Genomic DNA, 111048 nt, shown 5'->3' on the forward strand with positions numbered 1-111048 from the left:
TAAAAATAGGGGCGAGAGAGGCTGAGAGAAGGAGATGAAGAACAACAAGAGGGATCAGGAAGAAGAGGAGGGGAAAATAATGGAGAGATGAGGTTAAAGAGAACAGTTGGAGAAAAACATTGAGGGGGTGTGTGTGTGTGAGTACACAAAGTGGAGAAGAAAAACAGGACAGAGAGAGAATGCAGGTGTACCACCCCAAAGGAACCCTGCTTCTACTTGTCTGTCTTTCTAGGGGTTTATACCATGTTCATGACTGCAGTCCTTATTTGGAGCAGCTAGCCCCTCCCACTGCATTGCCACACTCTATCTTTAGCATGGCAGCTCAGTTAGAGCTAGTTTGAGTATGCACCTCATGTTGCAATTTACACCTCCACTTCTAAGTGTAGACATACCCTAAATGCTGGACTCCGATTATCCTGGTTTCTTTACACCTATGTATTTGTTACAGTTTTCTTCTATAAGCACCATTGTCAAAGAATTAGGCAGTTTAGCTTTTCTAGAGCCAACTTAATATACTTATAATGACTTAAGCACATTTAGTTGAGAGTACTGCCTATTCTGTAGCATCCAAAGTGTACTGTACAGTGCTCAGTGAAAACTATTGCCATTTGAAAGGTCAGTAAAAGAAACAATATTAGATTTGAAGGTAGATTTTAATAAGGTTTACATCCAGATTACATGTGTGGAGTACTTAACATGATGAACAGATTCAGCATTCTTAGAAATGAATCCAGAACAAATCTATGATTTTCCAAAGAGACAGAGAAGAGTATCAATTTGATAGTAATTTGTAAGTGCTTTTGCTAAGGTCCTGAAATGTAAAGCCAGCTTGCCATCTAATATTTAGAATAGCACATTAAATCAAACTGCACAAGCTGTATGTATTGGAAAAAAAGACATTTTCATAGCACTACAGATACCTCCCACTGAAAAAATAGTCCTTTCTCCATAAGAATTTCCCTTTCTCAGTTAATTACATGTAAAGTTTCTACATTAATCTTGATCATGTTAATGTAAGCAAATTCCTTGTTTGCAAGTTAATGAATAATTTGGGATGTAAAAATTTTCACAACACAATTAACCTTTGCAGATTTGCTTAGCATTTTGAAGATGCTAAATTCTGCCCTGAAGCAACATTATGAATTCTTCTGTGGAATTTTGATTGTGACAGTCTTAACTTCTGTATATTCTTGAATGCCATATTCTCCCCTAGATAAACGAGAAACAACAATAGCACTCGCTGCAATGCTGATCATATTAGTGATGTCTCAGAATGGATCTGCTATAGCACTGTGCAATTGGCCACATTTCCTTGGCCTCCTTGGAAGTTTTCAGTATAGCTAGGCTTCTGCTGGATGCTATTTTCAACACAAAAGCAATTGCTTCCCAGGAAAAAATGTGTCAAAGGACTTCCACTTTGGTATGAAACAATGTTACTAAAGAAATTTAGCACATCATTAAACTGCATTTCTGAGCCCCAAATCAGAAACTTGTCACAACATATACCCACATGCTTACAGAGTTACCTTGCAGGGCCTTCCCCAGCTGTCTGAATTTTCCTAAGATTCTTATTCTTGGGTTAATGAAACTCATAATTAAACCATTATGGGAACTTTTAGTCAGTGAAGAAATTGTATATAACATTATGTTTAAATACTGTTCAGGCTTTGACATAAACCAACAGAAGTCAGGAAACAAAGTTAAATCAGCCTGACCCTTAACCTATCATGGTGGCCCTTTACATTTCACATTGTGAAATCAGGATGGCCTGTATATGCTTTAATTTCGAGTTTTCTAGATGTTTTACATTTTATGCCACACAGGTCTAGATGTAATTGATTGTTTGTACAGCATATTAAGCTAGAACTTGCTACAATCTAATTATATCTTGGCTCCTATAATCATAGTATTAAGTAAGCATATGAGAAAAGCTGAGATTTGTCAAGCATCAGGACCCTACACTGAGAAATCCTTTACTGAGATTACTTTCACAAGGCATCTTGGCCATTCATAGCATTCATTTATTTACTTTAACAGCAAAATTGTATAATCTTCACTGTAATGATTACCCGCTAAGTTTTCTTTTAGCTTTAGTTCTAGATATAGCCTGACACATTCACTTTTTTGTTCTCTGTGTTATTTATCATACATTTGCTTGTTTGCGTGTCCTCTCCTTGAAAATGTTTTTGCCAAATGTTGTGTATAGAAATATAACATAAAATTGTATTCCTTTCCATATGACTTTTCTCCATAAATTCTCATTCTCTCTCTCTCTCTCGTTTGGTTTACTTATGACTCAGATTCCTACGTTAGACACCCAAGCCAATGGAAATGTTGCCTCCTGATTATCCTTTTATGTCTCTCCATTAACTTTCATGATGAACTCCTACACAACATGAGGGAGGAGATTTTCAAAGGCACTAATGGGAATTAGGTGCTCAATTTCCTTAAAAACGCTTACTATAGAGAATACCAGTGTTTACATTATTTTTGTACAATTTCCAGTGGTGAAATCTTTCTCTAATAACTGTATGTATCTCCTGATTTCTGGAAGGGAAAAAAAGAGTGGTTTCTAAAGACAGTGGTTCAGAAATGGCTGCCTCAGGTATTTGACACATACCAAATTTAAAACAGTCTTTAAGCAATAGCTTAAATCATTATTTGTTCACTTTGGGTGGGATTTTCAAAAGGACCTAGCTTTGGCCTAGCTGTTCCATTCAAAATTAATGAGAGTTTTGCCAAAAGAAGCAGATTGAGGCCAGTACTGAGTGCTTTTGAAAAATCCTACTCATTATCTCCAGAACGAGAGCATTAACTCACATGCAGTACACCTGTACATATGTTGTTATCAAATTAATTCTGTTACTGAATGCAAGTATCTATCATGAGACCTAATGAAAGGGGAAATATTTATTGTTTTGGCTTTACCCTTCAATTAACAAATTAATATAGATGGAACATTGATGCTGTGGTATATTGGTGTTCTTTAGAAACTTGCAAATGGCTGCTCTCAATGTATGTTCTGAAAATCAGAAGGCATAATGCTATTTAATGCCACAGGCTTACATGATATCATGAGTTTCATGATATTATTCATTACATGACTCATCATATCTGCTAATATTACAAGTAGGGATGAGTGAGCTGGCTCAGATAAACCAACAAGTGATCCAAAAGGAATATGAACCAAACTTCAGAGATTCAAAAGAGTTTGGTTTGCTTTTCATTTGTATGTACCTCTCCACTTTGTGGTTTGGGTCAAAAACAGAGGTTGAAGGACTGAAAGACTGTGAAAGGTTATTTCTGTGGCTACTTCTGAGTAAAGTGGAACTGGGAAGCAATTTAAAAATGTTGTTGCCACAAGCCTGCAAACCTGGAAATGTTCATCTAAACTAAAATGAACCTCCAAAACTTTTGAAATGTGTGCCTCATTCGTTACAATATGCAGGATGGGGTGAATTTTCAAAAACTGAGCACCCAAAGTGGAATCCACAAATTATACATGAGCATTCAGGTAACTGTATGAAAGCATTCCTGTGTGCACACAAAATGGAAAACTGTACCCACAAATACCAATATTGCATGTACACGTGAGCCCTTATAGCTCACCACAAGTGCCCATTCTTTGAGACACTGGCTACAGTGTCAATAATTTAATCACTGACATTTATGAAATGATTTGCCTGATGCTATATGTAATAACAGGAAAGATCTGAACTATATGACACTACAGACCCTAGGTAAAGCGTTCTAGTGAGAAATGGTAAAAGTGGTCCCCAAAGTTGAGTTTTGGAATTCCTGTGAATGTCATGCAGCTAAACCCCAGTGTACAGATCTGAAGCATTACTTACATTTCTCGTCCATTTCCTGACATTTTAAATCCTCCAAAAGGACAGTGAGCAGACATTGCACTATAGCAGTTAACCCTGAAAAAGAAAGATTTTACACATCATGGACCACATTCTCAGCTGGTGAACATCAGTATAGTGCCTTTGATTTCAGTAGAGCTATGGTGATTTCTACCAGCTGAAGATCTTAAATATATTTACCAAGTATGTTGTTCATAGCTCAGTGAAACATTAATACTTGCATTTACAGTAGTAGACATTGGATTTGTACTACAAATTTAGGGTCTTCAAGGGATAATGATGATTTTATATTTGTAACTGACAACCATAACAAACCTCTCTGCTATTGAAAATCTGTGAAGTTCTGGCACCATTTTTCAGAGCCCAAGGAACAGTCAGGTTTATTCTCAGAAACAAAATCTAGGGTCATTTCATTATTCACTCAGGATATTCTGTTGGATTCTGCATGACAGTTCCACTACACTATATTATTTGCTGTTGAGGACAAGAAGCCTCAGTAGAAGTGTAATTACCTATGGCAAAAATTGTTAATAGGGCTGAAAACTAGCAAAATTAATAGTGTGGGCAGAGGCAACCTTCTACTGGTTCAATTGATTAGTTGACTCAATCCTCCAGGATTTTCAACTGAGAGATTCTTCATTTCTACTTCATTTACTTCCCTTCTCTTTCACTGCCAGGTCCCACTGACTTCAACACTGGCAAGTGAGGATTAGGAAGAAAACAGAGATTTCAACAGAGAACAACATTTATTTGAGACAAAAAATATTTTTTTAAAATTAGTCTCTTTAAATGTTTTTCGTTATTGACTACTGGGATGCTTCACATTGGTTCTCTCTCTAAAGAGTTTATACAATTTTAAATAATCTAAAGAAAAATACTTACTCTTGAATCAAAACCCTAAAATTACTTTTGTAAGAAGGTGCATTTGTTTGGGTTACCAGTAACCATACATTAGTCACAAAAGAATACAAATCTAATCGGACAGGGGAATGGTGCTAATTGTGTGGTGTTTAAGATCTAACACAAAATAAGGCCAAGCTTTGGGTCCTTGAAAAATCTGTCTACCCCTTTCACTATCACGTGCCATTTTTCTGGTGCACCAAGGCCACTCTCAGTGTGGAGAACTGCATTATTTGAGTCTCTCTCTCCATTCAGCTCATCCCCAGGGTGCCACTCCAGCAAGGTTGATGTCTGAAGCATTTTAAGAGAATGGGCTTTTTTAAGGTAACGTGGGAAACTGAGTTTTATGAACTGAGTTTATATTGTGCTATCACACTATTGTGTACAGAGAGTTCATCTAGTCACCTGGACTTTCTAACTGGCAGATTCATGAGAAATACTACATAAAAGCAAATGAGGTACTGGAGGGCAAGGGAATGGAATCTGCCTCCCTAGAGATCAGAAAGGTTTAGAAGAAAAACATATAGTAAGTCACGCAATAAAGTGTTGTTGAAATGGCCTCCTATTTCAGCATAGGCTACTTATAAATATTATCAATGAGGGATAATTAAATCATTGTTACATACCATACTGTTCCAGCCTGAAGAGCAGTTGCAAATGTCAATGCTTTATCAAGGTCTTTGGTAAAAACTGCTGCTGCTAACCCATAATGAGTATTGTTTGCCCTCTTGATAACTTCATCTACAGTTTTAAACTTCATGATTTGCTGCACTGGCCCAAAAATCTATTTTAAATCCAAAAATAAATAACAGTGGTTAAAATCTGTGGAAACATCAGCATGGTTTACTGTTTGAAATAATTTATTTCAAAAGTATTTATTTCTGTCAGATGAGTCTTATTCCTATGTTATTAGTCAAATCAAGAAAATAGACTTTAGGGCATGATAACTAAATGTTCAGTACTATCCTAAGTGTAAGTGAAGTTAGAATAATATGGAATCTACAATTAATTAAAGTAAGATGATTGTAAACAAGAAAATAATTAAAGAGAAACAGAAGATCATTTAATACCTAACATGAAGTTACAGGATGTTACCAGATCTGTTCAGTGTTCCAGTGATTTCTTAAATTACTTATTTTTTTGTCAACTCCATTTTTTAAATTGAAAAAGACATTCAACTTTTCCTCTCATAAACCTTGTATTAGCGTTTTATCTCCGCACGTGCCTGTGCAACTAAACAGGCAAGCCAAGTAAAATAACTAATTCTATTCTCCTTCTGGGTGTTACCTATTACACTGGAAAATATTCCATTAGACTCAGCTCTTCTTCTGTTATTGGGCAATTCATTTAGCTCTGTGTCCTCAGCCAGAAATTGCAGTGCTGCACCATTCAGTACTTCTGTAACTAGGGATAGGAGAATAGTACCACATAGGCTCAGTCTTGCTCCCACTGAAATTAATGGGAGATTTGTGCATAACTTTACTAGAAGCAGCATCTAGTCCTAATTTTGCAACTAAGGCTATATGAAATGGTTTGAATAAAAGAAGCAGCCACCTGAACATCCTCCTCCCCCACAAATTAAAATTGAAAGTCAACCTCTGAGGTTCAAAATTGTAAATTAAACTTTAACATTTTAAAATTGTCTCTGCCCATCCTGGTTTCGTCTAGATCAGTGCAGATAACAAAGAGGCTATTCTTGTGGGAGTGATGCCCTAATGGAAAACAGTAAAACTGGTGAGAAAGTATATTTTTGTGAAACTTCCCACCTGACTTCTAGACAAACCAAACAAACAAAGTTACCAAAACAGCTTTCAAATCTATTTGACTGAGAGGTGATTTTTAAACCACTCTCTTGTTGCTCCTGGCCCCTCAGGATTCATTCTAGAGGCACCAGGGCTTTTTTATTCCCTTTAAATTAATCTGTTGACAGCCAGATTGTGAACCCATGGGGGAGCAGCTACTCAACAGAATAGTTCCACGGAAGTCAGTGGAGCTACTGCAGCAAATAGCTGCTCCTCAAGGTGTTCACAAGCTGTCCCTGAAAGATTTGTTTTCTCTGTTATGTGTTACCCTAGGTCTGGCAGTATAGAGTGATGCAACTAACAATTCCGACCACTGTACCTGTTGTCTCATATAGACTCTAACTGGAACCTTTTTTAGCCAGGCAGATTATTCTCCTTTTCCAGCACATTTCATTGAGTTGACTAAGTTAACGTAAGTAACTAAGAGAAAGATTCTAAACTGAACCAACCTAGAATGAAAAGATTTATTGCAAAAAATTTTATCTACCAAATTGACCTTTTAAATGGATATTTTGTACAGACATTTAAGCAGAGAACTGCGTGTGAAAGTACAGACTGTGATGAATTTATTTACCTCTTCTTTGGCGATGCGCATATCATCTGTAACATTAGAGAAAACCGTGGGCTGGATGAAGTAACCTTTGTCTCCCCATGGACCTCCTCCACATTCCAGTTTGGCTCCTTCTTTTTTCCCACTCTCAATTAGGTCAAGGATTTTACGAAACTGCTCCTTATTAATCTAAATGAAAATATATTGCAGGAGGGATAAAAGTAGCATATAATGATAGCAATCCTTTCCCAACTCATTAATCGCTTCTTAACAATGCTGTAGCTTCATTAAATCTTACATGTTGAAATGAAACAGCTGGCAAGCCCCATACATTTTTTTTGTCTTTAATGTCTCAAAACTTTACAGGCTTTTTCCATATACCGGTATATGTGCAGAGTACTTAACATGATGAACAAATTCAGCATTCTTAGAAATGTATCCAGAACATATACCGGTATATCAGTGATTAGAAATATAAGCACAGTACAAACGGTTAAATGTTCTAAATGAGCTGATATTCTAGTTGCATAAAAAAATTAAGATTCCTCTATAAAATACATTATTTGCAGACTTCTTTCTGTACTCTGAAATCTGTGGTATTACTATTGGCCCATGCAAGTGGGCATCACTGAGATTGATCCTGCAGTCCTAATACAGGGCCCGATCTAGCAGCCACTGACGTCTGCGAGATTGTTTGGGATCAAGCCTTCCCAAGAACTGCTGGATTGGTCACACTGTTCTACTAACACTAGTAGAAGGGGAAACACAGCAGAATTTGAATTCCATACTATTTCATTTTGTTCTGTCACTGGAAGTTGCTGGAATACATAACTGTTGGCATTGAGCTTGAATGGCAGTTTATTGTGTTACACCAAAATCAAAAAACAAATGCAAGCAACGCCAAGCATATATCAGCTTGGCAGGTCCATCAGAACGAGATGTGGAAGGAGCAGGCATTTACAATGGGAATGCAACTGAGACAAGCCATTCCCAACAAAAGGGCAAAGTTGATAACAGAAAATAGAGTTGTACCATGTTAGAAAGTTATTATTGTAGCAGCAAAATAAACACACTATTGTTCAAAATTTCCCTAAAGACAAGAATGGACAAATAACTCTGTATAAGTTTCAAAATATAAGACTAACAACACAACTTGTTTCTTATAGGTTGAGAACCTTCCTATCTTGTCCATTTTCTCTGAGATTTTCTTTTCTGCATGTTTTTGAGGTTCAGCCCTACATGCAGACAATGAGAGACTACTCCCATGAGTACAGTTACCCCTATCCATTAGTGTGGATAGTCCTTACTCTGGACAGCACAACACTCAAGGTGAAATCCTGGTCCCAATGAAGTTAGTGGCAAAACTCCCATTGGTTAAGTTCAGTTAAGCACACTATGTTTACTTTTGCCCAGCATTTATCAGCATTCTTACTGAGCAGTTTTGTCCATTATTATATCATTTTGCTGGGGAGGGAGGTGGAAGGAGTTCTATCTTCTTGCTTAAGTTGACACACACACTACTTTAGAGAGACAAGGTGAAAACTAAACTCTTGCTACAGAATTTGACTTCAAGCCAAATCTCACTGTAATACTCACATGATTTGTCCAGTTCTTAAACTTGTCAACTGCTCAAACCATTGTTTACAGTTGTCAGGGTTGTGTTTTAAAACCTTACTGGTAGAGTTTCTAAGTAAACTCTTACTTAGTTGAGTAATAAGTAAACCCTTTAGCTAATAAAGTATACACATAAAGCTTTATCTGGGAAGCAGTTTTTCTTCTTTTTTCATTCTTTGCGGTCTGGTATCACCATGGATGTTTTGCACCTACTCCCTTTTCCACACAGTAGAGAAGGGGACCGGAGAGTTGACTAAGCAAACAGAAGGACAAAGCAGGAAGCCAAACACTTTAGCTTAATCAGCTCTAGTATTATCACACTCATTCCCATAAAACAGTATTTTTAAAAGGCTTTGGAGAACCCTGGGTCATTTCAGTCTATTTTGTAAGGTTCCAACCTACCCAATGGTTCAACAAAAGCTACAAGAAAAGCTGGAAGATATTTATGAGGATTGAAGTCTAACAGTTTTCCAACCTTGGCCACCCACTACACTTTTAAGCAATTGCCTTATTGTACACAATAGATATATAAGGTTACTGTTATCCTCATGGGCAAAATATCTTTGATATATGCAACATCATGAAGAATAGAAAATATTGAATTGAAATAGCTGGCGGTTGTGTCCACTTTCCAAATTAACTCTTTGGTACTTCAGTTATAATGTAAACTAGATTGTAAGCTATTCAGGACAGACTCTGTTTCATACTATTTGTTTGGACAGCACCCAGCACAACGGAGCCTTAATCTGATGGAGGCCTCTGGGCCCTATTGTAATACCCAAATAAAAATAAGTGATGATAATGTTTGAGTCAATGTGCATGTACATATGAATGAATATGTGATGATATAGTGTGCTCCCATGAATACCACTGTGCAGGACCTCTCAAAATAACATTAAGTGTCACAACAGAAATAAAAGTGTCATGATCAGGTCCTTCCAGTGTAAGAGACAGGTTTCACTGAGAAGCTGGGAAGCTCCGATTCCCCATAGAATAAAGTCTCACTCTTAGCTTTACATGGCTGTTTGATAACACTCTTGGAAAGGATAAGACTTTTGTATACAGTATCTCAGATAGCATTCTTGCCAGTCCTGGGAATTGGGCTAAAGATGGAACATTTCTCTAGCAGGTCAATTAAAAAAAATAAAATAAAATGAACCTGTATATCCTACATGTTAGAGTTTGGCTGGAGACACCGATTGTCTACATTCTGATTGGGTCCTTTTAATGACATCACACCTGTACACAAATCTCCAGTGGAGTACAGTGGGACCAAGATTTTCCAAACTGGGCCCCTCATACACCAAAATAAGTGGCCTATATGGGAGTTGCTGGGTGCTCAGAACTTCTCAAAGTTAGGCCTCTTAGGGTACCTAAAAATGGACTTACAAACTGTAAGCACCCCACACTTTGCAAAGTCTTGGTCCTGGTACCTTAATAATGTAAAGAATAAAACACATACATCACATGCTCATTATATTTAATGGATATCGGGGAGGAGAAACAAGAAAAATAAAAGCAGCATGAGAGGATGAAGAGAGGCAGCTGGAGTAGGAGGGAAATGGGCAGAACTAAAAGTGAGAATTTTAACCTACCATCACCCCCAAAGTGCACAGCTACTCTTTCAACTCCAGGGTCTGGCCCACCTGTCACTTTTAACTCACTTTCCAATACAAAAAATTTCAATATTTCAATTGGAGCTCTTGATGAGTTGAAAGAAGCAGCTGCTTCACAAACTGCTGCTGCCTTTTGGACTGCGAAGAGGTCTAAAATAGTTCAAGGAACTTACAGAAAAAAGGGAAGGGCTTGAACTAATTACTAAACAATATTGTTGTTACTGTTTTGAATGTGTGTAACTGTTGTTCACCATGTTCAGCTGAATCCAGTCCATCCCTTTTTCAGTTCAGTTTTGGAAAACAGTGTAAGCAATAGTATAGTATACTCATTCTGGGGATAAAAGCTCTGCTGGCCTGGGAGGAAGATAAGGGGTGCTGGTGAGCTAAGAATGTAAATGAGGGCAAGAAAGGGACATGGTGGGAGTGGGAAGAAAAGGGTTTTTTATTTTCCCTTTAAACCTCTTCAGAAATGTACCTTTCAGCAGCTTGACCAGTTAGATTGTCGTAGGTTTGTTTTCCTCTTTCATATCAAGCAGGAGTACTTAATTTTAAACTCGGTACAGCAACAATAACATGAGGGTGGCTTCATGTTAGCTCAGCATTAATCACACACTAGACTAAGAAACACACACACACACACCTTAATTCTCTGAAGTTCATTGTTATGAACACCACATTCCTTGGCCTTGGTGTTTATTCAACCTAGGATATGGTTATTACTTCACTAACAGGACACACCTTTCAAACTCCCCAGTTAGGATGGTTTTGGATGTATTTATCCATCTTTTGTGATGTCTTTGATTATTCCAAGTGTCAGTACAGTTGTCAGGAAAAGGAACATTTTATAACTATTAATTTTGGGGAGTTTTCTTTGCTCAGCTCTAGCTCTAAGAAGATACTTTTATTCTATAAATAACCTAAAAGAATCCTTATCAGTTGCATAATGTTGTATTTTAAAATATGCTTAATTGGATATTTATGTAACAGGTTAAGGTTCTGCAGAGCAAAATGGGTAACCAACAAATTGTGATACAATGTGTTTAAATTTTGCAATATTTTGGGGAGCAGAACTGGAAGCACAAGAGCCTTGGAGGAGTGGGAAAAAATCAGTAACTTTGATTTCTGCACAGCTGTTCACTTATAATACAGTGGTAGTACTTGAATATATTATTGTTAGAGGTCTCTGATTAGTATATATAGGTAATAATAATTTGAACTTCTACAATGGCCTTCATCTGAGTTTTCTCAGAGCACTTTAGAGGGTGGGTAGGTATTATAGTATTATCTCTAATCTATAGAAGAGGGAACTGAGGCAAGGAGGTGAAGTATGTTGCCCAAGAACTTTTAGTTAAAGATAGTAAGGCATAAAATGCTGGTCTCCTGGTATGTAATCCTCTCCAGGACTCTAATTAGTGATGTTGCACCTATAATGCTTTATGGAAATATGCTTATGGATGTAAATAAGACATAACTAGAATATGAATTATGCTACATATGCCCAGTAACATATCTCTCCAAAGGTTATGATCTACTGAATATATTCATCCTATTTGTATCACGTATCATTTTTGTATTCTAAGTTATGAATATTGGCTGTGTACTTGCTTGATTTTCGGTAGCCTTACTAAGGCATTTGGTCAGCTTCTTTAGAAAGGAATTTGCAAGTTAAGTGCCCAATCAAGAAACACTTAATGGACAATAGATGTTGTAAGACTCCAATCCACATAAAAAGTCTACCTGGGGACTTTCAAGGTAGCATGTAAGCAATGGCTGCCACTTGTAAAGTTCTGAGTCATGCATGGACATGTGACTTGCCCATGTGACTCCAAAATGCCACCTTGCAGCTGGATTCTGCATAGGAGAGAGAAAGGGGTCTCCATCCATCTCCATCTCTATTTAAGCCCCTGGGAGACCCCTCCATTTTGTCTTCAGCTGGATCAAGAGAGAGAGAGAGAGAGCCTCTCCACCCCCAAAGGATACCTGAAAGAAACTGGAACAAAGGACAGTAACCACAGGGGTGTGACTGATTACTGGACCCAGACTAGAAGGAGGCTAGTCTGAAAAAGAAATTTATTGGAACATCTCTGAGGGTGTGATTTCATCGGTAATCACTTTCTTACTGTATTAGGTTTAGACTTGTGTGTTTTATTTTATTTTGTTTGGTAATTTACTTAGTTCTGTCTGTTATTATTTGGAACAACTTAAATCCTATTTTTTGTATTTAATAAAATCACTTTTTACTTATTAATTAACCCAGAGTATGTATTAATACCTGGGGTGGGGTGGAACTGTGCATATCTCTCTATCAGTGTTATAGAGGGTGAACAATTTATGAGTTTACCCTGCATATGCTTTATAGAGGGTAAAACAGATTTGTTTGGGGTTTGGACCCTATTGGGAGCTGGATATCTGAGTGCTGGAGACAGGAGCACTTCTTAAGCTGTTTTCAGTTAAGCCTGCAGCTTGTGGGAGATGTTGTTCAGACCTGGGTCTGGGTTTGTAGCAGGCTAGCGTGTCTGGCTCAAACTAGGCAGAGCACTGAAGTCCCAAGCTGCCAGGGAAAATGGGCTTAGAGGTAGTCTCAGCACATTGGTTGGCAGTCTCAAGGAGGTTTCTGTGATCCAACCCATCACAGTAATTAACAATAGAATATATTTTACAGTGTGATGCCTGTCACAGAGGCCCACTCACTCCAGGAACCACAGCCTCCTCTTTGTGATTCAGCCCTCCGGTCAGGTCACTATGAGTGTTTCCCCTTCCGGGGCAGGGTGGAAGGGTGAAACAAAGACTTTCCAGAAGAAATTGTCCCAGGCAGTCCACTGGCCTCTGCGTGGCCAGTGCCACGTCCACAATGGCTGGTAGGGGAAACTGCGCTCACTCTCTACTCCGGGTTCCGGCGCAGGGCCCCTCTAAACAGCAGCCAAGGTCTACACTCCTGTTCTTTGCTGCTTTTCCTCTGAGCCTTCTCCTATCTTCCTGGCTTCCCCCCTTTTTGGGTTTGCCAGCCTCCCAACACTCCTCCCAGGGAATAACTGTGGATTATCCTCTATAGTCCTAACATACCTCTATTCTCCCAAGGAGTGACTGCAGCCTACTTCTCTACAGCCTCCTTCTGTTGCCAACTACCCGGCTTTATACAGGTCCCTCCTGTTCCTATCCAGTTGAGCATCATAGCTGATTAATCACTCCCTGCTCCCTGGCTGCCCCGCCAGGTGCTGCCTATAGGTTACTTGGGCCTAATATACCCTCTCAGGGCCAGTGTGGGGAGTACACCCCATCCCAGTACTTCTTCGCCATTGCATTACAGGACCATAAAATGTCAGATAAGTATAACCTACCTGGGGACCTTGATTTACACCACAAGACAGAGGATCACCAAGGGTAATTTTCTTAGCTCGCTCAACGCTCCTACGGACAAATTCTTCATAAATAGGTTCTTCCACAAAAATCCTAGAGCCTGCTACGCAGCATTGACCCTGGTGGTAGAACAGACCAACGTGTGCAAATTCCACAGCATTGTCCACTGCAATGAAATGAATATTTAATCAAGTCTCATTTATTTACCGTCTCTACATATACTGGTTTTGAATGCTCAGAACATGTGGAAAATCTGCCTTGCCTCCTTTTGTCATGCCACCTCATTTGTAAAACGTTCCATTATGTGGTCTTTTAAGGCACAGATGATCACCTGCTTACATGTATCCAATGCTACTATTCAAAAGACAGCTAAATATGATATACTTAGATAAGTGCACCTTTGAGTACATGGTATAGAATTTTCATTCCACATTTTCTCATGATGCTGGGTCAACAGTGCCAAAAGGAGCATTCATTTGTGGTAGCTGAAATGATCAGCTTTCAGATATCCATCTGCCTGAATTAGCAGCACTCTTGCCATTGGTTCAGAATCTCACGGATTCATGTCCCACAACAGAAGTTAGTTTTGTACCCATAACTGATACTACCACACAGTACTAAAGGCTGACACACTGACAAAAGTTCTGTCCTTCCATGAATGTCAGACCAAGGTCCTTTTTTCCAATTTTTATGTGAAAATTAAGTTAAAGGTCCTGAGGCATGACTAGAAAAGAATGAAAGATCCCACACGGGTACTGGACAAATGCAAAATGTGGTATGCATAGAAAAGAAATAAAACAAAAGTGATTTGGATACATTATCTAAGACCAAGAAGCAAAACAGTAAGGTAGCTATAACAGGAAAAAAGACAAATAGAACTACTAACAATCTGCATCTGCGAATATGATATTAGGACTTTTCCCTCCAAGTTCCAATGTAACCCTCTTCAGATTACTCTTTCCAGCAGCTTCTTTGATCAGTTTGCCAACCTAAAATGTAGCACAAAAGAGAATTTCATCTAAACATTTTCATAACAAAACCCATAAACTTAAAAGTGTTGTTCTATCCTCAGCTCTCACTTTCCCAAAAAAGTGAAGGTCGGGTTAGTAACTGTCCAATATGAGAATCATTAAAAAAATATTTTGGGGGGATCAGATGGTGGGATGGATCCCTGAGTTTTATGTCCCCCAAGAATTCCCCCATCCTCAAACCAGAGATAAGCCCAGCTCCCACTAATGCATCTGTGAATGGTTATTCTGTGGCTCCCTCACGTGGACACGGCACCTCCCTCACCAATCATGTGCCTGGTCTTGGAGTAGCACTGAGCACTAACATCACCCCCACCTCTGTAACACAGGCATTCTGAGGTAGGGGGTAGGAAAAGCTGCAGCCACAGGGCACCAGGGCTCTGATCTCTCACCTTCTCCCATTCAAGCAGCCTTCCTCTACTCCAGGCAGTGGGAAAGACTTTTGAAGCACCATATGTGGGAGGGGAGCTGTGGAGAGGAGAGCTCTGTCTGCACAGGCCATCCTTCCCTCGTCCAACTTCTACCTCTTCAGCAGGATGAGGTAAGGAGGCCTAGAGGGGACTAGAGAATATGGGAAGGGCAGACACAGCCCATGGCACCATTCTGTTTCCCCTCCACCTATTGTATTATTAAGAGGACTCCCTTGCAAACTGGACTGGAGAAGGTAGGGTGGCGATGCCAGTTTCAGTGTGAGGGATAGAGTGGGTAGAGTCTGGTTGGCTTTTGGGGGGATTGACAGTGCCTAGATCTTCCTGCTTCCAGGAACAGCTGCTCTTTCTTGCTGATAAGTTACTCTGCAAGGGAAGGAATTGTCATTGATTCCTGGCCTGGCCTCTCATAACTGCAGGGTTTGGGGGTTTCCTCCTCTCCCCCTGCACCAGCCAGCTGTAAGAAGCTCTGGAGAAGCTCCACCTGCTGCAAACTAGCAGCTAATGGGAAGAGTTATGTTCCAAACCCCTTACTGATCTCCATTAGGAAGCTCTGTGGGCGTTCTTCTCAGACCTAGAGATTCCTGGAAGGAAAAGCAGCTATTGCAGTCAGTGGATATGGACCCTTGTCATATAACAGGTGTGTGTCATAAACAGATAGCTAAGGGTTAACGTCTCTTTCACCTGGAAAGAAGTATCTGAAACACCTGACCAGAGGACCAATCAGGAAACAGGATTTTTTCAACTCTGGGTGGAGGGTTTTTTGTGTGTGAGTCCTTTGTTCTTGGTTTTCTGGCTGACTCTCTCTCGGCTATGAGGGGATTTCTATTTCCTGCTTTCTAATCTTCTGTTTCCAAGTTGTGAGTACAGAGATCATAAAAACAATAGGGGTTATTGATTTTTTCTTTTGTATTTACATGTCTATAGTTGCTGGAGTGCTTTGAATTGTATTCTTTTTGAATAAGGCTGTTTATTCATATTTCTTTTAAGCAATTGACCCTGTATTTGTCACCTTAATACAGAGAGACCATTTTTATGTATTTTTCTTTCTTTTTATATAAAGCTTTCTTTTTAAGACCTGTTGGAGTTTTTCTTTAGTGGGGAACTCCAGGAAATTGAGTCTGCAGCTCACCAGGGAATTGGTGGGAGGAAGAAGTCAGGGGGAAATCTGTGTGTGTTAGATTTACTAGCCTGACTTTGCATTCCCTCTGGGTGAAGAGGGAAGTGCTTGTGTTTCCAGGACTGGAAATAGAGAGGGTGGACTCTCTCTGTTTAGATTCACGGCGTTTGCTTCTGTGTATCTCTCCAGGAACACCTGGAGGGGGGAAGGGAAAAGGTTTATTTCCCTTTGTTGTGAGACTCAAGGGATTTGGGTCTTGGGGTTCCCAGGGAAGGTTTTGTGGGGACCAGAGTGCCCCAAAACACTCTAAATTTTTGGGTGGTGGCAGCTTTACCAGGTCCAAGCTGGTAACTAAGCTTGGAGGTTTTCATGCTAACCCCCATATTTTGGACGCTAAGGTCCAAATCTGGGACTAGGTTTATGACAGTGGATGCTACACCCATGATAGAGAAGTATATTCAGTCTCTTACTCACACTTCTGTGTGGCACACTGTTATAACATTGGTGTTCTTAAGCCTCCCACAGAAAACACATACAGTATAATTAAATAATGTCCTTACTGGGCAGCTATTAGCTCAGACCCTTGCTTTTTTGTAAAGTGAGGAGTGGGGAAATTATCTGCAACTCCTCTTTAAATAATGAATGGAAACATTATCAAATGCACTTTTCTTCTCAAAGAAAATTTCCTTCGATATATGAGTTATTGATGCCATCATTCATGTCATGGTAAAGGCCTAAGCAGGGGCAGGCAACCTATGGCACGCATGCCGAAGGCGGCACGTGAGCTGATTTCCAGTGGTACTCACACTGCCCAGGTCCTGACCACCAGTTTAGGGGGCTCTTCATTTTAATTTAATTTTAAATTAAGCTTCTTAAACATTTTAAAAACCTTATTTACTTTACATTACAACAATAGTTTAGTTATATATTATAGACTTATAGAAAGAGACCTTCTAAAAATGTTAAAAATGTATTACTGGCACACGAAACCTTAAATTAGAGTGAATAAATGAAGACTCGGCACACCACTTCTGAAAGGTTGCCAACCCCTGGCCTATGGCATTAGTGATCATCTACACTAGTGGTTCTCAAACTTTTGTACTGGTGACCACTTTCATAAAGCAAGCCTCTGTGTACCACCCCCCTTACAAATTAAAAACACTTTTTTTATATTTAACACTACATGCTGGAGGTGAAGCAGGGTTTGGGGTAGAGGCTGACAGCTCATGACCCCTCATGTAATAACTTCACAACCCTCTGAGGAGTCATGACCCCCAGTTTGAGAACCCTTGATTTAAACAGAGGCCCATCCTGTAAAGACTTATGAATAAGTTTGACTTTACACATGTGAACAGTCCAATTGACTGTAATAGGATCACTTATGTGCATACATATGCATAAATCTTTGCAAGAGCTGGGCCTAGATTTCAGGTGGTTTTCCCTATCAAAATGTCATTGTTGAAATTAAATAGTAGAAAGTTCCATTTGTTGCATTTTCAAATTTATAAGACAGCCTCACCCCCCAAAAAAGATATGAGAATAATATTTTTAAAAAGAAGCCTTAAAATAGTACTGCTAAGTTAGAACTAATTGTATCTCATTGGATTCCTTTGTCTGAAGAGGCCTTCCTACAGTACAAACATTGTTTAGATATGTTTGAAGTTTTCAGTAACTAACAAATCATTACACAGACTTTATTTAACAAAACAGCAGCCAAAAAAGAAAAAAAGTTAAAATAATTACATAAAGCAAACTAGACACTAAATCATTACGGAGAATCAGAAGAGCCGAGTGTTCCAGTTTATAATTACTTGCATTCAGAATAATACCTGTGTAGAGCCTGTGAAAGCCACTTTATCTATGTCCATGTGGTGAGAAATTGCTGCTCCAGCCGTCGGTCCAAAACCTGGCACAATATTCACTACCCCCGGTGGAAATCCAGCCTAAATGGTATAAACCATCAGAACTATGAGTTAATGATAAAGAATGGATGAGCACTTCTGTTACTCTGATTAAATTGTTTCTGTTCTACAGCTCCCCAATAATTTTTCCCCAACCACCCAATAAGACATTCCCACCCCAACTCAAATATTTTTCTATTTGACAGTTCTGTCTTTTTTGCTTTTCTTGCAGACTAGGTATCTTGCTCCAATCCACTGCAGACATTCTTTTGGAAAAGCAGACTCATTTTCTGTCATTATTTCAATGTTTTTGTCAAATGGTGAAACAGCATTAATTCAATATGCCCCTCCCCAAGTCAGAAAATGTTTAATGACGTGAAGATTGGTTAATATCTTTTTCAGGTTCATTAAGGCAATTCCATTCATTTGATTGCTAATGTAGAGTGAGATTCTGCTCTGGAAAGTGACTGTAAAAATGTAATTGAGGTGTGCCACACGGAATGGCTTCCTTCTTTCCATTAGCACAACCTGAGCTGTATGTCTTTGGTGGTAGACGGCAAGCAAGGAACTTTCCAATACAAAGTGGGTGGATCTGGCTTGTGAGAAGCCACGTCCTGTGTACCTAGGAAATGTGCTGTTTAGCCTCCCTTTAAAAGCTTCTGTTCAGTGCTGTTCTCCTCCCTGGTATACAAATTTTGGCTTGACTCAAACCCATTGTCTCTCAGTGACTCCAGATGAAATTTGCTCAGTTTACAAACAGAATATGTCTCTCTCTCCTCCCTCCCACCCCAACTGCCCCCCCCAGCAAACTCCCACTAGGGTCTGAAAATCAAGTTGGGTTCCTTTCCTGCCCTTGAATCCTCACTGCTAACTTAGACACAACTGAGGTGCAAGGTAAGTATAGTTAAGGTGGGCCTCAATTTCATAGAATGGGTCTGCAGGGCTGGCAGTTAGCAGAAGATTGTTTTACTTTACATGAAACAAATGTGGCATGGAATCACTGAAGGTAATAAACCTGGATCCCTCGGTTTGTCACTTTAACAGAGTCCCTTTTTAGAGTAGAACTGGGACTTTGAAATAAGAAGCCTTTGAGGCACTTAATAGTGCAATCTAACTCTCAGACAGACATGTTTAATTAAGAGTACCACATAACTGAGACTCATAAACATATTGTATATATTTTTTAAAAGTTTTTTCATATTCCCTAACATAATAGTACCCTGACCCTAGTTAGCTTCTAGGCCCTACTACAATATACATGTTAAATTATAATATGAAATATAATATAATAAAATAACATATATAATATAAGCAGGTTTTTTATCATTTTTTTTAAACTCAGTTTTTAAAGTGCTCATTAAAGGTTCCAGATTGACGTCATTGGGAACTGAAGTCCTCTGTTTAGCCACAGAATGGGTCTGCAATAATGAAATCTTCTCCATCCTTCCTTAGCTATGTTTCATCCCTAACCTAAAAGGACCACCGTTGAGCGGGGGGAAGAGGGGATGACAGTGTAGGGTTTATAAATCTATTCTGTCACTGGTCTCCATAATGAGACTGCCAATGAGGGCATCAGTTAGTGCCAGCTGTGACTATGTTGTATTCTGATGTGAACACTTATCCATGAAGACATGAATTAGGATCACCAATTGGTTTCACATAAAGCAGCTATCAGAGTAACAACTTTTTGCCACTACTACTAGGCTCGGATTTCAATAGGTGATTCAGATGCAAGAGCAGAGCTGCAATGAATTTTGGGTCACAAATTTGGACTCAGAAACAATTTGACAACTTTGATAAGAATTTGCACATTTTAATGCCCTATAACCTATCTAGGAGCATCCATCAAAAATATTCAATCCGGATATGTTCAAACTTTAGATATAACTGAGCTTTCAACAGGTGAAATTTGGATAAAGAAAACAGAAACAAAATGAAAAATGATAAAACTTTAATTTTTTAAAATGAAAAAAGTAATTCTACTCCTTTCTACATAAAAGTGCCATAGTATTATATTTGAATACAGTTAACTCCTTATTGCAGGAATGTTAATCTTACATTTAGAGAGAGATGGCACTTCATCAAGGTCAGGATAGAACTAAGTTAATTTCTCTTTTATATTGCTTTTCAATGGAGCCATCATCTTTATTTTTGCTGTTTAAAATGAACAGATGGAATACTCTGAGCAGTAAAAGCAATTCCCCCAAATTGTATTTTCTAGTAAAGTTTTCCTATGTGACTCATTATGAGCAGCATTTGGCCCTTTTGTGATTCAATTCCACTTCAACATATTTTTATGTTTGTCCTAAATATACTATGGACTGTATTTGTGATGAATCATTGTTATGAGGCAGAACACTACAAAATGCTGAGTCACGGCTGCTAGTACTTGGGGAAGTTACTGACCTGGTGATTATTGACCATAGTGGCAGTAATCGCATCTAGATAAAGTTTTTAGTTTGTTTTATTGACCCTAACGAGAGGCATTTTACCACCCTTCTCTGCTTTGACACCCAGTAACATTACTTTGAAAGCAATGGAATGTTAAGGACTACTGTACCTGGGAATTCAGAAGCACAGGAGGTGTATTATACTTGGACATATTGTACATGAAGATTGGCAGCAGTCAAGCATTTTAATGTTATCCTCATTAACCATAAACCCAGGTGAACAAAATATGTGTACCGTAAAATCACCCATACTAACAGATTTGTTACTAGGATAAACTTGATGATAAACTAATCACCACTCATTTCCAAATGCTTCTTGTTTGCTTTGAATTTTGAAAGGTATGATGCTGTTATAACACAGTCATTTGCCAAGAAATTTAGTTTACTAGATTGCTAATGTGATGGGATTTTTTTTTCAATAGGCTAGATTGTAAAATATGTAAGCTTTTTACCCTTCAATTGCTTCAGTGGTTTGCAGTAAATTCCATAGTACAAGGCTAGATATGCTATTTGCTCTTTTGGCACAGTGCAAACCAGTTCTTACTACTGTACTGGGCTCTTTGAAAAGTGTAGTAGTCTGCTGTGGCAAACTTACCTCTTTAATTAAAGATCCCATGTAAATAGCAGTCAGTGGAGTTTCTTCTGCTGGTTTGATGATCACTGTGTTTCCACAACAAAGGGCAGAAGCAATCTTCCAGACAAACATAACCAAAGGGAAGTTCCACTAAAAAACAGACGAGAAGACATATCCTATTTCTAATACAACATTGTATTGTATTTGCTTTCCCTTCAACAGAAGCATGAACTGCCACATAGGCTGTGCAAACTCCCTTAATCTGGGTTTATGTAATTTCAGTGCACTCAAACTGGCAGTTGGAGATCAGACGAGGCTGCAAATACCTAATGCAACTCAAGCAAAGCATAACAAAAGTTGCTAGTTTAGTGATGAAACTGGTGAATCTTGCCATCACCTTCTCTCTCTAATTCCTCACCTGAATTGGCCTACTGAAGTGGATGGGGTTGTAACTTGCAACCTCTCACCTCCACATGGCTTTGGTGAGTGGTTGATTGGTTCTCTCATTCTCAGGAGTCTTCAAGGAGCAGCTGGTTGGCTTGCTCCCCTTGCTGTGCATCTCCAGAGAGTCAACTGATTGGTTTATTGTCTCACAATCAACACGAAATAGCTTCAGTATCATTAACAGTCTGTCTCTCCACCCCACAACTTGCTGAAGCTGGTGTTTGAAAAGGTTTACCTTCTACTAGCATTGGTATGTACTGATATCATAGGGAATGAACATCATGGGGTACATAAAGAGTCTTTAAATCATCCACACAGCACTGGAGAAACATCTCCTGGTCATGCTGCTGCAGACGATGTAGCTGGGGCAAGGTGGGCCAACTGTCAGTTCTTTTGAAAATACTTCACGCAGGCAGGAGGCAGTGGGTCTCTGTGCCTGCAGCCAGGGACAGAGGAGGGTACAATGTGCCAACTGACCATCTCTGAAGATCTGTGAGAGGTGAAGTGGCCAGTGAATACACCAAAAGGTACAACTTACTATAAGAGATAATGCAGATTGTTTTGTTTACGCCTTGTCTGCTTGTATCCATCTGTTATTTCTTGTCTCATACTTAGTTTGGAAGCTCTTTGAGGGCAGCGACTGTCTTTTTGTTCTGTGTTTGTACAATACCTAGCCCAATGGGTCCTTGTCCATGACTAAGACTCCTAGGGAAATAATTTATTTTACCTTCTAAACTGTACATATTTTAAACAGTGCTATACTTTGTGATGGGTTTACCCTTCATGTGCCAAACACCTTCTGATTTTAGCACAGCTTCTCTCAGGGATCAGGTCCAGAAAGAGTCTGGCCTGAGAAGAAAGGTTCTGATGGTTAAAGATCCATTCATTCATTTGTGTAGAGATAATTTTGAAAGCAACTCCTTTTAAATAAAAAACTCACAGGAATAATTTGGCCACACACACCAATGGGTTCATGTCTCGTAAATGTGAAAAAGTTTCCATCTAAACAAGAGGGGAAAAAAAGAGTACTGTCAGACAAAAACTTTTGTGAGAAACAGCTCGAGTATAAAGGAGATAAACTTAGTTACCAAACACAGCTACATACTCTTGTACTTATAAATGATATTTTCAAAATCTTAAGTATGCCACAAAAAATACATCTGGATTCAATCTGGACCTTCCCTACATGCCTCAGTGAAGCAGGCCCACTCAGCATTTTTAATTCCTTCTTCTCCCCTCCCCCTGCTTTTTTTTTGAAAGTGTTTTTTTAAAAAAGCTACTCACAATCCTAGGTACTTATCAGACATTTTTTAATATTAAATTTTAGCTGACATGAAATCCATTAAGTATAAAATCCTCTTGGTTTCAAATAAACATGTGCTCCAGTAAGCCTAGTATAGAGGTCTGTGTGATGCAAAAATCTCTGAAGTTTGAAATATTTGTCACTCTAGTTTTTCCTAATTCTTCCTTCATTACAAATCTATCTTTCAAAGGCCACGTCTACACTACAGCATAAAATTGAAATTATTAAAACCGGTTTTATAAAACTGGTTTTATAAAATCGATTTTACGCGTCCACACTAGGGCACATTAATTCGGTGGTGTGCGTCCATGGTCCTAGGCTACCATCGATTTCCAGAGCAGTGCACTCTGGGTAGCTCAGTAAAAGAATGAGACCAATAACTTCGATTTCCGTCCACACTAACCCTAAATCGATATAGTAATATCGATTTTAGGGTTATTCCTCTCGTTGGGGAGGAGTACAGAAATCGATTTTAAGAGCCCTTAAAATCGATTTAAAGTGCCTTGTAGTGTGGACGGGTACAGCGTTAAATCGATTTAACGCTGTTTAAATCAATTTAAAGCTGTAGTGTGGACCAGGCCTTAGAGAGAAAGCAGGGCAGTCAAATTCCTTAGAGCTGATCAATGGAAGGGACAACAGAATGGGCTTTGAGCTAAATAAGGTGAATTTCTTCCCTTCCCTTCTTCCAGTCAGACTCTTCCTCATCCACCCTCAAAGAATGGAATCAAAGAATAGTAGGGAACCTCACTTTCTTCTGGCCCGGGTTTTCGTCTTTATTGAGCCAAAGTCCCTTCTTAACATCTGGTTTCCAATATTGTTACACTGTTATGTGTAACCTCTACCACTAATATTGCCCAATTAAAAAAAAACTCTTCATATTTACTTTCACATGTAGAACTTAATATTTCTCTAGTAAATAATTAATATTGTTTCATTGAATAAATACCAAAAATGTAAATAAGTAAGTTATGTTAACTGTGCCAAATGTGTAAAAAAGGCATCTGATAAGGCTTAACCAACCCTTATTAATGTTTGTCTGAAATCTTTCCCAAGGCAAGATATTTTTCCACATTACAGAATTTTTAGCAGTTCAAAGGCACACCACACTCATCAGTTCTGGCTTGAAAAGTCTCTCTCAAAACTACTCACCCATTGGAATGGTACGACCTTGAACTTTATCAGCCCAGCCTGCACAGTAGCGTACACTTCTAATGCAGGCTCCTAAATCCATTAAGTAGGCAGTGGAAAAAAGTTTTCCACCATCAATGGCTTCCATTGTCTAGAAGAAAACATATCAGCCATGTATTAATAGTGGCAGTTACTTTTTATATCTATCACTTGTTATTGGCTGCCCAAATTATAGATTTGCAACTCTGGTATATTTACTTTCTAGAAGGCAAATCACTTTCTGAAGGAAGCAGAGCCACTGAAAAATCAATTTGGAAACTTGCAAACGAGACATTTCCCTAGGGCTTTACCCTCAGTGATTTATGCAGATAATTTGTTAATGGTGCATTTTAAATGATGCAGGTTCTGGGGAAAAAAAACAGATTTCTGTTAGCTGAATAAGTGAAGCTGCTCTACTTTAGACTGAGTATTCTACTGGTATGTATAAAAAGAGCTACAATCAGAAGCTCCTGGCTCAGATGATACAAATGGATCCATAAATACTGAGCCAGTGGGCGTACTCAGTCTGCACACTCTGCACCAGCTTATTCAGAGCTGGTTAACCCTTCTCAATGATGTCCAAGGAATGCAGAGACTTCCAGCAATGGCAACATCACTCAGGTGTCATTGCACTAGGATACTGTGGTTCTTCAATATTGTGGGAGACCTTCCATGGACCCTCAATGAAAGAGTGAATAATCTGCAAATAATATGAGCAGGGTTCCATTGTGGAGGGCTCCCAGGGCAGAATGGCATCCAGAACCAAACCAAAGTCTCCCAGTCTGTGTATGAGAGGCCTGTACACATGAGGAGCCTTTGATGGAAGGCATTTCAGTATGGGAAAATTAACACCTCCTAAACAACGGATTGTCTTTTATTGGGTAGCTACATAGTGGTAAATGAATGAACAAAATCCTCTAACTTGGTTTCCACGCTCAAGCCCTCCCTCCACCCCTGGCAAATAGCCATCCAAAACATTAACTCTCAAGGTGACAAGTTAGTGATTCCAAATCTGTAATTTCCCCCTCGATCATGGATGCCCACTTCTGTCAGTACTCCAGCCCAAGAGGTAATATTAAAAAAATCCCATGTTCCACCAAGTTTTGATTTCATTTCACTAAAACTTTTCAGAATAGCAAAGATGTTGTTATAGAAAAAATAGACAGTTAAAATGAGTGTTGGAAAGTAGGTTAACATAAATTGAGAATGGACCTGAACATTTGTCCATAGCTTAAAATAAATCAGAACTGAACTTTTAAAACATTGTTGATTTGTGTTTTTCATATTCATCCAGCTGTACACTTACTGCTTTTTGAGATTTCTCACCTAACTGGACCCAGAATGTACAAGCAATCTCACAGAAACACGTATGGCTAGTAAGGCAGATTCCCAGGCTGAGATACAGATCATGGAGGTTTGAGTTAAACCTCTAAAGGTTGGGATGTTTCACTAAGCAATCAAAAGTGTACATGTTCATCCAGAACTAAGCTGAAGATTAAGCAAACTACTCAGAAACCTCTTGGAGACTGAAATATTGTTAGAACACTTTTTCTCATATCTCCCTATGAACAAGGATACCAGGGGTCTTAAACTGAGGCTCTTGTGAGGATCATCAGTAAGAGAAGCACCTAGTATTTCCTGCTCCTAGTTAGGCCAGAAATACTAAAAAATTCCTATGTACTGTATCGGAGTTTCAGCATTTATGCTTTTGGTCCTGGCCAGATATGCAAACTCATGCAAAAAAATAAAATTAAAAAATGAATTGAACTAAAAACTAAACAAACCAAAAAAACCTTTGGATTCACCTTAAGTTTTGATCAATGGTGTTTGCAGGGGTGTTCTAAGTTTATCCAACTTGGTTCAGCTTTGGGTAGGGAAAAATCTCAGAAACTATTGTTGATGAGGTTTGGAAGGTGCTGCATTCAATAATAATGATGCAGAAAAGGCAGACTTGTTCAATAAATATTTTTGTTTTATATTTGTGTATGTAGGGGGAGAACAGATCATGTAGGCATATCATATGATGCTGACATTCTTTCCATTTCACTAGTATCTCAGGAGGATGTTAAACAGGAGCTACTAAAGTTGTACATTTTTAAATCAGCAAGTGCAGATAACTTGCATCCGAAAGTTTTAAAAGAGCTGGCTGATCTTGCTCGACTGTTAATGATGATTTTCAGCAAGTCTTGGAACACTGGAAGTTCCAGAAAATTGGTAGAAAGCGAATGTACCAACATTTAAAAAAGGTAAACAAGAAGACCTGGTAATTATAGACCTGTCAATATGACATCAGTCCCAGGAAATGTAATGGAGTGTCTGACAGAGGACTTCAATAATAAAAAATAATTAATGCCAATCAATATGGATTTATGGAAAATAAATCCTGTCAAACTGACTTGATTTTTTTATGAGATTATAAATTTGGTTTATAAAGGTAATAGTGTTGATGTAATAGACATCTTTTGTAAGGCATTTGACATGGTACCACACAACATTTTGATTAAAAAACTTGACTATAAAATTAACACGGCACATATTAAAGAGATTAAAAGGTGCTAACTGATAGGTCGCAGAATATAATTGTAAATAGGGAATCATCATCAAACAGACATGTTTCTAGTGTAGTACTGTAGGGATTGGTTCTTGGCCCTACATTATTTTGCATTTTTATCAATGTTTATGAAGAAACATAAAATCATAATTAAGTTTGCTGATGACACAAAAATTGGGGGAGCAGTAAATAATGAAGAGGACAGGTCACAGATACAGAGTGATCTGGATGGCTTGGTAAATTGGGAACAAGCAAACAATCTGTGTTTTTAATACGGATAAATATAAATGTATACATCCTAGAACAAAGAATGTAGGCTATGCCTACGGGATGGAGGAAACTCTACCCAGGGTAACAGTGACTCTGAACAAGATTTGAGAGTCATGGTTTATAATCAGCTCGACATGAGCTGACAGTGCAACACTGTGACCAAAAGGGCTAATGCATAAACAGGGGAATTCTGAGTAGGAGTGTAGAGGTTATTTTGCTTATGTATTTGGGATTGGTGCAATTTCTCTTGGACTACTGTGTCCAGCTCCGGTGTCCACTGTTCAAGAAGTATGTTGATAAATTGGAGAGGGTTTAAAGAAGATCCATAAGAATAATTAAATGATTAAAAATCATGCCTTACAGTGATAGACTCAAGGAGCTCGATTTATTTAGCTTAACAAAGAGAATGTTAAGGGATGACTAGATCACAGTGTTTAAGTACCTACAAGGAAAACAAATATTTAGTAATGGTCTCCTCAATCTAGCAGAGGAAAGTATAACATGATCCAATGGCTGGAACTTGAAGCTAGACAAATTCAGATAGGAAATAAGGTGTAAATTTTCAGTGTGGGCAATTAGCCATTAGAATAATTTACTAAGGGTCATGGTGAATTCTCCATCATTGATAACTTTTAAATCAAAATCGGATTATTTTTTTAAAAAAGATATGCTCTCGGAATTACTTTTCAGAAGTTCTATAGTTTTTGTTATACAGAAGGTCAGCCCAGAGGTCTTGGAATCTATGTTTTTATGAACACTTCCTATCTAAAATGAAAGAGGGATCCAATATCATGGGGAAGGTGTGGGAAATAAAAACAAATTAAGGAAAACAGAGATGTAAAAGAGGTTTTGGTAGGGGAGGGAAGGAGTAATTAGATATTATAGGATCGGCAAGTAAGAAAAAAAACAAATCTGACTGCTTCAGCTGTCTTGTAGAAGTAGCTTATTTTCCTTTTCTCTTCAAAGAATCATAGAACTGGAAGGGACTTCAAGAGGTGACCTAGTCCAGTCCCCTGGACTGAAGGCAGGACTAAGTATTATCTAGACCATCCCTGACAGGTGTTTGTCCAACCTGCTCTTAAAAAACCCCAGTGATGGAGATTCCTCACTAGGCAATTTATTCCAGTGCTTAACCAAACTGACAGGAAGTTTTTCCTTATGTCCAACCTAGACCACCCTTGATGCAATTTAAGCCCATTGCTTCTTGTTCTACCCTCAGAGGTTAAGAACAACATTTTTTTCTCCCTCCTCCTTGTAACAACCTTTTATGTACTTGAAAACTGTTATCATGTCCCCTCTGAGTCTTCTCTTCACCAGACTAAACAAACCCAATTTTTTCAATCTTTCCTCACAGGGAATGTTTTCTAAATCTTTAATCATTTTTGTTGCTCTTTTCTGAACTTTTTCCAATTTGTCCACATCTTTCCTGAAATGTGGCTCCCAGAACTGGACACAATACTCCAGTTGAGGCCTAATCAGCACAGAGTAGAGCAGAATTACTTCTTGTGTCTTGCTTACAACACTCCTGCGAATACATCCCAGAATGATGTTTGCTTTTTTTGCAACAGTGTTACACTGTTGACTCTTACACCTCTATAGGCTGTCCTGTATGGCAAAGATACAAATATCAGTATATGTCATCATTAAAATTGGTATATAAAATCCAAATCAAAAGTAAGACTCTTTTAAAATGAGTAAACCACTAGTTCAAATAGTGGAAGGCTCAAAATGTAGCTGCCTCAGTGTTTCCCAAGACGTGTGACAGCTAGTTCTTCTGTTAGGTCTGACAGGACTAGTTCAGAGTGGGCACTTTGTGGAAGAAAAGTATATGTTCAGATCTGATTTTTGAAAAAGAAACTACCCAAGACACTAGCAGTTGCCAACTCTCAAGTGTGAGCAAGTGACCACAGCCCCTATAAATCTTCATTTTTGGGTTTAAAAGCCTTTCGGAATGTAGGCAAGTGTTACTTAAGAAGACTCTATAGCCAGAAAGAAAGGGAAGGGCAAATGGATATTTCTTTGCAGATATTTATGTATTTTTGTAGGCTAAGTATGCTGGTTCTGTTACATTAAATTGTTGGTGCCATCTGCAGCTGCTGGCTGTACAGTTTGAATGCTGTGGTTAAATTACTCTAGGTGATGTGGCTAAATCATTGTGTCATCTTGGATGTTAGCTACACTGGATGCTGTGGCTAAGTTTCTGGCACCTTTGGCAGCAAAACACTGTCCCAGCTCAGGATTTTGTGAACAATTACAATATCTGCTGGTTATTTTTTATGTAGCTAACTACTATAAGACCCTATCTCTAACACTGCTTGCAATAGCAAAGTGAATGTCTCATTGACAACAACAAAACTGGGCTACAGAAAAAGGTGTAGGTAAATATTTTGGACTGGGTACACAGCTATTTGCAGTACTGGTGTAAAGTTTTAAAATGCATTAATGCAAGCTGTCAGCCATCTGATTGTTAAAATGGTCCTGTAAGGAGCACTCTGCTAAATATTCAGAGTTAGGTGGTCCTCTATTTGCTCACCTTCTCACTGTCAACAGCAAATATTTTGCTGGCTTTGATCTTTGATTCAAAATTTGTTGGACACACGGGAGGGGGAGGGGAGGAGGACAAGGTAGTGGCAGTGATGAAAACGGTGCATTAATGAAATCCAAAATTCCTTTCATCTTTAAATAGTATCTACTGTAATTCTCGAAGAGTGGAGCTTCGCTTTTAGGACCTGATTTAGCAATTTTGAGCATGTGCTTAAATACCATTGAAGTTACACTGATGTTAGTGGGAAATGAGTATGACTTAAAGCTGAGCATGTGCTTAAGTGCTTTGCTGAATGAGGGTACAAAAGTGCAGGTCATTTAAACATGCCAATTAGCAGTACAAAACAAACCAGTCAGAGACTTGGCTGAAAACAAGCACAGACATCGCCTGATTTTCAGAAGGGCTGAGCCCCAACTTCTCCCACATATTCTGAGTCCTTTGAAAATCATGGCATCAGTACAAGACCACCCTTTTCCTTCTCTCTGTAAATGCTTTATACTTACAGCTAAGAGTAGACGATCTCTTTCAATTAAGTCAGCTAGTTTATTTAAGAGCCTTCCCCGTTCTGAAGCATCCATTGTACGCCATGGTGACCCAAGCTGAAAAGCTTCTCTCGCTGCTTTAACAGCTTTGTCTATGTCCTCCTGTGTGTGAAGAATATGGAGACTTATTTGATTGATATTTGATTCTGTCATATAATCCTGTTTTTTTTCTATTTGTACAGCACCTAAAGTGTGCTAGACATTTTGCAGAATAAATACAAGAAATCAACCTTGCTGCAAGCAGCTTACAGTCTAATTAGAAGAGAGCAATTATTTTACATCTCTTTTTTTCAAACATGCTCACTATCACTTGAAAACTTTCCCAGTTATATGAAGGAAACAGCTGAAGTCTCAAAGCCCATACATAGGAGTATATTAAGGAACTCCACTTTTAAGTCTAGATTTTCAAAAATGTACCCCCCATTTTAGCACCCACAGTTATTTGCAGTTATATTTCAATGTCCAGGTAATTGCCACAAATCAGGCATCCAAACATCTAATGTAGCCTAACGTCTGGACATAACCGCCCCCACAAGGTTTGGGTAAGGCCAGATTCAAAATATGTCTCTTAAAATATTTCCTATGATGACCACAGATGTATTCTTCGGAAAGCAAATCATCTTTGTTTTTTTAATTGTAAGTGTAGGACCTAAGTACTCTAAATCATGGAAGTGTCTGATTAATTGACCAGGTTTTAATTGTCAACCCTAAGCACTCCACAATGCTGGCACTGTCTTTACATTAAGCATGTTAACTTGTCAGCCTATGGCAGTTTTTATAATACTGTTTATTATTAATCTTTTGGCTTTCACAATGACGGAGCAATGTATATTTCACTGTGTGGAATTGTATTTTCATGGAGGGTGATCTAGGATGCAAAAGAAGCAATTAAAGGCCTACTTAGAAATGATTTCAGTATTTGGGAGTTTGTCGTACTTCACACATCCTGCTGCTCCTTTTCCAAGTAAAATAAAAATGGAGGTGCAGTTCAGGGCTGGTCCACACTACGGGGGGAAATCGATCTTAGATACGCAACTTCAGCTACGTGAATAACGTAGCTGAAGTCGAATATCTAAGATCGGATTACTCACCCATCCTCACCGCGCGGGATCGATGTTCGTGGCTCTCCCTGTCGATTCCACAACTCCGTTGGAGTTGATGGCGTTCCGGAATCGATATAAGCGCGCTCAGGGATCGATATATCGCGTCTAGATGAGACGCGATATATCGATCCCCGAACAATCGATTTTAACCCGCCGATATGGTGGGTAGTCTGGACGTAGCCTCAGCCATTTGGTCTTTTTTTGAAAGTGTATTTCTAGAAAAAGTAGGAATCTATCTGTAGCACAATTTTTTGTGCAATTTGCATGTACAATTTAAGCAGCAACTTCTGAAAATTTGTCCCATGCTGTTATTTGCCGATTCTCCTCTCACACTGGTGTAAATCAGGAGTAACTCCACTGAATTCAGCACTATGGTAAAATTGTTGTGAAAGGAGAATCAGGCCCAATACTTTAAATCAATATTGATAACTGAAATTGAATTATCTTTGTATGACTTAATGAGGGACAAATCATGTCATGGAGAGCACAGAAAGCAAAATAACCAGTGCAGACTTGCTATGCAGGCAGGGTCTTCCTACAGTGGGTACTTACCATCAAAGCACAGACAGCTCCACAGTGGCTCTCTGTGTCCAAGTCAGCATGAGGTTTGGGGGCAGGATGAAGGAAAGGAGTGTGTGGAGCAAATGGATTCATGACCATGTAGCTCTGCTGACCAATCCCAGCTACATGGGAAGGCACGGTAGCTGTGGGGAATATTGAGGCTACAATAAAGCTAAGAGGTAGTTTCACTAATATTTTGTAGCCTGATGGAGATGGAGAGGATTCCTTCCCCAAGGTACCAGTGGAGCTACCACATGCATAGCTCATGTATTTGATCCCAAATTGAACATTTATATTTTATCTGTCACAGATGAAAAAACTATATACGCTGTATGATGGAATGTAATCCACATACTGATTTAGATGTAATGTTTTCCTACAAGTGTAAAAATATCAAAGGTACACAATGTCTCTACGGTATTATGCCCCATCCCTTCACTCAGCATGAATAGCAGGGGAAATGCATAGCAGAATGAGGGAACATCCACCCCACAAGCCCATGGAGTGGCCTTGCAATCTCAGCTCAATGGCTGAAGTAGCCCCCATGTACCCTTAATATGGCCTTGCTTTGAGAGATAGGATTGAATGGTCTGCACAGTGGCAGAACCTCTTCCTCGCTCCCACAAATTCATGACCCATCTTATCCACACATAAGCCAATAGTGAGTTACGGGTGCTTAGCACCTCTGACAATTAGGTCACTTATTTAAGTGCTTAGTTTAAGGCACCTAAGGGTGAAAATCTTGGCCTAGACCATTTAAAATTGTCTCAGATGTGTCTCAAATTCTTATTTTAATTATTTGTGGTTCCAATATCATATAATGAATGGAATGTGCAGATATGGTTGTAAAAAATGCAGATATGTTCAAGACATTTTCTATCATACTTGTTGAAATTTCAGAATTCTTCCATGCACTCTATCAGATATTAATGACCCAAAACAACTGTTACAATAATTAATGCCATTTAATTTTATGGTGCCTATCAGCCTAAGGATAATAGATGCTGTCATAAACAGATAAGTAAGAGTTAATAGTGCTTCATATCTCTTTTGCCTGGAAAGGGTTAACAAGATCAGTGAGCCTGGCTGTCACCTGACCAGAGAACCAATCAGGGGACAGGATACTTTCAAATCTTGAGGGAAGATAGTTTTGTGCTGTGCTGTTAGTTTTTTGGTTGTTGTTCACTCTGGGGGCTCAGAGGGATCAGACGTGCAACCAGGTTTCTCTCCAATCTCTCCAATCCAGGCGCTTATAAGTTCAGAATAGTGAGTACTAGGTAGATAAAGTGAGTTAGGCTTATGGTTGTTTTCTTTATTTGCAAATGTGTATTTGGTTGGAAGGAGTTCAAATGTGTATTTGGCTGAAAGGAGTTCAAATTGGTATTTTGCTGAAAAGATTTTTAATTTGTACTTGTATACTTAGGCTGGGAGGGTATTCCCAGTGTCTATAGCTGAAAGACCCTGTACCTATTCCATTTTTTAAAATTTATAAAGATAATTTTTACTGTTTTTTCTTTCTTTAATTAAAAGCTTTTCTTGTTTAAGAACCTGATTGTTTTTTTATTCTGGTGAGACCCCAGGGGACTGGGTCTGGATCCACCAGGGAATTGGTGGGGCGAAAGGAGGGAAGGGGGAGAGAGAGGTTAATTTCTCTCTGTGTTAGGATTACTTTCTCTCTCAGGGAGAGTCTGGGAGGGGAAGAGAGAAGGAGGGCGAAAGATGCATTTTTCTCTCTGTTTAAGATTCAAGGAGTTTGAATCACAGTGATCTTCCAGGGTAACCCAGGGAGGGGAAGCCTGGGAGAGGCAATGGTGAGGGAAAAGGTTTTCTTTCCTTGTGTTAAGATCCAGAGGGTCTGGGTCTTGGGGTTCCCCAGGCAAGGTTTTGGGGGGACCAGAGGGTATCAGGCACTGGAATTCCTGGTTGGTGGCAGTGCTACGGGTCCTAAGCTGGTAATCAAGCTTAGAGGAATTCATGCTGGTACCCCATCTCTTGGACGCTAAGGTTCAGAGTGGGGGTTTATACCATGACAGATGCTTATAGTCTATATATGATCAAATGCTTATTTTTGCAAGGATCTTTTCAACTATACAGTCAAAAATAGCTAGTTAGAATCCATAAAACCAGAAAGCTAAACTTAAATTCAACTAATTAAGTCATGTGAGCAAAAAATACAAAAGCCTGCTTTGTGAGTTGTATGAAGACTAAATTTAATATAGAAATCTACACCAAGAGACAGAGACAGATAATTATGCACAGGGCCAGGCTTACAAGGTTTTTGTCTTTTTTTTACTCTTGTTATAAATGTGCATTTACTTTACATCTCACTGACCATTTGTTAAATAAATGTAGTCATGCTTTATTATTACTAGGGGCCTTCAGGATTAGTGAACTTAGCCTGAAAGAGCCATCTAACTGAAAAGAAAACAGCTCCCAAACATGTGTGTCTGTGCTTTGTAATCGTCACTTTAAAAAACAAACAAACCACTGAAAGACAGTGTACAGCTCTTTGTTAACTCTATTGTACACAAAAATTAAATTCCTAAAATCTCTTGGCTCATTATCTAAAAACTAGACTCTAGAATATTAGGTTTACAATGACTGTGTAAATTACTAGATTTGTACATTTCACTAGACAATTTAGTTAATAGCAGTTTTTCATTACACATTAGTTTACAAAATTACTGTACATGAAGCAAACCTGTATGCTGAACAGCATTATCTCTTTATTTAAGGATTTAGATTGCTTGTAAAGAATGAAAGCTACAAGAGTTTCAAATGCTAAGTGAACAGTTTCCGGTCACAAGTGATTTAATTTGAGGATGATCGAATATCAGGTCAACCTGATTTGCAATGTAACTTGATTTTTAAACATTAAAAAGAGAAGTAGTTGAAGGGTAGCACTTTACATGAAAGGTACCTACAATGCTAGTGACATACAATCAATCAAGAGTGGTTATGAAATTCTTTGGATAAGGACAAAAGGAATGAAAAATGAAGACGAAGCCACGCTGAGCATCAGCTACAGACCACCTGGACTGGAGAAGGACAAGAATGAAAAATTTCAAGACCAGATTTCATAGGGCCAGAATTACTACTGTTTTTTTTAATGAACACTTGTTATAGATGTGCATTTACTTTACATCATACTGAGCATTTGTTCAATAAATGCAGTCATGCTTCCTACATCATGAGTCTTCCTGAGGTATTTGAAACCATGGGAAACCATTCTCATGAGAGACTTTATCTAGCCATCTGTTTTATAAGAAATAGATCCAAACTTGCATAGCAAAGATGTTCCAAACATTGCCAGGTATCTTACAATCAGCTCTTGTGCTTGGACACCTATCAGACAAATCATACTTGGACCTGAATCCTGTCATCAAATCCATGGTGTAGGTATCTGGTAAAGTCCTGAAACCTGTAACTTAGAATCCACAGAATTATGCTTCAGATAAAATATTTTATGTTGGATCTGGATCTGTACCATATTAGGGCCAAATGATTACTGGAAGGGGATGGGAAGCTGAGCAACAGAAGCACTGAATTGTGCTCCTACGTATTCAAAGGCTGAACACATAATAAAGTAAACAAATTATTTGGTCTAGTAAAAACCAATAAAACTGGCAGAAATCAGAAAAAAATTAAAACGAGGACATTTAGGGTAAATATGAAGGGGTTTTGGTGACAGTGAAACTATGGGTAAGACTCTCTGCAATTTAAGTCTGGGCGCAGATTCAGGCTTGAGCCCAAGCCCTCTTCTGTCTACACACAAATCTCTCGGGCTCAGACCTAGATCCTAGGATCCTGCAGGGGTGGAGAGGTTGAGCCCAAGTCAAGCTTGGACCCAGGATTTAAGCTCCATTGTTTTACCGTGTAGATGCAGCCTCCTCTGACTTGGTCCTGGGAGTCTGCCAAAAGTATCTCACAATTCCATGGGATAATTTCCTTTGTCCTCTCTGTCCTTAGCATCTCCAATCCACTCAAGGGAAACAGACACAATCCCCATTGGTGTAATGCAGCAGCTTGGTAAGCCAGTGTTTAACACTTCCATTGTCTTCCCAATGACAAGCTACTAACACACCATGAGAGAGCCTTCTGGGTTTCCAATGAAAGCTGAACAGAAGCAGTCTTTTGCAAAGCGTGCTGCTCCATGGTCATGAGAGCACAGCCAGATTTGGGTAAAACTCTGGTACAAAGCCAGCAAAACAGTGGACCTTAGTCAGAGTACTTGGAATGACCATGCAGACCAGCAAATAGCAAAGAAACTGGCAGCATTGCAAATGTACTGGCTCCGTGACCAGTGCAGGGAGCGGATTAATCATTTCAAACCAAGGACCAGAACTGCACCTTGGGCAACTCACTGTCATCATGCCCATTTTATGAGGAGTTTGACTGGAAACAGCTCCATTCAGGAGGAAATGACTCGCCTCTGGCTTTGCAAAGACTGTGAAGAGCACAGAAAGCCACAGTACAGCACTGGCATCTGACGAAGTGGGTATTCACCCACGAAAGCTCATGCTCCAATACGTCTGTTAGTCTATTAGGTGCCACAGGACTCTTTGTTGCTTTTTACAGATCCAGACTAACACAGCTACTCCTCTGATACAACACAGACACTGGAATCCAAATGGGTCATAAACATCTCCAATGGGATTTCAGTCTGTCAAAAGCACTTTCAACAACCATTCAACACCAGCTGATAGTGTAATTAAACCATCTTTTGCCAGGGCTTCTGAAAGCAGGGTACAGTTTCATAAGCCAAGGCAAAAGGGGTTACATGCAGTCCTTCAGAATAATGGTGGGGGCAGTGACTCTGTTGATGTCAGTGTCATTTGGTGGGAGTAGTGTCCAAGCCTGTTCATTCTCTAAGTCACAAAAGGGACTGACCTAGCTTCTGGCCATCTCACAGTTTTAGGGTAATTGTGAGCTTCAGCCCAATAAGCATTTCTTTATGGCTGTTGACTTAGTGGGAATTATGTATATATAATGAAAGCAGGACTGGATACTTAGTATTAAAACAGGTGCAAAATAATTTTAATTAAATTAAAAAACCCTGAAAAATTGTGTTTTCTGTATTTTGTTATTAATTTCACCATGGACCCATTTATATTCATAAAAATCATTATTTGTGAGCAAACTTCTTGAAACAAAAATGGGCCAATTTTGAGGCCAAAAATGATGTCACAAATGAGAAAACTTTATAGAAACAGAAAAAACATGTGCCTGTATGTGCTTGTGTAAACGTGCATACTTGGGAATGAACATACACAAAGGAAAATATTTGCATGAATGAAAACATTAACAGATAAAATGAGTAATTTTTTCCACAGGTCTAGTTAAAAGTTTTTCTACACTTGTCAGCTAGAAATAGAACACTCGCATATCAGGCTTCCTTTTAGAGAGTTCATCCAAAAAATGTCTGTGGTCATCAGTTCTAAAACGATGGAAACAAAAGAGCCTTCTATATTTAAACATATCACCCTGTACTTGATAATGTGCACTGAAACTAGATAGTATTCTTAAGTGAAGTCTTTTCAAACAGAAAATTATACAAAATTATGAAAATATAGGAAATTTGCTCTTGAGTTCTTAGGGTTCCATTTCAGATTTTTGAAGTTACTGTATATAAGTGTATCTTTTTTCCCCCCAAGTGGTCTTATACATGGCAAAATAAGTACATTTCTCTTCAGCTATTACCAACTTTTGCAGTCCTCCCATCAAATCTTAACAATTAAGCATGTATGAGCCAGCTCTGTTTTGCAGGAACTGGTGCTGGTGATTCAGCAGGCAGCATTCATCACTGCAAATCTGTATTAAATCAATGACCAGCTGTGCTGTAAGGAAGCACTATCTTACTGGAAGTGTCGTCATTCATAAAAGACATACATACAGAGTTGTGTCCACTTGTTAGCAAAGATTCCCTGGCATTTTATATAAGAGTTAAGGGGTTAGCGTGGCCAAATAGCAGTGTGGCTGACTACTGTAACTGTACTTACATAGCACATGCGCTTAGTGTGAGTAGAACTATTAAGAAAGGCTTTCACAGTAAGCAAAACTTTGAAATAAATCAGTCAGTGATGAATAGGTAGTATCCCAGTTATTTTCATGGCATCAGGTATATCATTATATCTTGACTGAAGGAACAATCAGAATAAGGAGCTGGGCAGTATGGCAGGAAAGAATTCAGATATAAATAGTCAGTATAATAGTAAGATGAATTGAGAAAGCAATTAGCCAAACACAAGGCTTTGTTTCTAAAATGTTCTCTTTTTTTCAAGTTTACTTAGGTGACTAAATCCTTCTCCAGTGTACAGTAGTTTGTGAATCTGGTGTAGTGCCCAATACAAAGATCTTGATCCTGGTCTCAGCGTAATCAATAGCGGCGCTGTTATGGAGCCAAATGCTCTGCTGGTGGAAGCTGGTATAGCTCCACTGAAGTCGTGGAACTGTGCCAATTGGAACCAGCACAGCATATGTCCCATTGCCTTGCAAATGCTGGATTGGATACAAAGAAAGCTGTGAGATGGCAAAGCTTTAACAACCTACCTTGTCTCCTTCTTCTACCTCACAAATTTTATCTCCAGTTGCAGGGTTATAGACTGCAAATTTTTTGCCATTAGTTGCATCATGCCATTCATTATTTATAAATATCTGCAAGGAAATAAGGAAACAAAGAGTGGAACATCATCAATAACACAGATATAGTTTATTACCTGTTTTCAATGAAAAATCAACATGGTATCATCCAGTAGCTGAGAGCTATCCAATGATCCTTTTTTGTTTTAGGTCCCTATGCATCAATGGGATATAGGTCCCTTCGATTTCTGCAGAGTAAATATGGATAAATAAATGTGGAATTTTAAAGATTTTGAAAATTTCAATAACATTCACTTATCTGCTTTGAGTCACCATTGACTTAAAAATGCAGCCATTCTCTCATGGTTTTCATCTCATATAATAAAATAATTGCTTCTTTAAGATGATTGGCACTCAGGAAACTAGCATAAGTGAATAGAAGGCCTATTCTATTCTATATGACCTATAGAGTCTTCTATCCACTTTCACAACTACTGCAGCTCCTCTACTGTTAATATGCCCCTTTAACATGGGTAGGGATGACAGATGGAACTATGTAGCTGTATATTCTCCTGTTCTGCTCCACTGGCATACAAGGATCTCCTTGGGGAACTGAGCTCTGTGCTGCACAGGGAATGTAAACTCCCTGTGTAGCCCTTTTAAAATCCTGTTTCCTCTTTGCCCAGCAGAACCACACAGGTTTTGCTGCCAGGGGAGCCTTTTTGCCTCAGAGGCAGACAATTTGTCACCTAACAGAAGATGACAAACAACTAGGTCAGAGTAGTCGTAGATATTTTGGAGGGATCAATTTTATTTAAACATTTATCTAACTTTTCTTTCATTTCCTTTCAAACAACATGTGTCTCTGAAATGAAAGACAACACTAAAGAGCTGCAGCCAGTTTAATGAATCTATAACAAAGAAGGAACCATTGAGGCATAGTGCAAGAGCCAGAAAATGCGGTTTGTATACTCCTCTATTTCCATATCACAGGAGAAAAATAAAAAGGAACACTAATCTCTGTGATTTTATTTCCAAATCTGGCCTGCGAATTGGTGCTTCATTAAATATGATCCTAATAAAAGTTTATTTAAAAGCAGAAATGTAATGCTATTAATGTTTTACAGGAACTAATGGATCTACTTCATTTCATGGAGGAGTATCCGCACATCAAAAATGACACCGCTTATTTAGCAAAATCATGGATTGTCTTTGTAACTATTAGATGGATCTTAAAGACACCTTGCACATATATTTCAAAATGCATGCAATAATGCTGGAAACTTATTAAAGCTGTTATAAAACTACAAATTGTTGTATTATTTAAGTGAAAACATTGTGCAATGTGATATATTTTATAGCCTAGGAAGTTTCACACAAACACAAGGTGAAGCTCTTAAAATTCTGGCAATGCAAAAGTGAAGGCTGTATATATGCATTACAATAGTATGGGCCTATTTTTCTGCTGGTGCTGAGATCCACCAAATTTACACCAACAAGGAACTTTGTGCATAGTCTTAAATTACATAACCACATAGTATTTTTAGACAAGATGGCTACCAACTTTAGTTCCCAGGAGAGCTCCACATTGCAACCTTCATGTTCTTTTAATTTGGAGTGGAAGGGCTGTATGGATTTTAAAACATAGCTACGTATCTGCTATAGTGTTATATATTTTGTGAAAAGGGGATTTCCAATCATAGGAAATGAGAAAAAAAATAAAGGTTTTCTGATATAGAGTAGTTTTTTGTGTGATTACATCACCACTCACTTTGAGAGTCTTTACTGGATCCCCGTAATCCACCACATCAGATTAGCATTTCTTGCCCTCACATTCAAGGCCTTACACAACTTCTTTCCATCCTATATCTCTGATTTAATCTTTTATCATGTCTGTCTCACCATTTTCCCTCTACAAATGACACCAGACTTGATGCTCCATGTATCTCCTTCTCTCACACATTTCTCTGTGACTTATTCCATGCTTTTGCCTTTGCCTGGAATACCTTCCTCATCCCAGGTAACCAAACCAGCAACTGGTTCTCATTCCAATGATTTCTAATGACTAACTTCTTGCACAGTCTGCACTAGAAGTGGGCTAGTAACATTTAAAAACAAACAAACCAAACCAATAAGCTATTCTTACCCCTAGGTATTGTGACAGGGTCAGGCCAGAGGGCTATAGGAGAGTGTTTTTATTGGTAGCCAGGAAGTGGGCGGGCAAAGCCTGCCCACTGTCAAAGGAACTCCCTCCAGTCTAAGGGGAGGATCCAAAGGTCTGTGATACCAAACAAATATGGGGGACAACTAATGAAAAAAACAGGATTGGGAGTGAGGTCATAGGGCTAAACGAAGGGAATCTGATGGGTACACCGAGCAGAGAACCCCAGACAATGCCCACTGCTCCTCGAAGCTGTCAAGGAAGCCAGTGGACGCCGCCCAGAGGAACTCTGCCCGGATGCGTGAATGGACAGAGGAGCGGAAATAGGCCCCACAGTCGCAGGAAATCCCATCGGCCAACCTCCTCTCCCTGGTTTTGTAGATGGCCAGTTTGGCCAGAGCCAAGAGGAGGCTGACAAGGAGGTAATACAGGACAGTGGTATCCACTTCTAAAGGACCTCCCCCGAGCCTAAGGGAAGGATCCACAGGTCTGTGATACCAACTAATTCCGTGGGACAACTAATGAAAAAACAGGATCAGGAGTGAGGTCACAGGGCTAAACGAAGGGAACCTGATGGGGACATCAAGCAGAGAACCCCGGACAATGCCCACTGCTCCTCAAAGGCATCAAGGGAGCCAGCGGACGCCGCCCAGAGGAATTCTGCCCTGATGCATGAACGGACGGAGGAGCAGAAATAGGCCCCACAGTTGCAGGAAATCCCGTCAGCCAACCTCCTCTCCCTAGTTTTGTAGATGGCCAGTTTGGCCAGGGCCAAGAGGAGGTTGACAAGGAGGTAATACAGGAGACTGTTAGAAGGCAGATATATTAGTCCCAGATTAAGTAGATCCCTTTTCCCTGGATCAGGTAACATGGGCGGTTCCAGAACAATCTGGAACTTGCTGGAACCAATTAAGGCAGGCAGGCTAATTAGGACACCTGAAGCCAATTGAGAAGAAACTGCTAGAATCAATTAGGACAGGCTGGCTAATCAGGACTCCTGAGTTTAAAAAGGACCTCACTTCAGTTTGTGGCGTGCATGTAAGGAGCTGGGAGCAAGAAGCACTAGAAGCTGAGAGTGGGAAGGTGTATTGCTGGAGGATTGAAGAGTACAAACATTATCAGACACCAGGAGAAAGGTCCTGTGGTGAGGATAAAGGAGGATAAGGAAGAGTCCATGGGGAAGTAGCCCAGGTTGTTGTAGGTGAAGCGCAGCTGTTCCAGGAGGCACTCTAGACAGCTGCAGTCCACAGGGCCCTGGGCTGGAACCTGGAGTAGAGGGCGGGCCTGGGTTCCCCCCAAACCCTGCAACTCCTGATCAGACACAGGAGGAACTGACCTGGATTGTCGGTTCTACCAGAGGGGAAGGTCTCTGGGCTGTTCCCTGATCCACATGGTGAATCTCTGAGGCAAACAAATCTGCCAATAAGTGCAAGACCCACCAAGATAGAGGAGGAACTTTGTCACAGTATCCTGTCATATTGATTTCTGTCTTTTTGATTTTAAGCTCTTATATAGTACTGAGCATATTGTTGGGAATTCACAAACATAATGAATAACAAAAAATGTACTGTGGCCAGTATAAACCAAAGATAATCAAACTACTTTATACCACAGCCTTAAAACTGCTGAGATCACTATCCAAAGATTATTTCATATTTGCCAGGAACTGCATTACATATGCAGATTTAACCTTTATGCAGGCAGAAAGAGCAGCGTGTGCCAATTTCCCTTTTTATAGCTGGAACAATCACCCTCTTGCACAGATAAGAACATTGAGATATCCTGGTGCACAGGCACACTTTAATAAAGCTAGATGGAATGGATATCGTTATCCATTATCAGTATCATTAAAATCAAGTCACTCACACAGGAAATGATTTTATTATCTTATTAGCAAATTCACTCTTACTCTGGAATAATCCCCTCCAAGAAGAATTCCTTAGACTGTCTGGATGACAACAGAATCAAATGTGAGCACTTTCTTCAAAGACGACAGAGAAGTTTCAGGATTGGCAGGGATAAAATTGCCACTCAATCTTATCTGCTTTTTACTCTGAATTTTGTAGTCTGTTCCATATGGCACTTTCCTTCCCTTTGGTATTAAGCCACACCGATTATCCTGAAACTGACTGCATATGTTCTAAAACTACACAAAATGAGGATTTCATACATGCGTAATTCTGTCTCTCTCCTTGGTGTTTAGTTACTTGTAAATCCTGCTTGAAGATTAGTATGAGTGCCTGTACAGTCGATATAAACAATGTTTCCCTATAAAATGCTGTGAAAGAAACCACAGCAGTTGCTATCAAAAAGTCTTTCTTTTCTTTCTATGTGTCGTTTAAATAATATTGCAATGTGCAAAATGTTTGTGTAGTGCTGTTACTAAGGGCTCTATTGTCCGTAAAAAACCACAATATTTCTCCCTCTAGCTTAATCACAAATTGCTTAACGGGCCTGACAATTTGAATTATCAGGCCCAAAGGGGGGACTGTGACAGTCAGCAGCGACCCTCTAACAGCTAGTAGCCTTATAATAGCTGGCAACCATTAGGGGAAATTGGATATCTCATGGACACAGTAGCCTGAACTTTTGAACTGTCTTTTCTTATCAGTCTTGAGGCAGTTGAAGCTGGTCCTAAGCCGGTTTTTGCTGAGCAGATTGCAGAAGCGCAGGGTTTGCTAACCACCAACCAAATGCTAACACGACCAAAGCCTGTGTGTGTGTATAAAAAATTATTGGTTTCTGTATAGAGTAAAGTTTTTTTGTACCAATGGTAAAGGTGGATATTTTGATAGGGAAACCTCAAGTCCACAAAAATATTTCCTAAACTGGGATGCCTGCTATCCTACAGTTGTATTTTTGTCTACATTTTAGTTTATTTGTATAGGTATCCAAAGAGATATATGCACAGCCACATTGATATCTTCAGCCAACAGTGCCTGAATCTCAGGTTTGTCAAAAGTTGTAAAGATAATAAGGTACTATACGATTTCCTAGCAATTTCACATGGTTGATCCTAAGGAGTCCATATGAAATTGTGGATGCTGTGAGGGAGCACAGATGCACAGCAGTCAGGTGGCTAATATGAAAAAATCCTATGTAGTCACTAGCTATGCTGCCAAGAAAAGAGACAAAGTAAAAGGTAAATATTAACGTAACAGTGCTGTGTGATGCTATAGTATGCCAACTTCATATCTGTCTGTGAAAGGAGTAATAGTGAAACATACCCTTCTTGGAAGTTGTGCATATATTGGTTTAAGTACTGCATTTAGAGTACTGACACAATGGTATTATTTTAGAGTCCCTTACTTATTATTGTTCCTAATGTCATTTCCTCCTAATCCCAACCTTTCAGGATGTACAAACCTGTACAATGCACAAGAGCAGTGAAAATTGCAGTATCCAGACATCTCCATTAGGATAAATTATGATTTTGCTTATACAGGTATGAACTAAAGAAAATGGTGTAAAAAGCCAAAATCCTACCTATACACAATGTCACATATGTTGTAACACTGGGTATACTCCAGAGTATGTTGGCAGCTATGCTCCTTTGCAGTGTGCACCGCATAGACACATGGGTTGCGGTGTAGTGAAAACAGAAACAGCTAGTGCACAAGCCAACGTGAACAGACACTGCCATAAAGATCAGCCTCTGGCTTGCTTGAATTGCGGTACACTCATTGCCCATGCTTATGAAAGCAGTAGCAGTTATCTTGCATTATGGTGTGGTAGTTTGCTGTCAGATATCCAGGTCTTCCATAGTAAGGTGTTTCTTTTGCCAGATGTTCATCCACTGTTGCACATGCTGCATGGGCATTTACCTGTAAGGACTGGACATGACTCATTGGGTTTAAGAGTTTTTGACAAGTCAAATCTTTGCTTTTTACTTAGAAATGTTATGGTGTGTACTGTATAGCTATTGTTTTCACTGAGATCTTCAGGTAAGATGGTAAGTCTCATAATGACCGTATGAAGAGCTGTCCTTCACACTCTTGTTCTTTCCGCTAGAACTAGAAATCAACATTTGTTATAGATGGATTCTGACATAGTTCTACGGTTCTGAAGCTTTATAATTTAAAAATACAGACCCAGATGGTAGCTCTATGGCGGCTGCAAAAAAAATCTCATCTGATTGGCATTCATCTTCAGTGATAAAAGTATAGTACAATCCTGAGTCTCCAAACTGTTTGGGTTACAGGAATTCATTCCAGATCATCAGAAATGTGGGAAATTGGCAGCTCTGCAAGGGTTTAGCTTCAGCCTTGTAAGGTTTAGGCAAGATTGAAGTCTCAAGTTTCTTGTCTGGGGATTTTATTCTACAGCTTTGGGCTCCCTTGCCCTTATCATGGCTCAGTTTCACAATCTGGAAAATATAGATAATATTTCTCCTTCCCACAGGTGTATTGTGAAAATTGATTAGTGTTTGCAAGGCACTCTTAAGACAAAGAGGGCTGTATTTTACTATTGTTATTTATCACACACAGACAGCATTTGACCCACAGAGGGCTTGGTGTGAAGTAGAACCTACTGCAGCTCTGCAGAAAGAGAGAAGGTTTCACAGGGTTGCACAGTGTGCATGTCTACTGTATGCTGTGGAGCACAGTTCTGCAGGACTTCTTTATGCATGTGACCAAAGGTCTCCTCTCGGGTGGCACAAGGCAGGATTATCTGCTGCGTGAATCCTCTGGCAGTTGGTCCCCAACTGGCAGCTGGCTACTCTGCAAAGGCTTCAAGCCCTGAAGGCTTCAGTAGCAACTGAGGAGTGATTCCTAAACTACTCTATGGCTTTGGTGAATGAAATTCCTCATCCCCAGCTCTGCAGCAATCCTCAGTGTGTACCATGTTACTCAAGTGAGCTTCTACAAATTGGATTTACCCCATGTTTATCCTTTAGCAAGAAAGATTTCCATCTAACTAGATATAATTGTTGCCCATTGTAAAATAGTGGGCAGATATGCCAGCTAAGGAAGGTAAAATTACACTTCCCCTCCCCAAATAAATAAACCAGTTCAATCCAAGGTTATTTTCTCAAGAATGGCTTCTATCATTACAAAAAGACTCAAAACAACAGCAAAACAAGTTAAAACACCTGAACCTGGCCAGCAAGTCTCAGTAAGTTGGGAAGGGAAGAACACACTCTTCCCTACAGGTTACATTTTCTAGGTATCCTATAATTCCTGTCATGGAAAGACTCTCTCTCTAAGAGCCATCATATTCCCCCACAGTGAGCTAACTGCTCCGGCTACCCATTGTATTGTTCCAAAGATGGTCACCTGACTTCCTGGTCATGTGCTCTCTAGACTTGCAGTCCCTCCCAGGAAACTATATTTCCCAGAATGCCTGCTCTTAAGAGGCCCAAGGGCTGTAATAGGAGCACTGTGCCCAGTTATACTAACATTAAATCAAAAATTTGAAACACAATATTGAAAAATATCTGGTATCCACTCATGTACACTTACCAACTGTGATAATTGCTCCAAGTTTATAGTCCTGTACTAGGGTTGCCAACTTTCTACTCACGCAAAACTGAACACTCTTGCCCAACCTCCTGCCCTGCCGCTCCTCTGAGGCCCCGCCCAGCCCCTTCTCTGAGGCCACACCTCCAATCACTTCATCTCCCTCCCTCTGTAGCTCACTCTTCCCACTCTCACTTATGCACTTATTTTCACCGGGCTGGCTCAGGGGATTGGGGTGCGGGAGGAGGTGATGGCTTTAGCTACAGGCTCTGGGGTTGGGCCAGGGATGAGGGGTTTGGGGTACAGGAGGGGGCTCTGGGCTGGGAGGTGGAGCAAGGGGTTTGGAGTATAGTAGGGGGCTCCGGGATAATGAAGGGGTTGTGGGAGGGGGTACGGGCTCTGGGCTAGGGTTGCAGGTTCCAGGGTGGGGCCAGAAATGAGGGGTTCAGAGTGTGGGAGGGGGCTTCAGGCTGGGGCAGGGGGTGCAGGCTCTAGTGTGGGGCCAGGGATGAGGGATTTGGGGGGTAGGATGGTGCCCATTCCCAGCTTCTGGCAATTGACTCTTCAGTGTGTTAAGTATCTCTTTAGAATGCTTAGTTCAATCTTTATGAGAAAGGTACAGACTATGATCTGCGAGTATTTATATCATCATAGAAATGCCTTTGGATTAAATGAATCTAATTATTTAGGGCCACATTGCTCCCTGTTGCAGAAAAACCTGTGAAAGGGGCCCGTGGAGCTAAAGTCCACAAAGGTCCCCTGGAGAGTTTTCCCTAGATCATTCTATTAAGGGTAGAGGGGCGCACTTATCCCATGTTGAATAGGAAGATGGTCCAGTCCCTGGAATCTACAAATATTTGAGGATCTGCTGGAATCCAAGGAGAGTGAAGGTTGAAAAGTCTGTACAGCTGCATCAGTTCTGGGCCCCCCAGACCTTTCTGTGAATCTGTGAAGCTTAACTGCAATGATGCCACACTACTAGGGCTTTACCTGCAGCTGGTTCTTCAGGAAGCCCCATAAGGGGCCTGAGAGGCTCTAGGAAAGTCAGTACAGTCTTAGGCAATATTAGCTTGTGAGAGAATTAGTCATGGGTTGGTAGTGTGGTATTAGGATGATGCATTTGTAACCTATGCTTCCCACCCTCTGTCCTATCGTGGTCCCCTAATCCCAGCCCACCATGTCATTTTATGCAGTCTCCTGACCCACAGACAATCCTCAGTGAGATTTTGGAAAAGGGGGAAAGTGTTATGAAGAGCAGAGGTGAATCTGGTTCCCTCTACACGTACAGCTGTGACTCATGAGTGGAACCATAATTATTTACATATTCATGATTTTTCGTATGCTGGCTTTGACCCTTTATTCAAACCTGAGTACACAATAATGCACATGAAACTCTGAATTAGTTGAAAGCTGTACACCTTCACATACAGGGAAACACCTTCCTTGTGGCAAAGTATCTGACAAAGCCATTGTGCATTAGTTATTTCAGCAAAAAGATGTAACACTCAAGAAACATATTCCTGTTAATGCCCTTTTTAGATGGTAATATAAAAACATCTGATAGGATGACTAGTCTGTGATTACCTACAGAATCTGTCCTATTAGTGAAAGCTTTTCTAAGTGATCTTATGCTGGCTAAATATTGTGGAAAGAAAGCAGTAGGGAGTGGGGAGGACTATTTCAATTTATACTTTTTCAGATCTTCAATAACTTGGGGCATCACCCTATTCTCATTACTTGTTGTCTATAGGATAATTCAGAAGTTGAAAATGCATAATTGCAGTTCCTAAAATATCTTTCCTGGATTAAGCCCTTTACACTCTGAGAGAGGAATAGCTGAAGTGAGCTATCACATAGCAGAATTATACTTCACTTGCAGTTTTAACAGCTTGTTAAATATTTCCAAAATGAGGTCCCAACCCTGAAGTCTTTATTCATGAAAAATAGACACCAAAATCAACTTGGAGTTTCCCTGAAAATGGGGTGCAGAGTTAGGTCCAAAAGAGCTGACCCTGAGTGGTGATGAGCTCTCCAGATTATACCCTAATGTTTGAAAATAAGTCAAGTTTTGACTCTCGTGAGAAGTTAAAATTCAATTCCATGCATATTTGTATTTTGGAAAAATTAAAAGGTTAGCTCAAGAAGTCGCAACAAGAACACTTTCTTCATTGTTTTACTTGTGAACTTTTCTGTACAGCATTAACATACTATGTGGCATTTTGCTTTGTGTCCAGAAGTTGAGATAGCCATGGCCAGCAAAAGCAACAATTTTTATAGAAGTTTCTCAGTTTCTGTTTATGGCTGCATTTCTCTTTGCTCTACCAAACATTCTACCTGAAAGTCTGAGATTGCAGAAACTACCAATGACTTTGTTGTTTGCTCAAAGTTCAGAGATTCTTGCAACTCTCTGTGTACTGTGGTACGAAACACATGAAGTGCTCTTTAAGTCAGGAATACAAGTCTGGTTTTAGGGTTAGCCCAGAGGATCCATTTTATGCTTACCTTATCTGGGTGTTTTTAAATGAGCATGGAAAGAATTTGCTATTGTACAATGTTCCTGATAATACTGACTAATTAGCAATGGTGGACTTTAGCTGTTTTATTGATAGTTACTTGCTTAGCAAGACAAACAGGTTTATTATCTGTAGGAAAATATGTCAAATGCAGGAGGACCTTTGCTTTAGTTTTATTTTATTTAAAAATAATAATAATAAAAAAAAATCCTCCAGACCAACATTATTGGCATAATTCTTAAAATCTGTTTGTAAATATCCCAGTTTATTTAAAAATTAGACTAATTGTGAACACATTCTACAATTAACTTTTATTTTCTTCCTGGTCATTGAAATGATGTAAATGTTTCCTTCTCTGGGTCATTTACATTTTCCAGGATACTTATGACCACAAGTCTTAGCTTCTGAAAAAATATGGACAGCACACCAAAAAATAGTAGTATAAAACTTACCAACTCTTTAGAAGAGTTTCTCAGGACAGAAGAGATCACAGAACGTTTCCAGAAATTACAATATAAGAATTAAATCTAGGTAAACATTTGTAAATACACAATTGAGTTAGTGAGACAAGGTGGGTGAGGTAATATCTTTTATGGGACCAACTTCTGTTGGTGAGAGAGACAAGCTTTCAAGCTTACACAGAGATCTTCAGAAAAGATATTATCTCATCCACCTTGTCTCTCTAATATCCTGGGACTGACATGGCTACAACAACACTGCAAACAATAATTGAGTTAGTGTTATTTCGATGGTTTGAACAAAACTATTTAAGTACATATATAGTCTTATATGAATGCCTAAGGCAAGTTAATAAACATGCATAATACTACTAACCTTAGTATATTTAATTTTCAGATCACTGAGTGGTGCAGGCAGAGCTGGAGCAGAATTGCTATCTGGGATTTGTTTTTTCGTATTTTCAGTTGACATGTTTAGTTTGTTCCTGAAACACAGGTGAAATGAGGAATCAGAGAAGCTGAGTGATTTTGTCCTGACTGCGCATTTAGCTTTATTTATGCTATTTTGTCTGAACTGGCTATGGTATATTTGCATACAAGACTATGATTGGATGAAAGATTTCACTGCAAAAAGAAAATGACACTACTTATTTCTAACTCCAAGGGCAGCAGTGTTTTCACTTAGGTTGAAATCTGTATGATACAAATTCTTCAGAAATAAATTGTATTGAAAGAAATTATGAAAGTTTGCAAATATTAGAACATTTCTTGTTCTTACCTGCAAAATATCTTTCTTAGATCAGGCAGGTCTAGAAATTCAAACCTTGGCTCTTCAGCTTTGGAGGTAGAGACAAATTTGTTAGTTCTGGGTGCAGGCAAAGCCTTTCCCACTAAAGAGCCAGGCAGAATAACTTCCAGAGCTGTAAAGTACTCAGTTGTGATTTTAATACACTTGGAACAAATCATCTTTCCTGTTGATTATCAGAGGGGTAGCTGTGTTAGTCTGGATCTTTAAAAGCAGGAAAGAATCCTGTGGCACCTTATAGACTAACAGACGTTTTGGAGCATGAGCTTTCGTGGGTGAATACCCACTTCGTCAGATGCAAAATTTCTGTTAGTCTATAAGGTGCCACAGGATTGTTTGCTGCTTTCCTGTTGATAACACTTATTGTTGAAGAGCATGTAGAATGAGGACAAATGTATTAATATAAGGTCCTCATACCCTTACCCAATACCAAGAAATTTAAGGGAGGGACAAAACGATGGACCTGCCTGATCAAAGAAAGAAAATTTGCAGATAAAAACAAAAAAATGCCTATTCTTTTTCCGAGGCAGCTCCACAGATTGTAAGTAGTATTTTTTCAGCAGTGCCCGCTAGAAAGGGTATCTGAATTTATTGAAATAACAATGTGTAATTCATTATGAAAAGTGGACTGCTGAAGTACTATTTCACCCAGTGCCCCTCTGCTGAAGGAGGTGCCCACTGATGCTTGTATATATCTAGTTTCTATTACTTAGTGTGGAGCAAAGGTGTTTACTCCACACATCTCTTCACAGAAAGCATGAAACTTCTGTGCCCGTGAGGTTGTCATCAGTCTTGAAGAATGAGCATTGAGTTTTTGTGGAGACACTATTCTAAGCTTCCAATATGCCTCCTGGGCCTGATCCAAAGCATACTGAAGTCAATGGAAAGTCTCATTGATTTCAGCAAGCTGTGGATCAGGCCTCATCTGAGCTGCCTTGCAATGGAGAATGAAGAGGCTTTGTTGCCTCTCACTGATGGATGATACAGGCCATATAATTAAGCTGATCTTCAGATCCATTTGGTTCTTTGTGTATATATCTTAGCAGCCCTCCTGACTTCTAATATGTGCCACAATTTCTCCTTGTGGAGCTTTGGCTTTGGACAAAAGATGTGGTGCGGAAGTAGAGGAACACTCCTCAGATAATTTGAATAGGTGGCTAGTGAGGGCATTCAAAACTAAGTTTAGGTCCCAGAGGAGGGATTATTAAAGCATCTGCTATTTAAAAAGTCTCTTTACATAGGGGGAGAAAATAGTCTCTGTTTATCTGATGTAGCCAGCAGAGTGGTTGCTTCTCCTTGGTTATTGCTCCTGGCAAAGAATGGGCTCTTGTTGTGTTTGTATGTGAATAAGTCTATTGCTGGTTTACTCACATTTCTGTTATGCCAATTAAGTTTACTGGGGTGGAGCTAAAACGAGGCATCATTGGCAAATGCCAACCAGCCATGTACCCATATGAACAAAGTGCTTCAATTCTCACAGCTACAGCCCTATGATTTTTTTATACCACCAATCTGGGTTCTCCCCAGCTGTATGGCAACTCTGGCCCCTCCACCTCCCTGGAGAAAGTGAACCCTCCCCATTCAAGATCTATAAGGCAAAGATTAGCCATTAGGAAGCACTGTACACTAGTTTGCGTTGAAGCCCTGGTATATGCAACCTGTTTCCCTTTATTGTGTCTCTTCATGTCTTGATATGCACTTGAATTAGAGACACTTCAGGCCTTTTACTGCTTGCCTTCACTTTCACTTGGGAAGCATGGTTTTCAATAGCACAACAAATATCGACTTTGCAAAGTCAAGTCCATACTTTGCAATAATTTTGCTGTGATTTGGTTATCAGTTTTCCTAAAAAATAATTCAGTCTCTAGTTAGCCAATCTGTTAAGTGTTCAAATTCACATGATTTAGCTTTATCACTCAGGTCTGCAACATAATGGCCTCACTTGTGTTTTTATGAAAAAATATGCCTTTTCCAAATGATATTTTCCTGAATCACATTCTCATTTTCATGTATCACAGTATTCTTGAAATTTTTGAGTTAAAATAAGATACTCTGAAAACAATGGCACATATCCCACCTCTCTATATGTTACGAGAGTGCAAAATCTCATCAGACATTATTTAGAGATCTGGAAAGACTCTGGAAATCCTTGCTTTCTTTTCCATGCTATTCATTCTCTTTCCCACACACAGTTTACTCTACCTTCTCAACTGTTCCGTGACCAGATGCAAGGAATTTGTTTTTTTTTCTTTCAATCTTGGATTGACTTAAGCTACCTTCACTACAAAACGTGCATTGACTCCTTCCTTCCCCTCATCCTTGGACCTTTTTGACAAAGTGCAGTCCATTAAAAAGCTTACCTGCTATCTTGATTCTCGAGCTTCTCATATTATCTGATCCTGGCTGCTGAAACTTTTTGTCTTACATTACTATTATTGTCAATAATACCTTTACTTTTCCCAACTTTCTACTTTCTATGACTGCCTGCCTCTTTAAAATTTCTGCTTTCTACCTGAAATTCTAACTATAGCCCTGTCTGAACAAAATAGCTGATTAGGTAGATTTCTGTGAGCTATCTAGTCACCTATCATTCAGTAATATCCTTGACCATTTTAATGTATGGGGTTCACTCAGGCCTTAGCACAGAAATTGCCTCTTTTTGTGCTCTCCTCCTGCTTCTTTTTGCCATAATCAATTTTTTTCCCCTCCTCATTCTTTATTAAGTCTGTGAAGCCTTCGACACAGCAGATCACAAAATCATTCTGGACCTCCTCCATAACTGAGTAGGCAAATCTCAACACATACACATTTGTCAAGAGGTTCTTTCCTTGTATCAGGTGACAATTCCTTCTGTGTGGAAAGATTGCTCTTCGATACCAATGCGCAATGTTCAATCCTTAACCAATTTCTCTTTTTCATTTACCTTCTCCATCTCAATCATCATCTTATCTTTACCTTAAATCTCAATTAAAATATAACATCTGGACATATTGCTTGACATCGTTAGTGACTCTGATGGAGCAGTCAAGTAAACTTGAAAGTTCAGGACAACTTTCTTCTGCAAAATATTTTGAAGATGAAAGCAAGTTTATCATCCTCAAATCTAGTTCTATCTCCCTTCTTTATTCAGACATCCAATCTGACCTCCTGGTCTGTATCTTTGGTATCTTCCTGGGATCTCACCCATAACTCCAAGGTATGGAAATCTTCCTCTTCCTATTGCATCAGTATTGCCCATGTGCCTCTCTACTTCATCTAACACTGTTATCTCACCACTGCTGGCGTGAGAGGCAGATCCTATAACTAGATTCTCCATCTATTTTCAAATGCTATCTGATAGTACAACTTTTTTCCCTGGTCTAAGCCTGTAGATTTCTTTTTTTCTTCTAGTACTATCTTTTAAAAAAAAACCTTTTCAATTTTGTTATAAAACTTTTTAATGCGTTTTGGGATGCTGCTTATGTGCAAGGAGCTGTACAACATCAATTGTATTGTAATGCACTACATTGGTTTCTTCACAAAAATTAAAAACAAGAAAAAACAAACAAACAGAGAGCCACCAACAGGGCATTTCACAGCACCCAGTTACATACCTCAGATATAGTAACATTGGGAGATATCACCAAGGTTGTAAGCACTTGGTCTTTAGTCATATGTATTGCAACATAGGCTTGGCATTGAGCTGTTTGTCAACAGTCTCATGCCTCACAGAATCATCAGTAAAATTAGTCACTTGATATATCTCATTGCATAACAAGCAGGCCAGAGTCTGATATCAAGTTTTTTTAGTAAACCTGCTTTGTGATTTTCTACTTGATGCAATTATTGTGCTGTGGGTGTATACTGAAATAAACCTTTCACCAACTAAGATTAAGGGCTCTACTTGGTTTTTTTTTATGTTGGTTTCCTTCAGTGCTCCTCAGAGGTTACATATAATTTGGAAGCTAAAAAATCGACACAGTATTTCCCCTTCAGTTATCAATAATACAGCAGCATGAGCCTTCCAACTACTTCATGAATGGAGAAAAAGAAATACCCATTCTGAACCTTTCATGGAAGTATACATGAATTCCACATTTTTGAGAATACATTCAAATTCAAGTTGTTTGTTCTTGTCTGACTCTCTCCAGCCCCATCCATTCAAGTTGCCAAAACTTTCCTCCAACCCAAACACCTCCATCCTGATCCCTTCCAAGCTTTCTCCTCCCACCCTGGGTAAAATGTTCCAGAAAAACTACTTCTAGCAGCCAAAGTCCTCTTGCTTCTATCTCCCTCCTCCTTAACAAACTATTGGATCAACTAGAAATAGGTCTTTCACAGTTGGAGTTGCATCTTTCCACAACTAAAACAAGTTTGTTCTACTACTGTATATGTCATTATTCAGTGAAATTTTATCTTACAACTTATAAACTTATAAGTTTTAAGGATCAAATTTTTAAAGATTTAAAAAACCCATTTGAATCATATGACTCATTATTTACTAAAGTTCTAAGCTGTAAAGCCATCCAAAGTCAGGTTTAGTTTATTATGGATATCAAAATGTGATCAGATTACAAATGCACTTGAAAATGACAGTAGTATGTGAAGAAATTCAGTTCTAGTAATTTTATTCAAGGTATAATCAAGGCAAAGATATAATCCTTTATGGAGATCCACAATCTCAAATGTGGATAATGTAGATCAGAAGATGAGTGTATTTTTGAAGATGGCATAAAGGGGGAAGTGAACATAAAGGATGTGGCCAGAAATTCATATAGTGAATCTGATACCTCTGGGGACAATATGTAAAATACGTATCTTATTTTGTAGGGTTACATTACACCATTATCACAAATTTGGTTATATGGAAAGGAGAGGTGCCCTGTAAGCCGGTCGTGTCGGGGCTCGTCCCTCTCAGGCGCGGCGGGGAGCCAGGGCACCTCCTAGCACACTGCGGTCCGGGTAGGCTTAGCCCCTCTGCAGATGTTGAGGGGGTACAGGGTCTGCAAACAAGGTAGAGCCCTGGCCCTCTAGCCGGGGTCGGGGCTCTCAAAGTAAATAAGCCCCAGCCCTTGGACAGGGCGGGCAGTAACAGTTCAGGCTCGGGCCTCTAGCAGGGGCTGAGCAAACACAGTATCAGCCCAGGCCCTTAGTTCGGGCAGGGCACCGAACACAAGTCTAGTTAGCTCTGGCCCTCTGGATCCGGACAGAGCAGTGACAAAGTCAAAGGAGGCCCAGCCCTTGGTTCGGGCGGGGCACCGAACACAAGTCTAGTTAGCTCTGGCCCTCTGGATCAGGGCAGAGCAGTGGTAAAGTCAAAGGGGGCCCAGCCCTTGGTTTGGGCGGGGCACCAAACACAAGTCTAGTTAGCTCTGGCCCTCTGGATCAGGACAGAGCTGTGGCAATAGGCGGGAAGAGGGGAAGTCTGCCACCCGGTTAAAGGTGGCAGGGGGAACGCAGGCCCTCCCACTCCACTGCGTTCCAGCCCGGGGCCCTAGCAGCAGTCAAGACCCGCTGCGGTCAGTGGGGATCCTGGCCGCAACACTGACATGGGTTCGGGCTCTTCAGGAGCCAAACCAGGGTCAGCTATCCCCGGGCTACTTCCAACCTCCCCCTCTCTGGGTACCTGGTCCTTGCCAGCGTCATCTGGGGGGTCCCAGACCATGGGCTCCTCCGGGTACCGGTCGTGGGGAAGCTCAGGCCACTCCTCGGGGTATCGGGCAAACGGCAGGTCAGGCCGACGTTCCTCCGGGTACCGGGTCTGAGGCAAATCCAGCCAGCGCTCCTCTGGGTAGTGGGCGAGGGGCAGGTCCGGGCAGCGCTCCTCTGGATAGTGGGCACGGGGCAGGTCCGGCCAGCGCTCCTCTGGGTAGTGGGCGCGGGGCAGGTCCGGCCCGGCGGGAGCCCGGGCACCAGCATCTGTCGTCTCCGGCAGCCTGCGCCCAACTGAGTGCTGGGGCCGGGCTTTTATACTTCCTGTCCCGCCCCTTGACTTCCGGGGGGCAGGGACAGGCCATGCTGACTCCGCCCTCTGAGGCACCTGCTCTGGCTCGTCCCTCTCAGGCACGGCGGGGAGCCAGGGCGCCTCCTTACATGCCCCCAGTCTGGTACAAGAACATCTCGCTCTTTGGGGTGTCCTGAGACACTACATAATATCTAAATATTTTACTTTGCATTACCTCTGCCACCAGGTCAGAAAGGGGAATGCTTACATCATCAGGAAGTGCTCTTCCTATCCTTTTCATAACGTGATAGTCACATGCTAATTATGAACAGCACCTTCTTATGGGAGTGGAGATTTTACAAAAAATAGCAAACAAAGTGACAAAAATATTCCTAGACAACTATCGTGTGTGTCTGTGTGTTCGTTCTTTTTTGGTTTAATGCCTTCTACAAGGCCGTTTTGCTTCAAAGCTTACACCAAATCATCTTTATGATGTTAAAATACACCTGGCTATGTATTTTCATTGTGATTTTTACTATTCTTTTTACCCCAACCGGTCTGAAATGATAAAAGAACAGAGGTACATCAGGTCTATCTGGGTTGCTATCTACAAGGGATAGATGGCAGGACTGACCATTAAATTCTAAATGTGGTAGTTTCCATTTCTCTGGCAAATCTAAGTTGACACTGTGATTGGGATACAAATCACTTTTATCCAAGCAACACATATCCTAGACATAGTTGCCTTCTACATCTAAAAGGACTGTGTAGGCCATCTCATATATCACCTGTGATTAAATATATCATATTTCACCTGTGATTAAATAAAATGACATAAACTACTACCACTACTACAAACTAACGAGGGAAACTACTTAAAAAAGCTATTTCTATTGATACTTCACTCAAACTTTTTCACAGACAGGAATAATCCTCATATAAAGTTTTGTCTTTAGTGGTAAGGATGACTATAATTCTGGACCATTGTCCAGTATGTATGATCCTGATGGGTAGAGAGGAGGGTCAGAGCAAGCGGGGAGGTCAGAAATGCCATAATCTTTCATTATTGGTCCTGATAGTCTAATACCACATCATCACTAAACTCGAATTGCAAATAAATAACACTATATTTCAGGTCCATATGAACAGAGATAATGATCCACTATGCACCAAACCAAACCAGCAACAAAATAAGAGGGACAAGAAGAATGAAGGAAGACAAAGGAAAATGACATATAAGACAATATCCATTTGACCATAGGGATATCACACTGCTCCCTTATGTAAGAACTGTCAGTAATTAGGACCATACTGAATGTTCTTATTTTCCAGAAATAGCACATTTCCAATCCACTGATCCTTAAACTATCATTGCTGGCATCAATCAAAAGGCACAGTTGCTCTGATCGTGGCAGGCCCTGCTTGCTTAAATACTTTATTTACTATGTACGCCCTGCCTTTTTTTACTTTGTTTGTAAGGGACATAAATTGAAGGTTGCCTTTAACCAAGTATGTCACAAACTTCAAATATGACTTTTTTTCTTAACTCTTAAAAGAACTTAATTCTTAAAATAACAATTATTTTATGTTTATAAGTAACTTATTTTATGCCCAAAATAAAATTAATCATTTGTTATGCTACAAGGTGAAATACATCTGAAGATTAACTGCCAGAGCCAGAAATACTTCTCCCAAAACACACAGGTCTTGATTTCATTCCATAGAAATCAATGGGAGCTTCTATGAGTATAGGATCAGGACAATTAAGTTCCTGAACATTATATTAATACTATGGCATTGGTGGAAAAATGCAAGGTGCCCTGGATTTGCCCCACTATATAAAGGAGGGACAATATAAAGAGAGGAGTAAACTTCTTCCCTGACTATTTAATCAGAGTTGTCTTTCCACAAGGAAGTTCAGGATTTCAGGAAGGATTTTTTTTTTTGGTTCATATATATATATATATATATATATATATATATATATATATATATATATGCACACACAATGTAGCATAAACATCATCAAATAAGGAAAAAAATCTGGCACCATATCCATGTCAAATATAAAGAAGAGTTATGTGCTAAAAGAGAAGATGAAGTTATATGAAGAGAAGGAGATGCCCTTTAAAAGAGTCAGTGGGTTTTGGGAAAACCAGATAGTTTATGTTAAGAGTGAGACTGGTCACAGCTTTTCATTGCAGGAGTCAAGCTAGCGTCCTTTACATGTGCTCTCCAAATTATTATTTATATAGCACTTATAAGATGATCCATAGTTCACTCAAAGTGCCCTATATGTAAGACAACACAGGGTTTCTATTGTTATGGCAGGAAAATGGAGAGTAGGTGCTCCCCATCTTTAACTGTTGCAATTCAGATGTTCTGGGGGAAGAGACAGCTCAGTGGTTTGTACATTAGCCTGCTAAACCTAGGGTTGTGAGTTCAATACTTGAGGGGGACACCTAGGGATCTGGGCAAAAAATCAGTACTTGGTCCTGTTAGTGAAGGCACAGGGGTTGGACTCCATGACCTTTCAAGGTCCCTTCCTGTTCTAGGAGATAGGTATATCTCCAATTATTTAATTTCTGAGAATGCTCCAAATGACACATTTTTTTAGCAGCTGTTGACCAGGTAAAAGCCCAGCTGAATGAATTCCTCTTGATCCTCACAATTATTACAAGTCTCCTAAAAAGTGTGATAAAGAAAAATATATATACCCCTCTACCTCAATATAACACTGTCCTCAAGAACCAAAAAATCTTACTGTGTTATAGGTGAAACCGCGTTATATTGAACTCACTCTTATCCAGCAGAGTGCGCAGTCCCCACCCCCAGGAGTGCTGCTTTACCACGTTATATCCGAATTTGTGTTATATTGGGTCACATTATATTGAGGTAGAGGTATATTTGAAAGTTGTTAAAATTTCTTTCAGCCTCATTGTAACCCATCACCAGGTCCACAAGATAAGCAGAATCAGTCACCAGTTTTATTAATAAGTCTGTATCATGTATGCTGAAGTTAGACGAGACCAATATGTTGAAGCACACATTTAAATTATGAAAAATATTACCATGCAAAAAATGTCTTAATAGTGTCAAAACTGCAACAAATTGAGATGTTTCTTCAGAGTCTGGATGGCCAGGAGATAAAGGGAGACTTTCAGTGGTTCAGACCTATCCCATGTTGGTACTGACAGAAAGTTATGTTAATCTGGAGGGAGAGTTTTCAAAATGCGAAAGGGGTTTAGAAGCATCATTGAAAATCTAGGACATCTAATAAATGTCCTATGCAAAATGAGTTAATGGTCTTTATCCAGTTCCCAGAGGACAGGAATACACACTAGAAAACCATCATTAGGGCACTAATTTGCACCAATATTAGCAATCTGAGCAGAGAAGCCAAGGACGTGAAGGAACATGAAAAATGAATTACCGCTTTGCTAACACCCGAGCCAATAAGAATTCACAATGGATTTGAAGTGAACATAAAAAGGTCTATTAACAGTCATTTTAAGAGTTATGAATTCAGGTCAAAGTGGCCTGATTTGCAGAGATGTTGAGCAGTTTCTTCTTTAACAGGAATTTTAGGTGCTCTACACTTCTGAAAATCAGCACACTTACCTATGTGCCTAAATATAAGTAGGGGAGTGAGCAGGTTTAGGTACCCAGCTTTGCAGTTTGTTCTCATTTTATTTATTCTACCTTTACTACACAAAATGTAACAGCATATAAGGCAGTGTCACAAGAAATACTTCTTGAAAACATCTCCATCACTAACAAGTCTAAGCAAATACTATAATAAGGGCTATTTTCTGTTCTATTCATACAAAAGAATTTGCAGTAGTCTTGGTTCATTTAGTTTGTATTGCTATGTATGCATTACAATGAATGGTACAGGAAACGGGATAGATTGCAAAGGCAAGGCTGAAACTTTTGGAGTACTGATCACATTATATAACACCTTAATTGATTTCCAGCAAACTTACTCAGCAGGGTGCTGATGCCAATATTTTTTAGATATTAATCCTGCTGAAACTCCTCCAGAATCTAGTAATTTCACATTGAGTCTAACACACAAAACAAGTGCGTCTTCTGCCCTATTACCTGTACTTGTTCCAAACTTGAGCCACTGCAGAAGAATACCATGTCTTCCATCTAGATGAACAATATTAGTCCTTCTGATACGACATTATTTAAATTCTCCCAACTATGTGCACAGTTTTAGAAGATGAATCTCCCACTCCACTTCCTATATCCTATGTGCATTGGCAAGAACTACGAGCAAAGTTGTAACAAATACAGCAATAACTAGTCATTACAATTATTGCCATAAATCCTTAAAAATAGACACTTATCTATAGGAAAGGACAAAATGGAGCCAAACACAGTGGAGGCTGGGGGACTCCCAGCCTCCTAAATACCATATTCTGAACATGAATGGCAGTAGAAGGAATCTTCAGCTACAAGCCCAGGAAGGAAAAGGGGCTGCATGCACCTGAGTGACCTTACAAATAGTCAAGGTGGCTGAAGAGAACCAGTTTGGAAGCTATCTTTGCCCAGTTAGTCATGACTCCCCAACACCTCAGCCCAACTGGGCTGATATGACATGACTAGATGGTCCATCAAGATCAGGCCCTTGAGGGCTGCCCCAGGAAACTAGTTTCCTGTTTAAGATTTAGGAATTGTTATATTTCTGTGGTAGATGTAATATTTTGTGATTACAGTTTAATAATGCCAGGGTGTTTCCCAGGGGGATACAAAACCTGTCAGTGGTTAGCAGGTCTAAGAGAGAGGATTAACATTTCTTGAGTGCAGAGAGAGTCTTTGCTCATTACAGAGATTGACTTGGCATCCAGGCATTTTATGTAAAAACTAGCTGTGCTCAGCTGGAGCAAACTGCTTCATTAGAAGCATGTGCACCAGTCTAAGCAACCTTGTGTTCTTATGACATTTATCCCTCTTTCTATTTCCCTGACAATTACTATGTTTTGTCTCCTTTGTTTTATCTAGTTTTTGATTGTGTGTTGTTTGGGGCAGGGACCATGTTTTCTCTGTGCCTAGCAAAATGTGGACACTAAATAATTATTTAATGACAGCAATAACAATGCCAATAGTAATTAATGTAAGAAGAGAGAACTTTACAAGTCAATAAGGACCCAGGTCCAGCTTTTTAAGGGTATTTAGGTGCTGCTGCACTCAGGGTTGCAATACCTCACTGATTAAAAAGTTGAAATCTCATTTTCAAAAGGAATCTAGGCAACCCCCTTCACCTTTAACCTCTGCATTCCCCTTCTGTGCTCCTAACCCCTGCCCCCTCTCCTGCTCCTTTAACCCCTGCACTCCACTCCTGCACTCCAACCCCTTCCCCCCTTCTGCGCCCATGTGGGGAAAGTGACTTGGATGCACAGAGCAGCTGGCATTGTGTCTTGCTTCCCAGCTCAAACACTGCTCCTCTGCAGACCCCTGGGTTTTTTTTTGAGGGGGGGGAGCGAGATCACTTTCCCCAATGGGGTACGTAAAGGGAGGGCAGGAGAGCAGCAGCTCCTGATGCCTCACAGCAGAGCCTGGGTGGGGAAAGTGACCTGGATACAGGAAGCCCTGGTGTTGCTCCTCGATTCCTCTCTCACAAAACCCCTAGGGGGGCACAGAGGAATGTTGGGGTGGAGAGAACAGTATATGTGCATCACCTTTTGGCCCCCACCCGTGTTCCTCCACCAGGAGGAAGCAGTGAGAAATCTGGGTGTCCCTCTCCCTCCACATAACCACTTCCCTGCCAGCCAGGAGCAGTTTCTGATTCTACACCAGCAGTGCACACCTCTGTGCTGCCGCATGGCACCCCCTTGACCATGGCACCCCTGGGTGGTTATCTAGGTGACTCATCCCTAAGGCTGGCCCTGGTCCCAAATAGGAGTGCAAGTATGAATCTTGAATTAGGGCCTGATCCTGCAAACACTTATCACAAGGTATACATCACATAATCCCAAGTAACCCCATTTATTTCAATGGGATTTCTCACTCTCTGATATTGAGTGTTTGCAGGGTCAAGCACACACAAACGAAAAGAAATTAGCATATTTATAATTAATAATCAATACAACTGTGGCATTTACTCAAGCAAATTTATTGTGGCTGTCAATGGGATTACATCATTTAATAGAACAGTATAAGCTTTCTAGTTTCCTTTGGTTATCCACTGGAATTAATAGAGAAATGGGTCCCGTTATAAATGTCTCGATGCTTCAAGAAACTTATAGAAAATATGTTATAATTACAGGATAATAAATAGGGGATAATGTAATATAAATAAAATAGTATTCTCTATGAAACTTATTGAGGCAAATTCTATGCTAGTGTAACTCCATTGACTTTAGTGCACTCATGGCAGCTGAATTTAACCTTATAAGGATTTAGATTAATTTCTATAGAACACTATTGATTTCATCCTTACTAAATTCTATAGGACAGTTGAATTATATAAGCAAGTTTTACTTGAAGAAGGAACTCATTTTTTCCCATTTTTTTGCTGTTAAAAGAGTTTAAGATATGTAATTCTGTTCATCTCCCAACTTGCTAGTAATGCTAGAGTAATAATTAGCTAAATGGTTCAAAGTTTTCTCAAATAATTGTGTCTGAATAAACAGATGGGTCTATGCCACAGGTTGCAGATAAATGACCTTAACCTGATCTCACACTGAAGTAAATCAGGAGTGATTCAGCTGAAGTCAGTGAAGTAAAAATTGTTTGCGTGAGACCAGAATCAAGGCCAAAGTTGTTAGTTATTAACCCGCATTGTTAGTAACAATTGCTGCCAAGTAGTTTTCCGCATTCCCTACATGAACATTTGTTTCAAAGCCAAGATTTAGACAGCCTCAATTGATTTTACATAATTGCTTTGTGTGCTTTATAAGCCTGTGTGTCTGTGGAAGATTATGTCCTTTATTATGAAAGTCTTGTATGTAAAAATAACCCTTTCTCCTTTTTTTTGAGAGTTTGAAGGAGTATTTAATAAATACTTAAATGCAGTACAGTTAAAAATTGTTGATAATATGGGATCGGTAATGGTGAGTCATTTGTTCTCCTACTTACCTTCACATTTAGCTTTTGATTATGTACCCAAATGTACTTTCCAAGATAGCCCGTACCCACTTTTTAATTGGCATTGTTAGAGGCAAAAGTTGATCATGAGTGTAAGTTGCAGTGCCATTTGTTAGATTTGTTTTCATTTGATTTACACGATTTCAGAATCGTCAGATTAGAAATTTACATTACAAATCACATACAGTCTGAGATCAGTACTCACTTGCCACACAGTACAGTAGTAAACATGCAGGGCATGATTCTGCTCTCACCTGCACTGCAGTAATTCAGGAGTAATCCTGCTGAACTACATAGAGTTAAACTGTTGTAAAACCAGTGTGGGATCAGTATTAGACCTTTTGTCTATTCTTGAGTCTGGCCTCACTGCCATTATTCACACAAGTATTTCCATTGACTTCAGTAGGAACTACCAGTCTAAGTGAGGAATTACAGGATCAGGACCTCAATTTGTAAAATCTGAAGTGGAATGAGCAGGGTCAGGAAAATTCCATCTAAGTCATAAGAATCTTTGTTATAAAAAATGATTTCCCATAGGGCTTCATCAGGCAACATTTTCAGATTAACTTGCTGTGCAACTCAAAATATTATCCTAGCCATGTAATGAAAGTGTGTGGGGGAGGGGTACAAAAGAAAAGAAAAGAAAACATTATTCTATTTACATTTTGTAAAGCATAGCTGAGCATTTCATCATGTCCAGAGCAGTTGTTTAAAGATGGGCCTGAATCAAAACAGTGGATCTGAACACACTCAAACTTTGGATTTCGGATTTTGAATCCAAACCCAGATCTGAATTTGTAAAATCTAAATTTCACTACTGACTGCTAACTTTATCATGGACCAAATAAACCCCCCACACCTGGATTTTGAGAGAGACTTTATTTTTAAGGTAATTAGTAGAATTTACATTATCCCATTGTTCTGTAGTACACCTCTAATCCTCAAATTTAAATGCAGTGTAACTGACTTCATTAATTAATCATCTGAAATACCTGTTTCTCATGTATTTGGTTGTTTTGTGATCACATGTATACTGTTTGCTGAACCAGTGATATACAGGTTCCAAGTCATCTGCATCACTGATCAGCAAAAATTAATAAACAAAGCAGAACACTTTAATGTAATTTTTGGAAATACAGTTTAATTTAGGTGCTAGTCCTGCTCTGAATGAAGTTAATCAGAGTTTTGCTATTGTCTTCAGTGGGAGTAGGACGGTCTCATTTAATTAAATAAATATTTTTAAAAATTAATATATTTTGTGGCAAATAATATGAACGTACGTTTAATATATATTTGAGCCCAGTTATAAAACTCAGTGAAGGAATGGCATTCCTATAACACTCACTTATACAGAAATGGAAAACAATCCTAAAGCAAAAATCAAACCTATCAATTAAAAAACTAGGAATTAATTTGCTAGTTTGTTGGAGGAATGCTGTTAGTCAGCAGAAGTATAAAGCAAACCCAATTAAAGTACACAGTAAATCCTAGAGATAGCCTAGCTTGCATTAAAAACCCCAATGTGTTTTAATTTTCTGCATGTATTATAGTGACACTATTAACTATATCATCCAAAATTAGAGTTAGCACAAAACAAATCCCTTTCCTGTTTTAAAATTATTTTTTAATTGCAAGAATATTTCACAAACTCAGAATAGTAGCATCGCCGCATGCAGCTGTGATTTCACATTCATTTAATACATGTGTTTCATCTTACTATTAGGGAAGTAGACAGACAAAGAAAATTAAAAAAAGCCCTTTCTCCAGGTATTGGCTTAGAAATGTGTATATTTTAACGCATATATTGGTCTTACAAAAGGTAATACATTATCTACCTAGTCCACTCATTCACAAGAAAAGTGTGGTACAGACATTTTCCAAATGTTAAGACAGCTGTTTATTTGCAACATAAATATTTTCTCCCCTTTACTTTTTATTTTTATATATATTTTTAAAAATATATAATTGTTTTTTCTCTATAAAATGCATGGTTATATAATGAGCGTACCTTTTAATCTCACACTGTATATTTCATTCTGTTCTATTTAAATTGTACATAATATTGGCTAGAATAATGCTCTGAAGCAAGTTTTGGTCACTAATGGATTCAGGCCACTCGTAATCTATATAATCAAGAATGTAAATTAAATCCTTTTATTGCCACTTGTGTGTAACATTATCTGGCTGGGGGCTGCCCAAATATCTTAAGAGGAGAAACAAACCCTGATCCTAAAACAAATCCTTTAAGAACTTACTATACTTCAAAATGTTTGAACTGAAAAGAGAGATATTTTTGTTTGATTATTAAATTTATCAGCTAACAAAGTAGTTAATGCTTCTTTGTTTTCCATCATTGTACACGAGAGAGAATATGATGGCTGTGCACTGGAAATGTCAATGTTTCATTTAATATTTGGTTCATGTATCCCAAGAAAAATCAGTGTATGCTTATAAAGTTTCAGTGCATATGATTTTTTTTCTAAGTTCCTGACAACAGTGTCTATTGTAGAATCCACACTATCTCATACTACCAACTTTATGGTTTGAGTGTGTGTAACAGACAATGTCATACTGTACGTACAATAACTATGGTTATACTAAACATAATTATAAAAAATATAAAGAATTATACATTAACTGAATTAGAACCCAAAGTCATAGCCCCTGGTCATGATGATGATAATAATCAAAAAGTAATTTACCTGCAGAATCAGCAAACTGTAGAGCAAACAGAGAGGCAAAAGTGAGCCAGAGGTTGTTACAGAGCGCTCTCCAGAAAACTAGGTTTCTTTTGATTCCCAACAATTTGGGACGCTTCCCTGAAAACAAGTGGCACATAGTCTAGGTGTGTCAGGGTAAAAAGTGATGATAAAGATTAAAGCTGCATGAACCTTCCATGTCATATCCATCTTGGTGAACTCCCAGTAACTGCAGTGGGAATTTTGCAAGAGTAAGGTGAGCAGAATTTGGCCTTTCATATCCAACCTGAAGTTCAGCCTAGGTTTGCAGTGGCTCATAAACCACTGTTTCATACAAACTTGGAAATGGGTTTTGCACAAAATTTTTTTCCTCACATAGATGATAAGAAAGACTTCATCTCAAAACCAAGCTAGACATTGCAGATACAGCAGAGGTTCGCTTGGAGTTTTGGAGTTGATTAATACCTGAAAATTCCCAGCAAAATAGAAATGAAAAAGGTGTGTGTGGTGGGAGGTTTATCAAGCTCCATGCAAACTGAAACTGCTGAGGCTAATAAAGACACAGAAGGGCCTGAGGAGATACAGAAGATATGCTATATCGTGGATTGAAATATACTTTAGACTGAACATTGGTTGTATATGTCCTAAGCTATAAATAGAAACAAAAATGTTAAAAACAGATTGCAATAGGCAATATGGGATTCTTACTTTTAGCTCTGAATATTTGTCTATTATATTTAAGTATGTTTCAATATTAATGAACAGGATTAATCCTTCACCCACTGACTTCAATGAGAGCATAATCAGATCCTTTTATCACCTTTGTGTCATTCAGTACACATATATCTGGAACATCCAGGTTGTGCCAATAAAAGTAAAATATGCTAATATTTCCAAAGCTAATTAAATCACTGTAAGGCTTAATATTTGCTGGGAGTTGGAAGACAACTGTGAGCATATTTTACATATTTCTAAAATTATTTTCCTTGTTTTTTGTTCCAACCACATCATATCCATTGTTGGGTCTCTGCATCGGCTCCCAATCTCCTTTTGCATCAGTTTCAAACTTCTTCCCCTCAGCATAAGGCCCTCAATAAATCTTCCCACAGCTATATCTTGTCTCATATCACTTCCCTGCTCATGACTTACTAGCTGTGATTTCCCCTCTCCCACACAAGTAGCTCTGTACCTCCTGTGCAGTCTCCATTGGGACTGGAATATCATGCCTGATGCCCATTTTCCATACTACTTCATTGTGCACCTTATAATCTCTCCACAAGACTCTCTTCTTTTGGCACCCTTTCTTTGCTACCATCTCACTTGGCTTGCACCATCCACCAAGTCAAATATGTGTATTCATTTATTTTCAAACATGAGAAGTGAAGCTAACAAAATAGATTCACAACACTAAGCACATCTGACCTTACACTGTCACTCTCAAAATCGTTTTCCACTTATCGACTCCACAATTTGTTAACTTTTATTGCGTAAAATCTCATCTCAGGAGCAGAAACCTCTCAGTTTATGTGTCTGTAAGGGGCTCTATCTACTTACAGTGCTGTAGAAATAATAACAATAATAATACTTTTACACAGATATGACTGCATGATGCAGTTAATCACATAGAGAAACCAAAATTCTCTGCACTGAATACTTTTTTCCCTCTATACAATTTGTTGTTCATTCATTAGGATTGTCAATCCTACTGATGGTATTAATGGAATACCAGCACATCTATGCAATAAGTCATGGAATTCCTTGCCGTTCCCTCCTACCCACTCAAGATTGTACTTAGTAAAACTACGAAATGCCCGTTCTTTCAGAGGAAATTACAACATTCAAGTGCTGTAATGTGCAATGAAGAGTAAGAACAATTGTAAAACTAGGCGGTAGTGCTGCTTTGTGACTAGGCAAATTTATAGCTGCGTATAGTATTCATAGTTCAAGAGCATTCAGTCTTTTGAGAATTGTATCATGTACTTTCGGTTCACCTAATGCAATTAGAAGTGTTTCATCAGAGACCACAGATTTTGGGTGGAAGGATAATCAACATAAGACCCTTGGAAAAGCAAAGTGTATATGGTATTTAATAACATTAATTGTATGACTGACTCCCTCTGTAAATCTGTTTGTGATACCACATATAAAAGGATAATATGTGAACATTATATTAGATTGGATTGTAATAAGTATATCATGCATTTTCAGGGCAGCCATGGCTGTAAAAATAATTAATTTAAATGAAAGTCAATGATGCATCTTTATTAAAATATTCATTTGTGTATGGAGATAGAAGGATCGATTTTGCTCTCATTGAAGTCAATGGGAGTTTTGTCCTTAACTTAGAGAATGAGAACCATAATAGTGAACTTAATGCAATAAAGTTTTAATAACAAGTTTCAAATTCATTTGGTCAAATTAATACTCAGTGCTGCATTTTATACTGAATTAAGAAGTAAAGATAGTTGAATGATACACATAGATGACTCATTCAGTGACATCTTATTTTTATGTACAATATCAAATTGTTTGACTTTCTGAGTTGTGGTTAGAACTAGGAGAATAATAATTAAAATTATTCACAGATATTTTGTTTGGAAAATGTGAAATTCTTAAATATCTGAGAAATATTTTTCATAAATACATGTTTATTTCACATTTGCCAAATGCAATCTTTGTGAATAATTTTAATAATTTCCCCCAATCTAACCACACATCAGAAAATCAAATAGTTTAATGTAGTATTTTCTCCAATGTGAAAAGAAAAAAGTTTTCAGATCACTAAACTTTACTTAGTAATTTGAAACATATTAGTAATGATAGTGCGTGTTAAAAAACAGGAAAGAATAGATCCTCATGCCCAAGAATGGACTTAAATATCATCATAGTAATTGATTAAAGATATTTATTATGTACTGAAATGTTATTTAGGTGTGTACCTGGAGTTGGAGTGCCAGCGAGGAACTTCAGCATGAGCAATCATGGTAGTAGGTGCTATGCCTTGTAGTAAGCATTTGTCATAATGGGATCTTATGTTACATAACATGTATCTGTTTGGAATTTGTTAATATGTGGTGGACCAAGCTAAAGAAAAGAAAGTACATTGGCGAGTGTGGAAATCCATTATGGGCACAGAAACTCTTTGCTTTGTTGTCCTACAAATTAATTAATTGTCAGATATCTGTCTGCACCGTCAACATATAGTAGTCAAATTTCCCTCTGATAAAATACTTTATAGTGGTTTTCTCTTTGCTGCATCTCTACTGTACCATTAGGAAAACTCCCCTTTTCACTGAAGTATCATTAAAAAAATTGATTTATCTTTTTAAATAGAAAGTGCTGAAAAGACTACTGGTAATAATCACATTATGCTAAATAGGGCTTAAAATTAGAAATACGTCAGACCTGTTTAACACAGATTTCCCATAAAGAAGTCCTAAAAACTAAAATTTCATTAGGTATTGGCTTGTTTTAAGAAAGTCGCATGCATTGCAGAAGTTACCCACCATGTGATGAAACTGTTATTATAAAATATGGATATTAGCCTGAACTGCACACTTTGTCAGTACAGTGGAGCTACAATTGCCTAGGGTGTGGTTATCCCCTGTACGTGCACATGCCTTGCAGCCAGTTTTTCATATTTTCAACCATTGCTTTATTTGTTGGACCATGAAATACCATTCGTGTGTCCAAGTCTGTAATCCCCCTCCAGATATGAAGAAAACACCACTCAACTGCAAGGAGAAAACAGATTCAAAGACTAATAAGAGGCCTACTTCATGTTGAAAAGTGCGTAGCCAATGCTGTTTTCTAAGAAAACATACTGGACTTGTGGGGAAATGATCTGACGATCCCTGGGCCTGATTATCCACTCTTTTACAATGCTTTTATGCTGGTGCTATAAAGTGGACAATCAGGCTCTTTGCATTTAAACTTACAATGGTATTTCCCTCATTAGATCCTTGCCAAAGAGAATAGGTTGCAAGATAAAATATACACTGCTGAAGATAAAACACTCCAAATCAGTGTAAAATATTCCAGTTTGTAGGAAATGGTTTATGGAAAACTTTGAATTTTCAAGCCCCTTGACAGCATACTTGTTAATATTAAAAAGTTGGAGAAGTCATTAAGATCACCAACTATATCTCTGACCTTTGAAGAAATTGACAAAGTGGTAAATATACTGTACATGCTTGAAATGGTGCATAAAGTGGAATCTGTTAATTATTGTTGATGTACTACACAACTAACACAAAATATTCATTTTAGTTAAGAAATATGGTGCTACAACTTGAACATTGGACTCTGTTGTTACTGTGCTTTCAATACCTTTCCCCTGACTTCTTAGACTTGCAAAATTCTATGGGTGTTAACACTGTATATGTATGTTATGTTTTAACATTCAGGCTACACACACACACACACACACACACACACACACACACACACACAGTTCAGTAAAAGCAAAATAAATATTGTCTGCTACTCACTAATCACTGTCTATTTTAGTTCTCCAATGCTTAACTTGTAGCATAACACTATGTACAAAAAATACCATTGTTTTGATCTTTATCGAATGTTACAGAAACTAACAATGTAAAGTCCACTGCAATACACTCATCAGCTTCAGGGTCATAGGGGGTAACCTACCAGCACAACTGAATCATTTGAAGCAGCTTCTACTAGCAAATCTGTTTATCCACTAGACATACGGGTGTTGTTTTTTTGGTACAAAGCAGTGTAAAAAGGATAATGGGATCTGAAGAACAAATTATAAAGAACAGGGAGCTGTAAGTGTTCTAGGTTTTGCTGCTAGACAGACAACACACAAAGCTGCCGATACTGTTGATTTTTCTGACATACAAAAAAAGCATATCTCTAATCAAATGCAAACATTATTCTGAAATTAGTATGGTTTATGTTTATTACAAATAAAAGGGTACGATCCTGCATTCTGTATGTCTTGAACAATCCCAGACTCAGTTCAGTTGGAGTTGTAAGTGTGCAGAGAAAGCAAAATCAGGCCTAAATTTTATAGCAGATAAATTACATAATCTTTTAGATTGTCATTTCTCTCTCTTAAATAACAACACTTTTCTACAGCAGCTCCACTTAACTGACTAGAAACAAACATTTGTGCTAGCTAATTATGTTCTAAAATTGTTCTCCAACTGCAATGCTGTCTCTATACCCCTCCCTCAGTGACTGTTGTTGGGAGCCAAGGATTCTGTATGTTATACTGAGATGTATGCTATGCTTTGAATGGTACATTTTCAGGTGCCTTGCATGGCAGTCTGACATGGGCAAAGGCAAGGAACAGTAATGGGACTTGTGGTCTAATCTGCTGCACATAGTGCCAGATATCTACTCCAGTAAAAGTCAATTTTGAGGGATCCACAGCATATTAAACTTACACAAGAAGTATACTCCATAAAGAACAATGTTACAAAAGGGGAAACTTTGATTGCTTTTCCAGAGATTTGGAGTTGGTAAATGGACATTAATATTTTAATACTTATTGTACTTTTTGAGTAAACCAACAAAGTATACTTCCATATATCTGTATGTTATGGCTATTCTTACAAACTCTCCAGCATACTGACATTTCGTTGAAATTGACAAGACATCAAATAGCAATAATGTGTACAATTCTTAATCTTACCTACTCTGTTGTTTCAAATTTCTTTGATTTTTAAATTAAGCCAACATGTTGTAATTTCTAACATTTCAATTAATTGTTTAAAAACATTTCACACTGTGATCTAAGACACTTATAGTAAGAAAAGAGCAACTGGAAATACAAGACATAATACCATCTGCCACTAGTTACTAATATTGAGTCAAGAGCCATTACTTGAAGTATTTTCTTTTAATAATAATTTTATATAATTATTAATAGAAAATATTTCAAGCAATAGATATAAAATATTTTATACAAAAAAGCATTTGAAGACGAACTTTGAATTACTGTATAAAGCACAAAAACATCAGGTAAATTTAAAGGGCAAACTCTTTAATAAGGTGAGCACACTTTGGCCCTAAGTTAACTTTTGTAAGAAAACATGATTTTATTTGAAAATCTAGTAAAAGCAAACTTCCAGGAAAGCCTTTCAAAAGAGATACTAGATTCCCCTATTTTTCATGCCCTTATTTCGTCTGATTATGAATCTTGCACTTTGTTCCTCATTACAAATTCCCTTTCTTCCTCTTCATTCTGTTGCTGTGTTTCATTTAAAAATCATGTTTGGGTGGGTGGGGGAGGAAGCAAAATATTTTCCTAAACAATTAAGGTCTCTCTCTCCTTTTCTCAGCAAAGGTCCCTTTTTTTTCAGTCTGTGTCCTGCATATCATATGTCAAAGCTTATTGACATGTTTTTAAATTTCAAAGATACTTGCATCTGCATTAAGCATTTTAGTACTTCACAAATAAATTTTAACACTAATTACAATCTTAAATTTTGCACACCTTCACACAAAGCTGTCAGTTTTATTTAACCGTTGCTATAAACTTAAATATTGGTAGCTCATATAATATGGCATAATATTTTTTGGGGGTCTAAAGCACTATAAACATTCTACTTTGTATGTGTACTACTATGCTTTTCTTCTTGGAACATGCATCTTATCAAATTCAAAATGTACCATACTCAGATAATCAAGAGTCCAAGGCCTTACCTTTACAACCAGAGCTTGATTTCCCAGATCTGCTAAACTTCACTTCCACAGCACACTCTGCCTTCAGGTCTGTGATCAACACTACAGTCACAACACCAGGCATGACCCCTATATATACACAAAGCAGTAACAGCAACAAGTGAATACTTAGATTCCTACTTCAATCCCACATTTATCAAGTGATATTACTCATAGAAAGAGATCCTTCAAGCAAACATTTAATCTGCGTTGAATTGAGAGGGATCTTGATGATACACTTGGGAGAAAAAGCAGCTTATTATACAACAGAGCAGATGAAAATACCCACAGCTTTTGCACGTACCACTCATTCTGTTAACCATGTAATATACATTGTCATTTTGACGTGTAGACCATTTCTCTTCCTCCATCACCTCCACGTCAATCCAATTCACTCATTCTTGCCTATGATGAAATGGAAAAAAAGGAAACATGGAAAGATTGTTATCCTAGATCTGCATTTGTGGGACATTTTAAAGCCAGTTAGATTAACCATTGGGAAGATGTTAGTCTTGATAAGAGAAGCCCCACTGGCTTTCTGTCTCCCGTAGACAATGAAATCACATAGTTGTGTCTGTGCCTCTCTGTTTGGATTGTTCTATTTTAACACATAACAGATTGAGGGCTGCCTTCTCTTCCTAATTAACTCAAGTTAAACTAATGAGAGAGAGGGGGGTGGGGGGAAGCTAGGAAGAGAAGAGAGATCATGAGTTGGACGGGATAGAATTACAATTTAAAGGGGATGGAGAAAGGGGAAAAAAAGATTGATACAGTTAGGCTGCATTTTTGGGGGTGGGATGTTTGCATGGTTTCCAAGAAAAGACAAAGACATTCTGTAAAATTACTAAATAAATATATCAAATCCAATGTTGTGTTAGATTCCTGCTTCTTGTTAGGAAGTATTTCAGCACCTACAGGGGAACAGCTCAGATTCCAAAATCTGGATATTGCTATCCCATCAGCAGCTGTTCCTACCTTGCACCCACCTCTAAAAAATACATGATTTATTGCCACATTTATTTTTGCCAACCAAAATACTACTTATAGTTGCTAAATATTCATGGAAGGAAGTGGTATCTGACCATTTTTTAATTTTTTTAAACGTCTTCTAAACTGCCAGCAAAATGGCAGGTTTGTATTATTCTAACCAAAAATTAAAGCCACCTTTCCTTATGATACCACTTAAAAATATACAACATAACAAAAAGTCAAGATGGAAGGATCTAATTGCAGTGCTCACACACAATGCTTTTTAAGATGTAAGTGGGCATAATTTGCGGCTTACAAGAGTGTGTATATACGTGCATGTGTACGCACACATTTGTGGAAAAGAAAGAAATCTTAATCTTCAACTTTCATTACTATAATTACATCTCTATGCACTGATAGTTTTGTATAAGATATAAAACAGTTATATGAAAGCATATATTTTTGATGCCACTTCTTTGGAAGACTTCCTAGGTCTAGGCATGAATTTAAGCTTCTGGTGATCTTAAACATAAACACAGTAGCCCTGATTCTAAACTCAGTTATACCAGTTCTACACTGCTGTTACTTCATTGACTAGAGGGACTACTCCTGATTTATACTGGTGTGAGACAAGAATCAGGACCAATATGTGTGTGTGTACATGTGTGTGTGCACATGTGTGTGTGCTGTGGGTGTTAACAGGAACATGTTCCGTGCCCAGCCTCTACTTTAGTGGAGGCATCAAAGTAACTAACACAAATTTCTGGCTGGGCCTTCCGGTATCTCCTTTCTCTTCTGTCCAGTGCCAGAAATGCAAGCCTCATGGCAAGCAGAAGAGGAGCCAGTAATGTTTCTACTGCAGTTGTAACACAGGCAATAACACATACCAGAGAGGAGAGCTTCTCCCTTAACACACACCACAGACTGACTGTTCAAAGGAGAAATCAGACAGAGTGAGAAGATGTTCAGACTGGGAAAGCAGAGGCTGAGGAAAGACAGGGAGTGTCAAGCCAAGAAAGGGGGAATAAGTGTGCTGGGTGACAAGAGGGCCATGTCAAGCTTGGAAAGGGGAGGTAACGGTGCAGGAGGAAATGTCAGGCTACTAATGAGAGTGTGGTGAAGATGGTTTCAGGCCGGAGAGGGTGAAGAAGGACAAGTGAGAAGGGAGAGTTAAGCTGTAAAAGGGTGAGGTAAAGAGTAGTGTGAGGCTGAAGAAGGGAAGAAGGGGATGGGGATTCAAGGCACCAGGTCAAGCTCGGAGAGTGGGGGAAAATATTGCAAAGCAACTATTCAGAGGCACAGGAGAGGGGTCAAATCTGAGCTGTTGGAAAGGGGCTGGGTAAGCAGAGGGAGGAGTTTCAGTAGGAGTGGAGAGTGGAGGGGTGAGTTGTCAGGACAGAAAAGGGGAGAAAGGGAGGGTAGATGAGGAAAGTTTTATCAGGATGGGTATGAGGCTGGAGCGAGGAGAAGACCAGATTTGGGGTTCCTCTGCTTTCAAGTCATTATCATCTTGAAAGTAGGAGTTCTTGTCCAAAGCTCTGTTGTCTGTGTCTGTCTCTCTGCCAGGGCTCTGACTGAGGTTAATAAAAGCATTGGCTGGTTTAGCAAAAGCCGAGGGGATGTGACAGGTAACTGAGAGGGAAATTGCCCTCTGCCTTTGGCTCACTGTGGTTATTTGTGTCTAACGAGGCCAGCTCGTCGCCAGCCTCTTTGCAGATGAAATGAAGCGATGGGCTGAAGCAGGGCAAAGGAGGCGCCGTGTCCTGACAGGCTGAGGTGTGACCTGATGAATCCTAACCATCCCGGACATCTTCAGAAGAGCAAGTGGAAAGACAGGAGGGGGCTGGAGGGGTGCAAAACCAGAGACCAGACTTTGGGTAGGGGAGAAGGGGTTGGGGAAGGAAAAAGGAAAGTGAGATTATAGATCACCTCCTTTCAGATTTAATACAAAGCACACTTACACCACAGCCACTGGCTCTGGGATCTGGAACTTCCCAAGAGGAAATATTTTGCTGAAAATATGTAATCATTCTCCCTTCATGTAATTAAAAATATCTCTGGATAGATGTCTCTCATCCAGGTACAATTTTCAACAGGTTTTTTGCATGTAGTATTGTGAGGGGAAAAAAAAGTTTTCTTTCTAAATGCGCTCAATAAATCTGCCCCCAAAGACATGCCTGGGAGGACATATAGCTTGATTTTCAGCTCCTGTAAGTACACACTGGTGTGCACTTGTATATCTGTAACTCTGTACTTACTTTGCACATCCAGAGGTGTGTGCTGCTAATGAGTAAGTGCAAATACTCATTGCACACACAAAAACATCTTTACATCTGAACACATCCTTAGTCATCAGCATTTGAGCATTCACAGAAACTGTGTGTGAGTTAAAATATACACAATTAATAAAGCTGCTCATTTGACATGGTAAAGAGATAGAACTAATAATTTTAGTTTAAAACATGAAAGTTGTTGGCACAGAATATTTTAATTATTATTATATTATTAAATTAGTCTCCATTTGAAAAGTGCTAAATAGCTGCCATTAATAATTTAAAAACAAATAAAGATAGTCTAGTTAGATCTGATAAAGCATGTTATACATTCTTAAATTACAGCTACATTAGAGATCTCCTATCATTGTTAAATAAACCTGTATAGCAAAAAAAAAAAAAAAGTGTGACAAACACTATGGTCCTGATTCTCTACTGCTATGTATCTTATGTGGTCATTTACAAGTGTGGAAAAGGGGTGTAAAATGCTACCATTCTGATTTGGTTTTACATTCCTTTTACATTCACTTTTCATAGGTGTAAAAAACTAAACAAGTACAGGACTGTGTATATTAAGGCCCCAGGATTTTTCTATGCAAACTCCTAATTGTCACTGGTTTGGTACAGAAATCATGGCCAGGACAACTATACAGCTTTAGGGCCTGATCCAATGCTCACTAAAATCAGTGAGAGTCAGTGGTCATTGGTTCAGCCCAGAACGAAACTAACCAAACTCTTTCACCACTTTCTTATACCAAGACATTTAGAACCCTGTGCAGCAATCATAGGACAGGTAGGGACCTCGAGAGGTCATCCTGCACTCATGGCAAGGCCTAAGTATTATCTAGGCCATGCTATACCAATATTCTTATTCTCCATGTAGTCACACATATTAAAAATACATTCTCACTTACTGATAATTATCCAAGACACTCAGTGATTTTTAAGGCAAGACAGACACTGGCCTCCACATTTGCCAATGTAAATAACGGAGGTCTAATTGAGGCAGGATTGTTGGCATTTTCATTGTTTTTCCCCTCACAAGAAAAAGGTTTCAAAAATTGATCAGGCTAGTTCATACAGAAATGCGGGGGGATCAGGCCTGAGCCCTTTGGAAAAACCATCTGTAATATTGTGACTTTATAGCTGGGAAATGACTCTTTTAAAATATGAGGGGAAAATGCATAAAATAAATTTTACAGTATTATACTTGATAGTTCTGGATTATGAAAATGAACTAAAGTTAACTGTATGATCACTGGCTGGAGTTATTTCTCACCTCACAGTCTCATTGCCCAACAGAGGATTGTTCACGTCAATGTTTAAATCTAAATATGTTTGAAAAAATGAGTGGAAAATCTTTCCCTTTTGCTAGTGAACTATTATCAAAATAAATAGGAAGGAAAGGTGTGTGCGTGTGCACGTGCATGTGGATACGGTATGGGGGTGAGAGGGAGGCTAGATTTATGAACCAAAATCTATAACATTTTTTCAATGAAAATTATGTTTTTCACAATGCATAATTTCTCACAATTTTACTGAGCAAACTGTTCTTTCTACTGGGACATAAAAAACATTACTTGAATGGATGTGTTCATGAAAAAAGGAAAACAAAATGATGGACAAAAATGACTATTGCCCCACCATGACTACATTAGTTTAATGTGAGACCATTCTGTGCAAAATGTCAGGGGAGCTCTAACATGCTCCTATGTTCTATGTACATATGATATCCTTGCAGTGTAGCTTACACAGATACAATAATCAGATATGCAACTATTTCATTTAGAGCTACATTGTCCTCCTGTTTTATTTAGCTAAGTAGGGACGTTTGTTCCTCATCCACCCCCTTGCTTGACCTATCAAGACCTGAGGGCTGGTTGGAACGCAGCCCCTACTCTTAGGATATTCTCCTCTGTGAGAGGGGCAAAAATGGGTGAGCCCTCGGCTATGACCCCTCCCCCTTCTTGCTGGCCAGCGTAGCCATACATGGTAGCCTAGGCACAAAAGAGAGATTAAGAAGTTCCCAACCCAAAACCAAACCAAACAAAACAACACAAGAAATGAAAAATGTTATTTTTTCCAATAGATTTTCGCTAAAAACTGAAAACTAAGAACTTTTTGATTTTTTAAAACTGATATTTTTTCATCCAAACCCCAGAAACTTCAAAAACTATGCAAAAATTCTACATTTTTTTTAAAACAGTGATTTTTTTTGACAAAAGAAAAACTGTAAATGGAAAAAAAATATGACCACCTCCGTAAAATGCCTCCTGGGTTACTCTTGCATGGTGCAATTTATGTACAATCCAATGCTCAGGGCTGTGCCTCTAGTCATGATCTTGTGCTAATGTAGACAGAATGAAGGGCCTGAGTCTCCTTTAATGTCAAACAACTTAAATCAAAATAAGGAGCAACTGCATTCACATTATATGGAATTATGCCAGCATGAGAACCGAATCCAATGGTAGCCACTTAGCACAAATACATTTTGTTTAACAGTTAAATACAATTTGCTTTGCTTTCACTTTCTCCATTTCTGTTAGCCACCTATGACAAACAAAATAGGCACTTATTCACCTCTCCTGGCACTTATTCACCTCTCTCCTGCAGAACAGGTGGAGTTTATAGGCTCTCAGACTGTAATTATCACTGTTCAAGCCTGCTTCTTGAAAAGAAGTTAAGTGACACTGTCAAGTCATTAATAATCTTTCCCATGTATAAATTAGTCATATACTTATCAGACAGATCATAATTTAAGATGCAAGTTTTGCTTTCAAATGACATTTGACATTCTTTAACATCAAGCCTCTCAAGAAGCTATTATCTAAAAGACTAATCATAACAAAAAAACATTTCTGTCTTGCAAGCCACTACTCTATACCCGAAGGCCCACGAATCTAGTAACTAGTCAGTCACCAACTTTATACTGTGTTTCACCCCATGTTGCAGAATTATGCGTGAGTAACTCAGCTTTCATTTAAATAACATGTTGTTATCCCTTTTGATTGTGCAACATCCTTAAAACTGTGAACCAAGTGTACAGGACGCAGTGATGACTGCCTGAGGCTACGTCTACACTAGCACTTTTGTCAGTGTGTGAAAAACACCCCTCTGAGCAACATAATTTACAGCGACAGAAGTGCTGGTGTGGACAGCGCTATGTCAGCGGGAGATGCTCTCCTGCTGACATACCTACTGCTGCTTGTTGGGGGTGGGTTAATTATGTCAATGGGAGAGCTCTCTCCTGTCAGCATAAAGCGGATAGTCAGGAAATCTTACTGCAGCGTAGCTGTTTCTGTACAGCTGTTCACTGTAAGGTCTCTAATGTAGACATGGTCTGAGCCTGCAGAGAGCTAAGACAATCACAGTGAGATAGGTGAACTGTCCCACCTCATTTAGGGCCCCATGATTCAGTTGCTGTAGAATCTGGTATTTTTTCAAGATGCCACAGAATACAATATTTTACCATGAAATTTTTTATTTTGCTGCTCCCAGGCAACTGACATTTTGTTTTCTGGCTCCCTAACCTGGCAGAACCTGCCTGAGGCTGCCTCTTGCTCTCCAGTTTAACTCATGAGAGGGAATTAATTGGCACACATGCAAAAGGAGTTTTTTTGGTAGATGCCTGAACAACACTGAGGGGCCAACAGCAAGGGACTGGCGCTGAGACACCTGGTAAAAAAAAAATACTGTTGAAAATAATTATTGATGAATTTTATGTCAATGAGGATTTCCAGCTATGAGCCACAATTGTGTGTGATTTGTGGGAAGGGGATAAGGGCATTTTCTGCTAACATCCTCACCGAATCCTGCCACAAAATGTAAAGGTTGTGCCATAGAGTACAAGGGCCCTGTCTATACCTTTCTTCTTCAAGCTTTGGGGCACAGAGGGCTGTGAAAAAGTTCTAAGCAGTTAGCACAGATTTGGGTCTGTTGCTTATCTCAGACCAGTTTTGCATCAGTGTAACTGCACTGATTTCAAATCAAGATTTAGACCAGCGTTAGATCAAAATTAGGCCTGAAGAGTCCAAAATGGTGAAATGTTATACTCTTTTTTGGTGTTTGGATTGCACTCATTTTAGTAATTTGCACATATTTTAATACCTTTTATATTCCTGGTATTTTTAGGTTCCCCAGTTGGAATGTGCGAAAATAAACATGATCTAAGATTATATTTACTAAAGAAGATTTCCCTGTGGATGGTAATACACTATGCAGTGGGGAAATTATTTTGATTTAATTAGGTTTGCTGACATATGGTGAAATGGTCATATTACATATCACCCTTTCACTCAGTCATTTTCAGACCAGTGGAGGATGAAGGACTGTTTACCATGTGTCCATCAATTTCCATCCTCATTCTTCTGAAGGTCTTGGAGCCAAAAGCTCATAACAAGTAGCCAAATCAGGCTAGTGAGAACATAGACAAGACCATCCTCTGAACCATGTGTCTGGCATGATTGTACCTATCATTTATGAAGGTTTGTTCATTTTGGTCACATACATGGCAGTGACAATGAAGCAAATGTCTCCAACTTTCAGATGAGCGGCTAAAATTGTATCTAGTGTTAAAATGGCTATAGCAGGAAATAACCTCACAAGATGAATCACATCCTGTCTTTCAGAGGTTAGGTAGTTCATTTGAGTCTAAGCAAAACAATTGGAAATTAAGGTCCATTTGCTATGTAACTAGATGGTATTTATTACAGTTGTTTCTGTACTGTTGATATTAAATACTCATTTTATAGTAACCTGGTACATGTTGCAAATCTTGTTGGTTATCTTATTACTTGGAACAAAAATCTTAAGCAAGCTGAAAAACAACTAGTTGCTGCTGCTACTCTTATAGGGGAACCAGATAATGTGAATAAGTAGAATAACACATTTTTCAGGTTAATTATAAGGCAAGATTTCATTAAACCAGAGAGTATACACAAACTTAGAATTTTCTGTGAATCCCTCAGGTATCTGAATTCAAGGAATAAATTAAGTTGAGGCTCTCCAGGATGATTCTAGTCAGCATACTGCTAAACTTGTTGCCAAGCAACAAATCTCTAGCTCTAGCTTATAATTACATAGTACTGTAAAAAATGCTGCTTGAAAAATTGTGCCCCAAAACAACAAGGAACTGATGAGTCACTGTCAGCTGCTGGCAAATAACACAAGAGACAATCTAGCAGAAAGTGAGTTATTCTCAGTCACTGAACTGCTTCTTACAATGTATACCCTCGCAGTTAATAAGCCAGCTCCAGAAATTAGACTCACAAAAGGATGTGTAGTTTATGAAATCCCAGGTATAGAAGAAATTCAAGATGAAAGTGTTGGAATGTACAGTTATTCAGATCAGAGAGAGCTGTGGAGTGAACTGACCAGCTCTCAGGTGGATTACCCACCAGGGGACCCAGAACTGGATGATCAAGATGACCAAGGCCAAGTGTGCATGTGTGCTTGCACCTGGAAGTGTTCTGTTTGATCGCATTACTTGAGTTTCCCCACATCTTTGGTTCCAGCATCTTGGGGTTTTTTTAAATTCAGAATAGAAGCTGGTTGTGAGAGGCTGTGTTGCAACTTTTCATGATGAACTTGGCTGAAGTGAAGGTAGCCTGAACTGGCTGTGAAAGAGACCTGTCACATGAAGGCCTGTTCTCTGCTTTTCCATATAATGAAGCTTGTTTCTGTCAAGGACTGCCTTTTTCATACTGGATTTATTTGAAGTTAACAGGGTCATTCAGTAGAAAAAAAAAACTGGCTATGAGAAAGGCCTAATGTTTTCTCCTGTTAGTCACAGAAGATTGGATGGAATAGAACTGGAGCTGATCTTTTGCTGGGCAATCCCATGTCAGTGAATTTGCTGTTTGTTTATTTTTTCTGTTGCATGTGTGACCCTGCTCTTGTTGCAGTGGAACTAGGATGTTCTTGGAATAAATGCTTTATTAAAAAAGCTTTGCTGGAGTTGGACTCCTCACATCAGCTACTTTGCCTGATGAAGGAACCCCTGCACTGAAAGCTGTTTTACGGCTGCCAGGTAGGCAAATAAATTGAATTAGTTTCTACTAATACTGAATAAGTCCAAAGGATTTATTGGGTATATCTACTTGATAATGCAAGTTGAGTTATACTTAAATAGGTTGCTTTCTGTACTTAACTGTCATTGTAAATAATAAGACTTTTAAAATGATTGAAATGTGTTGTTTCATTGATAATTTATACATCAGCAGATGGAAATGTAATGATGCTGTGGGATATTTGGTATGCCATGACACTTATAAATGACTATTCAACTAATCTTTTTACTGAAACTCAGTTTTCTTTTAAGTGATATGAAATAAATACATTAACAGCTAGTTATTGAATTGTTAAAAAAGGTTACGTTGCAGTCCTTGTTTTAATCTTAGAACCTCATTGCAGGTTATTCCTGAAAACATGTTATATCGTTAATATTATAGAAGCCAGTCTTGCATTTCTTACTGATAAAAAAACTTCCATTGATTAAAAACTGCTGGAGTTGACACTTAACTTGCACAGTTTCATTCCATTAAATCTACTCAGTGTACGCAGAGAAGTGGGTTTGTGATAAATATTATACTGCTAATTATTGTTTGTACAGTACACTGATCACATAAAATGCTCTGGAAATGCTCATTATTAGTCATGATATTATGTGTAACTCCTCCATCTGAACTAAGGAGACCACACTGCTTTAGGGTCTGATTCTGATTAGAGTTGTGTGAATAACTGAATTTTAGGTTTGTTTGCCAAAATAAAATAAAAAATAGTTTCAGGTCAACCTGAAATGAACATTTTTCAAATATTTTTGCAAACAGAAAATTAAAAAAACTAAAATTGTTTTGGGTCAACTGATATGTTTTGCTTAACCTAAACAAGATTCATTTTGTTTTTGACTTTTTACATCTTTAAATTTTTTAATGAAATTGAAGAAATATTTGAAATGAAATATTTTGAATCAAAAACATCAAAATGTTTTATTTCAAAACTGTCAAAATGAAATATTTCATTTTTTTCAGAATTTTTTGTGTTTGTTTTCAACTGAAACACTTCGGTGAATTGGACATGAACTTGGAAATGTTTCAGTTGACCCAAATCTGATTTTTTTCAGGAAAAAAAACTGTCTGAAATATTTTGCCCAGTTGTAATTTTGATCTCATTTACACCAGTACTTAGAAAATCAGTAGTAGCCCCACTAAAGTCAACGGAATGATACCATTTTATAGCTGATGTAAGTAGATCAGAATCAAGAACTTAGGCTGTTAGATAGTGAAAGTAGAGATTGCTGGGAGTTTATATTATATTATTAAAATGCCAGTATGTAAAAATTGGAGTAAGATTTTCAAATCTAAAAGTTTCACTAGATTCTTGCCATGACTTGGGAAACATATTATATCCCAGTTTCGTTTTCAAATAATACTTATGGGTCTCCATTGTTAAGAGGGGATTTGAAGCAAAGACCTAATTCCTCCCAGGTATAGATCACTATGTATTTTACAAAGAACTATGATTAGTAATTGCAGCTCTTTTTCTTTAAGGGATGCTTTTATTTCTTCTGAAAGCTTGAATTATTTTCCTGTTAAGAAGAAAGCCAATAAGCAAATATGATCCTTTTATTAAAATTCCTGATATACTAGTAGAATCTCAAGCTTTGCTTATCTTTTTTTTTTTGCATTCAAAATTATTCCTCTAGTTATCTGCTGATATATCTAAGAGAAAAAGATATGTTGGAAGTAGTGGAGGACAGGAAGTTAACTATGGCCCTGATTCCCCTCTCAAGTCTAAATCTGGCATAACTACATGGGTGCAAAATTGGTGAAAGTGAGAAGAGAATCAGTACCAGAATGATGATCTTTTACTGTGTGGTCCTGATCTGCACTGGGATCTGAGCTGAGTTACACCTAATGATGAAAAAGCCAGATTACAATTCTGGATGCATGATGGACAATATTATTGACCAAGAGAAACCCTCTCAGCCTGTGTTGTCTGCGCCAGACTTCTACCTAGATTTTGTAAATTGTAAAGTGTTTGAATAGGATGTTTCCCATCACTTGCATTTCTTTCTTTCTAATGGAAATGCTTTTAAAAGATCTGATGTTCTTACAAGTGTTGTTCATTAAAGCAGCTATTCAAGCAGTCATGCTTAGAAATACTAACATAAATCGGATATAAAAACACAAGAAACGATATTTACATGAGGCAATCAATGTTTATAGCCCATAATCACAGACGATCTCCTTCCCTTTTATAAACATTAACTAAACTGACAAGTCAGTTTAAAATTATATTGTGTACATTTTATATTAATAATTTATTCCAAAAAAGTTGGGAAAAATCACTGAATAGATTACTGAATATACGTTTCAATAATTTACTATGGAATTAATATGAGACTAATCTTCAGCATAAGAATGAAATTTATATGCACAGCAAACATTTTTTAAGCAAGGTTTTCATGTTCCTGCTTTTATTGTTAGGAGATGGGAGCAATCTGGTAAAAAAAAATCTTTTAAAAATATTTCAGAATTAATTTGTGATTAATAAAATGTGGTACAAATTTTTAAGAAAAATATATCGTGATTTGTTTTTCTGTCTGGTTTTCTTCTTGCTCACATCCTGCTAATATGGCTGGAATCAGTTCCGGGAAATACTGTTTCTTTAGAAATTTAATAAATACCATAACTGTTATTAAGTTAATGAACGGACAGTTTGGGATTTATATAGCACTGCTTGGATTTTATTCCCTTTTTTCCCCTTCCCAACAATAGCACACCTATATAACTGTGCATTTTTCAGATGTAATTGTTCAGCAGGAAATATTTATTTCCAGCACACTAATTTTGAAACGTACTCATTTCCAGTTTAATAATCATTTCCTTCTTGTCACATTGATTGTTTTTATCAAACAATTCTCTGTGAATGACAATTCTCTTCCCATTTGTCAAAGTTGAATGTACAGGTTTGATCATGCATCCACACAACCCATTCTTAAATACAATGTGATATATGCCATCATGTGCCAGCAATGCCCCTCTGCCATGTACATTGGCCAAACCGGACAGTCTCTACGTAAAAAAATAAATGGACACAAATCAGACGTCAAGAATTATAACATTCAAAAACCAGTCGGAGAACACTTCAATCTCCCTGGCCACTTGATTGCAGACCTGAAACTTTAAAAACAGACTCCAAGGAGAAACTGCTGAATTGGAATTGATTTGCAAATTGGACACCATCAAACTAGGCTTGAATAAAGACTGGGAGTGGATAGGCCATTACACAAAGTAAAACTATTTCCCCATGTTTATTTCTCCCCCCTCCAGTTCCTTACATCTCCTTGTCAATTGCTGGAAATGGGCTATTTTCATTACCACTACAAACAGTTCTTTTTCTCTCCTGCTAATAGCTCACCTTATCTGATCACTCTCCTTATACTGTGTATGGTAACACTCATTGTTTCATGTTCTCTGTGTGTGTATATATATATATATATATATATATATATATATATGAAATCTTTCTACTGTATTTTCCACTACATGCATCCGATGAAGTGGGCTGCAGCCCACAAAAGCTTATGCTCAAATAAATTTGTTAGTCTCTAAGGTGCCACAACTACTCCTGTTCTCTTAAATACAGGTTTCTATTTCATTGTGGAGATTGAGATTAATGAGATCAATGTGTTTTACTCCTATTTTTCTCTTTCGAATTAGGTGTTTTCTATAGAACTTTAAAGTTAATACCAAAATGCTTATTTAAATATTTCCTCCCTCTTTCCTACATATGCTGAACATTAGTTTCTTTAGTACAACTGAAGCCTTGATAGACTGGACATTTGAAATAAAAATATCCTTTACTGTTTGTAAGTTGCTGAAAGAGGCTTTGAGTCAAAACATTCATATCTTCCTCCTCCCACTTTTGAATTATCTACTTTTTTGACATTTTTAGCACTTAAAAAAAATGAATGGCTTAATTCCTGCTCTTTTTCATACCAAGGCACATCACTTAACTCAATGGCATTACTGCTGATTAACCCTGGTGTGACTGATAAGAGTAGACTTTGGGTTGTTAAATGGTTTAATGCATCCTATCAATAAATCTGTCTGAGTTCATTGTCCCAAAGACCAAAGAAAAAAGCCACTGATTGTTTAGAGATGTGTTGTTGTTTATGTGAGAGTTCACAGCGTTATCACAATAATATTTGTCTTTTGAGAGTTTTACTCTATACATTTCTGTTTACTGAAGTCTTTAAAAAACTTTCATTTCATAGACTTTGTTAATATTCATTAATGAAAATGAAATTATTAAATGGATATAATATTAAATTGATTTTGGATGTAGGTTTGTTATTTTTAATGATTTTCTTCAGTCACACCAGAGCTAAATGAACACAGTAGTGAGCGCTGCTAACGCATGGAGTTTGACAGTACTTTACAAAAGATTATAACACAAAGCCAGGAGCTGAAGAATCTTAGTTCAAAAATTGGGCTGATAAAATTGGACTTTTGCATATGATTCCAAGCACATAATAGCTCATAATGGGTAAATACAAAGCATCAAAATATTTAAATAAGAATAGGTAACACATGATTTTTTACATTTGAACAGAAGATCTCGAAACACAAGAGAAAGGGAAAATAAAAGACTTATGATACAGCTGTGGCTGGCCCAGGTCAGCCGAGTCAGGCTCACACTGGGGGCTGTAAAATTGCAGTGTAGACATTTGGGCTCAGCTGGAGCCTGGGCTTTGAGGCCTTCCTTCTTCTCCCTGGACTTACAATGCAGTGTAGACATACCCATTGTAGGTTTGTTTCACAAACAAAAATCCACACACATCTCAGTATTTTCTTCAAGAAATTTCAAATTTTTCAATGAAAAAACACTTTTCCAAAACATGTATGTGTTTGGATTTTTGTTCTCTACCCACTCTCTCTCTTCCTTTTTCCTTTTTTGACCCCTCCCTCAGAACATTTCAAAAGAAAAAAACCTTCTGGGAAAATGTTCATTTTAGAAAAGAGGTCATTTTTCATCAAAAAAGTGTTAAACAGAAAATTTCAATCAACAGCAATCGTAACCTCCATTTCAATTCCATTAACGTTATCCTTTGACCTCTCTAATATTCATTCTTAATCCTTAGGGCCCCTACAAGGATCAAGTAAAATAAAGTCACCAAATCAATCATAAAACATTTAGCACTGAAAGAGACGTTTGAGATGATTGAGTATATCTACTGGTATAATACCGTATATCCTGCGTATATTCTAAAGTATTCCTTCTGTGCTACTGTACATAACCCAGCCATCAACTGTGGAGTATACCTAGATGTCCATTTGTACATTTAGTAACATCTAAATAAAGGAGATGTGAAAACTTGTCCTCACTCCCCTTTGGGAACTTTATTTGAGGCAAAGATTAAAAGAGCACAATTTGCTGGTTTTGTTGGTACCTTTTCCTGGTTTTCACATCTGCTTTTTCTTACCCTAATATGTCAGCTTGTCTCTCTCTCTCTGTGACATTCTCCCCCTCATTTCTGGAAAGCCATTTGGTTTTTCCCATTCTCCCCCAACAGGCTTCTCTCATTTCTTCCCATGGGGATCTCCATTCCTGTGCTGTGTGGTGCATCTCTTCCTACTTCGTCCCCAGCCCTTCTGCCACTTCAAACTGAATCCCACCTCTGCTCTTCCATAGCCCTTCTGCCACCTCGAACTGCATCCCACAGCTCATCATCACCTCTGCTCTTCCACGGCCCTTCTGCACTCACAGAACCCCAGCACTCCTGCATCCTCAGAGCCCTTCAGACTACCCCAGCCATCCCAGTAACCTCACAGCCATTGAGCTGTTTGGAACCACGGAATGGTACCTAAAGCTGAGCTCACCTTCACCCAGCAAGCCCAGCTGAAGTTGTTCAACCATATCAAAGCCTATAACCTTCAGAAAGTAATGAGGAACCTCAGGGAGCTGCTGGAGTCCATGCCCTCCTCCTGCGGTCTTCTGCCACAATGACGTCTAGGAAGGGAACATCCCGCTCTCGCCCCTGACAAGCTGATGCTGACTGACTTTGAGTACAGCAGCTAAAACTGCAGGGGTTTCGACATTGGCAGTCACTTCTGTGAGTGGGTTTATGACTACACTCAGGACACATGGCCCTTGTACAAGACCTCCATGGAGACTCTACCCTCCTTGCCAGCAGCAGCTGCACTTCATTCGGCACTACCTCTGGGAGGACCTGGGGAGGCCCAAGGACATTATGCACGAGGAGCAGGCCTGCACTGAGGAGGAGATACTCACTGAGATCAGCTGGTTCGCTCTGGCCTCTCACTTCTTTGGGGGCCTCTAGTCCCATCCTGCAAGCAAAGATCTCCACTACCGAGTTTAAGTACCTGGACTATGCGCCGTGCCACTTCGAGGCCTACCTCTAGCAGAGGGCGCGGTGCACGTGACCGGGCTGGCCCACAGCATCCCCCAGCCTGACTCTGCCTGCTCCATTCTCAGACTCTGCCTCCTGCAGTGTGGCCCTGACCTCAGGTTACTGCAGACACGTGGGGTCTGGCAGTCACTACTGAATGGCCCCTTCCTGGCCAGGAGATCCATTTGCCCTGTGCTACCACGGGACAGCAGCTGGTAAGGACAACAAGGGGACAATGTATATATCCCTCCTCCAGCCTCTGGTACCTGGAAGGACCTGTCCTTTCCATCTGCAGTGAAGGAGGAGTAGGCAGTCAGCTGTGACAGAGACTGATGATGGCAGCAATCAGCTCCACCTGCTGGCAGGGACTGGAAGATGCAGGATTATTCAATGGAGCGAGAAAAGCCTGGGGAAGCTGCAGGAAAGCTTTGGAGAGGCATCTCCACCTAGTGGCTTCCCAAGGCATTGGGTCTGGTCTCATAGGAGAGGTTTATTTCTACTATGTTATGAACAAACTTGCATTCAATAAATTTACTGTTTATGTGACAATTTTAGAGGGAGGCATATGAATAGACAGAGGTCAGAGACCTCTCAGCTGTAGTTCAAAACACATCCCCAGTGAGAGTCTCTTTTAGTCCAGATATAAAAGATGTAGCAGTCCTAAATGCATATTTCAGAGGATATTAAGGGAATAAAGTGGGTGAGGTAATATCTTTTATTGGGCCAACTTCTGTTTGTGACAGAGACAAGCTTTCAAGCTGCACAGAGCTCTTCTTCAGGTCTGCATATTTCAAAGGATTGCAGGATCTAGTGGAACTCCATTTGAGAGCCTTTATGCTCTGATTATTCTGCTTTGGTTCATATAACTTGCAGCTCTGAGCTCAGGACAAGGCTATTAGTGCTTGAATCTACATAGAAAACTGGAGTTGCCATACTGAATTAGACCTGTGGTCAATCTATTCAGTATCCTGTCTCTGACAATCCCTAGCACCCAATGATTCAGTTATGGGATAATCTGCTCCCTATGCACATCTCATCATAAATAGTTAGCTTGTCTTAAACTTCAAATGAGAGGTTTCATATTCCTTCCAAAACTTTTTTTTGTTCAAAATAGTTAATGCTAATCTAGATAGTCTTGTTATCCATATCAATATCCAGTCTTCTTTGTATCTTGATAAGTTTTTGGCCTCAATGACATCATGTGACATTGATTTTAATTATGTGTTATGGGAAAAGGTATTTTCTTTTATCGGTTTTAAATTTTCCAACTTTGAGTTTCATTGACTATCTCCTTGAGTTATGAGACAGGAAGAAAGTTACTGATGTACTTCCTCTAAACCATTCATTATTTTATATATTTTATCACACCCCTCAGAGAATTCTACACCAGCTGCCACAGGTCCTGCCGCCACTCCACCACTTCCACTCCCTCCCCTGAGCCTGCCATGCCTCTTTTCTCCCCACTTCCCTCCAGCCTCCTGAACACCACAAAACAGCTGATCGGGAGGTGCGGGGAGGGAGGGGGAGGCACTGATCGGCAGGACTGCTGGTGGGCGGAAGGTGCTGGGGAGCAGAGGTGTGGGGGGAACTACTCGGGGGCTGCTGACGTATTACTGTGGCTCTTTGGCAATGTACATTGATAAATTCTGGCTCCTTCTCAGACTCAGGCTGGCCACCCCTGCCCTAAGTCTTCTCTTTCTAAAGAGACACTTCCAGTTCCCTTATATTTGGATAAGCTATATAACAGGCTACCTGCTTCAGTGATTGAACAGAAGTTACTTATTATTCCCCAGCAGGATCAACACCTGCTATCAGGGTGGGATATTTCACACAATACTGACAACCTTTCTATCGGAATGGGGCAGGGAGGCTATGAAGGGGGATGGGGGAGAGGGAAGAGGCGTTTGGAGAGGTGTGTTCATGTATATGAACATCCCCTGTGTGGAGTGGATCTTTACTCTGTGTCAGCCCCTGCAGTCAGAATACTGGAAAAAGGAGGAAGTCGGGCATGGAGAAGGTTCCAGGGTGGGGTCAGATGATCTGTTGCTGCTGCATAGGCCCTGCTATACTCTACACTATAAAAGACCTACACAAAGTCCTATGCAGGCCTCTCCAGTCATGGGGTTGGAGTGCCCATTGTGCAGTGGCTCTGTGAGAGGGCGTCCGTTTGTGTCTCTGACTTTATTTTTGTTTAAAATTACCATTTTTTTCAGTGGGCCAACTGCCAAATTATCATTTAGGACAGTGGTTCCCAAACTTTAACAACCTGTGAACCCCTTTCACTAAAATGTCAAGTCTCGCGAACGCCCTCCTAAAAATGAATATTTCCAGGGATTTTCTCCTTTTCCTGAGTATAAATTATAAAAGGAGTGATCTTGGAAATATAAAATTTATTTTTATGATATTCTTATTACACACTATGTATTATTAATTATTATTTATCATTACAGTATTTTTATTACATTATGAAAATGGCAACACTCTTCCAGGATCTCACTTTCATAGCTTGTATCACTTTGAATAAGCCAGTTATAAGACAAGGCGCCTATGTTTCATCAAGGAGTGTCAGATGTGAAACAGCATGAAGGTATTTAAGAAGCCAACTCAAAGAGTTCTTCCTACACAAGCATTCAGGTCTTGAGCAGTTCAGGCAAACAATACATGGTACAACAAAGCTTAAACTTGTTCTTCAAAATATTTTAAAAAACAATACTAGCTGCCTATTTAATTTTAAAAACAGCAAAAAAAAAATCCACCTCCCTTTCCATTTCTCATAAGGAGTCTTGAAGTTTAAATCTCCTCAGTGTGATAGATATGCTTGCTTTGATCTACTTAGCTCTTGGAAGTCCAGGGACTCTGGGCTGCTGGCCCCATGCTGCCCAGGGTCCCTAGGGACAGCTCTGTTCACCATTAGGGGATTTTTTTCCCTGAGAACTCCCTCTAACATTTTGTGAACCCCCAGGGGTTCACAAACCCCAGTCTGGGAACCACTGATTTAGGACATTATACAATATCTTATTCCATGTAGAGAAGATGGTGATGAAGAGCCACAGGCTGAATATCATTTCCATGGAGTGTCCCAGTCCAAATCCCCAGCTCTTCGCCTTAGAACTAGGTGTTTGTGTTCAGTCCATTATAAAGTAACAAGGCTAGCAGATGAGTTTTCATCAAAATTAAAACAAGTTGTCAAGTCCTGTTAAGTATGTTATTGCATCACTGGGCTATATTTGATTTTTGCTTCCAGGAACAGAAGATGTAAAATGTGACAACTATCACCAGTATTTTATTCCTATCTGTATGTTGAAATTTCACCTGAAGATTGTTCTTCACATGTTCACAGTTACTTACTATGCTGGTCTTTGTTACGTCTGGTTGAGAAATTACTAAAACTCCCTTTAGTAAAGCCACCTACACGTGTTGATGTGTAGGTTAAACACTGACTATATTTAGCAGAAATAAGTATCTGGAAACCCTGCTCTCAGCCACATCTGCACATGAATAACAGATCAGTATTCACCCATGAAAGCTTATGCTCCAATATGTCTGTTAGTTTATAAGGTACCACAGGATTTTTTGTCACTTTTTACAGATCCAGATTAACACGGCTACCCCTCTGATACCAGATCAGTGCCGTTATGCTAATGAAGTGTTATTTCAGTTATTTTAACGACAATTTAAGTGGATCATAATAAACATAGAAATGAACGTTGTTATTTATCTGAAAAGAATAAAACTGTATCCGTGTTTCATCTGTCTGATGCTGTCTGGGAGTTCCTCAAACTTACAAAGTAGTTTCAAGTTCATGAAGTGTTAATAATTTGCTTTCTCTTGCTAGGCTTGCTAAAATTTCCTCTGCATCTGCTTTTCATTATACCATTAAGCATTACAAAGTTATTGAACTGATTTCTACTCACAGCATGGCTCATTGTGATATAATGATTACAGAGCTGAATGTGTAAGTCTTGTCTGTGTATTTTTATTATATTTGTTAAATGGCATTCACTGTGTGATATTATTCAAACTTTTGGATTTAAAATGGTATAAAAAAAACTTTTTAGGCCCTGATTCACCACTGTATTACTCCAGTTTTTTGCCAGTATAGCCATGGAATTACACCAGCATAAAACAGGAGTAATATAGTTGTGACTCAAGCCCTTAATGGACAGCTGTGAAAGGACAGGGTAAATAAGAAACCAATATAGCAACATACCAGGAGGTCAGTAGAAATTAGGGCTCCTGAAACAGAGACTTTTAAAGAGAATGTCTTAGTTGTAAAGTAATCTGATTTTAAATGATAACGTTAAATTTCCACTGACAGTCATGCAACCTTGGGCTGTGGTCTTGTAAGATCAAACACAAGCTCAGCAAGCTCATGGATAATCAGTCCTTGGATGGAAGATTTCAAAGCAAAACCCTAGGCAGCTGGGCTGCAATTCTATCCCCTCTCAGTCAGAACTGAGGGCTTGATTGTGCCTGGCTGCTCCTGAGGAGTTTGAAGGGAGGGAACAAAAAAACCCTTCCTTCCCTTGTACCTTGAGCAGTGGCCAGGTAAAAAAAATCGAAGTTCACATGTTTGTGAAAGTGCAGGGGCAACTTCTTTTCAGCACCCTCTCAGCAAAGGTGAACCGGGGGAGGGGCAAGTAAAGAAGAAATGGGGCTTGTCGGGTATACATGAAGAAATATGCTGCGCCCTCTGAAGCAGTGGGTGCATCTCTAGTGTGTGAGCGAAGCTCTGAGGACACTGTCTCACTGAAGCAGAATTCCTCTTGGAGAACCCTCTAGACAGAACAGCGCAGTACTGTCCCAACATAGGCCGGTGTTTATAAGGCATAACTAAGCCCAAACCAATGCCTCAATACATTGTTAGGGAGAACTGAGCTGATGAAAGAGCCACCTTTCAGATGAGATGCAAAACTGAGATCCACGGTACCGTAGCATTTTTTCTTAAGAGTGGGGTTTTAGAGGTGGTGCATGGCTGAATTCCAGCTGGGGATTTCATTTTTGCTATTTCCTTGTTAATCTTAACCGGGGAAAGTGTTCTTTGTTCCCTGCCATACAGTGTTGTGCAGAGCTGTGATGTGCTGTTAACAGGTAGCCTTTCAGGTACAGGTGAAATGATCCCTGTCTATATTGAGTTCCAGATCCTACAATCAAATCTGCTAGCACAGACCCGAGCTTGGCTCTACATCGGCCCTGGGTTTCACACTAGTGGATCAGATTGCAGGAATTGGAGCCTTTGAGATCAATTTGCTGATATCTTTAGAAAATAGGTGCCATGAAAGTCAGTTATAACAATGAAAAACAGCATCTACTACCCCTTTACCAGTAAACTAGGAAAAAATAAAGGGGTTTGTTGCTGAAGAAAACATCTAGTGATCAGTGGGATTTATACTCCCATTTTAACTGTGGGTTTTTTACAGAGATATTTTGCAAAAGTATTAAGGTCCCGGTTTTGAGAAAAGAGACCTGAGGTTTGTGCACAAACAGCTATGCTCAAGTGACTGCACATGCACATGCAGCAGACATCTAAATGTGCCCAACTCACCAAACCTAAAAACATGATTGTGACGGTGCACCCCATAAGGCCATATGGAAATATGCTTATGAATGTATGTATGATATAACTGGAATATGTTTTATGTTATATATGCCATACAACATATCTTTGTAAAGGTTGTGATCTACTGAGTCTATTAATCCTATTTGTATGCATGTATCATTTTTGTATTTGAAGTTATGAATATTGGCTGTGTACTGGCTTGATTTTTAAGTAGCCTTTGTAAAGCATTTGGTCAGCTTCTTGAGAAAGGAATGTGCAAATTAAGTGCCCAGTCAAGAAGTACTTAGGGGACAATGGATCTTGGAAGGCTCCAATCCACATAAGAAGTCTACATGAAGAGGTTCAAGGTAGCAGGTAAGCAATGGCTGATGCCTGTAAAAATTGAGTCATGCATGGACGTGTGACTTGCCCATGTGACTCCAAAACTCCATCTTGAAGCTGGACTTTGCATAGGAGAGAGGACGGGGTCTCCACCCACAAAAGAAAATCTATTTAAGACCCCTCCATTTTGTCTTCAGCTGACTAAATAGACTCTCCACCCCCAAAGATACCTGAAAGAAACTGGACCAAGGGACAATAACTACCGGGGGTGTGAGAGATTGCTGGACCCAGACTAGAAGGATACTAGTCTGTAAAAGGAAGCTTACTGGAATTCCTCTGAGGGTGAGGTTTTGTCTGTATTCAGTTTTCTTAGATATAGACTTGCGTGCTCAATTTTATTTTGCTTGGTAATTCACATTGTTCTGGTCTGTTACTACTTGGAACCACTTAGATCCTTCTTTCTGTATTTAATAAAATCACTTTTTACTTATTAATTAACCCAGAGTATGTATTAATACCTGAAGGGGCAAACAGCTGTGCATCTCTCTCTAACAGTGTTATAGAGGGCAAACAATTTATGAGTTTACCCTGCATAAGCTGTATACAGGGTAAAATGAATTTATTTGGGGTTTGGACCCCATTGGGAGTTGGGCCTCTGAGTGTTAAAGACAGGAACACTTCTTCTTAAGTTGCTATCAGTTAAGTCTGCAGCTTTGAGGCATGTGGTTCAGACCCTGGGTCTGTGTTGGAGCAGACTTGAATGTCTGGCTCAACAAGACAGGGTGCTGGAGTCCCAAGCTGGCAGGGAAAGCAGGTGCAGAAGTAGTCTTGGCATATTGGTTGGCAGCCCCAAGGGGGTTTCTGTGATCCAACCCGTCACAATGATTGTCTTCATTTTTTGCACATTTTTGCGTATGAATCACAGACCTCCTTTTGTTCAAATACTGTCAGTATTTCCTTTAAACTACTGTATGCAAAATGGGCAACTTAAGCTCCTTTCTCAACTTCTCCCACAATGTAGTGCTACTGTTTAGAATGTTTTTATGCCTCAATCAGGGATACCAAAGAAGGCGGTAATTCACACAATGTTTGTGAATGAAACTGTCTAAAAATAGTCTCCCAGCAAAAAAAGGGATTGCTTCTGGATCACTGATAATTGAGAATGAAATTTGCACTGTTCCTTCTCACTCAAGTTCAGACTTCTTTAAGACTTACAGCAAACACTTAAAGTGTCGTGCTATGTCTTCAAGCAGTTACTAGTTCAAATATCAACTGATCCATCACACAGATGACATTTTTCAGGAACACTAAATTTTTTTTAAAAATCTAGACTCTAAATTATATATATCTATATCTATCTATCTATCATTTTTTCACTTTAAGCATACGACCATGAGAAAAAGAAGAACTGACTAAGCCCTATTTTAAGTACATTTTTTGGAGAATACACATATTGGAAGATTTTATCTTGGGCTGTTGATGGAAAGTAGAAAAGTTTTTATGGACAGAGAAAAAATTTAAACAACAAAGTATGTTTTTTGTTTGTTTGTTACTGAAATTCTTTTCCTTATCTGACAGCATAAATTAAAACAGAAATTGTAAACATAGTCCTGCGAAGAATATGTTGGCTAATCAATAGTCTCTATTTAAAAAGAAAAAGAAAAAAAAAGTGTTTTGCCCCAAATTACCATAGATCAAAAAAGTAAAAAGGAAATAATTGAGGGGAAATCTCAACAGCTGATCAACTATAGGAGGAATGGAAGGGAACTGTAACAGTACAGGTGCCCTTGAAAATCAATATGGGGGAACCTGGAGAAGCAATATCAAAAGGGCAACAAAAATGGAAAATATAGAAAAAGAATCCATTACTAGTGACAATGCATTTACCTCAGGCCCCGATAAAAGAGAATGGAAAGAACTCTAGACAGACTGCCATCTTTTAAATGTTGCCTTCCATTTGTCAGATCATAATGTTTTAGCCGCAAAGATATTTGGGGATGCTTTCAATATCTTGGCAGCTTTGTATTTACAGAATGCAGAATAGCCTCAGAAAAATCAGGAATGTCCTGCAGAATGCAGCACAGGAGGCAAATTTACCTGCCATGTTCCTCCAATATATATATATTATGGAAGTACAACTGAATACAGATATGGCAGATTTCACACACAGGCTCTTAAAACATGTAAATACCACTTCTTCTGATTAAATCAGACCAACATTCTCCTCTGCCTTGCACCTTGTGTGGTAATTAACACCTGTTCAAAGTGAATACATAGTGGACATTAAATCCTACCATTTCAAAATGACAGTGATTTATATATAGATTGTAAAGGTATTAATGAATACACAAAGGACAAGGCAGGAAGAATCAGATAGATTTTCACTAATTAGTTCAATAGAATCTAGAGATGAAAAAGTTCATTTAGGCATCTAATCCATCTCCCTTATAATGTAGGATTGCTTCCCATTGTACATTGACTAGGGTTTTGTATACACTAGTTTTAAATGTCATAAATGATGGGGCTTCCACCTTTCCTTCAGGCAGTTTTTACAGTCTAATAAATCTCACTGCCAGGAAGACAGTGATTTTGGAGGTTCCTCACTGCAGGTGAAATTTCTGTCTGTCTCTACTGGGGCTTGAACAACAGCAAAGGTGATTGTCCAGATTTGGAAAACTACCTGGGCTCTGAGGTCTGAGCGCAAGCTGAGAAACTGAAGATGGAGCTGTGAAAGGACAGGGAGGAAGAAAGAGATGAACTCCTCAAAGAGGGAGTACAGTTTAACAAATACAAAAGTCAAAGGATGTGAAAGTTTTCTGTCCATCCTCCACCTCCATCAAATGCCATGAAAGAAGTACCGCAGACAAACACAGAAGAAAACATTTATCAAAGTAAAAAGCATTATTAACACTGAAAAGAAACTGTGCCAAGCCAAGAAAGCATAGGGGAGCTGCTGGTTTATTGGAAAGATCAATTGCACCTCCTGGTGGCAAACAAAACATTACCAACCTCTAATGGGGACAGATGCTTTTCTCACTTTGAAACAAAACAAACAAAATAAGGAATAATTTTTATTCATTTTAATATGTAACCTATGATTTACTCAAGAAGCTTAGAAGATTGTCTGAATGGTAGAATATCCATTCCTGTTTTAGAAACCATTAATGTGCTGTGTACATAAAATTAAGGCAGAGCATTGCAGGAGGGGTGCTATTAAATGGGGTTCTGGTATTGCTTGGTTGTCTCTGTAAGTGCATGGGAAGAGAGGGAGAAAATTGGCTCATGGCTAGTAACAGTGTCTCAGCTTCATCAACTAAAAATTGACCAATACCCCCTTCTTTTCAGTTCTGTACTGCAAATGAGACGTGTGACACAAAAATGAGATCTGACATCACAGCTGATACATCACCCCTGTCTCGACATCTATGAGTTATTTCAGCCAACCAGGTTTTTTATATAAAGCAGGACCAGGCTGAATTCTAGGTTCTCCTTCAATTTCTTAATCCCAGTTAGACAAGGGGGATAACATGTCATAAAGCTGGCTTTTCCACTGTACCTTCTTTGGTTGCCAATCCAGGGAATATATTACATCATCTAGGTCCCAGCCTGGCCTCTGTATCCCAGGATGACTTATCCTGAGCCATGCCCAGTGATGATAAACTCTTTGTTGCGGTTTCACCCGGAAAGGTGGCTTTAGATCACAGCTGAAGCTTCAGCTCCAGCCAAGAGTGCTCTGTCCCCTTCCAACTGAATTTGCACCACTGGTGGTGGGGGAGGGATAGCTCAGTGGTTTGAGCATTGGCCTGCTAATCCCAGGGTTGTGCGTCCAGTCCTTGAGGGAACCATTTGGGGATTGGTCCTGCTTTGAGCAAGGGATTGGACTAGATGATCTTCTGAGGTCCCTTCCAACCCTAATAATCTATGATCCTATGAAAGGCTGGTAGACCCTGAGCTACATCAGCTTCTTAGCTCACTTTTTTGAAAGTCCCCTGAAATACAGAAAGCCTTTGGTCTGCAGTTAAAAGAACAGTTTCAAGCACATGCAGACCCTGATGAAGAGGAGGGGAATGTAGATGAGGAGATCAACAAGAAGTGGGACAAAGTAACAGCAATTTATAAACTCAACACATTCAGTCAGCAAATTGGACTGAAAATCAACTGCAATAAGACAGATACCATGACCTTTAATATTGTCTCACCATCACCAGTACGGATAGAGGATTATGTTCTCACCAATGTAGAAACATTCACATACTTGGGCAGCGCCATCAGCCAGGGCAGTGGAACAAGCCAGGACATCCAGAACAAAATCAATAAAGCCAGGAACATCTTCAGGAGCTTAGATACAGTCTGGAAATCATCAAAATACAACACCAAAACCAAACTCAAGATTTATCAGAGTTGCGTCCTTTCAACACTACTTTATAGTGCAGGATGCTGGGGAATGAGAAAGTATGACATGTCCAAACTGTCTTCATTCCATACAACTTGCCTCAGAAAAATCCTTCATATCTTTTGGCCGAGAACAATCTCAAACCACGATCTATTGACACAGTGCAGCCAAGAGGATCTGAGCACCGTCATTGCCAGAAGGTGTTGAAGATGGATCGATCATGTGCTTTGGATGGAAACTGATTCCATCACCACAGTAGCAATAAGATGAACACCTGAAGGCAAGCGAAAATGAGGCCACCCAAAACAACATGACAAAGAGCTGTGGAAGCCAAGCTGAAAAACCTGGGACACAGCTGGGGAACCATTGAAAGACTTGCCAGAAACAGACAGGAGTGGAGGAACTTCGTCACTGCCCTAAACGCCAGAGGTGTACTAGGAACATTGATGATGATGAAGTGGTTTATTAGTTATGGAGTCAAACACTTTTACTATATGTAAAACCCCCTAGGGTTAAGTATTTGCCCCACAACATATTTTTAGGAGATGAATGTTAATGGCATCACCCCAAACCCATTTGTATCTTGGCCAGCAATAACATCAGAATTTGAGGACAAAGCTTTTAGCACGAGCCTGATCAAATGTTGACAAAAAACAATAAAGCAATGAGGCTAACTTCATTCCTTTTCCTTGTGAAAAGCTCTATGGAGCAAAAGTTATCAGTTTCCAGGCAGTCTCTTCATACTAATCCTTTTCAGCACAGCCAATTAAAAAAAGATCAATATTAAGGTAATAGGAGATAGGTTCAGGAAAGAGAAATACATCGTATAACATAGAAAAAATACATAAAATAATGCCATGTCAGACTTATAAAAGCAATGCCTCAGGCTTGATTTTCACTATAGTAGATGCTAAGCTGCAAGACCCTCATGGTGAAAATGTCTGCTTGAAAGGAAGGCACGGTGGTTCAAGCAATCTATAAAGCCCTCCCCCATTGGGCTATAGGGCAGGTCTTTGAGGCAATTGGTGTAGTCAAAATAGCAGATGGAGTCAGGATACCTGGCAGATGTGCTTATTCACGGCCACTTCCAGACAGCCTCAGTCAGCAGAGATTCTATTTGCATTAAAGCAATGATAATTTCCATTTAACAATTATTCCTTTATTCAAAAGTTTTATATTACAGCAGCTAGCACCTACTGCCTAGTACCATCTGCAGTTTGCTGATCTATCCTTCCAATCTAGACCCTGCCTTCCAAGATGGGGGATCACATTTGGTCTCTGCATCCACACTCCTACACTGTTGCCAGCTCTCTTGACATTATTGTGAGTCTCATGATATTTGGTATTTTCCTTTAGACTCAGATCCTGGAATGCTATTATTACATGAGAATGCAGCTCTCATTTTATAATCAGTGTAAGCTTCTAACCCTCATGGTTGCAGAGAAAAGCTTAAAAAAGGCATAAAACCCAGAAGGCAAGTAAAAAGAACCCCAAATTTGACTTTTTTTTCATCTAGCTCATGGTATTAGAACTTTTGGAGTTGACAGTACTGAGTTACAGTGTAACTACATTAACTTCAATGTAACAACACACGTAAAACTGGTGGAAGTGAGATCAGACTGCTATATACATATATACTTGCTATACATTAAGTATAAGTTGTAATTAGGTTCCAGGGGAGGTGGCAGGAGACAGCTAGGGATGTGTGGTCAGAGGTTTTTCCCCCCCTAAGTTTAAGCAGGTTCTCTCAGGGTATTTGGGTAGCCCATTCCATGATGTGATCTACTTCTCTGGTGGAACATCCTTGTTTGGTGAAGGAAGTTTTAAGTGTGTTAAGGTGTGCTCTGGACTTTCTCCTTGTATCGTATTCTGTGGTATCTGAGGCCTGGCTGCAGATAACATATTTCTTGGTGCGAATGAGGTAGTTATTGGATCTGTGGAAGTAAGTGTGGTGATCTGTGGTATTCTTTTATATAGTTGTCTGTATAGGGTTCCATCTGATTATAGCATCCAGGAAACTGATGTTGCTGCAGGAATATTCTAGAGAGAGTTTGATGAATGTGTGGTGGTTGTTGAAATGACAGTGGAAATCTATGAGCAAGTTTAGGTCATCTGTCTAGAGCATAAAAATATCACTGTGGTAGCTCAAGTATATCATTGGTTTTGTGGTGCATTTGTCGAGAAAGTCTTCCTCAAGGTGGCCATGAAGAAGTTGGCATATTGGAAAGCATCCTTGAATCCATGGCTGTTCCCATGGTTTGGCCAAAGTGTTTGTTGTTGAATGTAAAATTATTATGCATGAGGATGAAATGGATGAGTCTAATGATTGTTGGGGGGAATATCTGAGTGTTGTCCATTGTCTCTGAGATATTTGAGGCAGGAATCAATGCCACCATTATGAGGGATGTTGGCATATATGGAGGTGACATCATTCTGAGGGAGGTTGGTAATGTTGCAGAGTTTCTGAAGGAAGTTGGTTGTGCCCTGAAGAAAGCTGGCTTCTTGTGTGTGTGAGTAGTTTGAGGACGGTGTCTATGAGTCCTGATATTCTTTCAGTAAGAGCCAGATATGATGGCTCTACCTGCGTTTCCTTGTTTGTGCATCTTGGGAAGCATGTAGAAGATCCCTGGGATGGGTTTATGGGGATGAGATTGAAGGATATTTTCTTGGAGTAATGTTTGGGGGAGGATTTCGTGATATCCTTAAAGTGCTGGGTGAATTGTAGTGTGGAATCTTGAGTCCTTTATAGTAGGTATAGTTGGAGAATTTCTGGTTGGCCTCATTGAGGTAGCATCCCCTTTCTCTGCTGAGTTGATCACTATCTGGTGATTGGATTTCAGGGACTGCATAGCTGTCCTCTGGCAGGGAGGTTAAAAGTTTGTTTGTTAAATGTTTCACAAGTCATTTTTTTTTGGTCCTATGACTGTAGGGGTTTTAACAGGCCACTTCATCTTGAATGGTCAGTCCCCTAAAATGTGTCAGCTACTTGTGCTAAACAATTGTATTTAGCTGTGACATAGAATAGCTTTTCCAGACCTGAAAAAGAGCTCCATGTAGTTTGAAAGCTGTTCTCTTTCAGCAACAGAAGTTGCTAAAGGAAAAGATCAGGCATGTTGTCTTCCTAATATGGTGGGAACTACATGACTACAACACCACCACAAACATGAGGGTAGGATCACGATTAGATCAGAATAGTGACCACTATGTCATTCCAAAGATGATTTATGGTTTTATGCATTCAGATGGGCAAACCCTGGGGGTTGCTTTTGGATGAGATTTGGTGACTAAGGGGGTGAAAATTACAAATGTCATTGTCAGATCATCACCTCCTGTAGTTTGAGGTCAGGGTTGACCTCTGCTCTGACTGAGGCAGAGGTGAATTTGGGAGGCCTTTTTTCCTCTCCATGAGCAACTACAACAACTGAAATCAGATTAGAAATCCCAGCTAACAGTTCCCAGATTTAAATGTCAGAGTCTGGTGTGTCGGAATGACTGCTTGTTGAAAAAAATAGAAAGTGTTGTGTTTAACTGAATATATGTGCTCAGAGACATTGGTGACTGACCATAGTTTCTAAATTGAGCAAATATACATTAAATAAATCTCTCTGGGTAGTTTCAAAAAACAAACATCAGAGGGCACCACAGTCTTTCTAAATATGGATATAACCTTGTCTCCAGAACTCCTAACAATCAAACAATAATAATTGGAAATGAGGCAGAGCCACAACACTTTATCCAGGTTCAGGTACAGATTTTGAATAACCTCAAAATTTGGCTGTGTTTGGATTCTGGGTTCCCATTTGAGATATTGCAGAGGTAAACCCTAATCACAAAATTCAGATTGGGGGTTGTTACCAATTTGAATTCTGATTTAAAGTTCAGTATTGCTCAGATTAGAACTTTTGGTTCAGGCTGATTTGTATTATTAATAATTAACTGATAATTTAGCCTCAACAAGTTAGGCCATACTCCTGACTTCTGTATTTATTGGCTCAGTAAATTTGTCTCATGTTTTATGTATGTGTGGAATCCTTCAAAGGAACTATATGTCTGCATAAGATCTCTTGCCATGCTCAGGACATATATATGTGTGTACAATGTATGTTAGAATATTGTACATTTGATAAAACGCTTATGTTAATGAGTTTTTGAACCCATGTACTATTAATTGGGAAACAAAACTAAAACAGGAAATTGTCACAGGTGTAGTGGGCAGTCAGACCTAATAATCAGAGCCAGTGTCCACAGTCATGAGACAGGAGTCAAGATTCAGCTGGGTTGGGATACTGGGAGGTCAGAATCAGGAGATGATTCAGAGGTCAGGAACCACAAGTCCAGCACCAGGAGTCAAGTGAGATCTGAAGGCTAGGAGAGCAAGCTGGGAAGCAGGAGCAGGTGACAGGAAGCACACAGTCCAAAAGAGGATGGAGCCCAGTTGTTCAGACAGCTTTCTATTCCTACTGCTGGCTTAAGTCAGACCAGCAGGCCAGTCAACTGCTCTGGGAACTTGGCCAATTGGACATCAGGGGTGGAGCCTCACACTGGGGCTGGTCTTCATCAGTCTCAGGTAAGCTGTTGCCAGCGGGTTGCCACATAGAGGATTGAAGCATGGTAGCTCCCGTGCATCTTGTGGACCTGGATCTGAGATTCGTGGGTTGTGACAGAAATGAGTTAACCTACTTTCTCACCACTTGCTTGCAGGCAAATTGAATAGAGGAAGGCTCTCTCTAAATCAAGGCAGAATAAGTGTTTTGAGCATTTCGTCATATATTATTGCCAGCAGAGTTAGCTGATACAAGGCTGAAATGGTATTGGCAGCTGGTGGCCCATTTATACTGGGGCTCCCCACTTTGCTAACACAGAAAGGGGAGAGACAGATTCTATTCACTGTGAGTACTCGGAATAGCTGTGTGCGCAGCTTGGTGGTTCTGTTAGTTGTTGCTATTTCATATAGATTTATAGATAAGGCCAGAAGGACCACTCTCCTCATCTAGTCTGACCTCCTGCGTAACACGGAACATAGGCTATCCCTGAATTAATTCCTGTTTGAACTAGAGCAGATCTTCTATATAAACATCCAATCTTGATTTTAAAATTGCTAGCAATAGAGACTCCACTATGCCCCTTGGTAAATCGTTCCAATGATTAATTACCCTCACTGTTAAAAATTTACACTTGGTTTCCAGTCTGAAATTGGTTAGCTTAAACTTCCATCCATTGAACCTTGTTATACCTCATCTATTAGACCGAGAAGCCCATTATTAATTATTTTGTTCCCTGTGTAGTGCTTCTGGACTGTGATCAAATCACCCCTGAGCCTTCTCTTTGTTTAGCTAAATAGATTGAGCTCTTTGAGGCATGTTTTCCAACCCATTAATCATTCTAGTGGCTCTTCTTTGAGCCCTCTTCAATTTGTCAACATACTGTATATAAAATAAGGAAAATAAATACATGAAAGAAAATATATAATTCAGCCATTTATTGTAGACATTACAAAATAAGTAGGTCTTTTTTCTTCATTAAGGATTTAGAAGAGAAGGAAGTAGCTTGGCAGATGAGAGAAAAGAGTTTATTCCAGGAGCAAGGAGCTTCATGATAGGAGGCACAGAGATGTTTGGGCTGGAAATGGATGAACAGGGCACTGAGGCTGGCATCACTGGTGGAGCAGAAAGGCTGTGGGGAAGAGGCTGTATCAGATAAGTAGGTTGGGAAAGAGTTATGCTGGTATTTGAAGGGAAGGACAAGGGCCAGATCCTCAGTTGTTGTGAATCAGTGAAGCTCCACTAAAGCCAGGGCCATTCACTCCAGTGAAAGAAGGTGAAGTAACCTTACCTCATATTGAATAGCACCCTTATACCCCAAATCACCCCCGCAAAAGCAGAGGGCAGAATTTCATGGCAATGCAGTGACCCCGGCAGACCAAGAGGAATTCAGGACAAATATTCTGCTATGCAGACACGATATGTTACTACACTACATATGTACTTTCACATAACCCTATGGACCTGCCTAAAAGAGAGAGAGCATAAAAGGGGCAGAAGGATTACAGTGTCTGTCTATGAAGTATTTAGCACAGTGTTATTGCTATACAAACTATAAATGATATTCATAATTTGCTTATTGTATTAACTACAAATCTTGTATAATATAGTGTTTTGTTGGTTCAGTGAAAAGGTATCACATTTTTTACACGAAAAGAGCAAGCCTCTTTATTTAACTTTGTAATATTCAGTATGAGTTGATATTTCCATGCCTTCTCTCCATACCGTGTCCTTTCTAGTGCTCTTTGCAGAAGAGAGGGAATGGCTAACCAATAAAGGACAATTTAGCAATGCATGATGTTATTTCTAAATCAATATGTTATGGATTCAATGCGATATTTCCAGTTCTCTTCTAGTTGTCATGAAAATGTTTAGAACACAGATTTATGGGGAGCAAGAGATAGGAAGGAAAAGAGGGGATGAAAAAAACTCTACATAGCATACACGTAAGTCCCTGGGAAGAGGATGTGTGAAAGAATAAGAAGTGAGAAGATGTGGGGGTGAGGGGGATGTAGTCACATTGCTTATGCACTACTGGAATTTGCCCAGATTCTACAGTAATGAGAGCACTATAAGAATCTGAGGAGAAGAGAGAATAGGAGGCAGAGAACAAAAAGAGAAACTGAAACTCCAAACTCTCCTTTGGAGTAATGCATTTGCGATATAGTCGGAGTGATTCCTTTGAGGAGAAAGGTTTTAGCAGCAGCCTCATATGTTCTTTGAAGCTTTTTTCAGAAAACACACCGACGTTTTACACATAGCTGTGTGAATTACATTCTTCATCATCTATAATTTAGTGCTTGCTTCTCTAACATCATAAACTCATCCTCGTCGCTCCTCCCCCTGAAATTGGAAGCACAAAAGTGTCTGAAAGTTCTTCATTCCAGCCCCAGACTGCTGCAGGAGCTCCAAGCAAAACTGGCTGCAAAATACCTGTCCACCCACCATCATCACTACAATCCATAAACAAAATCTTTGAAAGGATTTTTTCCCCTCAAAACAGAGTCTACCCCCATCACCACACACACACAAAAAAGCGCAGAATAGCTTCAGGAGTAACTTTTTTAAAGAAATGCATGGATTATAAAGAAACTACAGACTGCACTTTAATAACTTTGAGGAAAAATAATGTTCAGATTGGGTAAAATTGATGGAAAGGATTCTGTATCACAGTATATATGTTTGTATTTATAACTTTTTAAAAGTTAAATTGCTTTTTAATAATAACTTGTTTCTTAGTGGTTAAATAAATAATATTTTCTTCAGTGTTGTATATTTCTAGAATTAGAGTTCTTGCATGAATAGTTTACAAACTGAAATACATTTGATGAGTGATCCCTTCATTTAGAAAAAATGTTTTACTAGTTTTTACCTCAATGCAACTGCAGTTTAGAATGTCTTGTAATTTTTAAAGTTATATATTTTGTTTCTACATTCCAGTGCAGTGCAAACAAATCCTACACATCTTAATGTCAATAAATGTATGATTAAAAAGTAAGAGACCTGAGGAAGAGCTCTATGTAGCTTCAAGATGGTCATGACAATGGAGTTTTAAATCCATTAAATTAAATTATTAAAGCTCAATTAATTTAACAGTCAATTGGCATTTATTAGGTTTACAGGACAATAACTGTCTTATTAAAGCAAAATTAAATGTATTTCTGGGAGACATTAATTTATAATTTGGCTGACATGGAAAGCAGAAGCACTCAAGGGCCTATTCCAATGATCTGATCCTTATCCCATTGACATCAATGGCAAAATTCCCATTGACATTATTCGTGAGAGTGTGATTGTGCCTGTTCCTTCTGTTCATGTGAGACTCCTAGCTTGATTTCTAGGCCAAAAAAGGTTCAGAGAGGTTTGAATAAGTGTCTGAATTCCTCAGTATTATCTGAGCCATTTAAAAGTTAATCCAGTTCCATTCTACACCTGTTTTTTATTTCTTTGTTTCCCCTCAAGCTCAAATTAAACCTCATTTATAAAATCTCAGTTTCCAAGTTCTGCAGACTACATCAGCTCTGTTGTGTGTTTCATCTTTAAAGTAAATAGGCTATGTGACAGCTAAACTATGGAAATCTACAGAAGATACATGACAAAAATACCAAAGAAATCTGACTCCCTTTTCTTTTCTTTAAGCAACGCTCTTAGTTAGTTGCATCAGTTACATACAAGTGCTAATCAACATTAAGTGTGGGAGGTTCTGTGCATGAAATTCTTACAAAGCTGAGAAAACTGTCAGGACTTGTTGGTAGGAAATATTTTAGTTTTCAGCAGATGAGTTTGGATGGCATCCAAACTGCATAGATGCCAATGTTTTAATGGTATAAGAGCCTGCTTGAATTATGTTACGAGAAAAAAAATATAGAAGCCTGTCAGGTTTTCTTTTTAACACCACAGTCATTAAGGGCCTGGTGTTGAAAAAGTGCTGAGTGCCCTAACCCTCTATTTGAGGCCCATGGGAGCACAGGCCTGGCATGATATTGTTCTAGGGGAGGTGGTCATCATCAGTGGGTGGGTGGCCCCACGGTTTCCAGCAGGTGAGCGGGGCTATCCCTCCCTGACCCTAACCCAACCCCAAGCATATTCCTAAACTGACAATTACAAATTGAGTCATTGGGTTTTCACAGAAAATTTCATTCTGGGCAGCCATTTTACTCAATATTGAATCCCACAGTCCCTGGCTCTACCCCCTATGTAGCAGTACTCAAAACATCATAGATAAATAGCTTTTGCCTTCCTCAGAAGCAAAGAACAATGACTCTGCTTGGTTACCCTGAGTAGAAGCCCTAATGTGGCTCTCAGACCAGGCTCTGCCATGAGACAGCATACTGTACTATCTGTCAGACTCAGACCACTCATGCAGTCAAATGTAACTGTATTTCCCCTTCTTTCCACAAGGGGGTATCCTCCATGGCCCTATCAGCGCCTCAAAGATCAATGTCCACACAGTTTTAAAAAAAAGTAATTTCAGTGCAAAAGGGAAAAAGGGCTTAGTACTCAGGTCTGCCAGACCTTTGCTCATTGTAGGAGCCAGGATAGGGGCAAAGGTGACTGCCCCCATGCCAGTCCTGTCCAGGGACCATTTTTTCCCCTTTCATTTCTAGTAATCTGTAATGATTCTAAATGACCTGATTCCAGTTGTTCTCAGTCTTGTAAAATTTAGATCTCTGTATTTTTTGGTTATATATTAAGGCTGTTTATTACAGAAGATAAAATTCCTATTTAAAAATAACACCAAGGCTCTTAGTCTAACCTTTCAAAACTGTTTGCTGTGACTAGTCAAGTCTAGAACACACAAACTAACAAAATGTATCACAAGGCTGGTACATGCAACCAAGTCAAGACAGAAAATCCCTTCTCAGCTACATTATATCTTTGATTTTCTTTCACCAATTGTTACACAGGCTGATTTCATTTTCTCGGCTCGGATAAACTTATGAATGTTGATTAACGAACAGACACAGAAGATCTCTATGCAAGAGCATGCGTATTACAACTAAGTAGAATCTATGGTGCTTATTTTTTGTATCAGCACCCACTTTCTGCAGCACAGCAACAAAATATTTCTAGGAAGGCCAGTCTTCAAATTTTGTTTCTTTCGTGATTCAGAATATTTTTGTTCAGTGGAATTTGAGAATTTAGAATATAACAGAGGTAAGACATGAAATTGTGTAACCATGACATTAGAACAATTTTACTGCTAAATGCTAGAAGCTACAGACCTTTTCTGTCATCCTGGTAGTATATTACATTCTGGAACACTCAATAGCAGGTTTGTTTTAAAGTTTTCCTTGATTTTTCAGTGTATTTGCCATTACTAATATACAGAACCATAACTGTTGCAAAATATAAAGGAGGCATTTCAGTTCAACATAGATTCAAAATAATAATTGGGAAAATAGATTTAATAACTATGCTACCATTGAGTTGCCACCATAAATATGCAAAAGTTTTTCATCTAAAATCAATATAAGCAAAAAATTTCAGGCAAGAACAGTCTTCTAAAATCAACATTATCCACTTCCAAGGGACAAATCATTCACTCACACCACTGTAAATCAGGTGTGAGTTCACTGAAGTCACTGGATTTTCACCAGTGTAAAAATGGGATAAATCAGAGTAGAATAAATCTCATTCAAGACACATCCAACCACCTTGCTTCCAAGTACTCATGTACCACAGTGATAGACAAACAGAGTGAAATTCACATGTATCCTGAAGGTTAGCTCCAAGTCTATTCATTACTACAGCTGGTCAAAAAATGCCAATAATTTTTCTGAAAAAATTATAATTTTTTGGTTTTAGTTTCACATACTTTTTAAAAGTTCTGACACTGTTTTCAGTAACAATGTTCAAAATTGCTTCAATAGACAAGATAGTTAAAAAATAATATCTAAAATTTGCTCATTTGAGCCACCCATCCTCCCCCGCAATTTGGTAGTGCTGGGCAGTTTTAGAAACAGGCAGCACAGCACTTTCAGTCACTCAGTGAGGGGAGAAAAACTACTCAGGGACGACCTTTTCTTAAACACACTTTCTGTTACAGTTTGCTCTGTATTTTAAATCTGATGTTTTAATTTATTTAGTTTTCAATTAATTAATTTAGCTACCCTGAAAAGTGCCAGATCAACATGGCTAGAATTGAAAGGCCTTTACTAGACTAGGAACAAAAATGTAGCTGAGGCAGCAGCCACGAGAAACTTCTTCACAGAACCTTTATAATGGCCTCAAGCCTAACTTGATTGGGGTATTTAAAACTTTTGGTTACTGTTGACCTGGACAACTGTCTAAAAAGCAAGTAACAGTTAGAGGTAGACGCCCATGTTCATATCACCAGGGCTGTGCACCTTCTGTTAGGCGGGAGCGCTCTCAACTCTCATTGGCTCGGATGAGTCACTCCACAACTCAGGGAACAAGGCCCTCAGTGCTTAGCCTCTCTGATCCCAGCTGTGATGCCTATGTTATATGGAGTCTACTGGGAACTGGAATGGAAACATCACATACATTTCACGTAGACCAGCCTCTAAGTTACTAAGCTCAGTGAGTCTAAAAAGCATCTAGATAGATAGATAGATATTATTGGACCAACTTCTGTTGGTGAAAGGTACAAACTTTTGAGCCACAGAGCACTCTTCTTCAGCTTTATACCAGTATAAGTTATACCGATATAAAACACTTTCTATTACTGCATCTGCACTAGGGCTGTTACTAGTTGCAAAATAGTTATGCAGGTAAGTTCTATAGCCAGGTTTATGTATTTCCATTATTTCATCCTCAGTTGCTCTGTCCATTCAGTCCAAGAGGTCAGATTGAGGCCTCTTTGAAAAAAAATTTTTTTAGGAGTGTTTTGAAATATGCATGTTTTCATCTTGTAAATTGTTGCACTCATCAAAGTCTATTTCTTAGTACGGTGTAATATCTTTCACTGACATTCGTTTTTGTCTCTGCACATGCAGATAAGACAATTGGGTCAAGCTGGCTTCCCGGATTTGAAGATAGGTCTTCCGTTCCCTACACTGAAGCTTTAATTTATGAAGTGTTCAACATGCATCTTAGATGCCTTTCATGATTCCTCATTGGTAAGTATTTAGCAAAAAGTTTGCAGTCTGTATTGTAAAAAACTGTTGCATTGATAATTTTCCATAACAATGATGATAGTAGCTTTTAAAGATATTATACCATATTAAGAGGTTTTTTTTATTTAGGCCAATATTTTTTAAAAAACTGGAGCTTAAGTTAGGATCCTAAATCCAGAGATGGGCATCTGGCGGATTTTGAAATGTGCTAAGCCAGGGATTGGCAACCTTTGGCACATGGCTCACCAGGGTAAGCACCCTGGTGGGCCGGTCGGTTTGTTTACCTGCTGTATCTGCAGATTCAGCCGATCGCAGCTCCCACTGGCTGTGGGTCACCGTTCCAGGCCAATGGGGGCTGTGGGAAGCAGTGGCCGGCACATCTCTCAGCCTGCTCCACTTCCCTGCAGCCTCCATTGGCCTGGGACGGTGAACCGCGGCCAGTGGGAGCCGTTATCGGCTGAACCTGTGGACGTGGCAGGTAAACAAACTGACCTGGCATGCCAGGGTCCTTTCCCTGGCAAGCCACATGCCAAAGGTTGTCAATCCCTGTGCTAAGCACTCAACAGCTCTCACTGACTTACAGGAAGTTTAAATGATTCACCTAAATATGTATATTTTTATATTTGAATGTAACTATGATTTATATGGTATTTTTTCTTTGTTGCTTAAGACAACAAATGACATTTTTATGAAAAGAAAGATAGGAACAGAACACAAAGAAATGACAAAGGGTTCTTATTGTCCGAGTGTTTTACAAATAATTTGTACTACTTGTACTGATCTACAAGACATTTTTTCCTTTCAGTAAAGCTTATTTATAATTTAAAGCATTCAGAACTTCTAATAAAAATACATTTTCTCTCTTCATAATTAAATTTGTATAATCAAAAACTGACTAAGAACCAAGTAAGTTCCATTGAAGTCAATGGAAGCCTATCTATTAACTTTAATGGAAGTTGGATCAAGCCCTACATGAAATGGTTGATTTTTTAGTATCCTTGTTTTCCTGCAGTACCACTGAAGATATTGTATTGAGTGGATATTTTATTGCCAAAGATTCCTGTGTTTTCTTCCATCAAATCAACTATGACAAGTAAGTTGTATTTTGTTGCCCAGTATGCAAGGTTATCGCAAGTTTTAGATTGTATGTATCCAGAATATTCAGAAGCTCCATGGTGAAACCTGTATAAAGACATGCTTCAGTTAAACACACATTATTTGGCACAATGCAGGGGGAACTCGGTAAAATTATACAGCCTGTGTTATGCAGGAGGTCAAAGTAGATGATGTAATGGTCCTGTCATAAATAGATAAGTAAGAGTTAATAGAACAAAAGTACTTCATATCTCTTTTGCCTGTAAAAGGTTAACAAGATCAGTGAGCCTGGCTGTCACCTGACCAGAGGACCAATCAGGGG

At 39.0% G+C, this 111048-nt stretch overlaps 2 protein-coding genes and 1 pseudogene across 4 annotated transcripts in view; 2 read left to right on the plus strand and 1 right to left on the minus strand.

Annotated features, from left to right (window-relative positions):
- Nucleotides 1-949: 949 nt before the first annotated feature.
- Nucleotides 950-72485, minus strand: ALDH1A1 (aldehyde dehydrogenase 1 family member A1). Of its 3 annotated transcripts, XM_050944197.1 has the most exons (15): nt 72385-72485; nt 72063-72170; nt 49242-49350; nt 38245-38349; nt 29993-30133; nt 24106-24235; nt 22594-22655; nt 21231-21359; nt 18114-18227; nt 14595-14697; nt 13690-13874; nt 7146-7310; nt 5396-5553; nt 3852-3926; nt 950-1209 (listed from the first exon to the last, which is right to left on the minus strand). In XM_050944197.1, exons 3-15 carry the CDS (start codon nt 49335-49337, stop codon nt 1137-1139), a joined length of 1536 nt encoding a protein of 511 aa, XP_050800154.1. In that variant the 5' UTR covers nt 49338-49350; nt 72063-72170; nt 72385-72485; the 3' UTR covers nt 950-1136. The 3 variants fall into 3 exon arrangements, with proteins under 3 accessions (XP_050800154.1, XP_050800153.1, XP_050800152.1); XM_050944196.1 differs by lacking the exons at nt 72063-72170; nt 72385-72485 and adding an exon at nt 68327-68385; XM_050944195.1 differs by lacking the exons at nt 72063-72170; nt 72385-72485 and adding an exon at nt 49644-49846.
- A 7981-nt stretch (nt 72486-80466) lies between these two features.
- On the plus strand, nt 80467-87772 carry LOC127046746 (choline/ethanolamine kinase-like; annotated as a pseudogene).
- A 21134-nt stretch (nt 87773-108906) lies between these two features.
- Nucleotides 108907-111048, plus strand: part of LOC127046752 (cytochrome P450 1A1-like) — a 14084-nt gene continuing 11942 nt past the window's right edge. Inside the window, 2 exon segments of the mRNA XM_050944250.1 lie at nt 108907-109095; nt 109517-109634. Coding sequence (XP_050800207.1) covers nt 109587-109634 — 48 coding nt within the window. The 5' untranslated portion in view covers nt 108907-109095; nt 109517-109586.

This window comes from Gopherus flavomarginatus, chromosome 3 (genome assembly GCF_025201925.1).
Source record: "Gopherus flavomarginatus isolate rGopFla2 chromosome 3, rGopFla2.mat.asm, whole genome shotgun sequence".
Taxonomy (NCBI): domain Eukaryota; kingdom Metazoa; phylum Chordata; order Testudines; family Testudinidae; genus Gopherus; species Gopherus flavomarginatus.

Excerpts from the sequence above, each read along its gene's own strand:
- ALDH1A1 (XM_050944195.1), bottom strand. The coding sequence starts at position 49,831 with ATGATTTGTTCCAAGTGTATTAAAATCACAACTGAGTACTTTACAGCT. Across the intron at positions 7,311-13,689 it reads GTGTAAATCAAGGTCCCCAG|ATTAATAAGGAGCAGTTTCG; the intron begins GTAGGTTATACT and ends ATTTTCATTTAG. Across the intron at positions 1,210-3,851 it reads TCAGGAAATGGACGAGAAAT|GGGAGAATATGGCATTCAAG; the intron begins GTAAGTAATGCT and ends TCGTTTATCTAG.